Here is a 144179-nt window from a genome sequence, read left to right on the forward strand (position 1 = left end):
ATTCAATATAGAAAAACCAAGTTACAACCTGAATTTTCTGAGGGCTAAAAAAATATTTTTTCACTCTTGAGAATAACCTGATTTGCAATTTTATTTTTAAAAATATTAAATACATAAACACTTATATATATATATTTACTCTTAGTACACAGTTCCCCTCTCTAGAGAGTTTTCTTTAGGCTGTCATAGCATAAAAATACATTAAACTTGATTTGAAGTGGGGAAAATTGGTTTTCCTAGTTATTTCATTGGTGTTATGCTCCCACCTAGTGGCCACGACGTGTATGACTCACCTGCACAACTGAAAATAAGTGACAGCGGCCCAAGGCAAAAGAAGCAAAGTAGCTGACCTTGCCTGTCAAGGTCTCTTTCCATTAGACACCCATTCCCAGACATCCTGCTGTATTGAGTGCCCCTCTAGACTAATGCTTGCTACTGACATGTTGCAGCATGGAAAAGGAATTTTTATGTTTATCTTCCCTGTACTAGATAGACAATTTGCATGTGCTTTATAAGTCAATTTAATTGGACTCATAAAGTAAATGCCCTATTTGGGGGATGTAATTCATTAATATCGCTTTCCTCTGACTTAGTAGGAATCAGAGGATGTTTCAGATCAGGTGGACCTCAAACACTTCCCTATCCATTTAAATACAAGCTGTTCAGATCATTGTGGTAAAAAATAAAATAAAATAAAATAAAACAATAAACAAAAAAAAGAAACAGGCATAAGGCACACCATTCAAATATATGTGATACAAACACTTTGCATTCTTTATGGCATCAACTGTAATCATAAGATGCCTGAGTTACATAAATTTATTTATCTTCTAATAAATTTATATCACCCTCAACTTGCCCTTAAGCCCCTGGAAATGCCTAGCTTATGTGGATAATAATTTTAAAAATCTTCAAGATCACAATATATCATGGCACATTTCACAAGATTATAAAATTTATAGAGAACTATTTTTCTGACAAATTAAGCCCAAAATACTAGTTTATTTGCTTTTCATTTCTCATCACACTAACTTTGTACAGTATAAAAAGGTGACTTGTCTGTTTGATCTGCTTCATCTTTTTCTCAACAATTTCCACATTCGTTTCTAAAGATAACACAGAAAAAAATATATATGATACAGAAATTGGAGTGCATTCACTTATTTGCTTTTCATATTAGCAATCAGGGATCCGTGTGCTCCTATAACACCAGCTTGTCTGGCTCACATCTGGCATGGACTCATCCAGGCGATAAGGACGTCTCCAACTTTAAACGTCCACGGGAAACCTCTCTCGAAGAGTGAAAGCAAATTGACAACATGAAACAGGGAATGGCAATGCAGGCCTTACAATCCAGTAATCCATTGCCATGGAAGAAGCCAGGAATTTTAAAATTTTTATTCGAGGGAATGAAATGTGTGTTTCACAGGTAAAGGATCGTTAGAATTGAAGAAAGTGCATGTTGTCTCAGTCTGTTCAGACTGCTGTAACAAAATACAGGATGGCTTATAAACAACAGGCAGTTTCTCACAGTTCTGCAGACTAGGAAACCCCAGCACCAGGGCTTCCACTCTTCCCGGTCCCTGATCATGGCCGCTCCTTCATGGTTCCACAGCAATTCCCACAAATCACAGTCATAGAAACTGCCACCCTGTATAGTTCTTGGTTTGCGACCTATTTTCCTCTTGATCTCCAGAAGCCATGGGCAGCCCCTTGTCTAGCACCATACCTAGCACACGGCGACTACCTAATAAATGTTTCTTGGATGAAAGAAAGAGAAACATGTTAAAATCAGCTGAATGACTTAGTTTTCACATCAAGACCTTTCCAAGATAGATGAATATATATATATATATATAATTTATTAATCCTCAACCAAGGATGTGTTTATTGATTTTAGAGAGGAAGGGAAATATTTATTTATTTACTTATTTACTTATATTTATATATAGAGAGAGAGAGAAACATCAATGTGAGAGAGAAACATCAATCGGTTGCCTCTTGCACATGCCCAGCCCTGGGATAGAACCTGCAACCTTTTGGTAAATGTGGACAACACTCCAAACAACTGAGCCACCCAGCCAGGGCATAAAGAAGACTATTAAACAGAAATAGCTGTTGTCCTAGTAAGATGGTAAGGTCGTGAAACACAAATCTTAAGGAATTTTAACCTTGGATCCCCCAGAAATCTGGAGGTGTGAATTTGTCTGCATCACATGCAGCTGAGCCTGTGTAAGCAGTTTCCACATGTCACCACTAGTGACAGAGCAACTGCCATTGTCTGCGTAAGGAAAATACAGGAATGCTTTACCTTCATGTATCTTACTCCCTCAGACAAACTCCCTTCTTCCCCGCTTCTTCCGAGCCTATAAATCTAATTTAAAAACTGAAAAACATAAAATTGGTTATTTTTCATTTTAATTGACGTAAATGTATGCTACATATAATCCAGATGTTTATGAATGAAGAATAGTGCAGTCAACTTTTATCTTTGAGTAGTTCTCACTCTTTTAATTTAAGTGTTTGTTAAGACTCTACTCAGCATGAGGCAAAATGAGGATAAACCAGAACTGTGAGCACTAAAGATGAAATAAACTGGAACTATCCTACAAAAAGGAAAAAGTGGTCAGGAAGAATATGAGGAAAATTTGGATGAATTGGCTGCTTTTCCAAAAGTTTAAAGTCAGCCCTTGCCTCTTAGTATTTCCCTTGGGGAACTCCTGGGTAATATACACAAATTTCTGGAAAAGGCAACAATTTGAAACTACAAAGTACCCTCATTGTCACCAGCAGAAGCTGTCTGCCAGCGAAAGGACAGGAACCGACCTTCCCAGATACTTCACTGGCAGCAGGCAGACGCCATCTGCTGCTGTTGGAGAAGAAATAGGGGCAAGAAATCCAGCTACCCAAGACCCTGCACTGGTACGAGGCAGTGAGCGCTCCTCTGATCCCGAGGAGACACAGCAAACCTACCTGTAGGATTTTGCAGGTGAAGATAATAAGGAATTTTGGAATTTTTTCATCCCTGAGATTCAGATACATAGAGCATTCCTAACAGGCTAGAGCAGGAAAACCAAGAAATCTTCCTCTCCCACTACAAGTCTTATACCAAACACCAAAAAATAGTCATCTACTATGAGCAGAGGACATGTGGAAAGAGACCCCCCTTCATGGCGCAGTCATGCAAAAGCTGCTGAAATTAAAGATACTGAGAGAAAGTCTGGTGTCCTGGTTCTCGTCCAAGCACAAGACACAGCAGTACCTCACTGAAGGAACGTAATGACTTTGATGCACTGAAGAACTGATAAAGCCCAGACCCAGCTCAACTACAGTCGAGATCGACTTGCCTTCTCCCCACATGTACCCGCTAATGTCTTTGTAGAAGACAAGGTATACCCATTTCTGGGATAAAATTATTTACCTCCATCTCTACTGTTGTTTTATACATAATTTTCAGCATTCAATAACAAAATTATAGAACATCAAAACTATATATGACCAATTGTCAAGATATAAAATAGTGACATTGTCAAGAGATAAAAGATCCAGCAGAATCACACCCGTAAATGGGCTAACTTGTTGGCATTATCTGGCTGAGACTTCAAATAGCTGTGCCTTTTGAATGATCTAGTAGAAAAGGTGGACAATATGTGTAAACAGATGAGGAATTTCAGCAGAGAGATGGAAACTCTTTAAAAATGCATTAAGTAAAAAACACTATTCCAAAGATGAAGAACTCCTTCAAAGGGCTGAACATGACAGAGGAAAAAAATAACTTGAAGATAGGTCAGTAAAAATGATCCAAACTGAAACAAAATGAGGAAAGAGAAAGTTAAAAGGAAAAGAGCATCTAAGGTTTTTGAGACAATATTCCACGATCTAAAGAAACAAGTAATTGGAATACTAGAAGAGGAACAAAAAATTAGGGCAGTAGAATTATTTGAAAATAAAGTCAGAAATGTTCCCAAATTAATCAAAGACAACAGGCTACACAAAAGAAGCGCAGCGAACTTCAAGCAAGATAACACAAAGGAAATCTCTCTTTAAAAGATAGTACACACTGCTCTCATTCTCTCCCTCCTAGGTTTATTTTAAAACATAATATATATGGCAAAACTTTTGAATGATTTACCGATATTGTTGGGATTACAACCAAAGCTAACTTTTTGCGTGTGGTTAAAGACTGCTTCAGGATCACTCTGCACATCAGAGTAAGGAACCTGATCACTCAGGAGCCCTACTGCATGTCAGGCATTCTGCTATATTCTTCATATATCTCACCTCTTTCGGCCACCACAAATCATCCATTCCTTCTATAAATATTTATCACGTGCCTATATTTTGTGCCAGGCGTAGCATCTCTGAGAAAGTTAGCAGACAGATTAAAGGGTGAGGAGAAAGCACCTGCAAAGACAAACGGGGCTGGGGAGGAAAGGGAGAGTCCGTTCTAGCCACAGGAAACAACGATGCCAAATGTCCTCCGATGGGAAGGAGCCTGACACTTTCTAGAAACTGAACTGATGACAAGACCGAGAGGCTTCAATGCAGCCACTTTCGGGAGATGAGGCCTGGCCATGCTGAGAGTCCCCAGGGCCTTGTGGAACACAGCAAGATGTGAAGCAGAGCAGGAACTTCAGATCAGCGCTTCCTGGCTCCTTAGCTTCTTTCCACTGCTCTGGGATAGCCGCTAGCTTGTGTAGAGCTTTATATTCTCCAGAGCACGTCTGTAGTCCTTCTGTGTCTGAGGGCCCCTGAACCGGATGGCTGATCAGCAGACGTCGTGTCTCTTTCCTCCACTGTCTACCGCCACAGCTTCGCTGCTGAAATCTTAGTACCGGCTAGAGGAGAAAGCTAAGAAGCCTTCCAACTTTGAATCAAAAGCTTGATTGTTGGAAGGCCCTGAGTGATGGCTGCCTTTGCATGATGTGGTCTGTTTTCTAGCTAACGCAAGGCCCCTGCGTCAAATGCTTACCACAAAGGCTGCACTAAAGGTCCTCTGCATCTGGCCTTTTCCTGTATTTGTCAATAACATGCTAAGGAAGACTACAGGGCAGTGGTTTTCAACCTTCTTCATCTCATGGCACACATAAACAATTACTAAAATTCTGCACCACACCAAATAGTATATTTTTTGCCCATCTTACAAAAAGATAGGTATAATTTCCATTTATTCATACTGGATGGCTATTGCTGTGTTGGCTGTTGTCATTTTTTATTTGACCATATAAAATTCAGAGTATCTGTCCTTTTATGTATGTCAGTTATGTGTTTTGATGATGATGAACATTATCATTAAGATAATGATGCTAAAACATTACATATGTTAGACCAAATAGGAAATATGAGACTAATTATTTAAACAGTAAAGCTTAAAAAAGAAAAGTAGGAAAGTGAAAATGGAGTGTTGCCGTAGATGAACACAAATTCTGTCATTTGTGGGAACTGGTTACTACTTAACGCTTAATTACTACACAGCTTAGTTACATACCATGAACATAACATTTTACCTTACATTTTATTTGACCACAATATTAAACTGCACAAGTATATAGTTTGCACCTCACCGTCTGGCTTTATCCCATTAATCCAGCGGTTTAGAATGCTAGCAGAAAAGTAGAGGAGCAAATCATCAATGCAAGGGTCGATCAGTGGCAAAGCTGTAACACAGGTTGCCAGTCCCAGGCTGCAGCTGGAGTTCTGCTTTGTGCACCACCCCCACCCCCCGCCGCCCCCGGCTGTTTGGTGGCCATGCCAGGTTTCCTTCACCTGAACACCTGTATGGGTAATTCCCACCTGAGAGAAGAGGGATATGCTGCCCCAATTCCTTTGTTAGTGTAATTTTCTAGACAAGTCAGGACAGTGCTTCTTCCATTAAACCACTTAGAAACAGATCCTATGATAAAGTCGATAATCTGCTAACAACATCCCAACACAATAAAAGGGCAGTAAGAGATTCTAATATCACGGCAGTGAGGGGAAAATACCTAGGCTCACTTCATCAGTTCCCCCGGTTATTTTTAAATTTGCCAACAGCAATTTTAAAGAGGCTGTTTCATTTCTTAGTAAAAGTAAAAGAGCACAGATATATACAAAGACAAATAGATAGTCATTTATTAAGCTGTCCCAAAGGCTTTACTGTTCTTTCTTTGAAATCTTACAGCTATGCACAGATTTGCATTTGACCTTTATAGGATCTGCCTGCCAAGCTACCTCTGGGTATCTAATTCAGTAAAAAGTTAAAGCAGCAGAGTTGCAGGGTGGGGGTAGGAGTGGGGTGATTTGTTTGTTTTGCCAATGCTAGCATAACCAGAGAAGTTATCTGGTTACCTGGAGCCCTCTGTGCTAAGCAACAGCAGCAGTGCTATCTGACTGCTCTTTGACTTGTATACTGTTGCTATCTGGCTAACAACAAGGGTGAAAGATCTTAATGCAGCCCCTGGCCTGTGTGGCTCAACTGCAATGTCTCAGGTTCAGTTCCTTGTCAGAGCACATGCCTGGGTCGTGGGTTCGGTCCCCAATAGGGGTGCGTAGGAGAGGCAACCAGTCAATTTCCCTCACACATTGATGTTGCTCTCCCTCTCTCTGCTTCCATTCCCCTCTCTCTCAAAATCAAGAAGCATGTCCCCAGGTGAGAGTTAAAGTGAAAAAATGAAAAAGATCTTAATGTAACCACAGAGATATATTTTAAATGGGTAGAAACCCATATCAGGTGGTCTCCATTTTAGACAGACAGTGTGATTGAAATCTCTCTTGTATTTTTCTTTCTTGTCATTGCAAGTTTGAAAACAAGACAGCACTACGTTTCAGGTTCCTAAATCAATAGTCATCACTGTGTGAACACTGTGATTCGCTGTGCAGAAAGGCAGCCAGCACTTAGAGAATTAAACCTGGTCTTAGAATCAAATTAGGTTGGGCGAGATTCTATGTGCTCACATGCTGGCTGTGTGAACGTGAGTGACTGTCTGTCTCCCAGTGGTATCCACATGAAACATATAATGTACATGTAAATAAGGAAAATTAAAAACATTTCTGAAATAGCCTTTAATTTTAGAATTTGCAATGTGACAGCTTAATTTTAAATATCCCCGTAAAGCTTCCCCCCCACCCCCGCTTAACAAGTTAAAAGAACCCCTCTCACAGGAGGTGAAAAGGTGAAAGAGTAGATACCTATCTCTTACATGTTATTCACCAATCAAAGGAACATTTGCATTAATGGCTGATTTTGGAAAGCCAAGACTTCCTGTAAATCGCTCCTGTCTTACCTTAGCATTCTGTAATCTGATCATCGAATTGCCTCACACCCGGCTAAGATGTGCAGACAGAGAAGTCGTGATGGGGAAGGTTCCCGCTACCACAGAAGCCCCAGGAGGACGGGATTTCGGTCTGTTGCTTCAGTGTAGTCTTCTCAGCACCTGGGACAGACAATAAATAGTTGTGTGACTGAAGTTTCAGTCTTTCAAAGGAAGGACATCCTTCTGTAGTCCAGAGACAGTATGAGGTACATTAGGTACCTATAAGGTGAGAGAAAGGATTAGGTGAGGTTGAGCAATGGAGCCCGAGGGGTGAACTCCAACTTAAGGTCTCAACAGTAGAGTGATTCCAACCTAAGGTCTCCATGGTAGAGTGGTCTGGTGCCAGATCTAGCATGCCACTCTAGGTTGCCAATTATTAACACCTAACACAAATATCATAGAGCAGAAACCATTTCAAATGGAACACTGGGCATATTATAATGGGTATTGATATATAGTCAAGAGATAATGTAACACAATTCTAGGTGTAAATGATATAACATACACATAAAATGTAAGTGAACTAATTCTTCATTGCAATTTATAAATTGGAATCAATCTTTCTTATGAGAAGAAGAAATTACTGAACAAGTTATGTTTAGTGAATGTATAAGTGTGTTAAACTTACTTTGATTTTACAAAGTCAAACAAGGTCAGGGGGAAATATATATGTAAATATATGTTTTGTTTGTTTTATATATTTATATGTTTATGGAATATATGTATTTTTATATATCCCATAAATCAGAGAGGAAATTGAAATCATACCTCAGAATTTCTTACTTAGATTCCTAAATTAATAGTCCCCTGTGATGACCCAATGGTGTGGGATATTTCTGAATTATGTTTCTAACAAGCAAGCAGTGTGAAATTATGGGAAGATCAAGACTTGGTAGCAGAAAGGTCTTGGTTTCAGTGCTATCTCTGCCATGTTTTAATAACCTTTGGCAAGTTGTTTAATCTCCCTGAGCCTCAGTTTGTCATCTCTACAATGGGCACACTGATAGTCCTCACAGGTGGTTGTGTGGATAAATGGAGTAGGAAAGTGGCTGGAACACAGGGGGCCCACAGAGACCCATTGTCCCCCATCACTTCCCTAAGCGCCGTGACTACTTACCCAGCTGCCCTGGTTGTTTTAAAGATGCTCTTTACCTAATAACATAGTCAAATAACTTATTCAAATGTTTGCTTTTAATGGAGCCATGCTATTGGACTAAGTTGACTGTTCAAGGGAGTCAAAATGGTTCAACTGGTGCCTTTTGGAAAAAGCCTTGGAGTTCGGCAGAACATTAGAGCAGATTTTCCTGGAGGATTATGTATCTGTCATCCTCTTTGAAGAGAAGAGGTGGCGTGACTGAACACAAATCCTCCCAGGGCTCCCGGGCGCCCAGCAATATGAACCTTGTCCCAGGTGATTGCCTCACTGCGCTATAAAACATCTAACGTTAGCTTCAAGGGGAGAACTCTGTTGTTATTGCAGCTGTGCTTTTTTTTCTTTTCTGGGATTTTGAAATCTCAGGAGGAAAACAGCAACAATTTAGACTCTCTAGAGAAAAGGTTGCTGTGGTACTTGAATCTCATAACTCATCCCACAGCTTTAGTGTAGGCAGAGGCCTGTGGGAATGTGACTTAAAATCTAAAGCTAGTGGCTCTCGCTGGTGTCATTCAGTTGGTTGGAGTATCGTCTCATACACCAAAAGGTTGTGGGTTCAATTCCCAGTCAGGACACAAACCTGGGTCATGTGTTCGATCCCCAGTCGGGACGCATAAGGGAGGCAACCATTCAATATTCCTCTCTCACATTGATGTTTCTCTCTCTCTCTCCCCTTGCCAAAAAAAAAAAAAAAAATCTTCAGGTGAGGAATTTTTTAAAAATCTAAAGCTGGAGTCTCTGGCTACCAGTGGTGGGTTCAAGAGCTCTTGCGTGAAGTGCTAGAGAGAGAGCTTAGCCCCCCTGCTCTCGATGGGTGGAAACACCATCTCAGTGCAGTTGAGGGTTTGCCTGAAGACAAGTAAGGCTAAGACCTGTCAGTTGTCAGCACCCTAGCCCTGCCCATGCCTCCTGGTTCAATTCCAAGGTCTCTCAGTTATTCCTTCTGCTTGAGACCTGCTGCTTCAGACCCCAGTGGACTGACTTCTCCCAAATTCCCCCAGTTTCTAGATACTATGATTACCACGGTTTTTACTGCACGGTGCTCTGGCAATTTCTGCATGAGTCAGTATATTCCTGTGAGGATGCATTATCGCAAGCTTTGCAGCATTTTGTGTTATATATGCATATAGCTCCATGTAGTTGTATTATCGCATTTAAGTTCCATTTGTGTCTCTGTCTCTGGTTCCTTTGAACGGGTTACTCACGTGGAGTTAGGCTACTGTGAAGTGTGAGGGCGCAGCCCCGTCTGCTCAAGACCTCTGACCCTGACTGCAGAGAGTGAGAGCCCAGCTGCCAAGTACAGGGGCAAGTTCACACAAGACGCACCTCCTTTACTTCTGACACCAACTCTGGTTTGGGGGTTCCCCAAACCACCCTCAAGTATAACAATTTGTGAGAAGGACTCACAGGACTCACTGAAAGCTGTTATATTCATACTTATAGTTTATTACAGGACAAAGCTACAATCAAAATCAGCAAGGAAATGGAGGCATAGGGCAGAGTCTGAAGGAGTTTCAAATGTGAAATTTCTGTTGTCCTTAGGACATGTTACCTTCTTCACATCGATGTCAACCAGGGAAGCTCATTCAAGCTTATTGTCCAGAGATTTCATCGAGACTTCATTACAGAGACAGGATTGATTGATTAATTGATTGATTTCCCTCAAAAGTGATTGATACAATTGGCTCCCAATTTGTGAGGGTTTGAATTACAGATTTTCAGCTCTACAGTGGTGTGAAAGGAATATGTTTTCAGTAGAAACTGTCCTTCAGATTTTGAATTTTGACCTTTCCTGCGCTGGTGACATGCAGTGCAATACTCTGGTGGTGCCGGGCAGCGGCGGCAGACTGCCAGTAGGCCACGTGACCGCAAAGGTAACAACCGATTCCCTGCAGTGTCCTGGGCTGGATGTTGTGTTTTCACAGCCTATCATGTCTGCAACATTCGTCTGTGTCCCCTGCTTCTGGCGAGAAGAAAAAGGCAATTCATCCTGAGCTGAAACTCAAGGTAATTGCCTAATGGTAAATAAGATAAGTGTTCTGAGCACATTGAATGTAGGTGAGGCTAAATATGACATTTGATACATTAGGTGTATTTAAATGTACTTTTGAGTTATGATGGGTTTATCAGGATTTAATTAGGGCTCCAAAGAATTTATTTTAGAATATACAATGCTTGGACATAGTAGAGTGAGATTCCATCTCCCCTAAAGCCTTTTATACTTTCAGGTACCCAGAGACCGTGTTTACGAAACCCGCTGTTGGCCTTGGTTGCCCTTCTTCGCTCCCTTTAGTCCTGAGAGAAGCAGCCTAGCTCCAGCCAGTAGGCAGCGTGCCCTGAGGCTCTGCCTCCTTTCCTGCCCAGCTGAGCTGGCTGAACAACAGAGAAGGAAGCCCTGTGCAAGCACCGCAGACGTCCAAGAGCCAAACAGACCTGAGAAGGGAGAGAGGGGAGGGCACACTCAGAGGCACCCGGGAACCTGGACGCTGCCTTCAAGCCAGCTGTCTGCAATTAAATGTTCCACAAGGCAACGGTGCTGCAGAAAGCCCAAAGCCCACGGCTCTGCCCTCCATTCTCCAAGACCTGATGTTTTCCCTCCTCCTTCCTTGTTCCCCTCTCCAGGCTCTGCCCCACACCCTCTCCCGCTTGCCTTTAAAATTAGGGAAAAAATGAGGAGAGAATGAAGAAAGAAGAAAGTAATATTTATTATGGGCTGACTTGACCATCGACTCGATTGGCACTCTTCCACACTCGCCTGTACGTTTCCCGAAAGGCTGCAGAGAGTGGGGTCAGATGTAACCCAGACGTGCTACCCAAGGAACAATGTCCATTCACAGAAAAAGGACAGAGTTGGGGAGGGAGCCACGGACACCAGGCCCTGATGTTGCGTTAACCTGCACAGAGAGCTGCTTCATGGCACTGAACTTGGCTCCAGCTGCTCTGAGCTAACCCAGAAATGCACTTCCTTGCCATTTTGGTGAATGATTTATAAGCTCTCGGTGGTTTGTTTCCAAATACTAAGAGAGCAATTTTCCTCACCTGTGCTCTGCTGCAGCCAAAGGCAAAGGAGGTTTTGTAAGCAAAGCCGAAGGATGGACGCAAGCACGGACTGCTCCTGAAAGAGAAGACTGTTCCCCCGCAGGCCGGTGATCCCTGACTACAGTCAGGCCAAAGGACCAAACAGGAGAAGACTGAACATCTTCATGTGATGTGCCCAGAGCCAACCTGTCAGAAACTTCACCACTCGCGTGTTGTAAGCGGTGGGAAAAATGAATCTGGAACAGAACAGAGCGTTTGTCTTTAATTCAAAGAAGCAAGCACAGACTTCATTTCTAAACAAAGGATTGCTGTGTTTCGTGTTGTGATCAGTCCGACTCTGGCAGAGGCAGAGGCTACATCCCACTGGCTCAGGAGGCGAGTGTAACACAGGTGAACAGGCTTGAGAAAGACGACAAGGATGGTGTATCACGGGCCAGAAACAGCAGAGCCACTTGTTCCCACCGTGGACCGAGGGCGAGGGGACGAACCTGGAGTGAGCAGCTGTATGGTGACAGCCACCTGACAGGAGCAATGGGATTTGATAGAAGAACACAGCCAACACACAGTGCCAGAACAGGGAGAGGACCCAGTGCACAAACACATTCCTCCTGACCTCCAATGCTGATGCCTTCCATTGGGGTCATCTAATTGCAGGTTTGAAAACAAAGGAGCCCACAGATGCCACCCAGAATGGAGCATGAAAAACGATGAATGGGTCTGAAAGGATAAACAGAAAATAGTGCTAGGATTCTTCATATGCTCTATTTAATATGGGAACGTGCCATGTAACCCCCATGTGTTCGGTGTTACATTGTGTCCTCCAAAACGATATGTTCAAGTCCTTATCCCTAGGACCTGTGGATGTGACTTTACAGATGAAATCAAGTTATGGCTGAGGGTGGGGCCTAATGCAATAATTGGTGTCCTTATAAGAAGAGGAACTTTTGGACACAGACCCAGGGAAAATGCTATATGACCATAGAGGCAGAGATTGGAATGATGCATCTACAAACCAAGAAATGCCTATTATTGCCAGCAACCTATGTAGAGGCAAGAAGGGATCCCCCGTAGAAGCTGGGAAGAGACCATGGCCCTTCCTGTCCCTTGATTTTGGACTTCTAGTCTTCAGAACTATGACGTGCTAAATATCTATTGTCTTCAGCCATCTGGACTTATGCTCATTTATTTTAGCAGCCCTACATAACTAACATATATACAATAGTTGATAGATCATATGTCAGAATCGATGTGCAAGGGTTACTGTGCCTCAGAGGAAATATGACACATGAAAAACTTCTAGAAGCAATGATTTCAGGAGGGATGAGTTATCTTGTTAAAATTGAAAGTGCAATGGCATTAGTATTCATGTGTGTTCATAAATTTTATGTTGCTGACCATCCTAGATGACCAGTACCTAGGCAACGTAAGGTGTTTCTACTATTCCCCTGTATGTGATTTTTGTGATTACCTTAGGTTTTCTAAAGCAATGGTTTTCAGCCAGGGGCTCCTGTGTCCCCTGGAACCATTTGGCAATGGCTGGGACATCTATGGCTGTCAGACCTGGGGGGTGTTACTTGTATCTATTGCATACAGGCCAGGGATGCTGCTAATCATCCCATAATGCACAGGGCAGCCTGCCCCCCACCCCAAGAGAGAATATCTATTGCAAAATGTCAATAGTGTTGACATTGGGAAACCTTAATCTAAAGGAATATTCCAAGAATGTCAGATGGGAAAATAATTTGTAACTTCAGAAACCCCCATGAACCCCAATGGAGGTTATGAGTAGAAAGCCTGTAAGGGTGAATCTCAGAGACGCCAGATGACAACTTCCTACCCCAGAGCACAAACACGGGCTCCATGGGTCTCCTCTCGCGGTTAATTAACAGTGTTTCTAACTGCACTTTGGTTTCCCCATCTCTGAAACAGGGATCAGAACTGGTGCATAGATTTGCTTGGTAAAGTAAACGAGAAGAAAATGTAGAAAATGTGCTGACTGTACTCCCCGTCACACAGTAACTTCTTCAATAATGCCAACTAAAAGTATGATTATCACCATGACTATTATTACGGTTACCACCAACCTGAGTCTCAGGGACCACCCGTCCCATCACTGCCTTGCCGCAGAATAGCCCTCTCCTCTCACTCCTTTGACATTTTTATGACTCCATGAGATCCTTGAGATAAAGTATATAAACCTCTGCTTATAAACACTGATTAACGTCTCTTTGGGGACAAATTCATGATTTACGGAAAGCAGTCTTCTGCCTCTTTTAAAACAAACAGATATGTTTAGAGAACTGTGTAACCAGCTTAAAATAAAGTAAAATAAACATTTCTTAGACACAGAAGTGAGTAGTGAAGAATCTCTAATGCAAAATCCACTCAGATCAAAGTGGAACTAAATGCTAAATGAAAGTCTTGTTTTCCTTGAACTACCAAATGTCATTACCAAGGCAGACTCGGCCTTCTCTTCTCCATTTTCCTATTTCATAAACAAAAAGGAAAAGAAATCTCTACTCTCTATTTGTTGTCATCTCGGTTTGGCCAGAACAATTCTGGATTTTTCACTGCTCACTTATGTGTCTAAGGAATGTTTCTAGTATATGGTTTTAAGCCATTACACAGTTCTCTAAACATATTTGTTCGTTTTAAAGGAGGCAGAAGACTGCTTTCTGTAAATCATGAATTTGACCCAAAAGAGACATTGATCAGCTGACGTTTATATACTTAATCTCAAGGCATTCTCTTTTTTTAAAAGGCAACGGTGGTGTTTTTGCTTTTGGATTATGATAAGTTTCCAAGACTCAATAACTTGCCCAACATCACACAGTTTTGAAGTAGCTGAGCCTGGATTTGAACCTAGAGGTGTCCTACCCTGTGGCCTATGCCCTTTTCAGGACTTGTCATGGTCCCAAAGAGCAGTCTGTACTCAGGGCCCTCACTTGTGAGGCTGAGCAGAGCAACCAGAGGTGAGTATAGGGATCTCAAAAGGTAATCATAGCAAATGTTCCCCACTGGATGTTGGGGGCCCCTAGAGAGGCTCCTACCTAACTCTTCTGTGGCGAATGCCTGTTGAAAAGCAGTCACTTCTCTCATCAAAGCCTGTGCTCTAATAACTTTAAAAACAATGTTGAAACACCCCAATCCTCGCCCGTGGGTAAAATCTACAACTCTATGCTCCTTTATTTCACATGCGATTGGCTTCTTGCACCCACCCTTCCATACCATTGCGGTTAGTCTTGGAGCTCAGAAGTCATGAATGCAGGAGCAAACAGACTCTGGTTCTCTAACAGAAGATTCCAAAGAAACCCAGGCCAAACCAAACCTAAACAGGATGGGAAAAGAGCACTGGAATGTTGGTCTTTTCTTCATGACGTCCAGTGGTCACAAACTGAGTTCATTCTGTGCCACCATAATTTCTCCTAGGCCCAGGGAGCACAGCCAGGGATTATTTGCCTGACAGATCCTATGATGCTTTTTTCCACATGTACTGTAATTCACTGTTCAAAGGATGCTAGAATAAGCCAGAGACAAACAATAGGTAGCATTTGGGGGTCATTTACCATAACTAACCTTCACATTGTGCTAAGCACTGCCTAGGGACCATCAGGAGGGAAGAGAAAAGAAGAGGGAAAGGAACTCCCTCAGAGTGTGACTTCCAGTGAAGGAGAAGCAACAAACGCTACTTGCTAGCCATGGAGACCTGCTGTTGGCCTAAGTTCATGTTGGCTTCCTGCAGTATTTAGTCCCTGGCTATCCAGCATCGCCTGGCCTACTTCTTGTCACCTGGTCTTTAAAGGAAAGGGGGGAAAGAAAATACATTTGCAAGAACAGGACAAGGTCTGACAGTCAAAAATTATCAGAAGTTTACATAATCTGAAGTCTACAAAGACTTCCAAGCAGCCTGAGGCAGAGTGTCTTTTTCTCACTTGGATGCTGATACATACCGGTATTCACTTTTGTCTTCTAGCAAAACCACCTACTACAAGAAAATTTAAATATCCCTTTTAAAATTCAGAGATACCTTTTTCCAATCAATTATACACACTTTCCCCCTCATAGCATCTTCACTATTTTGTTATCGCTTGGCACACATCTTATGGAAATATATAGCACCCCCATCTCACAGAGATCAATAGCACAGTAGCTTTTGAACACAATCTAATTTGTACTTCGACACTATTCTGGTAAGAAAGCGGGAAAACTACTGTCAAAACATCCTGTAAGCAACAGTGAGAAGCCTAAAGACATAAAGACAGGTTATTTCAGCTCTAAGAATTAGTCATTCTCAACACAAGGTTCTTAATGAAAAAGAAGCAGGTCTCTTCAATACAGAGCATAGACCGAGGCAGAAGTGGCACTGTGGCCACCTGTGCTCTTCCCTCACGTCTCTGGTTCCAGGACAGAATTCCCTCAGGGTTCTGGCCCCTCCCACCCCCAGTGGGTGTGCTTGATACTGCATGAGGCGCTAACAGCACCTGGGCATAGCTGGGTACAGAGATAGAGCTGGGGATGCAGATGGAGAGGGAGATGGAGGAGAGGGAGAAAGACAGACAGACTGACCTATATCAGAAGGAGAGAGCTGGACTCAGAGCACCACCCCACACTTCAGATTTGACACCAGCTGCAGAATTCCCCACCCCACCGCCTTGCTCCCTCTCACCCGGGCTGTGCCCTCCGTTATCAGCCCCAGGTTCACTGGTTCCTCTCCCCCTGATGCTGCTACATCAGACTCAGAGGCTTCCTTACATTCCTGAGATTCACTACATGAGGGGTGTGGCGGTGGAGGGAGTATGTCTAAGAACTTGATCGGCTTGTCTTGCTCAGGGAGTCAACATTACTGACAGTTATGAGGCCTAACATTGGGTCCAGATTTCTTGGCAGTACAAAGCTATTCCTGAGCCATGGTGCATTTGAATCAAAACATACTCAACATCCCAACCTAAAGATTTCAGTGCGCCTTCCACGTTGACCTCCCCTTACATGATAGAGGACATTTCCTATTTGTAGTCTTATGAGATTGTTAGGAAAAGAATAACTATCTTAAAGCAACTATGCTGTCTCGTAGTTAAATATGAGGATACCGAGGTTCTGAAAGGTGCCAAATTCACCTGGCCTGTTATTCGACAGGTTGCAGCTGCTGTGTGGGCAGGTGTTCTGTGCCAAGTCCAAGGCTCTTTCGTCTCTACCACACAGCCTGATAGGAGTTCATCCTTCCTGATGGTTCATCGATTTGGTCCCAGTTTCTCATATTTGTCAAGAGTGAGAGAAGCAATGTAATTCTTTATGAAAATTCTGTTTCATTCAGGAGACCTGATTTCTGATGAGGCAGGGCAGACCCCGAATTGAGAACCTGGGATCTTGGGATCAGAGTCGGGACTGGAGATCTTATAAGGGCTGTGCAGAAGGTCAGTGAGGGTTGTCCAGAGAGCAAGCTGACCAGAGAATGGCTGGGGCCAAGGAAGACCATTTGTGAGGAACACCCTTCCAGGGGCAGGGCCTGTGGGTTAGTCTATACTGCTTGATTTCAGCTGCTTTCCCAGCTAAATGCCATGGTGACCCAGAGGGGTTCAGAGACGCAGAGGGAGCAAATGCAAAGGAAGGGAGAGGGAGCAGAAGAGAAGGAAAGACGGCAGGCAAAGGGAAGCTGTGGAAGTTCATGACAGGCAAAATGTCTATGAGAGACAGCTGACCAGAAACACGGACACACAAGGGAAACGGGCACCCTATTTTATGTTGCACAAACTCAAAACTAATGGCACCAGGTTTGAAAATGAATCCTAAGTGGGGGGAAAGTGGCTTTCTGCCTTTCCGTTCCCAAAGGATCTGTCAATACTGGGTCCACTGGCCAAACGTCTCGGCAGGCCACGTGCAGCGTGTGTGGCTGGGTGGTTCTCAGCTGCCCCCGTTAAGGAGTTAGAGCTTAGAGTCCCGTGCTGTGATTGCCCGGGGCGTGTTCTCCCATCTACGTGGGTGAAAAAAAAAGGAAGAGGAGATAACACGACCAAGTCTGTGCGGGCAGGAGCCTGTAGGACCCACTTGGCAAAGGACTCAGTCCCACATCCAGCATCTAATCCTTCTTTTCACGTCTGCCTGTCTGCTCAGCACATTTGCGGGCGCCCTGGCGGACCCACAAAGAGCCCGGATGGCGGTCTGGACCTTGAGGTGTGCACATGGAGCAGGCACTTTCCTCTTTAATTACACACATACTTGGCTTAGAAATACTCTGTCTATTTAATGCACAAGGAAAAGTCTTCTAGGTCTAAAGCGAAAAATGCTGCATCACCCAGCGCTTTTACCTTCCCTAACCAGGTTCCCAAACCCACAGCCATGGTTCATGAAGCCAGATAAGCCATGGCAGCAGCTTGACGAAGCCCTGATGAGACTCAAGGCTATTTTCTCGCCATCATGCTCTTCAAATTTAAGGTTTAAAATAAACACAGGGGAAAGGCTGCCGTGACGCTGCTGGAGCAAAGGGTAGCTGCAGGCACGTGACCAAAGAGCTGCCTTGAGATTGCGTCACCACAAGGGCAGGGAATGGAAGGGAACCTGGTAGTGAGTGCCAGGGCTGAGTTTTCAGGAATTTATAGAATAAATATTAGTGCGAATGTGGGTAAGAAGAAATGGCACTTTCAGCCAGAGGGTTCCCCGGAAAATTGTAAAAGTCACCTAATCAGCACCAGAAGAACAATGCGTTGTTATGATATTCAAACTCGTGAAACCTGACTAACGCAAACACTGGTTCAGCTGTTCAAAAAAAGTTGTGTCGCTTTCTGATTTACATGTTTTGTACATGTGTTATGGTTTTGTTTTATGGTAATCAACTGTGGTTTCTTAAGAATTCATTAAATATCCTGTTCACTAGTCAGTTTTCTTAAGTCTATGGATATGATTTCAACCAGATCAGTTTTAAGACAGAGCCAGTCACAGTTTAAATCTGAAAAAATTATATAGAAAATCAATGGGAGAAAAAGACTTTATTTCCCTCAGTTCTGTAGCAATTGCAGCTGGCCATTTTTAAGTGCTTATAAAGTAAAAAGGGAGTGATATGTATGTGTATTTCATCAGTAGGTGAAATGCGTCAGGTTGCTTGCTGCTGATAGGACTCTGATTTTATTTCTAGGTTAATGTTGGAACAGCTTTGTTCAAGTGTATGCTGCTCACCAGCCACTGTGTGCGCCCTTCTCTCCCAAAACAGATCATTCTTCCGACAAATATCTGTGGACAGATGTTCACATCCAATGACCAGAACTTCTGGGAAGGTCCCTCCATCTTATATCTTTTTCTTAACTGAGTTACAATTGACATATAATGTTATATTAGTTTCAGGTGTACAATATAATGATTCAATATTTGTATATTTGTGAAATGATCACCACAATCAGTCTAGTTAACATCACCATACATAGTCACAAATTTTTTTCCTTGTGATGAAATTTTTAAGATCTACGCTCTTAGCAAGTTTCAAATGTGCTATACAGTATTATTATGGTGATTACAGACACCATGCTGTACATTACATTCCCATGGCTTATTTATTTTATAACTGAAAGTTGGTACTTCCATCTTCTATCACTGTTATCTCCACATGGATGCTTAGGTGTTAACATTTCAGCAACACCAAGTTTTCACAGTGCAGGTTGGATAATAGCCTCACCAATCTTAAAGTATGCGTTCATTGTGGTTTTATCTCTCTTTTTAATTTTATCATTCTGGCTTTGATATTAAATGGTTGCTGATTAAACCCAACAGTGAATAGAAGAACTACAAATAATTATCTTAAATAATTTTTAAGTTATTTAAATACTGCTATAGTTCATACTAAAAGCATTACTAAAGAATACTTTTTTTGCATGAGGTCCATACCTGTTTATCTTTGCCTTCCAATGAATACCATCAGCAGATTTAAGTCAACTGGGAGTGCCTAGACCAATTGTGATATAACTTAGGGATATTTTAAAAGCTCCAAGAGTCTTAATCTGTACCCCAACATTACACCATAGTTCTTCCAATATCTAGGTTTTCACCTCATTTCCAAGCACTAGTCCCACCTGTGGATATTGTACCTGGGTTTCTTCTGTGGTCCCAATTTCTGAGTACCAAGTCTCCTAACTTACATGGCATCAATAGCAGTAGTAATAAAAATAATAACATGTTTGAGAAATAGTAATACTACATCTTTGAGTAGTAATAACACATTGTTGAATAATTAATAATAATAATAATAATAATAAAACATTCATTTCTAAGCACTTGCTACATGCCAGGCAAGCAGTTTTCTCATTGCTTTACATGTATTAATTCATTCAATGTGTGCACCACGCCCCATCCCCCCTTGCCAGCCTTCCCTCCAGGACGGCAGACTGACCAGGAGCCTTTGTCCAGGAGCAGAAGCCTCATGATGCATAGACAGCCTCCTTGAAGCTAGGGATCTGAGCCCCTTTTTTTGTCCCTTTACTGAAGTATTGTCTACATCAATGTTTCACCTGACTTCAGCACGCATAATACTTCATTTTATACCTTCGCACTCTACACCTGCTGAAGTTTGCCCAGACTAGAACTTCAAGACACACAGAACTTCTGCAGTCAGAACCTGCAGCTTTCCCAGGAAATCCCAGCCCCAGGGGAGAAAGTGGAAGAACACGAGGCAGGTGTTAATGCCAGGTCCTCCTCACCCCGCTGCCGTGTCCTGCTCTAAGTTACCGGCCATGCCCTGGCTGGTCCTGAAACGTGTCTCTGCACAGCACTGTCAGGGCCGTGCACAGCATCTGTGCCAGACATCACATGGCTACGGGGAACTGGATCAAACTACTGTAACTAGATTCACAGTAATTCCACATGACAAGAAACTATAAAGCATTCATTTGCAAAATATTTCAAAATGATCTCTAAAAGGCCTTTTTTCAGAATAGGTAATAAATGGCTAATAAACCCAATGCATAGCAATCAGCATATATAAAGTAGTTCGAAGATATAAAGTAAATATGCTAACTGAGAAGACTACAGCCCCTTTCAGGTCATGCTAAAGAGGCGAGGTAAGGTGGAAACAGGATGGACTCAGGGTCAAGCAGACAGGAGTATTAATCAGCCACATATTAGCTGTGAGGCGAGGAATATAAATCCTGAGTCTGTTTCTTCCACTGTTAAATAGGAATGCCACGACACTTCCTTCTCTTAGTGTTATAAATGGATTTCAAAATATTGCATCTCAAGTACCTAGCAGGGTACAATCCAAGATATATGCTCAGTAATGGTGATGGTGATGGTGATGGCAGTGACGATTCCAGTGATGGTGGCCATGGCAGAGACCACGGTGAGGTGCTATTCTATCCTCTGATAGAGACCACGGGGTGAGGATTCAGTAATTACTGAACAAATCTCCAAAAGAAAAGAATGAACAGAAGAAAAGGAAGGTAATAGCATACTAACAAAGCTTAGACAGGTTAAAAAACTAGAAGAGGAAGAAGAAAGTGCAGCAACCTACAAAACCGGCCTGGGGCCCCTGGTATCAGGCAAATTTCCAATCAGCTTCACCAATATAATTTTTCCTCTCTGAGGCATTACAGACCACATTCAATATCAGGGAGGGCTGCTCTGGTGACTTTTATCCCAACTAAGCCAAACCTTTGCCCTGTTTTTAAGAACACTGATTCTTGGGGGATTTTGCACTGATTTCAACTAATTACTTAAAACTAAAGTATGTACTGCCTTAGAAACCAATGTTATAATTGAGTTGACTAATAGGCTGACTGGTAGGAAAAATTAAAGGGTAAAGAAACAGAACACTTCTAAGTACTAAAATGTGTTCACCTAAGAAGACTAAGATGCAGTGTATGTACAGGGCAAGATCTAAAAGTCTAGGCATATTCTATCTTGACGTTTCTGAGGCAAAAACTCCAAATGCCCATCCAGTCCTAACCACGGACGACAATCTTCTGAGAATTGTGAGAAGAGAGGTTGAGTCATATGTTGGAACAAATAATGGTTTTTAAGCCTCCCACGACATCAAATGATGGAAAGATTTCAGAAGTTGTATAAATAATAGACGAATATCAAAGTTCATACTTACCTCTCTGCAAGTAATGTTTACCCTTCTTTTTATAAAAAATTAAATATCAAAATGAGTTTAGATTAGCTATTCTTTCCATAGTAATGTGTCCAGTTTTCATTGGCAATGGGGGGAGAGGGGTGGTACACAGTTCAGAATGTGTTATTTCATTGGAATGAACTGCCAGGTCCCCTTCCTTTCTGGTTTTTTGGTACCTAAAACAATCTGCCCCTGTTGTTCATAATTCAGATATCTTCAATCCTCGGCTCTCGTATCCTGTATTCTTGTCTGCTCTAACCATGAGCTTTAAACCAAAGCAAAAGCCTTAATTCAGAGTTTTCATTTTATGCTAAGTTTATATGAGGCAATAATGTGACAAAACCTCTGAAGGTCAGTATCATCTTGGACTGTATGAAGAGAAGCACAGTATTCAGAATGTGAGAGGTGTTGGTCCCACATTACTTTTGCAAAACAAAAATAATAATGCCGCACTGGTTGAAAAATAAGACACAAGAGACCAACAGACAGGTTAAACTGTCAGCTTTATCATTGATAAACTAATTGGAGAAAATGACATTTGCTCTGTGGACCAAAGAGCAACACTCTATGACCACAAGTCCTTCCTCCAGCCCCAGGCACACACCCAAAGCTACCTCAGCACCCAGGGGAGAGCTTGGGGCTGCATCTGCCTGGAGCAGGGAACGTTGGGCAAGGGGAAGCTTACAGGCCAATTAGCTCACCTGTCATCACCTAACAATTAGCTCACGTGTCATCACCTGAATTCTCTGTAAGAAGGCGTAAGTCAGGGTTGGGACTAGAGGCCGTGAGTCTTATTCCAGTGCAGGTCCTTCAACACGGAAACATTGACCAAATGAAAGGCGTTTCCTTCCCAACAATACTCAACCCTAGACCCTTCATTAGATTAACTCAGAGCAGGTTGAGGTTATGACCAGGACAGTGGCGACCTTTGAAAGCACAAGACTACATTTCAACCGCTGAATGGGTAGTTGACTTGGTCTTAGACATACACTCTACTTGCCTCCCCTGCCACATTTGCTGCATCCCGTCCAGTTATATGAAGCCATGTGACCAGTCCTGACCAATGATAATGTGAGTATGTGTCACCTGCAGACTAAGGTAATTGAAAAGTCTGTTCTGGGTTTTTCAGTCTTGCTGTCCCTCTCCTGCAGTGACTACAGAGGTCTCACATTCCAGATGGGGCAGCTATGCCAGGCAGGGCCTCTGTTAACCTGAGTTCTGAGTGAATGAGAGAAAGGGAGTTCAAGAGGGCAAGACCATGGCACAACGAGCAAAGGAAGCGCTTTCCAGAGTATAGAATCCATTCTGAAACCAGGAACAGTCTCCATCCTCAAAAGACAAGGTCTATAAACTATCTGCTTGGCTAGACTTTAGAACTGCTGCCGACCGGTGAGTGCTGTGTGTTCCCTGTTCCTCACCGCTCCAAATGAAGTGTTCGCTGATAGTATCTTGGCCCTATTCTACTGTTACATGCTGGCTCTGAAGAATGTATACCTGTCTTCTTAGCTCATAGGTTTCTGAAGCAAGAGGGGCCATATGCAGACCTGAGATAGAGGCTACTGTGCCATCACTCAAATTACCAGACTTGAAGCTCAGAGCCTTGATTGGATATGACTTGAAGTCACCTCCCCTGTGAAAGATAAGTGAAATCTCTATTTGAAAAAAAATGAACCAAGTTACATTAGAGACCAGAAGGGAAGACTATGGTGAGGACAGTGTCACTCAACAAACGTCATGGCTAACAAAGCTGTTTGCCTAGCTCTGGCCAATGAGCTGTGGATGGAAGTGACTCTAGGTATCGCTTCCTGCGACCAAGACAAGAGACAGGAAACCTTATATTGAGACAGCAGGACTACAAGGCTGACACATTTTGCGTCGTGAAGTCACTACATATCAGATGAATTTCCTGGAAAGTTACATGGACCTACAGACTTTTCATGAATAATCAATTACTGTTAAATTAAACCAGAGATTTAGGGTTGCCTCTATTGCAACATAGTCTAGCTTATCCTGTATAAACCACAGGGAGCAAAATTCTGAAGTTCCTCAGAGCTCAGTCGCAACCTTCTCTCTCTTCTAACTCTATGGGCTCCTCCTAAGGGATTTATAAATTCCCAAGACTTTAAGTGCCATCTGTACGTCGGTGACCCTACTGCAAACTTGTCCCAGATAGCTGTGATTATACCTCGTGTGCTGGCAAAATTAATTGTGCCTCTTTCATTTTCAAAGCTGCTTTGGTTTAGATAATGAAATCATTGTCACCTCAGGTATGGGGCAATGACACCCAAATCTCTCTTTCCAACCCCAGACCCCCTCTAGAGCCTCACACATGGCATGCCCAGCCACACACTCCACACCTCCAGGTGTCCATCTCACACGTAGAGCATCTCAAGCTTAACATTTCCTAGAGTCAACTTTTTTTTCTTCTCACCTTTTCCAATCTGCTGGTTCTTCAATATGCCGCATGCCATGTACCCATTTACTCGAGTTAGAAATGTGATGTCATCTTGACACCCGCCTCTCCCTCGTCACCCACATGCTATTTCTCACCAAGGCCTGTCAGTCCTACCTCTGAAATATATCACAAACCTGCCCACGTCTTCTCCTCTCTGTGGCACCACCTGATCTAAGGCACTGCTCTTCTGGACCTGCTACAGCCTAACTAGAACCTACTCCTGCTTCTGCTCTCTACACAGCAGCCAGAATGACCTTTGAAACATAAATTCGATCATGACCATTCTTAGCGGGAGAATATTCAGTGATTCGAAGAACAAAATCCTCAGTTCTCAATTCTGGCCCAGAAGGTCCTGAGTGATTTTGTCGCTGTCCACTTTCCCGGCCTCCGCTCCCCACATCCCACAACTCTCCGCTTCAGTTGTCCTGTCCTTCTTCTAGTCCTGCCGCAAGCTGTGTGTTTTCCTACCCCGAGGCCTTTGCACCTGCAGTTCCTTCCACCTGCCAGGGACTGTTAGATGCTTACCAGAGACCACATTCTCCTCATCCACCTTGGAGCACTGCTGGACTACATTTCCCAGACTGCACTGCACTTATGTGGCCAAAGAATACAATTCTAGGCAATGTGATGTGAGCAGCAACTACACTGCTTGCGGGTCTGGCCCCTACGGACATCCTCCGCAAGCTCCTCCATGGCCTTTCCACTTCCCTACTGCCTGCAACGGTATGACCACCATGTGGCTTTAATGGCCACGTGTAGAAGTTTGCTGATCTTCTGTCAGAACGGGGCCCAGAATGACTGTGGAGAGAAAAGCCATCTCATCTTTCTGTCTTCTGCCCAGCACAGGTGCTCGAATAAAAAATATACCCCCTTGTGCTTCAGCCGTTGGATATTTGGGAGTCTATTAATTACAACGGTTAACACTACTTTTTTTTAATCCTGTGCCCAAAACATTCATCAGCCACATCAACACACCCAGAGACACACGCGCACACAACAGCCCTCCACTCGGTCCCTCTGCACTGCTCACATGTACTCATATTTTAGGTCTGGGCTTACGTGCACTGAGAGGCCACCCCTGAGTCACCTCGTCCAGTCTAACTGAAGTTGCTCTGATACTCTCCTTCTCCACACACTATTTGCTCCTGTCAGTTTACTCATCACAGCTCATAATTACTAGTCATTGTGTGCATATTTAAAGCATGTATCCACAACTGATCCATGAGTCCAAGAAATCAGAACCTTTTGTCCACCACAATAATATACACAGAGCTCGCACTATGCTTGGCATACAGCAATCAGTTAATAAATTTTAAAATAGAGAGGATGAACAAATGAGTGGCCACTATCAAGAGAATACAGTTTTGTTTTGTTTTTTTAATCATGAGACCACAGCTCTAGACCAAAGTCATAAGAGAATTAAAATACAGACCGTGGGATATTTTTTGACCTTTATTAATTTAGAATGCAATTCTGGGCCAATCTACAACCAGAGAAAACCCTAAACTTTGAAGTAGTGTTAACAGGCTGAATAATATAGCAGTATAGCCCCTGTATATACAAGCCAAGAAGTTAATTTCCATTCCTTCACAAATAAGATCATGCTTATATAGCTGGTCAGCACAAGAGACAAATGGCAATTTATACTGAGCTATTTAGGTCTTTCAGTATAGTGCTCACGACTCCAAGCTGTTGACCTTTCCCATGGCATTCATTATGTGACATTGTCACCAATTACATTCAAAGGACTTCATTCATTTTTAAAAGCTAGAATAACTCAAAAAGGCCTGCATTGTAAATAACACGTGGAATATTGCATTTAAGTCTAAGATGGCCAGATCACTTAAATCTTTTCTACCATCCTTTGTGTAATATATGTAGGAAAATGAATATCATATCAGAAGAAATAGGCCAACTTATTATATTTTTACCTAAGAGTCTAATTACTTAAGTAATGTCTATTAATATTTAAATGATGAAAAAGTAAGTCAATGTTAAATGTTAACTGCACAAAATCTAAAAGAAAATGGCCACATTACATCATACTGCATTATACAGACAGAATAAAAGCAGCTAATTAGAGCCTTTTTAAAAATTTAAAGTTTCTGACATCATTTTCCACCATTCCATCAATTCTTCCTTTTCCTCTTCTTTCCTTTCAGAAAATGACTCCAGTTCAAAATCAACCTAAAAAAGAAAATCAGGAATATATTATTATCAAAGTGGATATATCCTTTAAAAGCTAATATTTTTAAAATAAGAATAATTTTAGAGCTTGTAGAATAAACTCAATCCAGCCATTTGAATTAAATTATAGCCTTTAAAATTTTCTCATTATAAAAGATACTTTCAGGGGGAAAGAAAAACAATCAAACGCCATTCTGTTTGCAATGTGCTTTGATATAATAGCTTTGTAGGATTATTTAAAAACAGATTACATAAAGATAGTCTTTCCCCACAGTAAGATGTCATTTATAATTAATTTTCTCCTTTGAATAATCAGAGAGCTTCTCCTGTCAACCTTGAACTGTCTCCTAATAACTAGGGGAACATGCAGTTCCATGTCTGGACATCCCAAACCACAAGGTTCTGCTTCCCAGAATCCTGAATCTGCTAAGGAAACTGACAGAAGCACATATACCTCCAAGCCACCAAGGAGGCCACTGCCCAGACCCAGCCTTCCCGTGACCTAGGTGCCCTCATCGGGTCCATGCAGAGTCCACACATCCTGCATGAAGGATATTCAACATATGCAGCCCCCAGCCCCACTCCTCCTTGGGCCCGCTTGCAGATGGAACTAAGAGTTCCTTGGTTTGGCCACTTAAGCCCCTGGTTGTTTAGGGATGTGATGGTACTCATACCTCCTTGAATAACACATATTAGAAAGGCTAAAGATTGAAATCGTTGAAACTTTCACAACCTGTTTCTGGGGCTACTTTTTTCCAGATTTTATTTGCCTAAATTTCCCTCCTGATTTTAATACACATACAGCCAAGTATAACAATACAAACAGTCAAAACCAAAGCACTCGTTAAAAGCTCAAGTATTTTTGTTTGCAAAACCCAACCATTGATACTCCCAGCGGTGGACACATAAACAGAAGTAAAATAAATTATTTTCAAGTAAGCCTTTTGATTGAAAATCCTGTAAGCCATTCCATGGTACTGGTAATGGAATACAAAGATAGTGTGGTAAAATTCTGCTGTAAGAGAAGTTTAGTCTCATCACCACCACCTTCCTAGCAAAATAAATGGTATCTACTTAAATTTAATATAGTTTTTCATAGAAAGGGTCTTGCTCATAGCATGTGCTTAATAAATGTTTAGTTAATGCCTAAAATTATCTAGCATGTATAACTTATTTTCCCAAATACTCATTGAGTAAAGTATTGTACTAGTTACTAGCAATAAAAACATAAATGGAACAGAATCTCGTTTATATTAAAATCAATGTGGCAAAAAAAAAAAGTTTAATCTTGTTAGGTTTTATTTGATTTTATGGATCTCGTCAAAGACTGAGAAACAGTAACAGAGCATCACACTGAGTGGTATTAAATCAACTAGTGAACCCTTGGTCAAGTTAACTTTGCTAGGACTCAGTTTTCTCATCTGTTAAATGGGGATAATAATAGTATCTACCTTACAATGTTATTACACAGGTTGAATAAAAGTCCCTTAACTATGCCTAACACACAGAAGTGCTTAATAAATCTTAGCTGTTAATACGATTACTTACTCCAACGGCAGGACTATAAGGAACCGCCACTTTCTTTGTGATAGCCAGGTACCCTGGAGCCGAGGCTGTGAGCTTATAGTTCCCAGGTACGAGCAGTCTCCAGTAGTCGCCATCCTTGGCTGTAAGGAAACAAAATATCAAACCACAGGGCACATATGTGAAATGCACAGTTATGCCAGCTAAGGAACACCACTATACCTCAGTTCAACTACTTTTATTCCCACTTTTAAAGTAGACGTTAGTGGTATTTGATGCAATTTAACTGACAAAAGTGTGAGACTCTCTAATAAGCTCCTAGGACAGTGACGCTCCGTGAACACATCAGGAATAACAAGATTCCTACAGTCCCCAAGCGGTGGGGTCAGAGCATCTTTTTGATTCTTGTCACGTAACTTGCCAGGTGAAGACCTAGCAGTCTGAGAGCCTACATCAGTGTGCTTCACCAAGTGTGGCCCAGAGATAGTCTCACCAGAATCCCTGAGGCACTTGGCAGAAATTTCTAAATACCGAGACCATGTTGGTCTGGGTTGCCTCCTAGGAACTCTGTTTTCAGCAAGTTCCCCAGAGAGTTCTTAAGCAAAGGTACGTTTCTCGTCTCACTCTCCAGGTATCCGCAGCTCCTGCCACACCTAGGGGAGGTTCCGTGGCTCAGCACTACAATCACTCTCGCGCACACGCCTTCAACTCATTTGCTTCTCCCACTTGGTGACACGTGCCAGGCAAACCACCAACTCTGGGTAACTCCCAGCCCTCTACTCTCCGCCTGCGCCACGTGGCTGCAAAGAGCTGAGAAAGCAACTCCCATGCTGGTCTGATTCATTAACACCTCCTTATACAGGGCCCGGGACTGTCCTGTCTCCTGCTAGTCCCTCCCTCGCTAGTCTTCTCCCCTCCTATTTTCCTAGGTCAGTGCAGATCACTGGGAAACTGGTCGGGATGCCGATTCTAACTCCCTAGCTCTGGCCTGAGGCCTGAGGCTCTGCATTTCTAGCCAGCTCCAGGGTGACGCTGAACTCCACGGCTGGTCGGGGCCATAAAGTGAGCGGCAAGGTCCCAGGGAACAATTCACACTCTCTCCTGTTTCCTGACACCCCTAAGACAGCCCTTCGTCCTCACAGTCCATGCTTCACACCTTATTTCACTGTGAAAACTGAAACATCAGAGAGAAACAAGTCCCTGTCCCCATCTCTTCCAATCCACCTCTAGACTCCACGTCTCCTTCCAGCTAGCACCTCATCCTGTCTTCTCTGCGGTACAGAAAGGTTCCAGAGAAGCCGGTCAACATTCTCGGCCTCGAAGGCCTCTCTCTAGAGCCTCTTGTCCTTTCTCGGGCCTCCCCAGTCAGGCTCCCAGCACCCCACTAACGCAGATTTCGTCAAGATTCTGCCCACTGGGTCATTCACAAGCTCATATGACTTAATGCTTGTTAGCACTTCTTTCCTGAAACAGTTCTAGGCTTCCAGGGACAGGCACTGAGTTTTCTCTCTGCCTTGGACTCCACTGCTAGCTCCGCCTCGTTGTCCTGCCCCCGACAAAACCGGCGTGTCCCAAAACCCATCCTCCATCTTTATTCCTTTCTACCTATATTTATTTCCAAATGGGAAGTCACTAAAATGTTCACATCATACAATGCAGAGAAAATAATATCTGTCTGGCACCCTAGGGTCGGAGAGGTTGCTGGTGGCCAGAGGGGATCAACGCCTAGGTGCCACTTCAAAAGCCAACCTTCTGGAGGGCCAAGGGGACAGATTCTGGTGTAAGTTTGGAAAGGTGAGCTGGCACCTAGGACGTTGTTGATAGGTATCTGTTGAATAAATAAGGAAATTAAGTTTTAGAGGATAAATCATAAAGGTTAAAAATACAAGTTATAAATATGTAGATTAAGAAATAAATAGGTAACGGCACAAAGTGGTTTGGGAAAACTGAAATGTGGCTTAAACCTTGAGACAACTAACATCAACCTCAATCCTGTGCCATCCTGCTGAACCCTGAATAAGCCTGGATTTTATTACACGATTAAATGAAGAAACGTATGAGAAATCCTCGCCACACAAGATGCTGGCTGTCATCTCTCTCCTACTCTCCTCGGTCCCTCCCGAGGTCCGCCAACGCACAGCTCGTCGGCCCCTCTCCTTCAGAGAGACCCGAGCGATGCTGGTATTCTAAGGCCAGCGAGTGCACTTCCCTTTGCTTCGAGGACGACCAGGAACCTCCAGCGGGTGGCACCACCTCGCAGCCCTTCAGAGAGATGCCTGAGGGAAGGGCGCCACCTGCTGCACCCCAACTTCTGCACGCAGCAGCCCGCCGTCTGAGCAACTGCCTGGATTGTCCCACAAAGGAAATCTAACTAGGTCGAAGGTGGGAGGCAGAAGGTAACGAGATAGGAGGCGTTTAATTATGTTACTTAGAACAGCGTACGAATTCTATGATAACAAGTAATGCTGCTCCTGCGTATAATGCTAGAGCCTCAAACCACAGCAGAGAACACCCACCGGATGTAACGTCATGGTCTATTCCTTCCACTGAGATAGTTGCATTGGCAATTGGGTGACCTTGAAGGTCTCGGACAAATCCTTTAACTCCTCGGTGTATCTGTGAAGGTGAAGAACAATCAAAAAAATCCTATTACAAATGACCTAAAAATCCATCTCATAGCAAGCATCTCCTTATTTTCTAGCAAAATACTGTAGATCCCCAAAACATGCTCAAAAGGTCACTGAATATTTTTTGCACTCTTTATTCTGCTTTTTCTCAAGTAGATAAATACAAAGTAACCCCCCCAAAAAAACTGATAACTTGTTCTGAGTCAAAAAAAATCTTTGAAGTACCTTCTAAACAACCATAACAAAAACAAAAAAAATAGAAAGTTTATCATATCTGTAAAGGTGTTCTGGTCATAGCACATTTCATTACTTCTTATTTTAAATTGGTCACCTGTAGATTATTTTACATGTCACTGTTAGTTAACAAGAATATTATAGCCATTTAATACTTGTTAATTCTAGATAAAAAGATATATACTGAGACTACTTTGGCTTTAAATCCATTAACAATATTATTTTGGTTGAAAGTAAGTTGCATGAAAGATCAGGAAACTTCTTAACTGAAAATTGTAGTAAGAAATAAAATGGAAGAATATTAATTGAGAATAATGCCCTTGAATTAAATTGCAGCCATCACCTAACTATTGCAATGCAAACTATAAAAACAGCCTTTTTCTTTATTTTTAAATGATAATTTAATTCAGTCAGTATGTGTTTGAAGTGACAAAAAGTCACTTCAGGTCTTTGAGAAAGTACTGCCTCTGGAATATTAAATGGTAATTTATTAAGTTTCATTACTTAACATAGTACTGTATGTCCAGACCCCCCCACCCCTGCAAATGCCCAGGTTGCTTCTTGGTCTGTCCCCAGAAAATGATTTTTCTTTTGCCACTGATGACATTTGAATGTTTCCTACAGAAGGTAGAATAAGTCTCCTGTATTGCTTTGCCATCAGAGAATAAATTTGTCAGAGGCACAGTGTTTTATGGAAGAGATGACCTAATTATCAGCAAGTGTTTTGCATGCTCTATTAAAAAAAAAAAAAAAAAAAAAAAACCTCTGGAGCCACAATGGCGTGAGGAAGCCCAGATTAAACCATAAGAAGGGAGACAACATGGAGTGGCCCCACCAACATGAAGATGGGCAGGTGCCCAGGAAGACCCCAGCCACTTTGGCATCCCCACTGCTCCAGCTCCAGACACCATCTGACTTTCAACCACATGAGAGACCTGAGTCAAAACTGCCGAGCCAAGCAATTTCCAAATTACTGACTCCTCAAAAACCCTGGGCAATGACAAAATAATTATTAATGTCTTAACCCATGACCTCTGGGGGTGATTTGTTACGTAGCAATAGATAATTGGGTCACCCTTTCTACAGAAGGTAAGTGCATTTGGTTAAAAATGAAGTATATACAATTATAATATGCAATAACTGAAAATGTGTTGAAACTGTAAGTTTATATTTTAGTATATTTGGTTTCCCAAATAGAAACATTCTTATTATGATCTAAAAACAAAACAAAACAAAATAAAACAAAAAACAAAACCAAACCTCTGAAACTCTATAAAAGTAACATGTAATTCTTTTCTCTAACGGCAATTTAGAAATGGAAAAAGTTATACACACTGTCAGTAATAATAAATGATCATTTTATTGGCAACCAGTACGGTGAAAAGAGAGTAAATACATTCTTTTTAAAATTTTTTTAGAATCTAGTAAATCTTTGATTTTTCCGCAGAACTGAGTTACAAATTAGCCAAACAAAATTAACATTAAAATTTAGACTCTGAAAATACAAAGTTATTTTTCTGAGTCAAATGCACATGATGAAAGAGTCATTGGGAAGGAGAAAAACTGTGGAGATGTATTTATTCATCTTGAGGTACTATAATCCTGATATTATCAATATTATGAACCTTAGAGAAATGAAAGGTTGGAAATTCCTCATCATTGGAAAATAAGTCAAACAGTTATTTCTAAAATATACGTATAGTTCACCTGCAGTAGGCCCAGATATACCACGTTAATAATCACGACGTGACTGACCTGACTTTTTTCAGCTTCTGCAACCCAAGACATTACAGTATGTGGTTTAACAAAGAAGTAAACGTCTGTCTCTGATACGCCAAGTGTGGGGCACAGCGTTTCTGTTTAAAAAATGCCACTGTGGTAATAAATCCCAATCAAAGTGTGGAATGCTGTCACAACTCCAAATGGATGCAAATTGGCGAACCCTGTCCCTTCCCAGCTTTTGCAAAAGAAATCACAGAAGTGAACATTTCACTCACTTGTGACTTGGAGAACTATTCAGTACACTTGTTCCTTATATAATGCTAAAAAAAAAAAAAAATCCAGAAACTTCTCCATTGTTGCTAGAACTATTGACATCAGTAGTCCTTAAACCCTTGTGTACTTAAAATGTCACCCAGGAAGCTTGCTGAAATGGAGATTTTGGGGTCCTGCCCTTCAGGGATTATGCTTCAGCGGTGGGACAAGAAACTCGTTTTTCATAAAAACCTAGATGATTTTGAAGCAGGTCCCATGAGAAATTCTATGGGAATTTGAGAACTAAACTGTTCCAAAGCTATTGAGTTGGGGGCTCTCCTTAGCAAACTATCTACCCTCATTAACTTTAAAATTCCAGTTCCTGCAAACATGCCTTTAAAACTCTGCAAGAAAGTTCCTCTCAACCAATTAAAGAATCAGCTCTCCTAATCACCTGTTTTCCAGGAGTTGTAAACTAGTCCACGCTTAGATTTTAGGCCCAGGTGTTCAGTTACTCATCACACCGTGCTCTGTTTATTGTCAAGAAAACAATTTCAACACAGAACTTCTGGCAGTCTTCACTGATCTTTCACCACCAGACTCTTAGTCCCTAACTGCACTCACTGTTCTATGAGGAGCTCCTTGTAAATACCACTCTTACTGCTTCTACCCAGCCTGCACCCTACCACTGACGCCTTATCAAAGCAGATCTGCGGACAGGTCAGATTCTCATTCCAAGTGGCATAAAAGAGGCTGCATGATCTGCTTCCTCCTCTTTCCAGATTATTTCTGTGTAAATTGATAGAGCTTTTAGGTCAATTGATGCATTCCCACCTGCAACAATAAATACGACAAATATTCTCCTCTTTCCTAATGGCACACATCTGTGTTCTAATTTGTTTTCTATTGAATTTTTCCTCAAGAACTAAGAGTAACAATCTTATTGGAGTCAACTATAGTAAATCTTACAGTTTAGCTCCAAGAAGCCTTTTCTAAGTTCCAAGACTGGGTTAGGGGCCCTTCTATGTCCTGCCATTGTTTTATGTAATTAACCTTTATTTTTGCATTTATCACCCTCTCTTGTAATTGGTAGTCATGTTTCTGAACCCCATTAATATGAAGCCTTCTTGAGAGTGGCCACTAGCCCCAAGACCTCACATGATACAAAGAACAAGAAAAGAGGTCAATACATTTTTGCTGAAAAACATGTATATAAAGATGTATATGCATTGTACTAAGGAGGCATCCTTTGACATCCAAGTGGAAAGCACACCAAATAGCCTTGACTTATTTCCTCTACTCCCAAAATACATTTTTCAGTTAACTTGGCTCTTAGAAGATCCATTCCAATACAACTCCTCACCAAGGTTGTTCCAGGGTCAATGTGGCTAGTTATCCTCAGTTTTGTTGTTGAAAATACCTTTTTATGTAAACGTGCAGCAGGATTCCATTGACTGACAAAACCCTGTTTAACTGGCATTTCTGAACATTACTGTCTGTCGTCAGTGGATCTATTATTCCATGACAGTCCCTTTTAGTAAGGCCCCTCATATGGATATTTGACATGTGTAAAAGAATTTTAAGCTGACTTTACATTTTTTAAATGCATTGGGTTGATATGTATATGTTTTATGTATGTATATATACATGCAAATAGCTATATATTTATTTAAATAGCATTTGTTTATGTCAAATCACTTTAAACCTAGTCCGAACTATCTGGCATGTGAAACTAACATCACTCTACTTGACTCTGGGTTTAAATGGCCACATACAGGATGGAATTTGAAAACTGTCAAGTCACTGCATACAAGGAACAGTCTGGAAGTCTTTTTCACCATCACTGCCCCTGGTGCCAATTTCTACACAGCATGGAGACGTGTGGTTGGCAGGGGACTGGCCTGGGCTGATGCTCTGGTGAAGGTCTAGGCTGATGTCATGAGAGGCAAAACGGCATAGTGATTCTCAAACTAGACAGCCCAGATTCTGACTGAGTGACTTCCGGCAGGCTGTTTATTTTCTCTGTGCCCATGATTCCTCATTTTTAATTTGGGGATATTGATAGTGGTGATGGTGATGATGATGATAATGATGGAGAAGAAGAAGACAATGATGTAACTTCCCTTATAGAGTTGTCGTGATGATTAAATATATGAATTGCTACATGTAAGGCATTGAGAAGAATGCCTGGGAAATAGTAAATGCCCAATAAATGTAAGCTGTCATTTTTATTATTACCTCACAAGGGAGGCATGTGGGGCACAAGATTTAAGGATGCACTCACTCTTAGGTGCTGATCCCACACCCGTGTGATTTTGAGAGGGGTGCCTCCTTAAATCTTAGATGCCTCACTTAGCTCATTCCAGTCCTAGTTCTGCCTGGGATGTCAACCGGGCCCAAGGTGGTCAGGGTGGAAGACAGTCCTAGGTTTGCCCTTGCTTAGAGCAATATGAATGAAAACAGGTTCATCAGTTCTCAGTGCATATTCATAAACCACAACACCTATGACAAACGAAAGCCTATTTGAACCATGACTGACATATTTTCCAAATGTAGCATCCTCTTTCTGGGTCAGATGGATTCCCCTAGACTGGGCTTCTCTTAGGAGACTATTGTACACCAGGTTTAAATGCTCTTAAGTTTTTCATCTTGCACTGGAGACTGTGTTTACCTGCTCCAGGTAGCTAATGAGGGAGTTTTTGTTATCCTCCCAGTAGCTCTTCAAAGTCTCTTCAGGTGGGAACTTTTCACAGCTCAGCTCCACAGTGATCTCGAAGCAATTGCTGCTCAGGTAATTGAAGTCCTGCATTCCTGCCGGAACACCAAATGGAAAGTCTCAGCATGCGTGTGGTGACTAACACAGATCGATACAGGCTGTTCTGTTGAATTGAGAGCCAAGTAAAAGATATACGGATCCATACATTTTGGGGAGCCTTAGGGAAACCACAAGGAAAACCACCTACCCTAAAGGACAGAACAACAATGACTTGGGAAATTGTTACTACCTTAGAAGCACAAACTGTCTCAGGTTTTTAATTAATCATTTGGCGTAATGCATTGCTGCTATAAGGTGCTCAAGCACCAGTCACATTGCTGGAGTCGGCTTCAGAGAACCCAACAGGGAGCGACATCATCAAAGGGGCAAAACAGGAGTTTTCTATGGTCTTCCCTCCCCGAAGAACACCAATTTTGACAATCACCCATGAATAGAGTGTCTTTGTGGAAGTCCAGGAGTCCATTAAAAAATTTCCTGCCCTGGCTGGTGTGACTAGAACTTTTTCAATGGTTGGAGTGTCATCCTGTAGCCAAAAGGTTGCGGGTTCAAATCCCAGCCAGGGCACATGCCTAGGTTGTGGGTTGATCCCCCGTCTGGGCGCATACGGGAGGCAACAAATAGATGTTTCTCTCTCACATCAGTGTTTCTCTCTCCCTCTCTCTCTAAAAGCAATGAAAAAAATATCCTCAGGTGAGGATTTAAAAAAAAAAAGTTCGAGCACATCTAAGATTGGACACACTGAGAAAGTAAAAGGAACACTTTCACTTTCCTTGCGTGATCACCCCTTCTCTAAGGTGGCACAGCTCAGTGTCAAAAGTAACATAAAAGAAGCCAAAAATATACAACACACTGGTAAAGGTTAGGATACAGTCAGAATCAGAATACTCTGATACTGTAATACAGTGGTATGTTAATCACTTAATTCTAGTTTAAAGGTTAAAGGACAAAAATATTAAAAATACTTATACCTACAATTATTTGCTAATGGATAAGGAACAAGGGAACTATAAAACAGGCAGAAGACTAAGATGGCATTAGTAAGTCCTCATCTATAAATAATTACTTTAAATGTAAATAGATTAAATTCTCCAATCAAAAAGCATAGTGTCTGAATGGATTAAAAATATTTGAAAAGACCCAACTATATGTTCCTACAAGAAACTTACATCACCTTTAAGGACACAAATAGGTTCAAAGTGGAGAGACTGTAAAAATATAACATTAAAATGAAAACCAGAAGATAGCAGGGGTAGCTATACTTACATCAGACAAAATGTACTTTAAGCCAAAAACTGTAACAAGAGACAAAGAAGATCACTGTATTATGATAAAACAGTCAGTGTGTGTGTGTGTGTGTGTGTGTGTGTGTGTGTACACTGAACCACAGAAATCCAACTTAAACTTGTTTAGCCAAACCGGGGAGTTTAAAAAATTAATATACACGGGTATAACTGGCTGGTTTGGCTCAGTGGATTGAGCGTCGGCCTGCGAGCTAAGTGTCGCTGGTTCAATCTTCCAGTCAGGGCACATCAGAGAGGGAAAACTCTGACTCCAAAAAACCTCCGCTGCCTTGCGGCATACCTCTTCAGGGGAAAGGCTAAGGGAGTAAACCCCGACAGAAAATTCGGAGCCGGAGTCCCTAAGGCGGTTTGACGTTGTAGTCAACACCGGCAACTCCTGCGGCGCACCTGAAACCAAGCTGTATTGACTCCGTCTTTCCCTTGGACCCTTCAGCTGCGAAGAGAGGGGGGGTCTGCTGCATGGGCAACAGCAGACCCTCCATATCACCCTGCCCAGGCTCTGTAGCTTCAGCTTCACTGGAGAGGACACTCCAGCATCATCGCAAGATGTCGATTCAACACAGGAGGAGACAGATACCGTGTCACTCCCGAGTCGGACTGCACAGCCATTCTTGGCGGTGCAGATAGACTCTTAAGAAGCTACACCATCGTCTCTCGAGACGGACGGCTGCCGACGATACACGGGTATCTTGTGAAACTTAGCAGAAATGTGACCAGGTCTCAGAACAGGTTGAACTGGGGACTCGAAAACCATCAGGATTTTCTCTCTGACTCTCATAGTGTCTCTCACCATTTTGTGTAATAAATCCTTCGTAATCTACCACAAAAAGTCTGGATGTTCAGAATTGATTACTTTTTAACTTAATTTTGATGTGACTTGAGAAAAAAATTAATACTTTTCTTTGCTTTAAAATTATATTTACATTGCAGAAGGGCTTTTAAAAAAATAACAGATTCATGTTGGCAATAATTTGCCTCTAACTGTGTGCTAACTGTGTGCCCATGAGGCCTCAAGGACTTGGAAAAGAAGTTTTGTTTTGTTTTGTTTTTAAGTTCATCATGTCATATTTTGGGTGCACTGAGTATGGCTAATGGTGAGAAATCTTCTATCTCAAACACACATGGAACATTCTCCAGAATAGATCATATATATGATAAGTCACACAAAACAAGTCTTAGCAAACTTAAGGAGACTGGAAACACAGCAAATATCTTTTATAATCACAATGGTATGAAACTGTCATAGAAATCATGGCAGGAGGCAAACTGGAAAACTCACAAATATGTAGAAAAGTAAACATCATACTCCTGAACAACCAATGAGTCAAAGAGGAAATCAAAAGAGAAACCAAGGATCTTGAACAAACAAAAATAGGAACAGAACATGCCAAACGTTATGGGATGCAGCAAAAGCAGTCCTAAGGAATAAGTTTACTATGATAAATGCCTACATTAAGGGGAAAAAAACTCACAATCAATGACTGATTGATATGGAGCCAACAAAGCCTGATCCCCTGACCTCAAGGAAGGACAACCCTGCCTGTAATTTATGCTTCAGGCTCTCTTCCCAATGGCTCAGGCCAAAGTTAGACTGTACATTTGACCACATCCTTGCTCAGTTCTACCTCCTTCCTGGCTCTGCTTCCCTTATTTCCAAATAGGGTTTTTCCTAAAGCACAGTCCCTCAACAAATTATGAGGACCCAAATCCCTGTCTCAGGTTCTGCTTCTAGAAAACCTGACCTAAGACACTGATTTTACTCACTAACTATATTGCTAAAGAAAGTCACAGCTTTCTTTGACTATTTGATTATTGTGAGACATAACCATTGATAGTGATAAAAATTCTTATTAATATTATCATTATTTTACTGCTCTAGATTACTCGATATCCTGTAGACAATGCACTATTTGTCCAAAAAAGGTAATTCCAAAGGAATTACTAGTTTTTATAGAAACTGAAGTATAAAATTACTTCCCATTTGATCTGACATACTCTAAATCCTAAAATCTGACACAGCCATTATTTCTCAAGCCAAGGGGAATGAAGGGGAATATGCTAAATCTGATGTGACCTGCTGCCAAATATTAATTACAACAGGATAAACATATATATAAAAGAAAAAATCAAGGACATTTTCTCAGGGCATAATTCAACAAAAGAAGCATATTAAAAAAGATCCAACAATCAGGTAGTACTGCTACTGGTAGGCTGTAGAATATTGTTCTTAGGCAAAGAGGAAGAAAACATATCAATATCTTTGCATTTCACTATTTACCCTTCACACAACTTTGACTGGTCTGAGTAGCCAGAAAAATGAGATCTCTGCAAGGTCCATGTTGGCGCAAACGGAGCTGCAAGAGCTGTACTGGTGTCTTCTAGAAGATGCTGTACGTGGGCTTTTCCCTCTTCAGACTCCATAAGAGGTGAAGAGCTTCCTGACCCAACAGTGCTTACAACAGCAGTGAATATAAAACTAAATATTCCACATCAAATAGTCTCCATTATCCCATCATTAAAATAAAACAAAAAAGTATGTGGACCACCGTATGGTAAAGGTCAAAGCCTGCTCTCTAAAATATACATTGACCTATAGTCAAAGCATGACTAACGTATAATCAGGATGCTGTCTTACTCCTTAAAGCCAGAATTTCAAAAGCAGGGTAGTTAATATTCAATGTATATTTTCCCAATGGACATCTTCATTTCCTACACCTCTTCAATTAGTATCTTGTCTTTAAAAACAAAACTATACATAGCAATCATTCATGCAAAAAACTAATGTTAATGGATGAACCATAGATTCAGTCTATTTTTTAGTGATTAAGGAGGATGGAAGATTCTCTAAATCCCAATGGTAATTATAAATAAGCCACTATCACAGAATCAAAGAGTGAAATGGAAACTCACCACCCGGAACGCTGTACCAAGCAGCACCATTGGTTGTCCCATCTACAAAGCTGCTATCATCGTCATTCTTGCGACATGGTGGCCGATTGGGATCTGACATGGGTGGGTTAAAAGAGGAGTATGCCCTGGCCAAGCTTTGGAAAATGGCATCATCCGGGCAGGAGCTGTATTCATGGGTACTACCTAGAAAATGAATGCACAAGATTAAAGAAATGGACACGAACCAAGAAGACGGCATGCTTTCTGAAGGGTGAGTCATTGTTGACCTCTTGCTGATGCATTTTTTTTTGGCTACATCACCAAGAAGAAAATGAAGGTTTAAATACTCAGCAATTATACTTAGTTTTAGGTTATATAACTTCCACTGCTAATACCATAAAGTAAAAACCTAATGGGATGTACATCATACTTATGAATTCAGAGCTTCACAAGAAAAGGCGATACACTTATAGCACACTGGACCTGCAAGGGCAGTAGAGATTTCCATTGTTGACATTTTTAATCTAAAACATGTACTTGTAAAGTTGGCAGTTATAAAATAGTCACAGGGATGTGAAGTACAGCAAGGGGAATATAATCAACAATACTGTAATAACTATGTATGGCGCCAGGTGGGTACTAGACCTATGGGGTGATGACTTTAAGTTATATAAATATCTAATCACTGTGTTGTACACCTGAAACTAATATAATATTGTATGTCAACTGTAACTGAAAAAATAATTTTTTATTTTTTAAAAAAGTACTTGTACTAACCTCATAGCCACTATAAACCATTCTCACACATACTTTTTGGTGCCTGAATTTAGAGTTTTAAAAAATCTCCTTATGTGTATTATGAAAATAAATAGTATTTTTAAGGCACTATACTCTGATTCAGGTATTATAAAATATGCCAGGCTTTTACATTTCCTAGCTATTGACATAGCACAAAAATCTCTAAATTTTAACAATATTTTACCAAAGACTTGCTTCAAAACTCAAAGTTTCCAATACCCAAAATTATTATCCTGTGTTCACAAAGCGCTAACTCTTCAAAGGCCCCTGAGAATCAACCCAGAGCAGGAAATTTCCTGGAGCAACAAAAATGAAGCTGAAATTATCTATCTGGCTAAGGTGTGCTGTGCCTGAAACGTAACAAAAACATGTCAGAGAAAATCAAAGCACCACTTTCCCCTCCCTGACACCACCACAAACGGTCCCAAAGGCAGAAGTGTGCAAGCTCGGTAAGACACACACGGACTTCCGCACGGGCCCTAGTCTAACACCAAGAGGCAGCCTCCATTTGCAAGTCATCTTGTACACGAAGCTATATAACATCCACAATCTCCCCATGTTACCAGTGTCCAAGAGTGACCCGCGTTCATGACTTCTGTTTCCTCCCTTTGTTTTTGTCCAAGTATTCTGTCAAGATTACATTTCCCTCTTCAACATAAACCCTTTAAAAAAGTTACAGTCCAAGAAACAAGATGGCGGAAGAGTAAGTGGAAGCTACACTAACCTCTTCCCAGAACTACTCTGGATTGACAACTTAATTTTGGAGAAATCATCTGGAATAACCAACCGAACCCTAGCTAGAGAGAAGTCTTATAACCACAGACAGAGAGAAAAGGCCGCTACATCACAACCTGACCGGTAGGGAGTGCGGAGATGCGGAAGGGCTGGCTGGGCTCACACGGGTGGCAGCTGAAGGGGCTGAGAAACAGCTCAGCAGCTGGGGGTTCCCCCTGAGAAGGGCATGGTCTAAACCCCCAGCTGAGCTTCCCAGCCTACAGCAACAGAGTGGAAAGTAAAATAGTATCCAGCTGTGAAAAGTGAAAAGTCACAGGGTTTCTTGCTAGCAGGAGAGAAACAGCGGGAGGAAAAGAGCTCTTAAGTGGATCACATACGAAAATATTTTGGCCCCCACTTACCCTGGGCTCGAGTGGAGGGAAGACAGAGAGGACTGGAGATGCTTGGGGAGAGTTTGGTGTGGTGGCTTTGAGGGGAGAACTGGGGAGGCAGCCGACTGGGTCCCAGTGCTGACTCATCCCCAGTACTGCGGGTAGACCATTCCCCTCCAAGTGACGTCAGCCTGAGGGGAAGCAAAGGCCCTGCCTACAGGAATTAAGCTGCTACACTCTCAGTCCTTAAGCCTGACAGCTAATCACAGATTGAATAGATTAACAATCAAAGAAGACAGACAACAGCAGTAGATCCCTGGAAGTCTCCAACAGGCTGCCTAGGCCCAGACTGGTACAGGATTTGACGCCACCAGGGGCAGATCCAGGAAGTGGAGATCATTCTAGGAAGCACCAACAAACAATAGGAGACACAAAAATGGGAGACAGAGAAACAACCCCCCATCGAAAGGAAAGGTAGAATCCCCAGAAAGAGTGCTAAATGAAATAGAGGGGAGCAAACTATCAGATATGGAATTCAAAATGTGGATTATGGAGAAGCTCACTGAACTCAGCGGGAACTACAAAGAACTCCAGGGAAACTACAAGGAACTCCAGAAAAACTACAAGGAACTTACTGAGAATTACAGCAGCATGAAAAAGGACATAGAAACTATCAATAAGAGCCAGGAGGAAATGAAGAATACAATCTCTGAATTGAAGAACACAGTAGAAGGAATTAAAAGCAGGCTAGAGGAAGCAGAAGATCGGATCAGCGAGCTGGAGGACAACTTAGACAAAAACTCCTAGACAGTGCAACAAAATGAGAAAAGACTGAACAAGACTGAAGAGGCTCTAAGACAGCTGCAGGACAACATGAAACATAATAATATCCATATCATAGGAATTCCAGAAGGAGAAGAAGAGCAAAGGATAGAAAACCTCTTTGTAAAACTAACGACAGAAAACTTCCCTAACATGAGGAGAGAAAGAGTCATGCAAGTTCAGGAAGCACAAAGGGTCCCAATGAAGATGAACCCCAACAGGCCCACCTCAAGACACATCATAATTAAAATGGTAACATTCAAAGACAAAGAGAGAATCCTAAAAGCAGCAAGAGAGAAACAACTAATAACATACAAGGGAGCTCCAATAAGGCTATCATCAGATTTCTCAGCAGAAACACTACAAGCCAGAAGGGAATGGCAAAAAATATTCCAAGCAATGAAAAACAAAGGCCTACAACCAAGAATACTCTACCCAGCAAGACTCTCATTCAAAATGGAAGGTGAAATAAGGAGTTTCGAAGACAAAAGAAGGCTAAAAGAATACATCTCCACCAAACCAGCATTGCAAGAGATGCTAACGGGTCTGCTTTAAGAAGATGAAGAAACAGAGAGAGACAGAGAGGAACATGAGTACAAAGGGGGAAAATGACAATGAATTAGTACTGAAAGAAAGAAGGAACTTCTACCATTTGCAACAACATGGATGGAACTAGAGAGAATTATGCTTAGCGAAATAAGCCAGGCAACGAAAGAAAAATACCTTATGCTATCACCTATTACAGGAAACTAATGAACAACACAAACAAATGAGCAAAACTGAACCAGAGGTATATAAACAAGGAATAAACTAACAGTAACAAAGGGGGAGATGGGAGGGAGAGAAGGGGGTAAGAAGGGGAAGGGTCTAGTCAAAGAACATGTATAAATGACCCATGGGCATGGACAACTGAGTGGGGACTGAATGTGGGAGAAGAGGGGGCAGGGTGCAGGGAAGCAAGAGGGGGAAAAAAGTGGGACAACTGTAATGGAAAAACAAATAAAAAAAATTTTAGTGGGGGAAAAAATGAAAATATAAAGAATGGAAATGCAAGTTCAGTGAATATTAGAAGGACAAGGATTTTCCTTCACACTGTATATTTTTCTCCCTATCTGATTCTTCCAGAGTTTGGCATTCTAAAGAAGTAATGACATAAGTTTATTTGCATAAAACTAATAAGACCAGTTGTTAATAGAGATTGTTTTTTTTACTAAGACTGACTGGAATGTCATGCCTAAAGGAGACATGCTTGGGCTCTGGTTGTTACCAAAAAGCCCTGAGGAACTAGGATTGACTTTCAAAGGTAATAAAAGCCCACGAGATAAAAGGCCTGGAACCTCGGTTGGATGTGCGGTCCATGGCAATCTTTCCAGGGAAGGAACAAAGGTTGTTTTCCTGAAAGATGGCTAGAAAGGACCTAAGGCACATTGGAAAACCAGAAGGACTTGGAAAAGACAGGTGTTTACAGGCAAGGCTGAATGCCAGGTATGTGGTTCTGCTTCTGTGCCCTGAAGGGCAGACTGAAGGTCACCCTAAATGTTCCTTGTGTAAGTTCCAGCAAAGCAGAACTAAAGATCATAAGTGATCATTTTCTGCTCTTGTTGTATTTATGCAAATGAATAGGATAAATTAAAAATGGACTTAATGCAGTCCCTTTAATGACAAGGAGGGTAATCTTAGGGAGAAAATTGTGATTCAAGGAAAATCACAATGCTCAGTGGTAGACTATAAAGTAGTGCAGCTAACTGTCTTTAAAGTTTATCTTCATTTAAAGTTTGTTTTGATTTGAAAATTAAACTATGTCTGTGGTATTATCAAAGATGTTTAATTTACAGGCAAGAAGAATGTCAAATGCCTTGCAACTGGATGTCTTTCCAATAAGACAGTCCTACAGATTTAGAGACTTGTATATGGGTTATGCTACATAAATTAACATGTGTTCTCTGTTTTCAAAGGGCATAAGCCTATGATCTCTTTACCTGAGTGATTGTATGTATAGGCCTCATTTAATCCCGTCTGCATCGCTGCCTCCTGAGACTCAATGGTTTGGCTGAACTAAATGGCTGGGTTGGTGAAGTATGGGGTGGTCTGTAGGCTTCACTTTAAAACTGGTTTCTCTTTTCTGTCCTAATGGCTTGGACAGAAAGAACCCAGAGGTCTGAGAGAGGGGGAAACCTAAAATATTTCCCTCAGCCCAAACTAAATATAATGGGCAAAAGGGTTTTGGACAGGTGAGATGTACGTGGCACACCTTCCTCCAAAGAAGTCCTTCTTTTCCCCTAATGTGGAACATTGAAAAATTAATACCTGTCTTTTGTCATCTAGTGGTTATGGACTGAATGATGTCTTTTAACCCTGTTGCCAAATCTGTTGCCTCCAGAACACAACAAGGAGGCCAGCCTGTTAAATCAAGCATGCCGTTGTCCGGAGACAGCCAACCGACCTGGAGTCTGCGGGATCCTTCCCCATGTGGGAAGGCCACTCTCCCCTCCTCACCCCTACTCTTATTAGGGATTTCTGAACCCAAGGGTAGGTAGGACGACGACCATGTCCAGCTTGAAGCAGCTAGAAGAACTCGAGACCTTCGCCCATTGTCCTTTATAAGATTATAAAGGGTCTTAAGTCTGAATGGGAGGGATTGTTCTTTTTTATTGTTAAATTAATTAATTAATTAATTATTTTAAAAAAGAAGAAGAAAATATATGAAAGGGTGAGGCCAGAGAGCTTGTATGTACGACCCATGGGCATGGACTTGGGGGGGGATTGTTGGGGGAGGGGGGTGCTGGGCAGAGGGGAGCAAAGGAGAAAAAATTGGAACTATTGTAACAATATAATCAAAATAGACTTTAAAAAAATAAAAAATAAATTAAATTAAAAAGTTACAGTCCATTTCTGCCAAATACATATGGCCAATGCCATGTGAAATAGTTAGGGGATGTTCCTGTTACACATATGTATTTCTACAGGCAAAGTCACTTAATGATCAGTTCTTTAGGAAATTCATAGAAGTCATCCTACAAAGCCTTGTAAAGTCATTATAAACTTTGAACCAACTAGAGAAAAAGAAAGAGCACCTACCACTCCGCGTCTCATCATATGGGTAATTGGCCACAAGGTCTCCTCCATGGAGGTTGGCAGAGAGCACAAAAGGAATATCCATAATCCAGTGAATGACAGCCTTGGTCTCAGGAGCAAGCTGTATTAAACATTAGCAATTAAAAGGATTATAAATTGGTAATCATTGGAGAGATCACTTGTCAGAAAAGACACAGGAAAGGTTTTAAAAAATCATATATAAGCTGGTCAATGACGTTGTGGTTGTTTTCTTTAAAAAAAGAAAAAGAAAAAAAAATTCCTATATGAACAGCATTCCCTAGAATGCTTCCCAGATTTACAATAAAAAATATTTTAATAGTGTTTGAATTTCCTTACAAGTTCTACTTTTGTGGCCTGCCAGCTTTTTTATTTTCTCTTTGAAAACAAGCATGTATATCACTTATAAATTTTGGAATATATCCATCTGATGTTTCAGTGTTAATAATAGCTAAGGATAAGACAAAGAGAAAAGAAAATAGTTGAACCCTGTTAAACAGAAAACCACAGGCCCCGAACGGTATCACTTGTGCTGTAGTCCATGATACCAAACCTAGACTTAATACCTGACCTATTGCTATGTCAATCTCTCCCAGAAATACAATTTCACCAACCAACCAGTGTGGAATTTTCTGGCCAAGCATCCCTAAGGTAATCTCCATCATAAAAAGAAAGAAGAGGCAGTTTGCATGATAAAAAGCCTTGCTGTTTGCTTTCCCCTAGAAGATGCCCTGATCTAAAAGGAATCCTTTCTTTTCTTTTCTTAACAGCTCCCTAGCCCCATCCTTGCCCCCACCTTCCATTTTGTACAGCCCCACCCAGCACCCTGCCACTTGCTAGACCTGATTCATGAATTGCTTAATAATAAAGCCACTTACATCTTCAAATTTACTCAGCTGAATTTTGTTTTTGAACACCACAAACAGGGTTCTTTTTTCTATGGTGGTTCAATTCCAGAAACGTAATAGATTTTATTCCCTATTTTTGCTTACTATTTTTTAAATTCCTTTCAATTACTCTAAACACTGTCCCTATAAAGAAATATTAGACTGGGTCTCTTTCAAAGCTCACTGTAAAATATCAGTTTACTTTGAAATGATCCTCTTAAATTTTATAACAAAGGCAAAAGTTTTAAGAATTCATGTTGTCTTTTCAATGAGTCACAATCTTTCATATCTTGGAAACAAAATAGAAAGGAAAGAAATTTATAGCAAAAAATTAATCTGGAACCAAAAGCTTGATATTTTTATGTGATGAGTTTTAACAACTAGGCAGACTCTCAAATCCCCAAGTACTTATTTGATTTAAAAATAATAAAAGCTTCACTGGCATATTTTCATATATTTATAGGTTGATACACACATAAAAAATAATTTTGAAGGCTACATACCAAAAGGTAAATGGTGGTCATTTAAGACTGTAGGCTAATAGGTTATTTTTCTCATTTATATTTGCTTTAACTTTTTGTTTGTAATAAAATATTAATTTTGTAATAAAAAACCACTTTTTAGAAACTGTGCTTTGAAACAAACTTGAAGATGCAATCCTGAGTACACAGTCATGTACCGCTATTAGGTTTGGCCTATTGTTAGTTCTTACACTCGTATGTATACTGCTACAAATATGTACGTCTGTGACTCAGAAGCAGGAGTGTGTTGGTCACTTAACAGGGGCTGCCAGAATCCTCAGCACCCCCCTCCCTTTTCTCAGACCAGTCCCCTGACTTGTAAGTTCAGCCCAGGTTTCTGGAATAAATCCTAAATACAAGCAAGAGAGTTTTAAGAACTTTAGACCAACAGTCTGGAACTGCCCGTTTCCTGGATCCTCTACCCACTATCCCAGCTACACAGTGGATGCTTGTCTGGAACTCCAGCTGTTGATTTTCAACGGCTACATTTTTCAGATGTGATTTGCTTGCCAGGCTGGAGCGCACGCATTCGCAACAGGCCCTCAGCCTACTACGTGTCAGACTCAAATAGGAACACTAATTCCTGCAATCAAGGGATCGAAATCTAGAATCAAAGGGGAAAATGGCTCTATAAACAAATAATTATAGCATAACCTATATAACAAATCTCTATGTGACAATTAACACCATACGGGAAGCATATATATACAGAGAACAGAAAGGAAGGTTCTGTCTGGAATAGCAGAGGCTGGCTTTACAGAGGACATGACACAGAAAGAGAAGAAGAGAATTCTAGACAACGGGAACACATGCAGAGACATAAAATTGTTAGAGAACTGTGTGCTTAGAGAGGAGTTGGTGGACTAAAGGATACGGGGTGTATGACTAACAAGTGGGTCTGTCAGCAGCTGTCAGAGGCCAAGGGAAACTTGAACAGCCCTGGAACGATGATAAATTGTACTTTCTGAGTTATCACTTAGGAAAGGTACTGAGAATAGTTGCTAAGCCACAACAGAATTGCCTGGAGTAATCGGAGAGAAACTGAGAACTGCCCACAGCACTTCTTTGCTTCTTTCCTCCATGATGGGCTCTCCCTTTCCTTCAAGTAACTGAAAACAATGTCCAAACACTTCGGTTTGTAGGAGAATCAGATGTTTAGTGGATGTCACAGTGTCCATCTAAGCTGAGGTACATAACAGAGTACTGAGAAATTATGCCAAAGCGGTAATAATACTTCAATCTTTATAACCACCCTATGGGGTAGATACTATCATCTCCATATTCCAGAGAAAGAAGTGGAAGCACATAGTGCTTAAATAACTGTCCGAAACTCACACAGAAGTATGGGGTATTGAACCAAGGTGGCTGCCCACAGTCTCTGTGCAAGACCATCACCCAATTCTGCCTCATTGAGTCTACTTTCTCTCTGGGCAGTGGGGAGCTGGCAAGGGTTTGTAAGCCGTAGGGCGATAATCTGTGTGTGAAGACAATCACTCTGAAGAAATCAAGGAGCCTGAATGGAATGGAAAGAGGCTGAACCCAAAACAAGAATAGGGGGCCACTGGATTCATCAGGGCAGGTGACGGGGGCCTGCCCTAGAGCCATGGAGAGGGTTTGCAGAGCAGGCAAAGACTGGACAGGTGTCAGGGGTGTGAAATCACTGAGATCTGGAAACTAAGATCTCACGGTGACAACCATGAAAAAAATCAAAATCTTTGAGGATGATGGTTCCGTGAGAGAATAGTGTTTTCTTTGGGAAAATATTTGGTTTGGGTCAGGCTGAGCTTGAAGCTCTGGGTGCCACCAGATGAAAAGACTCCATAGCGAGTAAAACAGAGACCCAGGGCTCCATGTGAGAGCTGCAATTACAGACATGGATCTGGGAGACATTGGAGGTACAGGGAAGGATGGACACCTAGGGAAAGACGGAGGGGTAGCAGATGGGAGTCCAAAAACCAGCACTTAAGCCGCGGTGGAAGAGGGAGGGAAAGAAACCAAACAGTGATGTGAAAGGCAGTAGAAGAGGTAAGACACAGTGGAGTTGTGCAAAGCAAGAGAGGAGAAAATTCTGGAAAAGAAGAAAGATCAATAATATAAAATGCTGTAGGAGGAGCCAATCAGATGTTCTGAAACGTGCCTTTGAAAGGGCCATGGTGACTTTCTGAGACACCCACGACCGGGTTCCACTCTCCTATCCCTGCCCCCAACTACCCTGCCAGATTCCAGGGGCAGAACTAGCATCAAGGCTCCAGCCTTTCCAACCTTGACCTTCCCAGCCATAATTAACCTTCTCATACAGGGCTGGGTCCTTCATCGTGATGAAGATATTAGAACAAATTTCCTTAGGCTATAGGACAGAACCCAAGAAACTATACATGATCCCTACCTTTGTGTTTTGATCCACAATCTTCTTCAGATTTTTCAACAGATGGTTATTGGGACCACCTTCTTTCTCATTAACATAAACTATCCTGTCCAGGTCAGGAAAGTTCCTGTTCAGATCTATTCCCTGGGCATTGCTTCGACCCACAAACCAGTCCTTGAGCTCACCAGGCTAAAAAAAATCAGAGAAAAGTCATTAGTTATTTACTATTATTGTTATTACATATTAAAGGTCTCCATTAATATTTTTTAATGTATTAAGATTGGTTATTTATTTCAACAACATCATCCCTAAATGGCATTTTCACTATTTTACCGATATAAACATGAAGGAATCAAGTTTAAAGTAATTGTTATGGCTATTTTGAAAATATTCTCAAAACATAATATTTTAAAAGTTAACAATAATAGCATTTAAAAGATATTTATCATCAAGTTGCAAAATATGTCCATATATATTAGCTGGTAATAGATGACATGTTTCAAATCATGCCATTCTGTACTAATGTCTAAGTAAATATTCATTGCCTCTGTAAATCATAGCAATCTATTATTAAATATACAAAAGAATAAATTACTAAATAAGTTCAAAAGCTTAAAATGAGTTTAACATTAACTATTTATATAATAACAATATACCTCCCTCTTACAGTTTTCATGAAAAAAACATGAACTCTAGAACTCTTGTTCTATGGCCTTCATGAAAAAAGAATATAAGCTCTAGAACAAAAGTTCTGGAGCTTGTAAGTTGAGAAATTTCTGTTCAACCTTAAACCCTTCATTTCACTAAGTATAACCTGAAAATTTAATGAATTTCTAAGATATCAATTTATATTCCATAATGTAGATTTTCATTTTACTACTAAATAATATCAAATCTATTATATAATTTCCCTATTTCTGAGGTCATATAAGCTCAGATACCTTTGTGAGAAATAAAATTATACAAGATAGAAAACAGCAATGATAATATTTTGTCCATTCTGTCTTCAGTTCTGAATATCACCTTAAAATATTAAATAATTTAATTCTCTATGTTACTAGAATTCTTCTCTTGTAACTTTAGAAATTATATAACAATGCCTGTCTGCAGTTTCTTACAATGTCAAACTCTCAGGTCACTGGATCTATTATTTTTAAGGTATAAATTGACTTCTTAACTTTATATAAACATAGCAACTATATACTTTATTATGTTGATATATAAGAAAATTATTTGAAACTGTAGAAAAGAGCAAATGTAATGTTCCTGTCCAAACAAAAAGGGAATACATACTATATATTCTCTTAAAGTGTCATTAATTTCCAGTTTCTCTTACAGTTAAAATATATTAAATTAATATTAGTTTAGAGGTAGGAGAGGTTTTTTGTTTTGTTTTGTTTTGTTTTTCTACTTTACTCATCATACCTAGAAGAGGATTAAACATCAGTGAACCATTGATCTGGCCAAAAAAAAAAAAATTTATTCCTTGGTTTCAGTAGAGGGCGCAATGACATCAATTCATTCAGATAATGCAGCAATTTTCAACTGAGCCTCAAGAAGTTTTAAAGCGTGCAATGCCTATTTAGTCAGAGGCAATGACCTCTTTTCCCTTAGGTCGTCAAATTTTAAAAATGACAGACAACAGCCAACACAACAACAGACGGCTGGTGTGAGTGAATCAAAATGATACCCACTTTTTTTGTCAGATCAGCCAAAAATATAGTATTCTTTGGTGTGCCACAGAATTTCAGTAATTAGTTCATGTGCGTCATGAGATGAAAAAGGCCGAAAATCGCTGAGATTCAGCAACTGCATTATTCTCCAATACAGAGCAGTAGATATTTTTCATATTTGTAGATTTTTAGGATATTGACCTAGTCACAACCATGGATAAGTAAATATGATTTATTTAACAATACGCAAAAAATATTGATTAAATACTGATTTGTTAACAATAGTTCTCATTTGCAATCTTTGCTGAAGAAACTCTCACCCAACAGCCTTTACCCTCTGAATATTTTTCTTACCAGCAAGACATACGTCTTCCACTCCCCTGCTGCACCGTCTGTAAGCCTCATGTGAGCGCACCACTTGTAGATAAGCCCATGCGCAAACATACGAAATGAAAGCACACCCCACTCTGAGCTGGCGCGCACTCACCTGAGACGCTGCCTTCTCAAAGCCATCAGGGTTCAGCGAAGGCATGATGTGAATCCGAGTGTTATGGATCAGCTTGACTATTGTCTCGTTCCCTTTTTGGTATTCGTTGCACAGGTGCTGGGCCAGAAAAATGAGCAGTTCCCGTCCAACAGCCTCATTACCATGCATATTCCCAATGTATTTAAATTCAGGCTCACCTACAAGATAAAATAGTATAGAGGTGTTTTCTATAGCACCATTAGAAGGCAAATGACATACAGTGCCAAAAATATTGTATATCTACTAATTTATTACACATAGCTGACAACTTTTCCCTCCAGAGCTGATGCCTAAGAGATCTACCTTAAATATCAAAATACTCCACACTCCTTCTGCTCTTCTATGTCTCTCTCCCTAGTTACCCACTTCCTGTGGACTGAATTACATCTCCCAAACTCGTGCGTTGAAGCCCTAACCACCACTGTGACTGTATTTGGTGACTGAATGTTTAAGGAGAGAGTTAAGGTTAAATGAGGTCATAAGGATGGGGCTATAATCCAGCAGGACTGGTGTACTTATAAGAATGGAAAGAGACACCAGAGATCTTCCTCCTCTCTCCCAGTGTGAGGACACGGGCAGAAGGCAGCTGCCCACCAGCCAGGAGTGGTCTCATCAGAAAACAACCCTGCTGGCACCTTGACCTCAGATTTTGAGCCACCAGAACTGCGAGAAAATTAATTTCTGTTGTTTAAGTCACCCAGTCTGTGTTATGCTTTTATGGCAGCCCAAGCAGACAAATACATCACTGCTTCCCCAGTAACAATAACAGCAATACATTGCTTGCCTCCTACTGGTTAAACACTGAACTTGGCATGATTCCTTGTCTAGTCCTCACCAAACATCTAAAGCAGGTATTATTATCCATCTGTTTTAAGATGAGCAAATTGACGTTCTGACTGCTTAAGAGGCCTGAGCAGTTACACAGCCATAAAGCCAGGATTCAAACGCTTATTTTATCATTTTGCTGAAAGTCTATGCTTTTTTAGTTAGTTTCTTTTTTTTTTAACCATAGCGATTAAACTCCTGAAGCTAAACTATGTGTGTTAAAATCCTAGCACCAATTCTTACCGGCTGGACTTGAGAAAATTACTTTGACTCTGTGGCTCTGTTTACCCATGTGTAAATCAGATGATAGATTCTACCTCATCAGGCGAATATAAGAAGTATGCGAAATAATCAGTGTAAATGCTTAGAACAGTGCCTGTCAAGTAACAAATGCTATGTGTTTGCTATAATTATTTTAATATTATTATTATTATATATTATCTTGTCATTGTGGGGTGCTTTAGCACACATACTCTAGTTTTCTCTTTACAGTAGCCCACTAAAATGGGGAAGAACAGATACTTGTATTATTGTTATTGTGCGAACGCAGCCTAAAGAGGACGTTTCACTGAAGGGCTCAGAATTCCAACAGAAATCACCATTGCGCACTTCCGCTGCTCGCCATTGCATTTCAGGAGAACTAAAACAGCGAAGTGCCCTTAGCTAATCCCGTTGCTCTGCTTCTCTGTGCTTCATCCATCCCCCAGGCCCGATTTTGATGGTGGGAAAGATCCTCCCATTTACAAACTCACTAGGACTGCTCACCCTGGTTTAAAAAAAAAAAATCGGAATTATTTTTCTCCTGGAATGATGTCATCTAATATTCTTTGCAGCACATTCCTGAGTGTGTGGTTTAAGTGACCGCTAGCCACAGAATACCATGTCCTGTGTGACCTCGCAGCCTGAGCTTAAGCTGATCTTCTTTGAAGTGCTATTTATATGCCCCTCATTTTTACTTTCAGGGAAAGTCTTTAATAAAACGACCTCCACGCGACATGCCCAGGAAATGTGCGACAAGAGATGTTTTCTTTGCTTTTGATTTCCAAAGGCATGAGAACCGGCTTCCTTCCTGTCAAACTCAGGTGCCTTACACCTTCCCCTCAGCGGATGTGTTCATTTGAGGGCAGCACAGGAGAAACTGGAGCAGTCCGTCATAAAAGGACATAGAGACGGAGGAGGCAGGGACATCAGCGCCTGCTTTGCAGTTCCCTGCGAACGCTGCACCGCTGGAGGCGCTCTCCTCCCGCGCCCTTAACCCAGCACAGCTTTGAAGCTTCAGGCACTCAGAAGAGCTTGGCCCGCGACCCATAAGGGCACACTGACATTTTCTATTACTTCTCTGGATTAAAACAAAAACAAAAACAAAAAACTTTATTCATTTAAAGGAGAAACGGCAAATGCATAGGCACTTACCTGCCAATATTTTGTGAGGCTGTCATGGTGTATTTTGTATTTGATTGTGAATGCTTTGGGGTAACACAGGCTCTCCCAGTTCTGCCTCAGGCAGCACCACTCTCTTTACTCATTTAGGTTTGCAACTCCCGATTTTCAAACTCAGAACATTTCCAATATGGTTTGCTTCTCAAACCCTGTAGGAAATTGCCCTCAGGAACAAATGTCTCCTAATATGTCTATTGTATTTGTGAGGAGATGGTAATAATAATAGCAATGCTTTAGGTTGATATGAAGGTAGATCTATAAAGGTCACTTTATAGACGATAGTCATATGTGGCCTGTATGAGTTAGCAATAGAAAAGGCAAGGGTATTTTTATCTTCCTCTGTCTTCAGGAATAAATTAGATTGCTAGATAATGCTATCACCAGAATACAGACGGGTTGTCTTCTTTTAAGCCTGCAGACCTGTCTTGTGAGCTAGAGAAGAGCAACAGATTAACTATAGTATTTGTTGGAAGTATATATGCAAATTCCTGTGTCAGACACTACAAGGAACCCAAAAGCGAATAAAGCAGCATTCCTAAACTCAAGAAGCATAGTCTAGGGCACACAGACACTCCCAGAAGAGTGTTCAGGAAAAAGGCAATGATGAAGAAATGCTGGAGCATCAACAACTAGCTTCTGGGTTCTAAACTGGAGTACTCCTACTGTCTCTCTGGCCCCTCTCTGGCCCTTTGCTCTCCCAAAGCCAGAATTAGTCATCTTTTCAAACACAGCCCCCTTTGGGTCCCCTCTAACACCTAAATATCTGTCAGTTAACTTTCCTTTTGTTTTTACCATAAAGCCCAAAAATTCTCTACAAGATTCCTAACTCCCATGTGGTCTTGGCTGACCCCTGTCCCCCGCCTTCTAAGGCACCATCAGTGCTCCTACCCACCCACCCCCTTCAGCCACACTTCCTTTGGCCGCAGGGGTTTTGCTTATGATGGGCTCTTCTCACACACATATCTGGACCTCACATCCTTCTGATCATGGATAAATACAGTTTTCTCAGAGTATGTTTAGTCTAAGTCCAGTTACTTTGTTATTTTTAATATCTCAGTTTGAAAACACACATTAATCAGTGTGGTTACTTGTTTAATTCCTTCACCCCAAGACTGCATGGTCTACTTGGACAGAAGTGGCATCTATTTTAGCTCACTAGCATATCATCCATAGAGGTGGAAACACAATAAGAGCACAGTAAGTGGCCAGCAAATAAATTCCCAAGTAAATGAGCAAATGAATGGTCTTGCTTTTAAACCCATCCTCCCAGCTCCTGAGATGCAGGTGCAGCCAGCGTGCGGGACACCTTTCTGGAACAGGGAAGAGCATAAATGAATAGCCGAAGGGGCCTTGAGTCAGTGTCAGGGAGCCCGGACCCCGTGCCAGACATTTAGAGGACTCGGTGCTTGTTGCTGTATCCGAAATTCTCAGGCAGGGCCGGTAATTCTTCTTTGGGAATGAAGGCAGCTGATTCGCCAGGGAGCAGATTAATCTCCATGGTCACGAGAGAACCACAAAACCTCTCTAGACAAGCAGCTTCCTAGGCTATTTCTTTTGTAAATTCTGAACAAAGGTTTCCGAAGAGACTGCCTTCAGAATTTTTAATCCAGAAACAGAGATAAAAAGTCTTTTGACTTTGAATAAGCTTTCCTGTGTCAATTTAACTTCAATTTATTTAACAAAGGAGTGACAGCTTTTCATTATCACTTAATTTTCTTTTCTGAGGCAATCCAGATAGAGTTTACCACAGATTGTTACATGGATGACGCATGCATGCCTGTTTACAGTGTCTACAGAGAGCAAATCCCAGGTTTAGCAGGTACGTCATTCCTTGTGGATACAGTCGGTACTGCACAGGTACCATGCTCATCCCTCTCCTCGCAACAGGAAGAAAAAGCATTGAGAACTATTGTCAGTACACTTGAGGATGGCTGTTTGTACATTCATCTTACTTTCCTCACTCAGTATCTAATTCATTTTCCTTTTTACACGGTAGTTACCCTCAGTTCCTGATCTTGCAGCTGAGCAGTCATCGTATTTGCACAGGGTGCGTTGCATCGGCTCAGAAAGTACAGTTTCCCTGTTGCATCCATTTTTCTACAATTTCGTGTAACTATATGGTTTCCAGTCACTTCGCAGGACACACAATCATCGAGCAAGCCACTGCTAAAAGATAATCACCTCACAAACCAAACCCAGCCTGGTTGGGCCAAGTTCCTATCTTTTCCACCTACATCACAGAACAATTAATGCACCTGACTAGATGTGTATTCACTCACATAAGCACAAGATAAGAATAACTTACAAGTTTTTAAAGATAGACTCCAGAATTTTATGGAAGTCAGAAATAATTCAGTAAGTTCCAAACCAGAGCATACAAATGATTTTAAGTTCCATACTTATATCTCTTAATTTGCCCCACTGTGTATTGTGTTTAGAAATAACTAAATCAGTAAAACAACAACAACAACAACAACAACAAAACACATGTAAAGAAATTAAACCCCCAGAAACTCACAAGCCTTAGGCTTGGCATGTAGATGAAGTCTGAAACTGACTGATACATTAACAAAGGCCCCAAATGGTTGAAATGAACAGCCTGAAAGTGTCCAGAGAGCCCCTAAAGCAGAAGTCCATGGGCCCAATAGGCTGAGCCTAAAAAAAAAAAAAAAAAAAAGTCATGCAAAGGGGCAAAAGGAAAAAATGCTGTCTGCCTTTCCCATAAAAAGAAAATTTTTCTTTCGCCCTTTTATTTGATCCAATGGTCAGCCTGTCTGTCTCTCTAACATTTTTTCCTGTTAGAAACAGTTGACTGGTTGAACACTGGGTAGAATTATGGATCAGAAAACTTTTAAGTTTTCTTTGAAATCTTAGAGTCAATTATTCAATGACCTCTATATGGGAAGAGAACAGCAGAGGAAAAAGATCTAGTGAAAAATGAGATAAATGTGAAAGTGAATTGTAAACTGTGAAATTCTACATAAGCACAGCATCACTATTTAGAAAAAGTAAGTATGTTAATGGTATTTTAAGAAAGAACATTTTTTAAAGTTATAACTGATATATAATATGATATCTTAGTTTCAGATGTACAACATAATGATTCAACATTTTTATACCTTACAAAGAGAGAGATCACCATAACAAGTCACTTTACAACATTACAGTAGTCCCTCGCTATATCGCGGTTCACTTATCGTGGCCTCACTGTATCGCGGGATTTTTTTAAATATTATATTTAATTATTTATCGCAGATTTTTTGCTATATTGCAGGATTTTGCGGTACAGTATACATATGTTGTTAAAGTTACGTAGGTTTAAGAGTGTAGAATAAATTAAGGTTCCTACTTCGCAGGGGGGTCTGGAACATAATACCCACTATGAGTGAGGGAATATGATATTATTAACTATTCTTCTTATGCTGTACATCCTCATGATCTGGATGAAAAAGAAAGAACTTGCTTATACTAACAGAGCACTTCACTCTTTCATTCTGTAAATAGAGATGAACTCACATTCCGATTAATGTATTCTTTCAATAACATCAAATTATTGCCTAAGTATAAGTCCACTCGTGTGAAATTATGTACTTAACTCACCAATTACACAATTCTCAGCGATGGAGACAAATTCAAAATACATGTTCCTAGTACATGCAATGTACTGAACACATTGTTGAATTAACTAGCGTGTCCAAAAATAAAATCCAGTTTTTCAGATATCACGGCAAAATGTGCACACAATCAATGATTTTGAGAAATAAACAAAATAGCTAGATGAACAGCACAATCGCTGAACTGATCTGTTTCACAAACAACTATGCAAGCAAGTTGGAAACATGTTTGAAACAGATGGGCCTTTTAATCAATTATCTTCCTCCCTCCATTGTAAACCTGGGGTTCAGACATTAGAGCTAACTGTTTCCACTTGTTTGGCCTTCTAACATATAGCCTATAAATCATTCTCACAGAATGAACTCTGCAAGTTTCTAGAACATGTCAATAAGAACATCATTAATTGGCTCATGTTTTTAGCACATCTTAGCAGCCTAAAGTACTGAACATATTCCTAAAAGAAATACAACTCTCCAGAGGCCAAAGAAACAATGGAAAGAAGTTGAGCGTGGTTATAAAAATAGATCCCTCTACTACCTAAGAGATGAGGGAAAATAAAGAAGGGAGGGCAGAAAAGAAACAAAGGAAAGGCAAAAGAGTAAAGCCAAACCATAGTTCTCAATAAGTGTTGGTTGACAACTCTGACAGTTCTCTGAAACGAAGAGAAAATGGTAGATCATCACAGTGAACCAAGTCATGATTACAAAACATAATGGAAAACCACAAGTCCATTTCCACCAATCAGCTCTCTTTATGCCCATGAATGAACAACTCATCCTATTTCAAAAGTGAATAGATGAGAGGATGAGTAATAGTGATGTCATAAGAACCTTTGGGGCTGGAAAGTGTCAAACATTTCCAGCAGACACAAGTGAATAAAAAAGAAAAACTTCAATTTGCCATTAAACAGATGAAGTGGTAGCAACATTAACAACCCAGAATAATCCGTTGAACGGTCTTTTTCCAGGAACTCCTTGGAATTGTCTTTTTAATTCTCTCAGGAAGAAGGTAATGCAAATGTCAAACTGATTTGTCAAAACATCTTCAGGATGTTGGTTTTTTTTCAACATCACAACTAAAGACTCAGAGCACTGAACATACACCAGTCTCAAAAGCATTAGGCAATGCACTAGAATCTTTTCAAAGGACAATAAAAGGCCAAAAGATGCTTGTGGTTCTTCCTGCATGCCTTAGCACAAGAAAGGCCATGCCTAGCTGGTGATGATCCCCTGCGGGAGGACTGGGTCTACTCCAGGTTTTCCTCCACTCCAGGTCTTCCTCCAGATTATTCCACACGAGGGTACGCATGAAGTATCCAGTTTTTTGCACAAAGGTTTCTAAAGAAAATTGTGCTGGCTTAGAACTCTCTATGTCAGAATGATTGTGCTTCTTATTCACACAGATTTCTGAGCTCCATTCCCAGAGACCATATGTCAAAAGGTCTGAGAAGGGGACCAAGCATCTGTATTTCTAGAAGATCTAGAAGTGATTTGGATGCCCTTCCAGGACTGAGAAGGAATGAGTTTGGAGATACATGCAGGGGAAGTCTAGTTATAAATAGAAGTTCAAGGACACCAGCAGACAGGTGGAATTCCAAAGGCTGAAAGTCATTGAAATACAGACCATGTAGGGTGATGGTTCTTAACAATTTATGGGTCATGGACTTTTTGAAATTTTGATTTAAACAAAACTATGAATTCTTTTCCTTTACATTTGCAGAAAGAATCCACAACATTATGTAAAGATTTTACAAATTTAAGGAACCTTATCTAGACATTTATAAAGAGGGAAATCACAGCCACTATAAGTAACAACTTCAACTTCTTACACAGGCTTGTTTTCTGATCCCAGACAAAGAGGAGACTGGTCCATGTCCTTCCTTACTACAAATAAAACACAGCGGCCTGGCAGCGACATAGCAGTGTTTTTTTAAAAAAAGTTAGGGGGTTGGATTGTCCCGGCTGCTGTAGCTCAGTGGATTGAGAGCTGGCCTGTGAACCAAAAGGTCACCAGTTAGGTTCCCGGTCGGGGCCCACGCCCGGATTGCGGGCCAGGTCCCCAGATGGGGGCGTGTGAGAGGCAACCAGGTGATGTATCTCTCACACATAGGTGTTTCTCTCCCTCTCTTTCTCCCTTCCTTCTCATCTCTCTAAAAAATAAAATCTTAAAACAAAAAAGTTAGGGAGTTAGAGAGCATGGACTTAGGTGAAACAGACTTGAGTTTGAATTTCAGTTCTAAGATAGTATATCTAACCTTGAGCAAGTAACCCTTTACCCTATCTTGGTGTTCGTTTCTGTAAATTGGATTACTAAAATCTCTTCTGTTGGGTTGGTGAGGATTGAATGAGAAAATATATAGATATTTTGTACCATGCCCAACAACTAGTAGTCAACCAATCAATGGATATTATATTGCCCATGACTAACACTGTTAACATAATTAAACAGTCTTCCTTATTCAAGACATATGGAAGCTTCTAACAGGATTTTGCAGTGCCCCTGAGATCTTTCAAAAAGCTATAGAACCTAAGAGGGTTTGGAAAATTAACCAGTTCTTCCAGGAGCATAGAAAATATCAGCCTAGTGTCCACCTATCCCCTATGGCAGGCTCCTCAAGCTTGGATGTGCCCATGAATCACCTGAATATCCCCTTATGATGCAGGTTGCAATTCAGCATGTCTGGAGTGCAGCCTGAGAGCCTGAAGCTCCTATAAGTCCCCGGGGGAACCATGCTGCTGGCTCGCAGACCACTCTTTGAATGGAGAAAGAATATTTGGAACTTCCAAAACCAAGAGTGGGCAGAGAAGGAGAGAGCAAAAGACACTGACTTTTAAATCATGGAAGAACTCTTTAGAAACCTGAGTGCTTTTCTTCCTTATTGTTGGCTCACTCCAACCAACTTGAGTGCCCACCCACCAAAAGGCACACCCATCATAGTGGCCTCAGGTGTAAGATTCACTATAAATGTTAAACTGCATGACCCAAAAAATATCTGCTAATGTGTACTGAATCCAACATTAGATGCAGGAAGATGGTAGGATATTTCAGGGCTTGCTGAAATACCTCTACAAGGCTCCAGAACTATTCAGATTATAAGTGTATTGCTCCTCTCAATTTTTAAATTCAATTTTTAATATTTAAATATACATTAAATAATTATTCACAGCTCTACATTTTTAATGTAGTTATGAATAAGTTATGAGTAATCATGGATTCTTATGGGACATGTACTATCATATTTTGTTTATAGTTCTCTCACTAAAGTACTTTCAAGATTTTTACTGATTGCTACTGTTCTAATTTTATCTCCCATTCCATCTCACTCTTCTTCTGCTACTCTTTTATTTATTTCTTCAAGACTAAGCCCTTTAGAGTTTTGTTTTGTTTTTTTTCAATGAAGAGGAGAGGGCAGTAAAATAACAGACAAAATCTCATAAAAGGTCAAGTAGATAATTAAACATACACACTCCCCCCCACAAAAGACTACAAATTTCTGATCTTATAATATATTTATTAGTTTGTATTAATATTTCACCTGTCCTTTCCCTTAGAGATTCTTTAATGTTAATTTAAATAAATATTCTATAAGCATTTAAAGGTAAAAAGAATGTTGAAATATTTTGCTAAATAAAATACAAAGCACCTGGCTTCGATGAAAAAATAAAGTTACTAAATATTAACCAATCACTTTTAATTTCACATGTACCCCCAGTAAATAATATCTACAATCTGAAATGTCAGCTATTTAAGATTCTGCATTTGGATGATTTATCTTGTCAAAAACATTCTTAATGAAACATATGAATTCAATTCCCATTGACTCAACTCCTTCAATAAAGTTGTACATTTTCTTCACATAGGAGTTGCGCCTTTCTTATTAAATCTGTTCATGGGTATATAATTGTGAAGGGAAATATTTTCTCACTATTATATGTAACTTGTTACTGCTAGTATTTTTAAAAGCTGTTAAGTTTCTTATCACTTATTTATATTTCCAAATCCAAAGAAAATACAAAAATCAGACAAATTAAGGTAAGAGTAGGACATTTTAAATCCTATAAGTAAAAACAAGTATTTGAAATAGAAACAACAAAAACCCGGTAGAGAGGATATATTACATTATTGAAATAAAAAATATTCACCCTTATCTCTGACTTACAGCCTCCAGAACTTGAGAAATAAATGCTTGTTGTTTATAAGATACCTAGTCTGTGGTATTTTGTTATAGCATAGATGGCTATTACTTAAAAAAAAAAAAAAAAGACAAGTGTAGTGAAGATATGAGAGAAATTGGAACCCTTATACACTATTGGTGGGAATGAAAAATGGTACAGTCACTGTGGAAAATAGCATGGAGTTTCCTCAAAAAATGAAAAACACAACTACCATATGATCCAGCAAACCCAGTTTTTGAGTAAATATTTATCCAAAGGAATTGCATTCAGAATCTTAAAGAAGTGTTTGAACTGCCATGTTCATTGCAGTACTGCTCACAATAGTCAAGGTGAGTGGATTAAAAAATGTGGTATATGTACACAATGGAATATTATTCAGCCTTATATTTAAAAAAAGAAAACCCAGCATTATGTGACAACCTGGATGAGCCTTGAGGACATTATGCTAAATGAAAAAGCCAGTCTCAGAACAAATACTGCATGATTCCACTTATATGAGGTATCTAGAGTAGTCAGACAAAGAAGCACACAACAGAATGGCGATCGCCAGGGGCTGGGGACGAGGGAGATGAGGCCTCGGGAGAAACCAAGTGGGCACTGTGACCTTACATTAGTGTCTGTGGGTTCCACTGGGTTTTTCAGGCACTGGAAGTAAGGACCTATAAGAAAGAGGGTACACAACACTGAGCATTACAATGAGGCACATGAAACTGCCTTTTCTCGGAAGGTCAAGAATAGTCAAATGCGGGTAGATTCCTATAGCTCAGCCTGAATGTTTTTCTTGCAAAGGTTCCGTGCTCCCCCTCAGCTGCTAGTCAAACCCTACAACTATCTCTATTTCACCTTGATTCTCCTATTTGTAACAGTTTCTCTAAAAGCAATTTTCATGTTTCAAGTAGAAATTATAGACTTAAATTTATTTATTTAACAAATGTTTGCCAAGTGCCCACCATTCAAGGAACATGATTAGATGCGGAGAATTCACAGCTGAACTTCAGAAATGGTCCCTGACCCTCAGACTTGACAGCCAAGCAAAGGGGCTAAAATGTTAGACAAAGAATCATACAAGTATTTATTCAATTAAAATTTAGATAAAGTTACAGGAGAAAAAAGTATGGATATAGCAGAAGAACCTAAATTAATCTTTCAGGGAGGCCAGGGAAGACTTCCCTGAGCAGTGACATCTGAGCTGAGAATAGACGGCCTGAGTGGGAGTTAGGAAAGTGGAGTTTTCCAGAGAGAGGAAAACAGCGTGTATACAGGCCCCAAGTCAGGAAGCAACCCGGAGCTTTCAAGGACCTGAATGAAATAAAGCCAGTCAGACCGGATGGAAATGATCACAGAGGAAGGGGCTCCAGAGGACAGGACAAAGCATCACCAATTTGTCCCCAGGAGCACCAGTGAGAAGCACTTAAACAGCTCTAAGCAAGGGTCCAGCATGATTCAATTCGCTAGCCCCAGTATAGAGCAGGGATTCTCAGCAAACAAGAGCTACAACACCAAACCTTGCTGCTGTCTGTTTGGTACATAAAAGTTTTATTGGAACCCCACTCCCGTTAGTTTAGGTACTGGCTCGAGCTGCTTTCCCCTTCGATGGCAGAATTGAGACAGAAACTGGAGGGCTGGCCAAGCCAGAAATATTTATTATCCGGCTCTTTACAGAAAAAGTTTGCTGACCTCCGGTGTAGAGAATGAATTGCAAGGATCAAGAAGGTAAAAAAAGAAGTCAGAGATATTGTGGTGGTCCACACGGGAGATACTGTTGGCTTAGTCTAGGATGGTGGTGGGGGTCATGGAAGGCAGCGGACAGATGTCAGAAAGATTAAGTAGAACTGGCAGGGCTTGGTGATGCTGGGGTGAGACAGAAGGAGGCATCCAGAGTCACTTCCCAGGTTTGTGGCAGGAACAGCTGGGAGGTGGTGGGGCCACTCAGGCAGAAAACAAAGAATAAACGGGTTTAATGGGGCAGAACAGGAACTGGCCCCTGAACTTTAGAGATAGAGAAGAATAATCCATCAGGAGTACGTGAATCTATCATCTGTGCCCAACATAATGACTGTATATACCTGTGCTCACAAAACACCAGGTAAGGGCACACGGGCACAAACAAATCTTCCTACACTGATCAGCATCCAATTTCCTGAGTATTTAAAGTCAATGTTTACACGGATTGTTTCATTTGTTTTGCCCTGTTCTGTGGTGGGGAGAAGCAGGAGAGAAAGGGGAGCTTTTTTGTTTTTTCTATTTACTACATTCATCTTTCTTGCCTTTGTCCCATGTCCTCTACGCAATGATAGAAATGTCTCCTTTACTCTGCAAAGCCTTCAGTACACGTCCTTCCCTTCAGATCTGTTCTCATGTACGCATCCATTCTTACTACTCTCTGGGATCTTTATCACCCTTTATCAGATTTTAATGTCTCCATGTTCAAACAAAAGCCTAATCAGCATTCACATATCTCTGTCCCAAATTTCAAGTTCTTCAGCACTCAATTTCAGTTACTGCCATTGGATGTTATACAGAAAATGCAGAATCTTTCCACTGCAGACGTTCCAAACTTGTGAGGAAGTAGCATGTTGTGGAAAAGGCATGGTCTTTGTTGGGAAAATACTGCCCATTATTAACTGTGTGCCCTTACTTAATGGGAGTATTACCACCTGCTTCATAGAGAGTTATGGGAATTAAATATAGAGATTATATATGGGAAGCAGCTGGCCTAGTGCCCCAAACAGATTTTTATCCCCTCTCTGCCTTTCTTCTTCCCTCTCTTATACAGAAAGACAGTCAGTTCTGCAAGACCGTCCCCCTTTGCTTGCAAGGGTGATTTTGTAGTAATTAACACAGCCAAAGTGCAAGGGAGCAGATGCAAAAACAAATGCCAACACAGCCCAGGTAAGCCCTGACATCGGTCAACAAAGGTATCACATGAGGACAGGGAAGGCCTTCCAGAGCAGGAATGAATAGGTAGGGAGAAAACACACAGCTCCCAGGTCAAGGTGAGGCAATCCAAGGCAAGAAAGGCAGGATGCTGGGGGAAGGCAGGGTGCTTGTTGAAAACTCACTCGGAATGGCTGAGGCTCCCTTCCAGAGCGCGCAGGCTCAGCAGGGAGCTGGGCCAGGTGCTGAAGAACTGTCTTTGGAACAAATGACCACACAGTCTCCATTCAGGTGAGGCAAGTTTTTTGGAAAAGGCCAGACTTGGTCATGAGCAAGGCCAGACTTCCTTCCAGTAGGGCCAGGTGGGGCCTCAGTAATAATGAGATGGTGACAGGCCTCGTCAACAGTACCACTCAGTTCTCAGTTTTCTCCGGAGGGTGCCAGTGCTCTTCCGACTAAATCCAAATATTTAACTAAAATCCTTTTCTGATTGTTCGTTTTGCTTTTTCTGAAATATCACTTCTTCAACCTAAATTTCACTCTCTCTTAATAGGCCTAAAAAGTTTAATCTTTAAATCATTTTTTCACATTTCTTTTTGTAAGGCATATATTAAACAAATAAAAATCACTTTAATATAGATCTATATTTTTTCAAACACCAAAACGGTGTTAAAATTAGATATTTTGCTATCAGACAATTTCAATCACCAATCATATTGTGAATTTCAGAAAGTCCTTATCATTTTCCTTTTGAGATTTGTACTATAAATGATGAAATAAATATTAATTGGCAAAACTTTTGATCTGTTATCTTCAAAAATGTCACAAAAATGGGATTCGGCAGAATATATATACAAACATCATTCTGAAATCCCACACAAGCACTTAGGTTTGGACTCAGGACAAAGAAAAATATTTTTATGGGTTTTTATGGTCACATGCTGTTTTGCATTGCTTTAAAAAATGTTTTTGTGTGCAAGCCTCCCAAAGTGACAGTTTCCTCAGAGAACAAGAAGGTCTTGTAGCAAATATGACTAAGATTACTTCTTCCAGAGATTTCATCAACACATGCAATCAATTTGGCCACATATGGTTACTTGCAAGCAGTAATTTTTTTTAAAGTAAAAAATACCCCTAGGCTATGTGATTTCTGTAGCTATTTAAAACTGGTAGAAAAATAAAGACTAGAATCAATCCATTTTAAAGAGCACAGTAGGAAAAATAATAACACTATTTCTATTTTTCTTTGATATTTTAACTCAGCTTTGAAACAATCAGAAATTCTCCAGGTGCATAAAAATTACCTTCAGAAGGACTCCCAATACAATGGCTGGCTATGCCAGTTGTTAGGACTTCCCTAGGGATTAAATGTTAAGCATAAAATTTTTTCTTGCCTGTTAATCACCTATGCAGCATGAAAATATAACCAAAAACACAAGCACACATCAACAAGGACTTGTAACTCCTTATAATTGTCTTGGTTGCTTATTATTGTTTTTACATTTTATATATAATATAAATATACTTAATCTTTCTTATAAACTTCAAGGGTTAGTAATGTGAAAGGAGTTTAATACTTTTTAAAGTGTGTATAAAAGAACAAAGAATCTTTCCAATATACTTATTCTGGGAATACTTTTGTATAAACATGAATATCCGAAAGTATTAAAAATGGGAGATGCAGGAAATTGTTCAATTAACGGCCTCCAATGAATCACAACTCCCCGAGTTCACATGCTTGTGCAGTCCCTTCTGCTGCTGGAAAACTAGGGTCTGCACAGTCACATACAAGTGAAGGCCTTCGAACCAGCCTGCTTCTAAGTGAACTCAGGCAAGACTAACAGAAGAACGGCCCTCCTGAGCCCAGCTCAAAATGCTGACCTACACATTCTGGGAATGGCTCGTTATGTAGATAACTAATACAGGGAGAAGGGTGACGGGACTGATTAAGAGATAGGGAAAGGATTGGTGGAGTTAAAAGATAAGCTGAAGCATGTTGAAAATGTTAAGAGTTTATTTGAACAAAAATTGGTTCAAATTAGACAGCATCTGATTTAGCAGATAAAAAGGAGTTCCAAAGAAATGTACAAAATGAAAAACTTATAGGTAGAAGGGAGCAAGAACAAGGAAGTTATACTAGGCAAAAAAAAAGGTGGGCTGTTTATTGCAAAGTTCCTTTCCTTTAGAGAATGGCAGGGGCCTCTTCAGCAGCTGACATCAAGACTGCTGATCAGGTGATGCCTGATTGACTGGCTTAACATTCCATTTCTGAGGGAGCCTATAAGTGAGTCCATTTTGGACCTGTCGTCTTTACACTGTGGTAGGCCGAAAAAAAGACAGCCCTTCAACAGATTTCAATGTCCAACTCCCTGGAACCGGTAAATGCTACCTTACACAGCAAAAACAAAAGGGTCTCTACAGATGTGGTTCAGAATCTTGAGTTGGGCTGGATTATCTGGGTGGGTCCTAAATGCAATCACATGCATTATTATAAAGAGGAAGATTTCACAAAACAGAAGAGGAGAAGGCAGCAAAAATACCAAGACAGAGACTGGAATGACAGTGGCCATAAGCCAAGGAATGTGGGCAGGCACCTGAAGCTGGAAGAGGGAAGGTAGAGATTCTGCCCTAGAGCCTCAATGGGGAGCAGTGGCCCTGCCAACACCTTGATGGCAGCCCAGTGAGACAAATTTCAAAATTCTGACCTCCAACACTGTAGAGAATAAATTTCTGTTGTTTTAAACTGTGAGAAACGCTCACAATAAAAACTGGGACACAGGACTTGAGCAGTAAAGTGAGGCCTTTATTCACAAGTCTGCAGAGCCGGGCGCACCCTCACAGCCAAGAGAATGTGCACGCCAAGTAGACAAAGGAAACTGGTTTTATAGTCTTAGCTTCCCCACCCTGAAATTGCCAGCCTAAAGTGATTATCTTCCCCACCCTAAAACTGCCACCCTAATGTGATTAGCTTCCCCACCCTAAAATTGCCACCCTAAAGTGATTATCTTCCCCACCCTAAACTGAAAGTGATTAGCTTCCCCGCCCTAATGCAATTAGCTCCCCCTCCCCTCTCCTTCTTCCCCGTTTCTCCATTACTGGTTACTCCAGCAGAGAAGGAAAACTCTAACTCCAAAAAACCTCCGCTGCCTTGCGGCATACCTCTTCAGGGGAAAGGCTAAGGGAGTAAACCCCGACAGAAAATCCGGAGCTGGAGTCCCTAAGGCGGTTTGACGTTGTAGTCAACACCGGCAACTCCTGCGGCGCACCTGAACCCAAGCTGTATTGACTCCATCTTTCCCTTGGATCCTTCAGCTGCGAAGAGAGGGGGGGTCTGCTGCATGGGCAACAGCAGACCCTCCATATCACCCTGCCCAGGCTCTGTAGCTTCAGCTTCACTGGAGAGGACACTCCAGCGTCATCACAAGATGTCGATTCAACACGGGAGGAGACAGATACCGTGTCACTCCCGAGTTGGACTGCACAGCCATTCTCGGCGGTGCAGATAGACTCTTAAGAAGCTACACCATCGTCTCTCAAGACGGACGGCTGCCGACGGTTACTCCAGAGTTAAATCTAACACGGTTATCTAAATGCCCCTATTGAGATTTGTAGATATGCCAGCACTATCAACTCCCCTCTCAGAGATCCTCTAATTACATTTGCCCTTAAGACCCTTTAACTACATTTGCCCTTTGTTACTAATGACTTTCTACTGGTTTGGGAGTCACTATGTCCTTGTTTCTTACATATAGCAAAAACCTATGGAAGTATGGGTAGAAAATAATCAAAGCACAATTACATAAAAGACTAACCTGTTTTTTCACAGTAAGTCAAATAGACAAAAAGGTTAGTGGAGATTTTTTTTCAAGACAAAATTAATCAAACAATACCAAACTTGATAATCTAGAAACAGGGAATTCATCTTCATTAGAATACATATGAAACATAATGGCTAATTATAAAATTGGACATTAAAATTTTTTGATAAATTTTACAAATATGCAAGAATATAATTATATCCTCAGTAACCACACAATAAAAAAAGGCATACAACTGAAAATATTTTAACTTTTCCTAAAAAGTATGAGATTAAAGAAAAATATTAAAAATAAAACATTTTATTTATAAAAGAGCAATATGCTATTTTAATTATTGCTAAATGTCAAAATCTTTAGGATTGGTCAAAGGTGCACCCAGACACTGTTAAAGCTTTACCGTTTTTCAATTTTAATTATTAAAATAAATAAACTATTTTTTAATTATAAAAAGATTGACTTTTGTATAAAAAGTAAAGAAAAATATAAGAAAAACGTAAGAAGAAAATAATAAATTGAATAAATAAGCTCCAAAGCTCCTTCTTTCAGTAAGAATGATGATGAAATAGACTAACACTTCTCAAATTGGTGTTCAGAAAAAAATCAGTAATTGTGCCAAGAAAAAGTCTTCCTCTACACAAATAAGTTCTTTATTTTTAAGTTCTTTAAAACATTAAATAGACTTCACATGTTTCCCCTTTTACTTTAAAACTTCTCAGATCTTTTCTTATGTTAATATGTACTTTGACTTTGAGTCCTCAAGAAGGGTATTTAGAACAATTTCCCATGCTCACTTGCCTTTTTTTTTTCAGTGTTCTGAAAACAGCTTGCGAAATGTTGAACTAGACAAACCACTAGCAAAATTATTAATGGAAAAAAACAGAAATAATTAATTAGAAACAATAAAATGAAAATAATGTGTTAAAATGGAATGTTATGCACAATTGCACATTAATTAAAATGGGAGAACGTAATTTTAGAAAGCAGTTGCAGGCCAGATATGCCTTCTTGTTTATATATAACTTGAAGTTTAAATCCAAGGTGCTATTAACTAGATATTAACCTATAAGCTGGATGAAAATGTGAGCACAAAATGTTTAGCTTAAATCAAATCCTAAATGAGCATGCTATAACTACAACTCAAATTGTCCCTTCTTGGGTCAAAAACTATCCTTATATAAAGGAAGACAAAGAAACTTCAAGGATCCCTAAAGCATGTAAAAGCAAGAAAGACAGAGGGTTTGTCAGGTTCTTTGGTCAAACTTGGAGAAGAACAAGGAGTTCACCATTCTGGGAATGAGCCTCATCTCTTATAGTTAAGACCCACAGGGCGGGTTCCATAAAATGCCAAATTCAAGAGGTAGAATAGAAGCAGAGGTTGTTTGCTGATCAACCACACAAGGGGCATCAAAATTAAGATTCAGTCCCTTCTCTGCCCACTGGAGGACAAGGAGCTGTCACCCAGCATGTAGGTCCTAAAACGACACCTTTCAATAGAGCAGTGAATCATCTCCAAATCCTGGTACAGGGGGAACAGAAAAAGCAGAGTAGATTATAAAGAGTTTTTGACTTCACTACTTTACCCAATAAGTTTCCACATTAACATCATACTTAATTTGACCAGTTTTAGGCAGTTAAGGGGAAATAACTGAAAATCAGGCAGAATGTTAAGAACTGTAATTTTCCTGTATGACGCAGACCCAAATAGAGCCATTTCCCATTATATTAATATACACATAGACCTCAAAAAAATAATTTTCTGAAAACAACTGTATAATATTTGTATAGGAATGACTATAATGAGAAATGTACTGTCAATATTAACAAAATGGCTAGAATTTTCTGAGAAATCAAAAATATAAAATATTTTCATTTTGCCCAGATTCATGTTTTGAGGCACTTTCAGTCCAAATAAAAGAGGGCATTTTTTGTTACATGATAAAATGATTCTGAAGACGTCCTAGAAGACAGAAATCATGGGAATAACAAAACAAAGAATATTACTGAAGACATGACATCTGAGACTGAGAATGAGGACAGGACTAATCCTTTGAGATATTAAGAGATACCAACACATACAAAATAATTAAAGAGAAAAAATATAAAAGCACAGGAAGAAACATATATGTATATGTGTATACAATATATGCATCTTTCAGAAATAACCATTTATATTTCTTAATACCTTTTTAAAAAGGCATTTTAATCTGTGGTTTAAAAATATTACTCAGTGAAGAAGGATGAGTTAATTAACTGACAACTTGCTACAATCAAATGATAAACAGACTGGGTGTGTGGGGTTGGTTGGGTTGGTTTTTGAAAATTTGGATACAGCAGTCCCCAACTAAAGGTTAGAATCAGAACCTCCTCTAAAACTTTTTCAATATAGATATGCCCAAGCACACCCCTGGACAGCTGCAAAGGACAAGTAGTCTAATGGACAATGGGAGTAAGCCATCTTACGTGTGAAACTCCTTGCCCTATTAAGCACTGGCATAATGGAAAGAGCTGGGAGACATAGAGAACTGAGTTCAAAGCCTGACTCAATTACTTAATAGGTGGGTGACGTTAGGACATTGATTTGGTTTATGTGACCCTCTGTTTCCTCAATTATAAAATGAGGATGATGATAATAACTATGTTTAAATGCTGTTTTGAGGATTAAATAAAGTAACTTATATAAAGTATCTAGATTTAATGATTCTAGTTCATTTAGAAATATACTGATACATGAGCTTGTTTTTCTGTCTGGAAAACTGTTTGTAAACCTAAAATACATTTTGATAATACATTTAATTTTGTGCCTTCAGGTCTCAAGGAAAAGGACAGAAACATCACTACGCAATCCACCTCCCAGCCACGTGCTGTATTCATTTAAACTTAAAATACAGTACTCACTCTTAAGTAAGTATAGTTTAAAAATTCAAGAGTAAAACAACTGAAATAGATAAGAATTCAGTCTATCAAATGATTATTGACTATTTCTAAAGAAAGAGAGGGAAACATCTAATATTTCGGTGAATGAAACCAATGACATATTCAAGCAGAAATGCTTTGGTGGTTTAGAAGAAGATTGTAAAAACCCAAGGTTATTTGACTATTTAAGTTGGATGTTGCCATAAGAAAGTGGAATAAGTAATTCTGAATTAAAATTTAAGCACAGAAAATTAGGTTCTTTATTTAAAAATGACTCCCAATCCTAAATGTTCAGCCATGTGTTATCTTAAAACGTTTACAATAAACTTTTTTTCAAATTCCCCTAATACCATTCTATATTATCAATTTTCTCTGCTATAATTATTTTTTCTCAACTTTCAAATTAAAAGCCTTTACCTTAAACCTCAACATTGTTGTTTCTTGTTTCTACATTACAAGGACCTTTCTTCAGAAACAAAAAGAGAAAGGAAGAACGTTTTGTACATTTTTTCAATTAGAAAATTATTATTGCTACCATAGCAACTTATTAACATTCTTAGGAGAATTCTTTCTTACATCAAAAATGTGAAAGGCACCGATTTAACAGAAAACCAACTCTTTTTATGCAAAACAAAAACACTTTTTGCAATTTTGGTCACAACCTCTAAGCAAACAGGATTTCTTTTCTGATGAAATACTGCATCTCACATTCTTAGCATCCTGACACAAATACACACTTACTTAATATTCTGTTTCTGTCCCATCACCCTTTCTTATAATACTAGTAAAGAGTTTTAATTTTTCCCCAAAACCACAAACTACAGATGGGTAATTTTATAGCCTTTTGTGATTTTAGCACAATCACCCCTCAATGAATATTTCCTGTCACCATCTGCCTCATTCAAGGCCAAACAGGACCTTCCTTGGCGCGTTTGTCTTTCTCCACCGTCTGCTGTGACATTTTTCGCACCACCTTCTGGCTGCCTGCGTTTTCTGATAGCTGCTCCCATCTGATGGCTCTTCCCACTCTTGTGTTTCCTGATTCTCCCAATGGGTCTTGAATGTCAATCAGTGGACTAAGTTCTCTGTCATATAAAACACATTGCATCACTGCTGGCTGATACCAACACATGTATTAAAGTCCTGCATCTATTATTTGAAATAACTATCTGCATCCGTGTCATAGGAATTCAGTTCTAACAGTGAGTATAACAGTGGTACATGGATTGGATCCTTCCAGTCCTTCATAATTTACACTCAGTGAAATGCACCTTACATAGAACCAAGGGAAAAAGTCAGGCTTTGTTAATATTGAACAGAAAATGACTTAAGGTTCTAATTTCTCTCATCCACGATGAATTATTTACTAAGTGCCCACCATGTTCCAGGGGCTGGGGATTCAATGGTTAAAAAAAAAAGGGAAAACAAGATATTACAGTTATAATAAAACGAACTGAACTTAAAGCCCTAGACACTATGGATGAGTAAAACGGTAAAGTTTCACATTTATATTCACATGATCTACTTAATTTAGTTCTCTTTTATACAAAGCTTTCTTCATATTAAAATCATGGGTCTAAACTACAGAATAGGAAATATAGTCAATAAAATTATAATAACTATGTGTGGTGCCAGGTGGGTACCGGAAATATCAGGGGGAATGCTTTGTAAAGTGTATGATTGACTAACCACTTACAGTACACCTGGAACTAACACCAAATAATATTGAATATGAACTAAAATATTTTTAATTTTTTAAATAAGTAAATAAAATCATGGTTCAAATGCAACTGTTACCATCAAAAAACACAAAACCAATGATGAAAAACACTGCCAATAAATATTTGTGAGTGAGTGAATGAATTATAAAAGAAAAAGATAATTCATATCAGTTCTTACACAAAATCTCCTTAGAGAACAACAATGGACTCTACAAAGTGACAGGCAGCAACACCCACCCTCTGCAGCCCCCGTGTTGGAAGAAAAAGTAGATTATCTCATTGCCATAGAAACCTGTAAAATTTTTCTGTAAAGGCTATCCCACCAGTCAGAAGGTCAGTGATCCAGAGATAGTTTCAGGTTTGACACAATTAACATTTTCACTAATAGTACTTGTTCATGATTTGTGAGCAGCAAGGTTAAGGATGATATAAAGATTCTAGACCGATGTCTCATTTAAACATATTCATTTGGAATTAATTTATAATAATGAGATTTTAAAAACCAAAGACAGCTCTGCAGGAAGCATGTGCATTGTGGATGAGATCATCCTGGATTTGGATTCTTAAGCATCTGGGTTCAAGTTCAGGCATAGCCCTTACCAACTATAAAGTCTTCTTCCTCATAATAATGGCATAATTACAGGAAAACTTATTCATCTAGTATTAATTATATTTTGTTTTTTAAAAACCGGCTTCCTGCTCTCCCAATCTGGCATTTTGCAAAGTCACTCTAGTTCATTTCAAAATGCAAATATTATCCTAAGCTAATAATCAGCTCTCCCTGCAGTCAAGTGAGCTGGTATTTTTAAAGCTCATTTTTATTTCTAGATGCATCTTATGAACCTTCACTTCATATATACATGTTATCTAGGTTATTTTTGTTCAATATTTCTCTGGACAAATTGCTTACACTAGTTGATTTTCACCAAATTACCATAATGAAGGAGCCAAGTAGCCTGCAAGAGAATATGTTCAGGCTGTTACACACACAATATATGCAAGGAAATGTTCATAGGCTACTCATTGCATTGGTGTTTTTATTTTTCTTACGTAAAAAATTATTTTTAGAAGCATAACAAATTTTGGCTTTCAAATAAAAACATCTGGCTTTAAGTTGTGTACAAATATACTCAGAATATTTAAACTCAACTTTCTTTAAAGCAGGTCACCCTATTCATTGTAAGATTCTTAAATTTTTATAGCTTTGTTTTTATTTGTCATAATAAAAAGCTTTCCTTAGAATAAAATAGATTTTATCAAAGACAAAGAACTATTTTCAAGATCAGATGTCCATCTGATCGATTTGATAGAAGAAGACTCTCTTCAGGTAGTAATGGATTCGTCGGCAGCCGTCCGTCTCGAGAGACGATAGTGTAGCTTCTTAAGAGTCTATCTGCATCGCCGAGAATGGCTGTGCAGTCCGACTCGGGAGTGACACGGTATCTGTCTCCTCCCGTGTTGAATTGACATCTTGCGATGATGCTGGAGTGTCCTCTCCAGTGAAGCTGAAGCTACAGAGCCTGGGCAGGGTGATATGGAGGGTCTGCTGTTGCCCATGCAGCAGACCCCCCCTCTCTTCGCAGCTGAAGGGTCCAAGGGAAAGACGGAGTCAATACAGCTTGGCTTCAGGTGCGCCGCAGGAGTTGCCGGTGTTGACTACAACGTCAAACCGCCTTAGGGACTCCGGCTCCGGATTTTCTGTCGGGGTTTACTCCCCTAGCCTTTCCCCTGAAGAGGTATGCCGCAAGGCAGCGGAGGTTTTTTGGAGTCAGAGTTTTCCTTCTCTGATGTGCCCTGACTGGAAGATCGAACCAGCGACACTTAGCTCGCAGGCCGACGCTCAATCCACTGAGCCAAACCAGCCAGGGGGAGTAATGGATTATCTTTTGTTATTATATTGAAAAATACATATGTAAATATTTTGATGAAATAATAAAGCTAAGACGTTTTTCCCATTATGCTATAAGCAAGCATAGTTATAAAACAAAATGTGAATGCTCTTGTCCATATTAAAAATAGAATATTTCTCCAGATGCTATTAATAATTTAACTTAGAATAGAAACATAAATATTCATGAATGGAAAATCACTTGCTCTATCTTCATGATCAGAAGATCATGGACTATACTTCTCCGAAAGATGAACAGGTGGCCAATTTTCAGTTGTCTCCAGGCACGTCTATGTGAAAAGCTCTGAGGAAGAAGAAGAGGCTTCACTGGCTTCTTCCCCGGTCCCTGGGGCTGGGCTGGTTGCCCTCCACTGTCAGTGCCTGTACCCTAACACACAGCACGCACCATTATTATCTATTTACAAGTCAGTTGCCCACACAAAAGTTCCAAGCCATTTTAGTGATCCTTACTTTTTATTTGAGGAAACAAGTTCACAAAGATTACGTAACTGGCTTAAAGTCTCACAAGTAATAATTGATGAAGTTAGAATTCAATTAAGAGCTATCTGATTACACTCAAATTCTCCATCATACCAAAGTTCTGCCCAACATCTAGCCAAAGAAGGTGTTCAAAAGATGTCCATTAACTGATTAAATGTATTAATGCAACAGATTCTGCAATAGCATGCTGGGTGCTGGACAGAACTGTGAGAAGCCCCACCCTCTTATCTCTCCACCCCGACTTGGGCCGCATCATCATGGCGTTCCCAGTCCAGTGAAGAAAGTGATGAACAGGCAACTGCACTGTGTAAAGGTGGTCTCCACATGAAGACTGAAAAAGGGATAGGATTTAGCCCCTTTAAAAAGAAGGGTAGAGTAAGAGCAGAAATGGGGAAAAAAGATGTTTGAGGCAAAAGAAACAGTATATGTAACATGAAAGAGGCAAAAAAGATCATGTTAAATGGCCAAAGTTCTGTAGGACTATATATAGCTCAGAGTGGGAGAAGAGAGTAGCGAGTGACATGACAAAGCTACAGACATGGGCAGGGACCCACCAAGAAGTCTCCATAGCATAGTGATTATGGTCAACAATATTGTACCATAAACTCAGAATTTGCTAGGAGACTAGATCTTAAATGTTCTCACCACAAAAAAGAAATGACAGTTCTATGACGTGATAGATATTGCAATAGATAAATGTATCAGATTAACTGACATTGCAACCCTTAAACTTATAGAATGGTATATGTCAATTGCACCTCAATTTAAAAAAGAGAGAGAGAACATGCTGAGAAGTTTGGGTACAAGTGAATCATGGGAGGGTTTTAAGCTGAGAGGAAATACGGATTTTTGTATTTTTTTCAGACATTTTGTGTTTCAGAAACACAGCTTGGTGATAATGGGGAGAAAAGAAATAGAGGAATGTGGCTGTTAGTGGCTGGCAAGGAGGAGACGGAGGCATTAATCAAGGCAAGAGATGAAGAAGACTCTAGAACTTCTTCCTGACATACAACTTTAAATAAGTCACTTTTAATATTTTTCGTATTTTCTAAGTGTGAGGAAAAATACTTACAGTGGCTTGTTTTCAAGATGAAGTACCTAGTGACTGCTGGTTGCACAAGAGGACAGTGTGGTGGTTAAGAACACAGGCTCTAGAATAAGAAAGTCTGACTCTTCTACCTCCCAAGTATGAAATTGTGGACAAGTCATATCACGTCTCTGTGCCTCCGTTTCCTAGCACTTAAAGCTGAAATAATACTCATAACTGATTCATAAGGTTTGTTCAGAGGAATTAATGGAATAATGTATTTTATTCATCACCTTATCTCCAGTATCTAGACTGTTGCTAGTATGCAGTAAATGAATATCAATGTTAATATTTTTTTGAAAATTATAAAGGATTATGTAATTGTAAGGTATCACAATAACCATAAAATATATTTATGTCTAAAATTTTCCTCGCCACCAATTTCTTTTTAAATCTACAATCTCTATGTTAACCACACATCTGTTTTTTTAACATAAAAGGAAGTTGACAGCTTTCTCTTCTGTTTCTTCCTTAACTTTTCCATAAAGTGCTTTACCCTCTTAAACAAAACTTCTGTTGAATGCATTTGTAAAGCCCAAATTTCAGATTGGCTGGGGCCCAAGTGCCCTCTAAAATCACCTAAACCTGTTCTGCATGTACATAGATGCTGTTCCACTAGAAAAGTTTTCCCTTAGGTATAGGTCCGACATCTTTAAAGACGTATTAGCTCAGCCAACGGTAGCTGCTAAGGAGCCATTTGCTGTACCAAAAGTTATGAATGATTCCAAGGAAAAGATGGTTCCCTCGTGGACAGAAAGTGAGTTCATATTTAAAGAGATGGTTTTACTCTCATGGAGGAACTTAAAATACACGGGCTCTTATACCCACTCCTGATAAAGAAAGGTTTTCTCCTCGAATCATCGGCAACAGGTGTAGTGAGTGTTTCATCTAGCAGACCAGAACCCACTAAATGATTTAACATATACTGTAAAAAGAGCACACTGTTCACATAGAATAAAAGTGTCTATTGCATTCATTATTTGAATTCATCATTTGACCAAGTAAACAGAAGGTGTTTACCTTGTACCCTACACCCTTACAGGTATCTAGACACCCATGAGAAAAGCACATCACAAGATTTCCATTGTGTACTATAAAGAATTAGAATTCAAGTGGCCATGCCCCACAAAAAGAGAAGAAAGCTCGTCTCCATCTTCGTTCAATGAAGAATAAGGAGGGGATGGTACTCTCACTGATCAAGGCTGTTCTTGGCCAGTAACTGGAAACTTTATATGGCACTGATGTACTGTGTCATATAAACTGTATAGAATGTTAAGTTTACTCTCCCAGATGGTTGACTGTGAGCTCCACAGGATGAGATAAACTGAATAAAACAAGGGATCAAGAGAAGATGGAAAGGAGGTAAGAGCAGGGAAGAGAGGAGGAGGAGAAGGAAAAAAAGGAGGGGAAGAAGGAAGGAAGGAAGGAAAAACGTTGACAAAGAATCCCCATTTTTTTACAATACTCAAGTACTGGAAGCACCTTTCCTATGCTATTAAAACAAACTCTCTTTTCAATAATGCAATTGTGTTTTAATAATTTCTTTCCACAGAGGATAAAAAAAGGGAAAATATTCCCTCCAGAGAGAAGAAAGAAGACAACTCTCAGAAACAATGACCTAGATTTTTATATTAAGCGAATTATGGTCAAGATCCCCTAGGATAACACTGAAATAATCACTTCCTTATTTCCTCCAAGACTGGGAAGACTGCAGTGTCTCCCATTCACCATTCTCGGGTCCTGGATTCAGCTACCGGTGCAGCCAGGAAATTACCTTTGACATCCCCTGAAATGACGTTTTCTGCTGTCTTGTCCTCCTGTAGCCCCAGATCCTACAGCATCCACAGAAAGGAGACCCCAGCGCACACGCACAAGAAGCATAGTGGTACCATGAAGGAAAAGGAGATTAATCTGGAGCAAGATTCTCCCATTCTCTAAAGTAAGCCCAGGTTCTCAGCTAAGCCTTTAAAATATCTTCTAATAAATGATTCCACCTTCCATTTTGGGAAAGAAACAAATGCAGAGACAAATATGGTCCCCTCTCGTTTATCTCGTCACTTTTTCTAATTGCTGCAAACTTATAAAACCTCTGCCTCCTAAGTCAAGTATTACTGAGATTCTATTTTAGCACCTTCTAGTATGACAAGCTTCCAAATACCTAATAAAAATAAATCTCCATTAATAGCTGGGTCTTTGGCAGCTGAGAGAGTTACTGGTCTCTTTCATTTACTCAGCCAGCGTGGTGTGAGTTCTACTTTGGGCACAGCTGTGAATAGGACCATTAATGATCAGGTTGCATTAAAAAGAGATGATTCATAGCTTTGGGTCTCAATGACTATTTTTTGGCCCTTTATAAATTGAAGCTATTCTTCTGGGTGAATTGTTCATATAGTTCAAGACCAACCCATTAAGATCTCTGATCTTTAAAATTAGTTCATTAAAAAGCCTTAGATGGTTAACAGACAAAAATACTTCAGAAAGAGGGGCAACTGGTAGGCAGTCCTGAGAACATGTATATCCCATTAATACTGAGTCTGCAATGAAATTTTACAGAACTCAGCCATGAGAAGGTTACGGATGAGCATAAAGTATAAACTATAGTATAAAACAATTCAGCTGACTGTCCCATCCTGCAGACGTTCGCTGCAGGATGACATCACCATAGCATCTCACAGCTTCTTAGAAAAGCAGCGATACATTGCTATTGTCGACATTTTCCTTATCAAGATTTCATTTGTACATTGAAAGACCCAGAGCCAAAAAGAATCATCAGATCAAGTCCACTATTTACTTTGAGTCCCTCATACAAACGGCATCAGTTCCCTGGGACTGTCGGTGGGAAAGACGAGTGCCTGGAAGTCTAACCAGCCTCGCCCGCATTACTCTCCTGTCCCGTATCCAGTTTCGTGATCTGGCCGCTCTCTCCGCACTTCTCACGTTAACTGCTCCAGAACCACCCCCTCTGCAATGAGGTCACTCATGCACTCAAGAGCTTTGCTGCCCGAGACACATTCGGGACAACGTAAGTGTTAGAAGGGACAGCAGTGCTTCGTGATTTCACCAGTTGGAGATAAAGGCTTGAGGTTATCCATAAACGAATCCGCCCCCATGTCTCCTACACAAACTTTTTTCAACCTTCTAATCAGAAATAATGTTTTCCTTCTCTATGCACTCTTAGCCCTTGGTTACTATTACTGACTTTAGATCATTTTCTTGAATCTCCTTCCACCCCAACTGAAAGCTCTTGGCGAATCAGGAACCCCACACGGGGGAATCGCCGCAGTGTGTGACAAGGGCTTTCAGAGTGTGGTCCGTCCGGAGACCAGCAGCGTCAGCGTCCCTGGAAGCTTGGTCGAAGAGCAAATCTTCAGGCCCCACATCAGACCTGTGGAATCAGAAACTCTAAGGCTGAGCCCAGCGACCTTATGTTTCAACAAGTTCTCCAGGTGATTCTGATGCAGGCTCAAGTTTGAGAATTCTGATATATTTGAACAGTTTGGGTTTTGGAAACAAATAATCTAAGGTTTTTTTAATTCCTGCTGTCCCACTGGTGACTTTCAGCAAGTCACTTGTCATTTCTGAGTTGCTTCTCCTCATCTACGAAATGGAGAGGATATTAAACAGTGCCTGATGTATAATGAGTTCTAAGTATATATTACTGTCTTTATATTTCATATCTTTAATTCCTGGTATCTAGTCATCTCTGAAAATATTTGCCCTCCAGACTGATACTTAATTGAACCAAATGAACTGAATGAAATGGGAAAAGTAGACACAACCACTAGGAAACAAGCCTTAATGTGTCTGCAGATAATACCACTGCTACACATAGCTAGTGAGTAAGGAGGAAACTCAGCTAAAACACCAATGGGGAAATACACTTTGTTAGAGAAAATTTGTCCCATCAATTTCGCAAATGCTGCTATACTCACTGGGACTACATTATGATACTCGTGTAAACTTTACATAGTAGTTGTCTGCTAAACAACTGCCTTCAGCTGGAAATAGATCATTTTCTTTCCGTATTGTAGTCTGGAATTTAGAAAACTTTGGCCTCGGAGAGTTATAGCCATCCCTGGTACCTGGGAAACCAACAAAACTTATTCATGATAGGTGAAAATATTGTGATGGAGGGTAATTTTTTTTTTTAAGAACAGTCTTTTTAATAACTGGTGCTGGGACAGCTAAATAACCACATGCAAAAGAAGAGAGTTGGACCCCTATATAAAAATTACCTCAAAATTGGATCAAAGATCTAAGTATGAGAGTTAAAACTATAAAGCTCTTAGAAGAAAGCATACCTGTAAATTTTTGTAACCCTGGATTAAGCAATGGTTTCTTACACATAATACCAAGAGTATAAAGAACAAAAGAAAAATAAACTGAATTACATCAGAGTTAAAAATGTTTGTGTGCCAAAGAACACCATCAAGAAAGTGAAAAGACAATCCACAAAATAGGAGAAAAAAATTCCAAATCATATGTAGGATAAGAACTTGATTTCAGAATATATAAAGAACTCTTATAGTTCAACAATAAAAAGACAAATCACTCAATCAAAACTGGGCAAAAGATTTAAAAATACATTTCTTCAAAGAGGATACAAATATGACCAATAAGCACAGGAAAAGTTGCTCAAAATCATTAGCTATTAGAGAAGTGCAAATCAAAATGACAAGATAATACTTCACACCCAGTAGGATGGCCATAACCCAGATGACAGAAAATAAGTTCAGGAGGATGTGGGAAAATTGGAACCTTCATATATGCATGGTGTGCAGTAAGCTCTAAACACAAAGTACACTCTTGTCATTCTCTGAACATTACCTCAGAGCCCACTCTTAGAGCAGTTGGTATTGTAACTTTAATGAATACTACTGCTTCACCTAAAATCCTCTCTTCATCCACACTGGCTAAGGTCCAGGCCAATCAGGCACCACTTCTTCCATAGGGACCTCTTGGTATTCTTATGGAATGTCTCCTCTTCCATTCCTTAATCTCAAACTTCACTTTGTATTTCCCTTAAGGTACTTGCTATATATGCATCTTATCCCTCCCTACTATATCGGAAGCTCCTTCAGAATAGGATGTGTCTCTTAATAGAGACACAACAGATATGTATTATTTAGAATGAATAGTTACCGTTTGCATCATAGATGCATTTGACATCTTTTCACTGTTTACTTAAAAATCCATTATGTTTATCATCCTCAAATGGAAAAGAAAAAAATCACAACTATTCCTATTCCAATATATAAAACATCCTTAATAATCACTATTTTTAAAATACATCTCTATATGGTTTATGGACAAGTAATGTGGGAGAACAGTTTATCAAGTGGGCTCATTTTTAGGCACATCAAGATTGACAAGATCATATAAATGTATATATCTAGGCAATTAAATCTGTATAACAAAGCAAGCCCGAAAGCATGGCCCTTTGAGTCCTAGTAGCAAAGCCTAGACTTTTATGAATTAATTGGCTATACTAGGCAATGATCTGAAGTGGAATCTTTTAGTCAATGATTAGTATCAACCACTAATGCTTGCAATACTTAGTTTTAACACCTCCATGTACGTCACCCAGTATACTTTCTCAAACAGAACTGTGCCTTTAAATATGGCTAATGCCAGATGGTCTCCTCAATAAAAAAAGAGCAGGAAGCAACATATTAATGCTACTCAACAAGCCAGTCTGCAGACACTCAGCCAATGAAATTAGTGTTTAGTTGCTAAGCCATTCTGTCACCATAGCAACATCTGCTTTAGAAAAAAAAATATTGTATTTTCAAGTGAAATGAGCCACCCATCTTAAAATTCCAGTGTCCTCCAAGGTATATTGATCAATACTTTAGCTAAAATATTCCTAGATCTTTTTACTCACCTCAAATCAGGTCTACCTATGAAAAGCCATTTGCTCTTCCATTTAAAAATATTTATGTACACTCAGTTTCTAACTTTCTTGATTTTCTAGATAAACATACTCTATTTAAAGTGACTATATATGCGTGTGTGCATGCATGCACTTATAAGCTAATGATCCTGAATATAATGACAAATGTTAATGTCTTAGAAAATATTCACTGTTGCATACTTTTTTTTTAAGAGAGGAAGGGAGGGAGAGAGAGAGAGAGACATCGATGGGAGAGAGAAACATCCATCAGTTGCTTCTTGTACGTGCCCCGACCAGGGAACGAACTTGCAACCTAGACATGTGCCCTGACTGGAATCGAACCTGCGACCCTATGGTTCATGGAATGACACTCCAACCAACTGAACCACATGGGCCAAGTCCACTAGTACATACTCTTATTGGTCTGTTAGTAATGTTAGATCTGATTAAAGAGCTTAACCAAGGAAACAAATAATGTGGAAAAGACCAGAATTATATTCTCATTGTTACCAGCCTCTACATTATCTCAAATGAATGTTCAAGATAACAATTAAATCTTATTGTTAATACAGCTCCATTTTTAAGTTGAAATGATCATTTGCCCCAAGGGAGATGATTTTCTTTTACCTGATGAAAATGCAGAGTATCTGAGATAATGTTTGGAAATATATTGTAGAATCAAGACACAACAATAGGGTAGAAAGAACACTTATTTTGGAAGCAAAGAGGGAGGACATCTAATAAGAGGAAGGCAGCAGCTCCCACTCTAATCACATTGTAAGAAGGAGAATTTCTTCAAAAAAGAAAGGGAGGAAGACAAGAGAGGAGCTAGTCTCAAGAGAAGGAAGGGATGATGCAAACAGGTGTCTAATGTACTGACTCTGCATATTTACTTAATAATGTAGCCATATATATTTTAATCTTGGTCTTGCCACTTACAAGCCTGTGGCAGTCAATGAATCACTTATCTCTTGTGCTTCAGTTTCCTAGTTTGTAGAATGAGGATAATAACAGTTATCAACCACATAAGGGTTGAGGATTATATGAGTTAAGCCTTTAAACAGTGTTTGGCATACATTAAGCACTGTGTAAATATAAATAAAAAAGTTCTTTTTTTATCACATTTCAATATTTTTGCTTATCCTTATTATTTCATCTTTTAACTTTATTTTCTACCTTATTTACATTGTTGTTACTGCTTTTTATTTTCAAGTTTGTTTCACTTCTCTTATTTTAAATGTTACATTTCAGGATCTGCTTTCACTTTTTTTAACCATCTTTATTGTCTCCATGTCTGGATAGTTCCAACAACTGGTGGCTCCTTTGAAGGGAATGGGGAAAATAGGGAAAAATAGATGAAACATCTCTCTTTGGGGCACCTCTTTTTGTGAGAAGGGAAAAATGCTCTTCTCTCTGTAAGGAGAAAAGAAGTAGCAATGGTCTTAGAATAAACGGCAGGATGAAAATCAATCTAGTTTTTTATTCACTTAAGACAAAGAAAGACTCTTCTTCATATCAGAATTAGCCCAGTCCTCTGGCCCATACCTACCAGACTGGGTTGTCACAAACCTTTTACTATACGTTTTTTGTTTGTTTGTTTTTTAGTCATTCTACTTCTGAAGTACTTCAGGCATCCACAGGCCTTACATATGCCCAGCTGGCATTCTCTGAGGTTTAAAAAGCATTTCCCAAAATTCTTGTACTATTTCTATGAGTGAAATAACACATAATACCTTTGAACTATGTAAAATACACAGCCTTTATGATTTCAATTTTTATCTTGAACTGTCTATGTAGCTTCTAAGTTGAGTATATAACTTAACAGAAAGCAAGAAACAAGATGAAACTTAGTCTGCACTCTTTTCTTTTTATTCTAATCCAAATAAGAGAACTTGGAAAACAACTCTAAAAAGTTACTTTTTATTAGTCTGGCAAAGAAATGGCAGCTAATAAAACTCAAATCAATACCAGTATTATTCACTGGCCCTTGACACGTGTAGAACTCTATCCCCTTCCCTTCTTCCTGATCTTGCCCGTGATGAGGCTCCAGACTCCCACTCTCATTAACGCCCAATGGCCATGACCATGTACAGATCAAATGGAGAATTAAAGCAATTGTCTAAATAATTCAGACCAAATACTTTCACCTGAAATAATATGACAATGAAAGGAAAGTTATTTTACCCTGAATGCACATTAAAATTATCTCAAGTGTTTTCATTGTACAACTAAGGCTATTTCCTTCTCATGGGAACAGACCCTCTCACTCAAACATTAGCCTGAAGATTTTGGCTTTTTTTTGGCCCATATCCTGACTATAAATTACCAACAGAAATTTTCATCTAATGACCTTGGCAGAGTTTCTCAAAGGCAAAAAACAAAACAGAAAATCTCATCCACATATATTTCACATATATTCTTAAATTCCTACAATAATGTATACCACTCTTTTCTGTATAATAATTTAAGGGGGTGTTTTATTCCAGGTGTGTGTAATCCCTATACATATTTATTCTTTTTAATATGGCTATTTATTAGATATGCAATATAATATAATACTACTGTAACATGTTTTATTAAATGTTCACAAATATGGAAATAAAGTTCTTTAAAAAAATTGTGTGCTGATCGTTGGTTTAGAAAAATTCCAAACAAATACGTAAACTTCTTTAGCACAAATAACTTTTTTCACATTAAAATTTAATGTATATCATGAAAAAGTCAACACAAGTGCCATTTTATAAAAGAAAACTTTACCCTGTTTCAGTTATTTATAGTCTGCACCCCTAACCTCCAACAACACATGATTCATTCTGCATGGTTCACACAATCCTTGAGTTGGCCTTAAAAACCACCCCCGCCTCCCAAAGGCCCTCTCCCAGTGTTTATGTTCTCCTGGGACCAGGATTTGAATTCAGAAAACACGGCTCAGGGATCTAAGACTTAACTGTAAATGGTCAGTGGGGTGGGAGATGTCCGGTTCACATTCCCAAAACACTGCCTTCATGCATTCTAGAAAGTACTGTGGTATAGTGCACAGCTGATCTTTGTTAACAAGCTCTCGTCATCATATTATCACTTGCATATAACTGTCCTTCCTTGGGCATTCTCTGGCTTTGCCAGTGCTTATTTGAAACAAGATGAAGTACTTCATCCCACTTCCCAGTGTAAGCTCCTCCACAAAGATCCTGCTGCCGTCCCCATCCGACACTTCTCTCATCCCCAGAGTTCCTCTTAAGCCACCAGCCCTTAAGTTTTTCCCTCTTCTGACTCCACACAGCCTCTGAAAATGTTCCTCTCCTTTTCATTCAGCCCAGGCTTCAAAAGAATTCATCAGAGCAGTCTTCCAACAAAAGCTTGCTTCTTCCTAGGGAGTGGATTCTACTGCCAAGAAAAATATTTTCTATATACACTCATAGTATGCTGAAGTGAATTATTTCAGTCCTTTCCTGATTTGTTTGCCACCCAGCACTCTCTCCCACCACACCAGGCTCTGTCCATCCACCTCAGGCACACCCATACCCATTTATAACACGTGGTCTGGAAACTCTGCTCTAAAAAATTGGAAACACAATGATAAATTACATTCCTGTGAACTCCCTCACAGACTTCAGTCCATGCAAATAGTTCAGGGCCATCAATGACCACACAAGAAATAGTTATGTCTGTACACATTGCTATAGGAAACATTCTAAAAAGAAAGCCTGTGTATCAGGAAATGAGACTCCTAGGTTACACAACCTTGGGCAGGGTGTTTTATCTTTCCCTGAAGCTCAATTTAACAGACTCATTTTAAAATGAGTGTTCCTTTCAGCTTGGAAAAAAAATCTATCATTTTAATGTTTCACCATTCTATGTAACACTAATGAAGATTGTGTTTAACATCAGGAGTAATTCAAAATAAATTTCCCCTAATCAAAAATCTATACTTGGAAAAATTAGTTAAATACTAAATATTTCTGCGTAGTGAATTTCTCTCTCAAAAGCATCTGACAAACTACATGATCATTACTCAAGTGTTAGGCAAATGCAGCTGGAAAAATGTTCTGAAATGGCTGCCAATGCAAGGAGAAAAGCTATGGGCTGGGTTCTCCCTCACTGGCTCAAACTACATCGTTTCCTGTTGTTGTTCTTATTTTTATTGCTTTTGTATTGTTAAATGTCGTTTTCAAAATGCATCATCATAGAGAACACTAATTGAGCAATATTCAACTCTGGGAAACTGGCCTAACAAAATCAAACTATTTAACTACTTTTTATTACATGACTTACTAGAAAGTGTTCAAAAACATACCAGGAAGGAGGAAAAGTATTAGTAATCAATTGTTCCTTATTATAACACAGTATCTATTATACGTTTAATATAATTATATGATATATCAGGTTGGTGCAAAAGTAATGTCCGACTTTTTGAAAAGAAAGTTTTAGATAGTATTTATTAAATTTGTGCCTCTTCTTATAATTTTTTGATGTCACAGTGACTACTTTATACCTTATTTTTTCAGATTATTGAAGTATTGTTCATAATTGTCCACAATATTTGCACCCATGTTCATCCCATCTAAACACCACATTAAAAATTTCTCACCCTATGAGTTTCATAAAGGTGCCAATGCAAGTAAAGCAGAAAAGTCTATTTAGAGCGCTTATGGGGATGATGCAGTGACTGAAAGAAGTTGCAGGAGGTGGTTTTCCCATTTCCAAAGTGGGGATTTCAGTTTGAAAAATGAGCTGAAAGAGGGCGGTCATCCAAAAAAACTTGATTCCAAAGTGTTGGAAGCTGTTGTCACAGAAAACCCCACCATTACCTCTAGGGAACTTGGAGAACAATGTAACGTAGCCCATACAACTGTGCTATGCCAACTGAAAAGGATCAGAAAGGTTTCAGTAGTTGGAAAATGGGTCGCACACAAACTGTCTCCAGAGATGTTGCTTGTTGTGAATCATTGCTTTCGCGACACCTTCAGGCACCGTTTTTAGGTAGGTTTGTTACAGGTGCTGAGAAGTGGATCCTTTACCATAACATTAAACGCTGCCGATCTTGGATCAGTCAAGGAGGAAGAACAGTTCAACAACCAAGAGCAAGACTTCATCCAAAGAAGATCATGTTGAGTGTATGGTGGGATATGGAAGGAATTGTCCATTAAGAACTGTTAGACAACAATCAAACAATTACTGCTAATCTTTACTGTGAACAACTTCATCATTTGAAAGCAGCTTTGAACCAAAATCAACCCCCCTTAGTCAACAGAAAGGGTGTCATCTTCCATCACGATAATGTTTGTCCTCATGCAGCTCGACTCACCAACAATTTCTTGAAAGAGCTTGGTTAGGAAATATTGCTTCATCCTCCATATTCTCCTGACCTTGCTCCTTCTGATTATCACTTGTTTTGGGGACTACAGAACCATTTTGATGGTCTTAGATTGACATCAAGAGAAGAGGTTGAAAATGAGTTGGATTCATATTTTGCTTCAACACCTATAGAATTTTACAAGCGTGGCATTTATAAGCTAGTTGACAGATGGAATGAGGTTCTAGAAAGCAAAGGAGGTTATGTTAATGAATAAATATTTTCATAATCATGGGCTTTTTCGTTTTTAAAATAGACCTTGAAATCAGACATTATTTTTGCACCAAACTTATATAATATAACCATATTATATGATTAATGCTTAATATAACTGTATGTATAACTACTTGACAAATACTATAATCATGTTATATTCTATGTTTAATTTACATGTAAGGAGAAGGTTAGCATAATCTCCATCCAAAATAGTTTTATCCTCCTGAATGGTTTTATCCTCCAGATGATGAGCGAAATCAACCCTAAATGACAACACCCTAAAAACTAAATTCTCTTTAACAAGGTGGGAACTTCACAAGTTGATGGAATGTAATTATGTCACAACTCTTGTTGAATACTTACATGTCATCACTGTTGGGGATAGTGAAGAAAAAGACACAAGAAGCATGAATGATATTCTATGACATAGAATAAAGTCCTCTCTTCTACTTTCCAGATGTGATTCATCCTTGAAGTCCTGCTCCAGTACCCACCCTCTTCTGAAAGCCCCTCCCTTCATGGCTTGTCTCTCAACTCTCTGTAGAATTTGGGTCAATACTTTCATATTAAGTATTTGGTAAAATACTGTTGTTTGTCACTCCCTTTTATAAGTACCTCTTCAATTTTCAGACTGTCACTCATAGAGCAGGCACTGGTTAGTATTTTAAGTAAGTACGTTAGGGCTATGAATATAACAGTACAGACAGTAATGAAAGTACTTGGTTTGCTACTCTCTACTACTCAAAATTTGATTTTCAGACATGAGCTGGTTTCAAAGCTTTTTTACCTGGTATTTCCAAATACCTAGTGAATGAAATGTCTATAGACTTCTTAGTACTTTCTTCAGTTAGAGAGATTTTTTTTACCTGCAAGGTGTTAGTGGGGACTTTTTGATTATAAAGTGTTCTTATTACCTTGGTCTGAGAACTGGGAACATCATAGAAAACATGGTATGGTCTACAAACGAGGGCCTTCTTGGACTTTTGGAAATGTTGGCACAGATATAAATGTTTTGCTTATGCTACTATCTTTACAGAGTCAGTGAACACATGACCTTTATTCTAGGACCTGTGGAGGAAATACCAGCCAGTCTCACTCATATATACATTTATTTAAGAAACACACTCTCATTCATTCCCTCTCCCTGTACACACAGCTCATAAAATTATGACAACCAACAGTTCAGTTTCAATATTCAAGTCATAACAGCACCAACATTAAGAGGCTTAAAACCAGTCAGGAAAAATACTTGGTTGTTCCTGACAATAACGTGTAATTTTTTAAAGATACAGTTTATGCTAATTGGAATGGAGTCAAAAGAGAAGGGGAACTGTTTATTACAACAGGATAAGATAGCCCCAACTCTCATCTCTCCAGCAATCAAAATCAACTATAAAAGGCATATGTAAAAGTCTAGAAATAAAAAATAAAAATAAAAAAGAGATCGCAAAAGTATTTAAAATAATTATCACATATTTCATGGCTTTTACTGCTAGGGCAAGGCTTACAGTTGTCCTCAACATACAGCCTACCAATTCTGACATATGCGTAAAATTAATGTGCTCTTATAATAAAGTTTAGTTCAGTTCAGTCCACAGGGACTATTGGGAGCAAATTAGGAATTGAATGGGTTTGAAGAGGTACAGTAAAGTGTCTGTAATTCACACACATGAAAACATGAAACTCTGTTAATCCTAGATGCTATACTAGACAGTGGGACACTGGAACCAACCAAAGACCGGGTAAGCATTTTGGGGTGACTCTTCTAAGCAATACTCAGTGCAGAGGTTGTTTATTTTGAAAAAGTTAATTTGAGGAAAGCTTATAGAATCTTTCCCATGCATTTACACATAGGAGACATTTTTATCAGGTATTTTGCACATGCTCAACACCTCCAAAATCTATTGCAGCTCATGCATTTGGAAGCAATTAATTTTTTTCAGGGGAAGCAGGAGCCCTGCTTTCAGGACTGAACTCTGAGCCACTCTATGCAGAAACTAATGTTAAGTGAAAGTTTTTTGCCCTGGAGGATAACTTACTTGAATAGAAAAGAGACATTACTTTTCAATACTGTATTCAATTTCTTAGAATTACAAATTATAAATTCAAAATCCTAATTCTTCCATAAACATTGAAGTTCAGTTTACAAATCATATTGATCTATTTAGAAATTTAGCAGGTTCTATAATCACCTTAAAGGGGGATTTGGTTGCTTAATTAAGTTATCTTAAAATGTTTTAACTGTAAATATAAATTTAATACATTAAATCCCCCTTTTAAGTATCTTATTTGACTGACTGATAAAAATTTCCAACTTCTTAAATATTATGATAAATCTAATAAATGTATCAAATTCCATGATGATTCTTAAGTTCTCTTAAATATCCTAATACTGCTTGCAAACTTGTTAAAATTTCAACTTAAACATAATTGAAATAATTACTCAATGGCACATTTCTCTACTGGAATTACAGGTTAATCTGTGGACAGTGAAACCTACCAAATTCTATTAAACATTTTGAGTTTTAAAAGTACTTAAAATCCCAACTATATGGCTATTATTTCTAAATCTTCTTGGAGTTAAAGATTCTTACCCCAAAAGGAAACAGCTATGTCAAGCCACATAGTGTTGGGTTACATTCATGAGGAGGTTACCCCCTCAGCTGACTGATGTTCTAGCCAAAAGTGACATCTGAAGCAGCAGATACCAGGGCAATTTTTCTCAGCATCTCAACCATAACATTGACCCTTTTTATATAATTTCCATTTCAAGAACTCTAAAACTTAAAGATGAGAGTAGTGATGACTTAGCCCATGTCCCTAGGTTTACATCCTGTCATTATCTAATTTTCAAGACAAACTGGAGGCCACATTTCCCTCCCAGAAAACTAGACCACTAATTTGATTTTGTGCTTACTTAGTTCTTAAAAAAATTCTTTTCCATCTTGTTCCAGTGAATTTTTCCATTATCATTCTGTATAATAGGACCACGCTACTCTTACAAACATTGAAAGAGTATTCAATTGAATGCTAAATGTCACTCATGGCTTTGTCTCATCCATTGGTCACAACTTACAGGGTCATTCTCCCTATAACTAAGAACTCGTTGCAATTAGTACTTTTGGTTCTGATACAAGAAAGTAGCCAGAATGATGTGGCTCAGCACATAATGAGGACCTCATCTGACTAAGAAGCAGATCAAGAGGCAACACAAAGCCAGAGCTCCATGTAGAAAGGACCAGAACCAGAAACAGGACCAAGCTAGAATGTAGTGTTAACATCAGATCCATTTTGTGATCAAGTACACATGCCCAGGACTGTGCCAATGTGGGCATGTGTATTTGATCAGACATGGCTCCCTGTCTTCAAGCTCACAAGGAAGGCAGCACTGTGCATTGATATAACTATTTGCTCTGTGGCAGAGGGCATGCTCACAGTTAATAGTTTAGCCAAGTGTGTATAACTATATCTAATATGTGTGTTATTTATTCTTGTATTCATTCATTTTCAATAATGCATTGAGAACCCACTATAGACCCAACACACACCAAATAATCCACCCTGAAATGTGCAGTCCCTGTCCTGGTACCAGGAGAGGACAGAGAAGTTAGGAACTCCCCCTTTTAAAAATTTGAGGACACATTATTTTATAATTTGGACACTGTGAAAATTAAGCACTGACATTATATAAACATGTCCTACATGTAACTGAAATGATAATTTTCATTAGATGTTTGGAATTGTTCGCATATTATTTTAGTCACAGTTTAATAATATTTATATGCCAAACAACTATAAAATTTAATATATAAAGGTTGTAAGACACCACAACCTTCTAACAGCTTTAGTATGTTTGGCAAATAAACTAAAAAATTAGTAATGGAGGATCCAAGATGGCGGTGGAGTAAGTGGATGTTATACTCACCTCCTCCGGGGACCAAACTGGACAGCGAAAATATAGAACACGCAACTTGAATAACCAACCGAGGACTAGCTGAAGAGAAGTCTTACAACTAAGGATTTACAGAAGAAGCCACATCGAGACTGGCAGAAAAGGAATAGAGGGAACATACTTCAACATAATAAAAGTCATATACAATATAACAAACACGCAGCCAGGCTCACACTCAATGGGCAAAAACTACAAGCATTCCCCTTAAGATCAGGAATAAGATGGAGATTTCCACTTTCACCTCTCTTATTCAACATAGTACTGAAAGCAATCAGACAAGAAGAAAGAAATGCCATCCAAATTGGAAAGGGAGAAGTAAAACTGTCATTATTTGTAGATGACAAAATAACTATACATAAAGATTCCACCAAAAAGCTACTAAAATTGATAAATGAATTCAGTAAAGTAGCAGGATACAAAATAAATACCCAGATATCAGTTACATTTTTATACAACCAATAATGAACTATCAGAAAGAGAGACTAAGAAAACAATCTCATTCATTATTGCTTCAAAAAGAAGCAAGGATGTAAAAGACCTGTACTCAGAAAATTTATAAGACATTGAAGAAAGAAAATAAAGAAGATACATATGTGACTTCTGGCCAAAATGGAGGCTTAGATGGACACGCTCAGTCTCCCTCTACAACTAGAGAGGAATACAACTACTTCTAAACAAAAGATAACTAGAAATTCCAGAAAATAAAACTACACGGAAGCCCAACATATGAACTTATAAACCAGCGGCGCCCTTTGGGCAGGTAGGAAGAGCGAAAGTGAGCGGTGCTGTTTGCGGTCGCACCAGGGACAGCGGCAGGGAGTACAATCCCGGCTGCAGTCAAACCCCGGCGGCTTGCAACGCCAACGCTGGGAAAAGCAGCCACCACATCGCCCCGAACAGTGAGGCCCAGAGGGCGGGAGGACGGATCCCGGTCTCCTAGCGGAATAACTGTGGGAATCCATCTTGGACCCCCGCCTCCACACAAAGCGCCACACCGCTGCGAAATAGGTTGCAGATCGCCACTGGTCGCTGGGCAGTGACGACAAAGTGCCACAGCGCAGTGAGAAAGGTTGCTGGACCGCCGCCGGTCACTGGGTAGTGACAACAAAGGGCCACGGTGCAGTGAAAAAGGTTGCGAATCGCCATCGGTCGCTGGGTTGTGACGAGTACACAGGCACTGCCCCCTACAGCCGGCCCAAGAAAACAAAACGCATCTGTCAAAATGAGGCAGACAACTATAGAAATCCCGGTGGCGCAGCTCACCAGGCAACAGATGGAGAACCTGACAGATGAACAGATAAGAAACCTGTCAGAGGCTCAGTTCAGGGCCATTGTTATCAGGTGGCTTACAGAATTAACAAAAGATCTGGAAAAAGATGAGAAAGAATTGAAAAACACTCATACTGAAAGGAACAAAACCACATACGAGACAGATGGTGAGGAAATAAAATCCAGAATTCAAATCAACAAACCAGAACATAGAGAAGGAGCAAACAGTCAACCAGTGCAGAGAGAGGAAACAGTAAGCAAGGAAAATGATGAGAGGATCAGAAACCTCTGGGACAGCTATAAGAGATGGAATATACGGATTATCGGATTGCCAGAGGGCAAAGAAGAAGAACTAGAAATTGAAAAATTAAGTGAAAATATAATAAAGCAGAACTTCTCAAACTTGGGGAAGGAAATAGACTTACAGGTCCAGGAAGCACAGAGAGTTCCAAAACAACTGGACCCAGGGAGAACCACTCCAAGACACATTATAATCAAAATGTCAAAAGTTAAAAGATAAAGAGAGAATCTTAAAAGCAGCAAGAGAGAAGAAAAGAATCATGTACAAAGGGGTCCCAATTAGACTATCAGCTGACTTCTCAAGGGAGACCCTGCAGGCAAGAAGAGACTGGCAAGAAATATTCAAAGCAATGGAAATCCAAAACCTACAACCACGAATACTTTATCCAGCGAAGCTGTCATTCAGAATAGAAGGGCAGAGAAAGTGTTTCCAGGACAAAATAAAACTGAAGGAGTTCATCAGATCCGTCGTCGTCGTCGGCAGCCGTCCGTCTCGAGAGACGATGGCGTAGCTTCCTGAGAGTCTATCTGCACCGCCGAGAATGGCTGTGCAGTCCGATTCGGGAGTGACAATCCCTGCCACACTTGTTACAGGTGAAGGCAGATGGCTGTTGTTGCTGCTGTTGACGCTGCTTCCGCCTCGATCTTTTCTGGACCGCCTCCTCGTTGCGCGCAGCCTCTGCGCGTGACGTACCTTGCCTGACCGCGAGCCTCCAGGCTAGGCGGTCGTCTGCTTGAACTTCCCACGTGTTGAGATTGATGGAGCATTGTGTCATGTCCTTTTTGCAGATGTCTTTGAACTGCAGTTTTGGGCGCCCTGTCATCCTCTTGCCTTCTGCTAGCTCGCCGTAGAGGAGGTCTTTGGGGATACGGCCTGCATCCATTCTTTTGACATGGCCGAGCCACCTGAGGCGTCTCTCGCTAAGAACTGCATGCAAACTGCTCATATTGGCTCGCTTCAGCACCTCGGTGTTGGGGACCTTATCCTGCCAGGCGACATGCAGGACGCGTCGCAGGCACCTCATGTGGAAGCTGTTGAGTTTCCTTTCGTGCCTTGCGTAGGTGGTCCACGTCTCGCTGCCATAGAGGAGAGTGCTGAGTACGCAGGCTTGGTAGATGCGCAGTCTGGTTTTCTCAGTGAGGCTGGAATTGTTCCACGCTCGCCGGTTCAGTCTGGCCATAACTGTGGTTGCCCTGGCGATTCTCCGGTTGACCTCCAAGTCGACTGACAGAGAGCTCGAGATGGTGGACCCAAGGTAAGTGAAGTCGTTGACAACCTCCAGGGTGTATCCGTCGATGGTGATGCATGGGGGAGTCCCCGTGCCTTGAGCCATAACATTCGTCTTCGTCAGGCTGATGGCTAGTCTGAACTCCTTGCATGCGTGGGAAAGGCAAGTGACTAGCTGCTGGAGTCCCTCTTCGGAGTGTGATGTCAAGGCTGCGTCGTCAGCGAAGAGCATCTCACGGATGAGCACCTCTTTGACTTTGGTCTTGGCTCGTAGACGGGCCAGGTTGTAGAGCTTGCCATCGGATCTGGTGTGAATGAAGACACCCTCGCTGCAGTCCTTAAAGGCGTATTGGAGGAGCATGGAGAAGAAGATTCCGAACAGCGTAGGCGCGAGGACGCAGCCCTGCTTTACTCCGCTGCTGACTGGGAAGGCCTCAGAGGTTGCGCCGTTGTAGGACACCGTGCTGTGCATGTTGTCGTGAAAGGACATGACCACAGCAAGCAGATGTGGTGGACAGCCAATCTTCCGTAGCAAGCTGAAGAGTCCGCTTCGACTGACCAGATCAAACGCCTTCGTGAGGTCGATAAAGGCGAGGTAGAGTGGTTTATGCTGCTCGTGACACTTCTCCTGCAGCTGGCGTAGGGAGAAGATCATGTCCACTGTTGATCGGCCAGCTCTGAAGCCACACTGGGACTCTGGGTAGACGCGGGAAGCAAGGGTCTGCAGGCGGGCAAGAGCGACCCGGGCGAATACTTTGCCGACGACGCTGAGGAGAGAGATGCCCCGGTAGTTGTTGCAGTCGCTGCGGTCTCCTTTGTTCTTGTACATGGTGATAATGTTGGCGTCTCTCATATCCTGGGGGATGTAACCCTCCTTCCAGCAGAGACAGAGTAGATGGTGGAGCGGCTGTAGCAGGACTGGTTTCCCGCTCTTTAGGATTTCTGGAGGGATTCCGTCGCTTCCTGGTGCTTTCCCGCAAGCGAGGCGGTCGATGGCTTTGCCGAGCTCTGCCGCAGTAGGTGGGGTGTCTAGCTCCTCCATGACTGGTAGGTCTGGGATGGCTTTAAGAGCAGTGTCTGTTACGGTGTTCTTCGTTGCGTACAGCTCGAGGTAGTGCTCGGTCCACCGCCGCATTTGCTGTTCCTGGTCAGTGATGACCTCACCTGTCTTGGACTTAAGGGGGGCGATCTTGGAGGGGATTGGGCCTGTTGCCTTCTTGATACCCTCATACATTCCTCGTGCGTTGCCTATATCGGCGGCTTCCTGGATGCTTCTGCACAGGTTTAGCCAATAGGTGTTGGCACAGTGGCGGGCGGTCTTCTGGACTTTGTTTCTGGCAGCCCGTAGAGCTTGAAGTGTACTGGGAGTGGGCGTGACCTTGTAAGCCAGTAGGGCCTTCCTCTTAGCCTCGATCACGGGTTCCATTTCTTCCCAGTGAGCCTCGTACCAGTCAGCGTTCTTCCGCTCTTCCTTCCCGTAAGCAATAATGGCGGAGTTGTATATGGCGTCGCGGAGACGTGGCCAATTGGATTCGATAATGTCATCTGCCGCCACTCCCTCGCCGAGTGCATCTTCCATCTTGTTTATGAATTGCTGGGTCTTAACTGGGTTGCTGGCACAACTGGTGTTGATGCGTGGGCGACCCTTCATCTTGGAGTGGTGCAACCTCTTCGGCATTATGCGCACCTTGCTTACCACGAGGGCATGGTCCGTGTCGCAGTCTGCACTGTGGTAGCTGCGGGTGAGGAGGGTGCTGCCAATATCCGTTCTTCTGGTGATGACGAGGTCAAGCTGGTGCCAATGGCGGGAGCGGGGGTGCCTCCATGACACCTGGTGGATCTCTTTGCACTTGAAGAATGTGTTTGTCACGCACAGGCCGTGGTGACACAAAAGCTCAAGCAGTCGCTGACCATTCTCATTGATCTTTCCTCTCCCAAAGTTTCCAAGGCAGGTGGGCCAGGCCATGTGGTCGGCTCCTACTCTTGCGTTGAAGTCTCCAAGGAGATAGAGAGCGTTACTTCTGGGGATCTTGGATAACGCTTCGTCCAGTGCATGGTAGAACTGTTCTTTCTCTTCGGTGGTGGCGCAGAGGGTTGGGGCATACGCGCTAAGAATGCTGACTGGGCCAAAAGTTGTTGACAATCGGAGGGTAAGTAATCTCTCTGTGCCTCCTGTGGGTGGCTCTATGGAGTTAACAAGCGTGTTCTTCACAGCGAACCCAACACCGTGCTGTCTTGGTTGGTCCGGAGACTTCCCTTGCCAGTAGAAGGTGTAGTTGGTTTCTCTGATAGTTCCGTTGTCGGCCAACCGGGTCTCCTGTAGAGCCGCAATGTCGATGTTTAGTCGTGCCAGTTCCCTGTCGATGACAGCGGTTTTCCTGGCACCCTTGATCCACGGAAGGTCTGCAGTAAGTCCGGGGCACATGGTCCTGATGTTCCAGCTAGCGAGGCGAAGAGCCGGAGGCTTCTTTCTTGTTGTTTGCTTGGAATTAACTGGTGCGGGTGTTTTGTGGCCCACTTTTCGAGAGGCGCCTCTCTGATCCCCACGCACCCAGTGGGGCAGGCGAGCCATGGCGAGACGGTAGCTGTCCAGTGAGGTGCGATGACCTCTCCCACCGTCAGAGGAGACCCCTGGCGCTCGTTTCCTTCGCCAATCGGATGAGCTTATAACCGGTATCTGTCTCCTCCCGTGTTGAGTCGACATCTTGCGATGACGCTGGAGTGTCCTCTCAAGTGAAACTGAAGCTACAGAGCCTGGGCAGGGTGATATGGAGGGTCTGCTGTTGCCCATGCAGCAGACCCCCCCTCTCTTCGCAGCTGAAGGGTCCAAGGGAAAGACGGAGTCAATACAGCTTGGCTTCAGGTGCGCCGCAGGAGTTGCCGGTGTTGACTACAACGTCAAACCGCCTTAGGGACTCCGGCTCCGGATTTTCTGTCGGGGTTTACTCCCTTAGCCTTTCCCCTGAAGAGGTATGCCGCAAGGCAGCGGAGGTTTTTTGGAGTCAGGGTTTTCCTTCTCTGATTTTAGAGATGTCCTTCCTCTTTCCTCCTTTACAGTCTTGAGGGCAGCATTTACAGGCTAAAATAGAAAACTGGCAGTGTAACCTTCTAAGCAGATACTACCAATACCCTGCTTGGGTATACTCACCCAACAATAAACATCTCTTAAGTGTCCTCCAAGTTCCATGCCTCGAATTAGTAAATGGCAGTGCAATGGCAGCCAAACATTTGGATCAGTTTCACTAAGTAAACCACCAACACAAGTAGGTTTTTAAAACAATAGAATAGTGTCTCATTTTATTAAAAATAATAACTATTTTTAAGCAACTTACCAGCAACACTGAATAAAAACCTGGCTGTGTTTCCCACTGTTTCAACTGCTCCTCAGCTGGCTTTAACACAGCAGTATCCTGACTGGTGGCCTGAGTTAAGACTTGAAGAACAACAGTGCTGGCACTATTGAGATCCATGGAAACCAATTGGCTCAGTCCGAATAGCCCGGCTCTCCAGCTTCCACTGTCCAACACGAAGCGGCGTCGGTTGGTCCCGCGCCCCACGCTTGCAAGTCCACGCGCCGCCGCCCACTGATGCCGAAAGCGGCTTCTAGGAACGCGCCATGTTCTGAGTCGCAGCTCTAAACGATGCGGACGCTAGAATATCGCGTCACAGACATCCACAGCAATAAAAAAGATCAAAATACTGATACACAAAACAACACAAATGAATCTCAAAAAGCATTACGCTAAGTGAAAGAAGCAAAGCATAAAAGTCTACATGAAGTTCTAGAAAATGCAAAATTATAGAGACAGAAAGTAGATCACTGGTTGCCTTGGGCTATGGGGCTAGAGGAAAGGATGATACAACAAGACACAGGATAATTTTTAGGGAGATGGAAATGCTTTAATCTTGATTCAATAAGTAGTTATGCTACCGAAAAGCAATTTGGGGTCCTGCTGCCTGCCGCCACCCTCTAGGCAAAATTCCAGAAGCAAAGGTTTGGTGATAAAGAAAGTCTATCCAGTCACAGCTTCAATTACTTAAGCCTATCAATTAAGGCTAAACTCTAACACCTGGGCCCTGCTATCATTTCCCCCTGTTTTAATCACCTTATTTCTATAGGGCTAGTTACAAACTAAAACAGCATAAAATACAAAAACTACACAACTCTGGAAGAATGACAGGCTTCCGCCTCATAGCCTGTTCCCTCCAGAACACTCAAAGAATAAACCAGGGACCCTCTGCCAGGCCAGCCCAATCCTTTAGAAAAATAGGAAGCCCCACACTTTGTTCTTCCACAGAGACACAAACTTAACAATATACTGTCTAAAAACGCTTTAAGAGAACTCCAGAAACCAGTTAAAAAGTCATAATATCCCAGGAAAGTGCAAAGCCAAAACCAGCTACATTAAAATGGTTAAAAAAATTATTTCACCCATGAGAGCCCCTCCCCTAAGCCAGCACAGAAACAACCTTAAAGAAATGAAGACCTAATAATTATGAGACAAAAATAAAAACGACCATCTTGAATAAGTTCAATGAACTTCGAGAGAAAACAGACAACTAAGGAAAATCAGGAAAATGATGCATGAACAAAATGGAAATATCTTAAAAAACAGAACTTCAGGAATTGAAGAATATAATAATTCAATTAAAATATTCACTAGGAGGACTTCTGGCCAAGATGGAGGCATAGACAGACATGCGGCGTCTCCCTCCACAACTAAGAAGGAATACAATTACCTCAAAACTAGAAACAACCATAAGTTCCAGAAAATCAAAGTGCATGGAAGTCCAGCAAACAAAGATATAAAGAAGAAATACTCATCCAGACAGGTAGACATGAAAAGGACTGGCTTTTGTGTATATGGTACTTAACTGTAAGGGAAAGTTTCATTTGGGTTGGATATGCCTATAATCCATGTGCCATGCAATAATAGTGTTTTCTTAACATTTGTCTCCATTTTCTCCATGGTAATTTATACAATGCACCATGACATCACTTGAACTTCACATAAAAATAGCACTTATGTATCTTAAATCCACTTTTATTCCTTTAATTTTCTATTTTATGTGTCAATTAGAACATATATCAGGATTTTAACATCAGATCCAAACTACTGTTATATGAGATGTTAAAGGGACTGGTTTAGAAAAAGGAGGATCAAAGCTATGAACACTAAAATGAAAACTGCATCACAAGAAACAACAGAAGCTAGGGAATTGAAACAAAGGCAAACTAAGTAGGCAATGAGAGTGGAAAAAGAACTATAGGTATGGGGAGCATATTGGGGGGAGGTCAGAAGGTAAGGGGAAGGGGGAGAGGGAGGGAGATGGTACAGGAATTAAGAAACATCGTAGGTGGGAATGGAATAGACAGAGAGAGGTTGAGAAGAACTATATGCACAACCAATGGACATGGACTAAAAGGAGGGGACAAGGGGAGGGAGGGGGGCCACCGGGTGGAGGGGAGCAGAGGGAAGGGAAATTGGAACAAATGTAACACTGTAATCAATAAAACACATTTAAAAAAAAAAAGAAGATACATATAAGTGGAAGTATATACTGTGTTCATGGAAAGGAAGAATTAGCATTATCAAAATATCCATACTACCCAAAGCAATTTATAGATTCAATACAATTCCTACCAAGATACCAAAGGTGTATTTCACAGAACTAGAACAAGTATTTCAAAAATGTATATGGAACAACAGAAGACTCTGAATAGCCTCAAATATCTTGTGAAAGAAGAATAAAGATGGAGGTATCACGCTACCTAATATCAAACAATATTATAAGGTCATAAATATCAAAACAGCATGGTATAGACATACAGATCAAAGGCACAGAACAGAGAGTCTAGAAATAAACCCACACCTTTATGGTCAATTTATATTTGACAAAGGAGGCAAGAATATTAAATGGGGTAATGTTGCAGGAAGACAGATCTCTGGGTAGGGGCATTCTCGTGCCCCACCACCCAGGTGGCATCCCGTGACTCAGGAGACGATGAGCAACTCTCGTCTCCGCCTTCGGCTTTAGGCTGTCGAGGCCACTGAGTCATGTAATCCTGGGTAAAACAGGTTCTGTTGTGTACTCCATCTGCTTCCTTTAATGAAGTCTTGATATGGAGCTGGCCTTGAGGATTAGTGGATCTTCCTTACTTCCTTGACAGGTGCTAGATAAAACAGGAGTTACCCTGGCCGTATTTTACATATTAATGCTATTGTAAGAATTCTTTCACTTGTAAAATTCTCCTGTTGTTGGCTGGAATGTCACACCCTATTCTATTCCCTAATAAAAAGAGGATGAGGCTTCTCGCTCTCCGCTGATGGTCTGAGCGAGCCACAGCCCTCCGTTCGTTACTGGCCAATCATCCTGCCTGCCGGATTTATTTCAGCGTCCGAAACCACAACCAACGCAACAGGGTAAAGATAATCTATTCAATAAATGGTATTATGAAAATTGGACAGATACATGGAAAAAATGAAGCTAAACTACCTTCTTACCCCATATACAAGCATAAACTCAAAACAGATAAAAAACTTAAATGTTGATTCAAAACTGTAAAAATCCTAGAAGAAAATATAGGCAGTAATATCTTGGACATTTCTCGTAGCAATATTTTTTCTGATGTATCTCCTTGGGTAAGGGAAACAAAAAACTCAGTAAACAAATGGAACTACATCGAACTAAAAAGCTTTCTTCACACAGCAAAGGAAACCATCAACAAAAGGAAAAGAGAACCCACTGAATTGGAGAACATATTCAGCAATGATACATCTGATATGGGGTTAATATTAAATACTTATGAAGAACTTATCAAACAACACACAGACACATGCAAAATCCAATTAAAAATGGGCATAGAACCTGAGTAGATACTTCTTCAAACAGGGCATACAGATGGCCAATAGACATATGAAAAGATGCTCAGTGTCATTAATCATCAGAGAAATGCAAACTAAAACCACAATGAGTTATCACTTCACACCTGTCACAATGGCCGTCATCAATAAATCAACAAACAACAGGTGTTGGTGAGGATGTAGAGAAAAAGGAACCCTTGTGCATGTTGGTGGGAATGCAGACTGGTGCAGCCACTATGGAAAGCAGCATGGAGTTACATAAAAAAATTAAAAATGGAACTGTCTTATGACCCAGCAATTTCATTTCTGGGAACAGATTTAAAGAAACCCAAAATACTAATTCAAAAGAATATATGAATCCCCATGTTCACTGCAGCATTATTTACAATAGCCAAGATTTGGAAGCAGCCCAAGTGGCCATCAGTGGATAAATGGATAAAAAAATTTGTGGCACATTTACACAATAGATACTACTCAGCCGTAAAAAAAAAGAAGGAAATCTTACTTTTTGCTACAGCGTGGATGGACCTGGAGAGTATTATGCTAAGTGAAAAACGCCAGTCAGAGAAATACAAGTATAATACCATATGATTTCACTTATATATGGAATCTAACAAACAAAAAAAACTAACAAAGTAGAAACAGACTTATGGATACAGAGAACAGACTGACCACAGTCAGAGGGAAGAAGGGTTGGAGACTGGGTGAAAAAGGTAAAGAAGGGATTAAGAAAGAAAACTCAGACATAGACAACAGTATGGTAATTACCCAGAGTGAAAGGCGGGGGGTGGGGGGGTGGGGGGAGGTAGATGAGGGTAAAGAGGGATAAATGGTGATGGAAGGAGCCTTGACTTGGGGTGGTGAACACATCATACAATATACATAAGATGTATTATAGAATTGTACACCTGAAAGCTATATAATTTTATTAACCAATGTCACCTCAATGAATTCAATAAATAAAATGAAAATAAAATAGAAATTAGCAGGACAGGTGGTCCTCTAGAGACAAAGAAGACTTCAGCACAGCAATGCTTTAAACTATTAACTTGTAACTGAAGTTACAACTATATTTTTGAAGCCTCATCCTACAACTCTGACTTTTGTCAGAAATAAAATGGACAGTGCAAAGGTTATGAAAGCCAGGAAATTAGGCTCCTTTATGTAGCTGATAATAAACTGCTTCCATCTGATAAACAAAGACAGTACAAGCTTAACCAAAAGGTGCCTATTTTAAGACTCCGATTGTTCCTTCTACACCTCCATAAAACCTCTTTAAAAATGCCAGCTATAATAAGAAAAATATTTTTTAAACCTCTTAAAAATTAAACTCCTCAAGCTACCTTTTTATAGTGTAACTATTCTTAATATATTCAAAGATTTTTCCTGGTGCACAAATAAGAACAATTTATGTGCATTTTATAGGGAATTAAGATCATTGTGATAAATTTTTAAAAAATAAGAAAATTTACATTCCTAATTTTTCTTTTAAATACTTCTTTTCAACAATAGGCAGGCTGCTCCTGCATCGTTAAGTCCCCATAAAGATAAATTCTATCCAATCCCTCGTCTGTGATAGGTATGGAAAAGCTGCTAATTTGGGACCAACCTAGAGGTCGTTTATATAGAGATGGAGAGCTACTGAATAAATGGCTGAGAGTAAATAAACCTCCACACATCCCCGTGTGTCTATGACCCGAAATTATCAGACAAAGGCTTCAAACTGATATTCAGATGACGACTGTCTTATTTTAATAGCCACAGAAGAGAAGAAAGGCCAGAGAGGAAAAAGGAGGAGAAACTGCGGGGCCGCATTAACCAGTTAGGTTCTCGTGAACTAGCTCAGATGGGATTCCTTAGGGTCTTTACATGGAAGTAAAGGCACGTTCAGTCAAACATGTAAAACCCTGGCAGACTACCTGAACACAGTTAGAGAGGGAAATAATAGCCCAAGAAAACTTCCTGAAAGAACTTTTTGAGAAATGATTTTTTAAAAAGAGTAAGCCACTTAGATAAAAGCAAAATCCTGTCAATTGCTGATGATAGCTATAGATAAAAGTAAAAACAAAAGAAATGAAGGCTATTTTATAGATGCAAAGGAAATCTATAAATACATTCACCAATATGAAATTTAAAATAATTAAAAATGACTGCCCCACTGATGATTATCTTGCCACCATTGAGGCCTCGGCAAAACCTGTATGTCTGCATAGTATGTATGTTAGTCTATTTGTCTATATAGTAGATTTATTATACATCTATACAATATTCACATGAGAATTATCTGTCCATAATTTCTATTGCTTTAACACCTTCCAAAAACTGAATTTGACTCTTGGGAAAATACATTTAACAAGTGGATTTCTCATTGTGTGAGTGCTATAAAGGTCCTTTTGTAAAGTTAATACAGTTTCCAAAAGTGTGTTAACTAAAATCCCACAATGCTGATTATGTGGGGAATTTGGCTTACTGTTTACTGAGTTCCACAATAAGTAAGGCCGGTTTCCTCCAATAAATTTAAAAAAGAAAAATCTGTGCTGAATAATGTCACGACTTGAGACCAATAAAACTATTTCAATAGGACCGTTGTACTTTAAAATCAGTTGTCCAACACTGTACCGAAAACCCAAAAAAGGAAAACAGTCACATTTTAGTTTGCAAAATGTGACTGCAAGCTGCATTGCCAGTAGCTTCCCTTGTAGGTATTGTCTCTATGCTTGCCACATCAATAATAGTATAAGAAACCCTTCAACCCTTGAACACACATTTTCCAGAAGTAAGTCATGTTCCCACTGGTTATAGAGTCTCAACGTGCATGAAAGAGTGAATCCAAGGCAAGAAACGAATTAACACATTTCAATACAGTATATGCAAAGGCTCTGCCAAAAGGGGTGACTGACAGATAAAGGAAAATACCACATACATAGTGGATATTCATTAAATATTCCCTAAATTAAATAATAAGTATTAGCTCTATTGACAAAAGCTTACATTTCCTTCTCATATTGGGAAGTTGATTTTAGAGTGGAATACCATGCAGCAACTTTTGATAGTCATGAGAAAAGGCTGTTGTAAAATTATGCATCAAACAGAAAAAGGGGGGGGGTATTTAGGACATTCATTGGTCAGGGAGGTGACAGTCTGATCTTGACATTGAAGTTTTACTATCCTGACTCTTGATCAAAGTTTATCATTCGTGCCAGTTGTTGAACTGAGCTCCAGAAGCAAGATATTTCTTGGGGAAAAAATTACACTATGGCAGTGAGTGGCAGCTGCATAGTAAGGACAGATGTTCTGGTCTGGAATACTTCAGGCTGTACGGGAAGAGAAACTGGGTAGGCCCAGTCAGAAGCATCACTTTGGGATCTGACCATGAGTAGCTCCCTGCATATGAAAACATATGAGATCATTGTTTTTCCCAATTACTTTGATATGCATAACCACAGGATAACCAGGAATTTTTTTAGCAACCTGGTAAAGGTTGTATTTAGTCTCATTTTTAAAATAAGTGATCTGCATCCATTTTAAAAATAATCATCCTTCGTTTGAATCAAATGTCTTAAAAATAAGATATATTATTATTATTGGAACCACACAACCAGCCCCAAATGGTCCTATCCTATTTAACAAGATACTGAGTTGTTTTTCAGAGACAGATCAAAACCACAAGTCATGCAGACGTAGGACACACTGAGAAGAGAACTTTGACCTTCATCTGCACAAGGAACCACAGTCTCTCTCTCTCACACACACACACAGCACATACACACACACAGCACAAACACACACAGAGGGAACCAAAGGACCAGGACATAGCCAGAACTTGAACACTGGAACACTTTCAGAAGTGAATGGTCCATTGTCCAGGAAGATCCAGCACTGATGCCCTTTTTCATAAATGGCCAAGTTCCAAGATCCTGCAGATCAAACTTGCCCATACCTGTTCCCCATTACCTCTTAAAAGCCCTAAACTAGCCTAGCGAGCAAGATGGGGTTTAGACATGCTAAGTCTCCCATCTTCACAGTTAGTGCCTTCTTGATCAATGAACCTGTCCTTACTCCAAACTCTGACATTTTGAGTTTTGACCTTTCAAAGCCTCAGTACAGGAACCAGAGGTCAGTAACATCATTTTTAGATAACTACTATGCTCAGCAGTGATGGTAAACAGATATCTGAAAAATCAAAATACTTACTAGGAGTAGAAAGTTGTTCCAGGATTTATATAATTAACTCATTTCTTTTTACAAATCACCCCCTTTACATAAGCCACCTTATCCTTCAAAGATTACAAATTGGAGACAAAAATGTAGGTAAATCGTTTGAAGATAATAAAAGGTACTGGTAACACAAACAGGCTCTTCTCTGAGGCTACACTTTATTAGAAAGAGCTGCCTGCTGGGTTGCTTAGAAAACACCATATCCTGGATTTTTAAAGAAAGAGAAACATTCACAGAGCAACAGACTGGCAGCAATTCAGTAATTAATGAGAAGGGAAGGAAAGAGCAAATTTAAACGTGTTTCAAATTGAAGCTTGTTTGACCCATCAGCCACCTTTCAGATAAACCTCCTCCTACAATGGCACTTTCAAGTGCCTGACTTGAATGCCATTTCTTGAGGAAAGGGAAAATTAAACCCTGGTGACATATGAGGTCTATGTTCAAAACAGTACACAGTTCTTAGTTCTCAACACTAAGGGCTCATGCAGATTTTTCAAAGGTCAAAAATTTTAGAAAGGAAACTTACTGATTATCTTTAGAGCTTGTATTTACTATCTTTAGAACTTTTATTTAACCTTGAAAAACCAGTCTGACTTTCTAAAATGTCTCAAGAAGAAAAGAGCCTCATACTAGTGCCATTGCAGAAGACAGCCATTGCAGCAAGCACTACACTGAGACTTGAAAAGACAAGTAGTTTAGGGATCTCTCCATTATCCAAACTGGATGCATCACACTCATACCAGTACATACGTAAGAAAAATATTGTTTCTATGCTTTCTCATTTCATACTACTGTCATGCGAACATACATAAAGTCAACATTGACCTTCAATATGGCTTTGTTTTGTGTTGCACATTTTTGCCAGTTTGAGAAATTTCGTTTATTCCACCAACATTCACTGAGTGTCCTAAGCATGGTACCAGACAGTCTGGATAAAGAAAAGAGAAAAATACAACTCCTGACCACAGGAAGCTCAGAGTCTGCTGGGGGAATACTTAGACCAACAATGGAAACATGCCATAATAGAAGTAATAATAATTGTTGACACACATTGAATTAAGAACTTTGTATCCCCTACTTCATTTAATCATCACATTATTGTCATTTCATAGGTGACGGATTTTGGGCCTTACAAGTTAAGTGACTTGCTCAAGGGCATTGATTTAAAAATAGGAAGAGAAAGGATTTGAACTCAGATGCCCTGACATCAAAGCATATCCTGCAAACCTTTACATTACAGCTCTTCAAAGAACTCTGGAAGCACAAAGAAAGGACCCCAGTGAGAATAAGAAAATAGGGAGGGAGACAAAGATGGTTTCAGAGATTTTTCACTTACACTGAGTCTGTACAAGAATAAATGAGTCAGGTCGTGAGTAGTTTCATCATAAATTCTTCAGGAAAATAAGCTAAGTTTGCCAAAGTAAATGTTAGAATTGCCCTAGATTTATTTAATAAGCCGAAGAAACAATCATAAAAACTTTCTCAAGTAATGATGAACATTTTCACTGTTCCTACTGAATAAAGCGAAATAAGATGTCAAACTGATTAAAAGCTGAAATGGCCTGCATTTTAAAAATCAGGAGAGGACACACATTTGTGGACAAGAAGACCATGATGAGAGGGTAACAGTCCTTCCGGACTAACAGCTGGCTTGTGCAATGCCATGGTAACAGGTAAGCACTCAGCAGGTCTCAGGTGGGGACACGGCCAAGCAAGCCTACTCCAAATGAATGCAAGGTCAATGGAGCACATATTCCAGACTGGCTGAAAGTGAAGAAAAATTTTAACAAATAAGCTCATCCTCATAACTAGATGCAAGTGACCTCATTAAATTCTTTTCTATACACTATACTACTTTGGCCTCATAGCAATCTTAGGAGGTGTGAGTTTTTAAAGTATCCCTATTGTATAGACAAGAAAAAGAGGTAACTAGAAGTGAAAGCATTAAGCTACTTAACAGTGAAAGAATTGGATGGCATTGGTTACTTTAATCTTTCTAATCAAAGTTATCTGTCCTGTGTCTCGGTCCCTCAGAATCACGTGGTTCTTCATCCAATCAGCATATCTTAAGAGCTTTCTCTATATAAATCACTATGCTGGCATTGAATGGGCAAAAAATGGAAAATATATGTGTTCCACCCCTGAAAAACTCCTTGTATGCATCTCTCTGCTAGTGAATTAGAAAATTTATCCTTCACAATGTAATGAATGAAGTAGGCTAATGCTGTTTCTCAAACTAGTGTAACACTAATTCCAAGACAAGCTCCTTCAAAAAAAATTTTTTAAAGGTTCCATGGTGAAAGAAGGCAGGGAAATACCATCTAATATATGTCTGACCTGGAGATCTGAAACATATATTGCCTTAATAAGGGCTCTGGTAAGTCCTGCAATGCACAAACGGTTTATGTTTGTTTAGCTAACTTATCAAACCAAGCTGAACGAATATTTCATTGAATATCCTTCAGGAAAAGCCGGGTAATGTGTCCCTCCTTACATGGGCTATTTTTGCATTTGTCCAAAATATCTTTCCCAAAGGAAGTGACTGTGAAGGCAGGGATTTCACCCTTATGCTATGCCAAAGAGGGAGATGCTGACAGATGATTCTCTTCCCACCTCTCAAATCAGTTTCCACAGAAAGCTGCCTATTTTGTCTTAGCATAGGATATAATTGTTAGGGGCTAGCCCAATTTCTTCTCTTCCATTAGACAATCACAAGTGAACCAAGTACATTATTTCTGGCAAGAGCTACACTGACTCATTCGGGTCTAAAATTAACTCTCGACCAAATCTACATCCTTCTCCAGAATCTAATATCTATATCCATTAATTGTAAGGTGTTACTCAGTTGTAATCATTTTCCACTAATACATACTGATCTGGTATGAAAAGAGGCCATATAAGATAACCAAAATCCCCACTTCTTCTTTGTTTGTTATATAGAAATTTTGCCAGTATTAAGCGTTCCATCACAGTATTTGGCAAACACATACTGGCATTCATACATTTTAAATTTTAACAGATTTTGGGAGGAATGGGTCCAAAAACAATCATTCCAGCCTTTGAGAGAGAAAAATCTATGCTCTAAAGAATGTAGCATTTTAGTTATAAATCAGACTAACTCCCCAAGAGCAATCTTAAACTACACGTAAAAGAATTCATGTTTTAAACAAACTAATCTTAACTCATATTCAACTCTGGGAGGAGTGATCTGGGAATATGGATTCCATTGCTTTGACATAAATGAAATATTCTTTTGAGTATTGCAATGATGAATATTCACGCCTAGGAGAGCAAATGTTTGGGTTTGAGCACATGAGTCCCTATGTGTAGAAATATTTTAAAGGTATAAAATATAAGCAAACATAAAGAAATAGAGGAATATGATGAGGCCTGGCAGGTATCATATTTAATAAGAACACATCAGAGCACCTAAAATCAGCCAAGTGGCCAGTCTGAGTGCGATGTCTCAAGCTTAGCCCGGTCTTCATCCCAATCTGGCATTTGGGGTCCAGAATCACATGTGAGGCAATGAGACTGTTGTCAAGACCACTCACAGTTCTTCTGAGGATGGCTGATATCCACAACCTTCCTCCAATAGATTTGTGCTGGCCTCCAAAGTGATAGAAATGGAAAATAAGACCCATCATTCAACTGGTCGAGAATCAAGCCAATTTCCAGGGTATTGTAACAATAAATATTCCTTGCTGATCAAATGAAAATGGAATTTTCTTTCCTTTTGGTCGAATTCTAATGTAGAATATCTGAGAGAATTAATCTTTTTCAGGAGATACGTTCAAGTTCAGACCACAGCCTGGTACCTACCAAGTATGATGATCACTTTTTTCTGCTCAAGAAGGTGTAACACCTTCTCTCCATAATCCACTAATCTAACCAAGCAAACTTCTCACTTGCCAGTTCTACCACAAGGAAAGGCCTGATGTGTGTATGTTGTTTTGTTTTGGGAGAGTTTCCTCTATAATGTTAACTAAATCCTTACACATTAGCTACATTTTAAATTTTATTTATTTATTTATTTAGTCCTCACCTGGGATAAGTTTACTGAGTTTAGAGAGGCAGGAAGGGAGAGAGAGAAACATCGATGTGAGAGCAAAACATCAATCGGTTGCTTCCCATATGCACTCTTCCCTGATGGGAGATTCAACCCTCAACCTTTCAGTGTACAGGACAATGCTCCAACCAGCTGAGCCACCCAGCCAGGGCAAGCTACATTTTATTTTCATCCAGCAAGAGTTTAGATTAAGAAAAATAACAAACTTGATATCTGGGCAACTTCATCAAAGTTTTAGTCAAGTAAATTAATTTGTCAAACTAAATATCATTTCCTATTAGCTTAATCACAAATGTTACTTCAAACAAAAAACAGTACTTATAAGGTGAAAATAGTTAAGGCAGTTGCCCTCTTTCAAAAGCAGGGGGGCTCTTAAAACATATATCCCATCTGAGCCACACTGGAATTGGTAAATTTCAATATTCAGCATGCTGTAAATATATATTTCCTACTTTCAGGTCATCCATTTTTCAATGACCAAATCCTCCTGTATTAATGTTCCTGGTCTCCTTTCTCCAGTCCTCCCACACCATTCTTGCCGCCCTATGTCCTTTATACTGTCCTTTATACTACTGATTTCCAGTTCCCCAAAGGACAAGGACTATCATGTATATCACTGCACAACCTATAGAATCTGGCCCACCTAGACTGTGTGGGGTATCCAAAAAACGAAAGATTAAAGAATGTATTTCTCATTTCTTAAAATATCTTCATCTAAAAGGAATCTGAAGGCCATCTAAGAATGTTTCCCTTTATTCAAAACTTCCTAAAAAGTTAATTCATACAAGTATTATCAAACTTACATATTGATTAGACTTCTCCATTTTCTAGTGTCCAAAACAATACAATAGGCCCAAAATGGAGTCACTTATGTTAAGTCCCATGTCACCAAACCAGACAACTACAGCTTCAGGTCTCCCAGAAATGAAATCTTAAGCCAGTCAAGCAGGAATCACCTGATCAGTGCTAGTTAGGTCAGCTGCCTGATAAGCCCTTGCCATCCTCTAAAGGACACTGTGCAATAACCAACTTGCATTTCTCTTTTTCTGCCTACACTTCCTTGTTCTCGCTCCCTTCTGTGGAAAGTCTTCATTTTGTAGAGCACCTTGGAGCTCCTTTGTATCTGCTGCCCAATTCTCGACTCGTTGAATAAGATCTTTCAAATTCACTCAGCTGAATTTTGTTTCTAACACTAATTCCCAGAAGATTTCGAATTTACTTAATTTCTCCTAAAAGGTGGGTAGTGGGGGGGGGTGGCGGGGGGGGCAATCACCCTTGTGATTATTTAGTGTTCATAATATTTCTTTCTACCTTTAAAAATACAATGAATAGACATTTTGTATTCAATTAAGTAATACCATGAACTTAAAAGTTTGCTTCATTTAACAAGAAATTAGAAAGCACATAATGTAAAAAACATTTCTGAGTTTGTCTTCATAAAGTGAATTGTCTGTGTATTTTGTGTTTACAAGGAATAGAGCATTATATTTTTAAATATTGTGTTATTCAACAAACGATTGATTGATCTCCTTTTTCATAATGTGTGCTCGATGCCTGCTGTGTGCAGATCTGGGCTAGGCACTGGAGATACGTCCCTACCTCATAGAGCTTGCAATCGGAAAGAGATTTACAAATCTTGACAAACTATATATTTTAGCTATTCAAGCAAAATGGTTGTTGTTTTCATTTTCAAAAGCATTTCACATTATAACAGTAATATTATGTTAGGCTTTTACTTCTAAACTTGAAACAGGCCAACAAAAGTGAACATTAGCTTTCATATAATCTCCTTGCAAATTAGCTGAGATTACTTTCTATCAGAAGCCTTGGTCTTAAGAGAACTCTTAAGAGCAGAAATATAGTGTGGGGGGGGGGAGCCCCAAGAACACTGCTTTAAATACCTCTAATTAATACTAAATGAATCACATTTACCATAAATTAAAATTAATACTCAAGAGAAAGATACCTAAGATAACTAATATAAGGAAACGTTATTTGAAATAGAAACCTGGTCACAAACCACTCATCCCAAGTGTCAAAAGCAGAAAAAATGGAATATTCCTTTTTCCTTAGAAAGGTGGAGCCCAGTTTCAAAATCCGAAAGCTTGTCAGAGATCGCTTTCCCACCCTCGGAGAAGGGCCTAGGGGGTCTGCAGCGCCCAGTGTTGCTAATACCCTTAACATTCCGGGAGCACCCAGAGTGCTCTTGTGCCTAATACACACGCACAGGTAGAGCTGGGTATGCACAGCCTGCAGGATCCAATAAAGCTGGTCCTCTGGAAATCAGGAAACAAATGATGAATGACTGGTTCTCGTTCCTCTAAGTCCCCGCTTTCTGCACCTTAGCTTTCCACTCCTGTGTGCAAGGAAGGTGAACCTCCGTGCTGAGGATTCTGTTACTCCCTCGGGTCTTTGATACAGCAGTGAAAGTGACCGCCGGGACGGCGAGCGCCTCGGTTTGCTGGCTTCGCGCTCCTGCCTCCATCCCTCCGAGCTCTCCGGCCTAAGCTCACCAAAAGGTGGCCTAATGGCTGGGGCCGCGCTTGGGGCCGGCGACGGAGGGAGAACGGTGGCGACTGGAACCTGGCAAACCACAACGCTCTCGGTCTGGTTCGTCCTCATCTCCATCCCTCCCCCTAATTCCCACCTTCCACCCCAGCCGCCCCCGTCCCACTGGCACCGCGGGGCCCATCTTTCCCTTGTACCCCCACCGCCGCCAGTCCAACCGCCTGCTGCCCTCGAGGGACGGCTGCGCCCTTACCGGGCTCATGGACACCGGGGTTGTCGGACAGCTCGATGACCAGGAGCTCCCGGCCCTCGAAGCTGCGCCCCACCGTGTAGATCCGGCTGACGGCGGTGCACTGCAGCCACACGGACACCAGCGCCTCGCGCAGCTCGGGGTAGCGGTGATACTCGAAGGAGATGCCGTCTTCCTGCTGCAGCCGCCGGCGCCGCCTCATGCCCGCCGCGGGCGCCCCGGGCTCCTGGGCTTCGGCGCCCAGCAGCCACGCGCAGGCGGCCAGCGCCCCGCACAGCGCCAGCAGCGCCCGGCCTCCCCGCCCGGCCATCGCCCGTGCCTTCCTGCGCGGGTTGGCCTCTTTTGTCTGCCCGGCCCCGGGACTGAGCCGGCCGGCGCTGCGGGAGGGCGGCACGTTCCGCACCGGCCTCCTCGCGTCTCACCTTCCCGGGTGGAATGAGTGTCCACCCGTGCGCGGGGGCCACCCAGAGGAGAGGGGCGAGCTGTGCTGGCCGGGCTGCACTACCCGCCACCGAGCCCAGGGGAGGTGCAAGGAGAAACCACTGCGAGGAGGGGCCGCCGCGCCGCGAGCCCAGCCGATGCTGATCTGCGCGGCTGCTTGCGTGATCTGTTGGCTCAGAACCACGTCAAAAGCCAAAGAGCTCAGGGGACGACTCAGGTGAAATGACAGCTGAGCTCTGGGTTTGGAAACGTTGATTTCAATGAGAGACCCGTGACGTTGCGTGTGGAAAAAATACTCTTGGTTTGTGAATGGAGCCTTCTAAAGTGACCTCTAATCCAAGCCGACCTAGGTTTCCATCTTGATGCACCAAGAATTAGAGAATATTCCAGGGGGAAGGAAAAAAAAAGAAATACTGGCAACCACTTGCCTTCTTCCCGTTATGTATCTTTAATAACTGTATTGATAGTTCAAACACAGCCCCAAGGGATGGATTTGCATTTATTGCAAGGTCTAGCTAGAAAACTGAACAGTTTGATTTACAGGGTTAACAGAATTTTTTTTTTTTTAATCATTCTATCAGTTTGAAGATGCTGTTCTACACGTTCCTGGATTCTTCCAGAAAAAAAAAGAAAAAGAAAAAGATAAAGTACAACTCTGGAGTGCACTAGACAAAGGATTTAGTTTGGTATTAAAATTAAATCTTTTAGAAGCAGCTTATCTGGGTGGTTGTGGCTCAGGTTGTAACCAAAATATTGCCAGGACTGTAGTTATCTGAAGGCTTGATTAGGGCTGGAGAACCTTCTTCCAAGAAAGTATAAAAACATAAAAGATTAAATCCTATTATAGAAAGAAATTCTGATCATGAAAGATAATCTCTCCATCCTCCTCTCAAAGTTACTACAAAAATATAAAATCATTTACAGCTTTAAATACCCAGCCTTTAGACAGGATTGATATTCCTCGAGCAACTCTGGAGCAGATGTTATTCTGATGAGGTTGCCATTTGGATTCAAGAACAGCACGAATCTAAATAAATAATCCATTGGGTATTTCAACCAAGCAGAAAAACTGGACACTGTGTAGGTAATTTTTCATAGTAGACATTTTTTTAACTTTCTCTTTCTCCATCTAACAATGCATTGCACTGAATTTAAAAAGAAAACTGTCTCCCAGAATAGGATCCGGATATGTAAATGATTTCATTGGATTAAAAACAAACAAACAAACAAAAAATGCAGCTGGAGAGGCTGGTTCCCAACCCCCTTGACTGTCTGCATTTCCCCCACACAGATGGATTTTCTTCTGGGGGTATTTTAGGGAAGAGCTGCCACTATAAAGACATGCCACTCAGTTGAATTTGGATCCAACCATGTTCTTTGTCAATGTAGCCAGAGCCAAGAACTGTATATTTCCCACTATGACCAGCCTGTGTTTGATTACATGGTCCAGAAGTTTGAAACGAGAGTTATAATTATGCTTCTAAAATCAAGCCCAAAAGAGCAACCTTGGAAACCTAGAAAAAGAAAACAGAGTAGCTAAAAACCAATAACTTCAGAAGTAGAAGGTTAAGATTTTCATGTTAGTAGTTTAAAGTCTCCATACTCATTTGTGGCTAGGTGGAGCATATCAACTAGTAACTACACACGTAAACAACATCTTATTCTGTGTGGCCCTTCAGCTGTCTCTTTAAACCAAGGGCATGTTTTCTATTTTCTCTCAAATCTCAATTTTTTTTTTACTTTTTTTTTAATGGGTGGAATCCTATCAACTACGTGGTCTCACTTGAGAGGGCTCTCTTTGCGCCTTAAAAGTTTGTTTCTCTTATCTATAAAATGAAAGGTTTGGATTGGATTATTCATTTTTTCCAATGTGCAGATTCCTAAGCTCACAGCAATGCAGTAGGTCTGAGATGGGTTCCAGGTATTTCTGACTTTGATGTTTGATTGACAAATATATTTCAAGAAATACTGTCTCATGTTTCCTGAAGTCTCTTTCTGATATAAAATGCTATGATTCTGGACTTACACACACAACCCATGGACATGAACTAAAGGGAGCACGGAATTGCTGGAGGGAAGGGGGTACTGAATGGAGGGGGACAAGAGGGAAAAATTTAGACAACTGTAATAGCATAATCAATAAAATATACTTTAAAATAAAAAAATAAAATATTATGATTCTGGAAGTTTTCTCTTTTAAAAACAAATTCCTGCTCATCTGGTGGGTGACAGAGCTCCTCGCTTATTATTGGGCATATACCGAAGAATCAGTTCAAAGGAATTAAAACTTAGGCTTTGAGTTTCTGGTCTATTTCAGGTGTAGATCACCTTCACTAGAGTGTATATTACTCATTTGTGACTTTATAGGTAGTATGTAAAAGGTTGTATGTCCATCCTGATTGCTAGATAGGAAATCTTGCATGTCAAGCCTCTAATGTGTTTAACTTCATGTACCCACAGTAAAATATAGTAGGCAATCCATATTTTAAATTGTGCATGTGCAAGAAAGAGGGAGATCTTTTCTTCATGTCACTTTTGGACATCTGTATGGGCATATGAAGTTCCTCAAACCTCCACTTCCTACATTACCTCTCCCATTTTCAAATCCAAAAACTATGTCTTTCTGTATCTCAAACCTTTTATTCCCTCCTTCCAAAGCCCTCTCTAAACCTCATCTACGCCACAAAAATTCTTTCAACACAGAGCTCTATAATCATCCAACGGTGTGCTGGTAAATACTTAACAGTCAGTTCTCTGGGGTGGAGGTGGGAACCTGATTCAGAGTGTTTGCTGAGTTCTGTGGGGTAAAGACTCCTTTCACATTAACAACGTGACATCACTGACCATGGCAGTTGAGAAGAGATATGCAGCAGCACACCTTTACATGGTGTGGGGGTGTGCACAAATTCTTTATACTCCTCCTGCTCAAGAGGGGTGCTTCATTCCCTCCTTCCCACTTGAATGTGGGCAAGACTTAGTGACTCGCTTTCAATGAACATAATACAGCAGAAAAGATAGGATGCATCTACCAAAATTAGGTTATAAAAAGACTGCAGCTTCCATCTCTGTCTCTCTCCATCTCTCCCTCTCTCCCTCTGCTTCTCTTATCACTTGTCCTTGGGAGGAAGTTGGCTGCCATACTATAGAGAAGCTCACACATAGCCAAATAACTGATGGCGGCCTCTGTCCAAAAGCCTATGGGAGTGACATCCTCAGTTCAACAGCCTATGAATTACTGAGGTCTGTCAACAACCATGTGAGCAAGCCTGGAAGCAAATCCTTCAGCCTCAGCTAAGCCTTGAGATGGCTGCATTTCTGCCAGTTTGATTGGTTAGAGACCCTGGGTCAGAACCACCCAGGCTAGGAGCAATCAGATTCCAGACCTACAGAAACTGTTCAGGAATAAATGTTTGTGGTTTTAAGCTGCTGTGGTGGGGGTGACTTGTTATGCAGCACTAGATAACTAATACATATAGCATCTCTTCCTTACAGATACAATAAACACAAAGAACCCCAGGAACATCAACAATAATAAAATGCAGCAACATAAGGAAGTGATGAATTTTGAATGTTTATTGCCTTCATTCTTCACATAAGTTATTTAATTGCAAGTTTATGTAATTTATTTTTTTGTAAATAATGGCTGTTTTAACAAGTGATTCATAGACTTCCTTCAGTTTTAAGAACCGGTGCCTGTAATTTGGTATGAGTGTCTCCAGGCACCCACCATATCCATCCCTAGGCTCCATTTCTCACTCAGCCTTCCTCCCTCCTCTGTATTCCCATGTAGGGGCAATAATGTATTGCGATTCAATTTTCATGAACCTTCTACATCAGAATCACCAGGCGCCCATGGCCACATTCCAGGCCAACTGAATCCAGTTTCCCGGGATGGGGTTTGTAACCTGCATTTGAATAAGCTCTCCCCACCCCCCACCCCCACCCTCTCATGGTGATTCTGATACACAATAATATTGGAGGAACAATGGTTGAAGAGACTGGTTTTGAAGTGTGACAGAACAGTGTTCTAATCCCAGCCCTATTGTTTCCAGAAATTGCTCAATGACGTCATTTGAAAAGGAGGGACATTATGAGCAGACCATGAAATAGTGCCTGCGGGGCAGGCACAAGAGAAGTGCTCACTGAACAGAAGCCTCCTGTGTCCTTCCACCCCTTGCCGGGATGAACTCCCCAACCACAGTGTCCTCTTACTGGCCACTGCAGTGCCCACCGAGACATTCCTGCTTCCAGTCTCCTTACTTCTCGTCCCTCCTTCTGCTTCCTTCACAACTTCCTCCTGCTTTCTGAACTCCAAACACCAGTGCCTGCCATTCCTTGTTAGCATTGAAGAACTTCCCTTAGCCAGCCTCCACGACCCACCTCTCCATTCCGCAGTGCCCTGATGGAGGCCCACGTGCTGACCAGAGCTGCGGCTGCTCTCGCGTCTCTCATCGCGGGCTTGTGTGCATACCAGGAGTCAGTCAGGTGTGCCACCAAAATGTCCATGCCACTTTTATTTGTGTAATTAAAAATTAGGCAAACTAATAAATACAAGGGTTGAAAAAGAAGTTAAATGCTTTCACTTGAAATTTTAAACAGTGAAAGACTGAGAAAAAGTCATAAGTGTTTCTCAAGATTCTGTTCTTAGATTGGTTCAAAAACTTGTCCCTCTACTTCAAAGAAACTGAAACTGAATGATAGAAAATGAATTATGGATTTAAAAAATGGCGCTGTTCCTACAACTAGCAACCAACCAATGGATTAGTACAAGATCCATCCAGAAAGTATCCAGCCATGTATTATGAAAAATAGACATCTATTGAAGAAGATACAACATACAAGAAGCATTGTACATAGGACAGTGACACCTCGGTCCCCTTCAAAGTAGGCACCTTGGGACCTCACACAGTTCTCCCAATTGTCATCAGCTGCCCTGTCATAATTTCCTGAATCTCAAAGATGGTCTGAAATCTCTTCCCTTTCAAAGGTGATTTTAGTTTTGGGAAAAGCCGGAAGTCACAGGGCACCAAATTTGGGCTGTAGGGGGACTGAGTCACCTGGGTGATTTGACATTTCATCGAAAAACATCAGCACAATTCAGACTAGCCATATTTCAAGTGCTGAATAACCATGCATGACTAGTGACAACTACATTGGGTAGCTGACACTTCCTGCTGTCCTTATATTCTTATTTACTCAAATGATCCTTCTGGCCTGGACTATGGTAACATCCTCCCCTGGAGATTACTCCTCTCCCTCACTGGTTAAAACCACCTTCTCCATCATTCGCCTTGATGACACTTTCCTCCCTCCTGTGATGTCCATCACTCACTGAGTCAAAACCGGAGCCAGGAGCCTCTTCCTCAGAGAATGTCATTAGAGAGGCTCAGGACACCTTACTTCTTGAACCTCTTTCTTCTTTCACGTCATTCTATCTCTCGAGCTATTACTTCCACTTCCCGCACCACCATGCCCTGAACTACATCCACATTTGTTATCTGCATGATCTCTGCCTCCTGAGCTGTCTTTCCTCCTCCCAGGGCCACCCTCATCCTGCAGACCCCATTCCTCTGCTACTCTTCTTCACCCGGCAACCTTACTCTTTCCTTTACTTCCAGGTCCTCTTTGTCTTCTTGCATTTCCCCCTTTGCACAATTCTCTCCTATCCTCAAAAAAAAAAAAAAAAATTCTCACTTGAGTTCACTTTCCCCATTAGTTACCATCCAAACACCTCAACTTTCTCACTTCTCATTCACTCTTCTACTCAACTTTTACTCTATAGGTTCTACTCGTCTAACAAGACTTCACACTCAATGACCGCACCAGGGCTTCCTCAGGGCCGCCCAGCTGACCTTCTGTTCTGCTCCATCTTCATCCTGTAACTCAATGATTACCTCTCTATTCCATGTTTATAACTCCCAGGATTCAGTCCTATATCCACTCCATCCCACCTAGAGACACAGACCCATCTGACTTGTGCACTTGCCTCCATAGCCTAGCACAGCAAGTGACAGTCACAGGTGCTCATGCATGGCATGCAGACGTTCCCCCATGTTACTCAACAAGCTCCTCTGCTCCCAGTCTCCTGTGGGATCCCTTTCCTGACATGATGCAACAACCAGTTTCCTCCTCACTCATCAACCACATTTGCCAAGCTGCTTGCAAGCAACATAAGCCACTTGCCGAATTTCTCATTTTGTCTATGTAATTCATTATTCAATGTTGTTCCTATTCTGTCTACTTTCTTTTTGTCTGTATTATAATTTTAAGTCTACCATGCCACAAATACAATATTCAGAAGAGAAAAATGGATATTCTATCATGCTCTCACCTTTAGAAATTAAGTTACTGAAATGAAAATCAAATTGCCAATTTCTATTAGATAAACACCTCCAAGAATGATGGGTTTTCCCTTCAGCTGCTGGAAGCTGACCAACACAAACAATACATAACAACTTTACGATGTAAAATGCTAACGATTTATGGTGCTCAGGGATATTAAGTATTTTGAACATACAAAGAAGTACAGAGACCTCTCCTTATAAACAATAACCACACCTTGTCTATTATGTTACTTTTCAATCATGATATTTCTTTTACCTTTTTAAATCTCAAGTGTCCAAGAAAGAAAGCTGTTCACCTTTTTGTTTTATACAACATATAAGACATCAAGGTAAAACAGTCTCTTATTTGTAAAAGCTGTTCATTTCCCTGTCAGATTACAAAATTATAAATGTGCATATATATGTTGTGTCTACATGTACATGTTAAAGAATGTCCTGTCTTGACCAACACTTTGGAAGCTTCTGTTTCTAGATGGACTGACCAAGGTGCTGATGAGGTCAAAATTAAAGTTAATTAATGATTCATGTACACAAAATAGTCACGAGCATGTAAAGTACAGCACAGGGAATATAGTCAATAATATTATAAAACCTATGTGTGGTGCCAGGTGGGTACTAGAATTATTAGGTGTCACTTTGTAAAGTATATGATTGTCTAACCACTATGTTGCATAGCTGAAACTAATATAAAATAATATCAAACTTCAACTGTAATTGAAAAAAAAATTTTTTTTAAATGATGCATGTACAGAAAGAAAAAACAAATAAGCAAATCTCTTACTCATTACCAGGACTGCATTCTGAATTTCAAAGAAGCTTTGTGGATGACAACAAACCCAACCTCACTGAAGGAATGACAGTTAAAATCATCCTGGAGATGGGTAAGTGATCGGTCACATGATTATTTGTGAAAAAGAAAGAAAGGAAGGAAGGAAGGAAGGAAGGAAGAAGGATGGAAACAGCACATTCATCAAGGGGATGCTCAAACACAACTCACCAATAACTATGAATTTAACATAGTACCATTACATAATTATTGTTATTGTACACTTCAGTGTTGACTGATCAGTCTTTAAAGTTAAATCAAGATTCTCCTAAACCCTAAACACAACAGTTGCTTTGGCTGTTTTGTTGAAAAGTAACTCATATGGAGTCTTGCTCCAAGTTAATGAAAATGGCTTGATTTACTCCAGGGTCCTGCATCCAGAGATATGTAACTTGGGAGAGGACAGAATCCAATATACTACTCAGCAGATGAGGGGTCAGGAGGAATGGAGGGGTAACTGCCCCACAGGGTTAGCCTCAGACTGGGGAGCTACTTTTGCCTTTTCATGAGTGATCTAATGGATTGTCTCTTTCAGAGGGAACCCTATCATAAAAGGAATAGAGTAGCCAAGAATCTAAATGGGATTTGTGTAAAAGAAGAAGAGGTGGACAGGGAGGGAGGTAATGAGGGAGAGAAGAAGGGAGGGAGAGAGAGAGAGAGAAAGGAGGAGGAGGAAGAGGAAAAGGAAGAAAAAGAAGAAGAGGAGGAAGAAAAAATAAGGGGAAGAAGAGAAGAAAGAAAAGCAGTTGAAAATCAGTAATATCTCTACTCAAGAGCCTTAGGAACTTTATAAACCTCGTCTACTTTCATGTGATAAGTGTGGGAAATTTACGTTCCTTATAGATGAGCATTTCTAAATCAAATTGAGGAACCTCTGCATCTTATTCAAGATACACAGTAGCATAACAAAAAAATAAAACATGACATTTATAAACTTTTTCAGTGTTTAACCTGCATTTTCTAACTTCATTCTCACAATGACCTCATTTATTAGACACATTTTACAGAGAAGCCACCTAAAATCACAGAGGTTAAATTCCAAAGCCAGAAGAGAGAAATATTATTAACTCAAACATATATTTTAGAAGTACTCCTTCATTTAATATTTTTTGGATCTGAGCTGATTCTATTTTAGGAAAACATACTATAAACCTAACATCTTACCATGTTACTAGGAGCCAACAATGATGTGAATTTCTGTATCCTCCTCCCATCTGTGAAGAAATAATTATTCCTGTACGTTTACCAACTGTAAAATGTGATGTCTTCAACAACTACAAAAGGTGGTGGTGGTATTCATCAGATTTAACTTAACATGATACACTCTGTTATTTAAAAATAAGATTCCAAAAACGGAATAATAATTTATAAAATGTTCTACTAGGCCCTAGCAGCTAAGGGAATGTCTTGCTTTATAGGGCTTAATCCTTCCACTAATTGATATACTCACGCTTGGGAATAAAGTTACCAAATGAAAATCAAGCGCCACAGTCTCGTCAAATGTTACAAAGGATGATTAGTTTTCTTTTTAGCAGTGAGACGCTGGTCATCTTATAAATTAAAAAATACCGTAAGTAAATAAGATCTTTATTTATAATGTGAGTTGCACAGAAATTTAGAGTGATAACTGTGAACATTACACAGACTTTCATTATAATCAATAATATTATCAACTTGGCTCTTTAATACTCTCATCAAAGGCTGGATCACTGTTCATGTTTCCCCCACCCTGCCCAAAAGAGGTTTTCTCCCATTCTACTTCATCTCAGAAATGCCTCATTATGTGTTTATTTAATAAAATCCCAGTTTACACCTTCGATCTCCCTCCTTTCCCCATGACCCACATCAGCAATTTCTATGAATTATAACATGTATTAATATATATACATATATAGTATTCCCTCACTTATCGCAGGTATTACGTTCTAGACCCACCCCACCCCGCGATAGGTGAAAATCCATGGAGTAGGAACCTTACATTTCTTTTAGTATTTATATATATTTTAAGGCTTTATAAACCCTTCCCACACACTTATAAACCGTTCCCAGTCCCTTATTAACCTTTCCCACTCCCTTATTAACCTTTTCCACACTTTTATAAACATTACTTATGTTCTTAAACATATTCTACACTCCTAAACCTACGTAATTTTAACAACATATGTATACAGTGCTGCAAAATCGCGCGATACAGCGAAAAATCCGCAATAATTAAATATAATATTTTAAAAACCCCGCGATACAGTGAGGCCACAATAAGTAAACCGCAATATAGAGAGGAACTACACCATATACTCATATTACCAATTCCACCCCTTCTTGCCAAGGCCACTGCCACTACCCTAGTTAGACTACCCCCTTTTTCTCACATGGACCATTGCAATGGACTCATAACTCATCTCCCTGTTTCTACACCTGCCCACCTAGAATTCATTACTCAGAGAGCAGCACAGTTCCAAAATGTAAATCAGATTGTATCACTCCTCTGCTTAAGTTTCCAGCGGCTTTCCAATGGTCTTTGAATTTCCAACTTCTTACCATCGTTTCACAGTCCTGTGGAATCTATCTCCTCCCAGCTGCTCTCTTTCCTGTCTTCCTGTTCATGTCCTTCATCATGCTCATCACAGAATGATGTTTCTGCCTTTGTGTTGCTTTCTTTTCCTTCTAGAAGATTAGCTCCTTGAGGGTAACCCATAAGAGATTCAGCAACTTTAAAAAATGAAACATATGTCCTAACATTTTAATTTAAGCCCACAAGAATTTTATGCCTTTTAAGCTTTAAAGATTTTAAGGGAAAAAGTATATATATATATATATCTCTCTCTAAAAGAACATCATTCTTAATAACCTTAATATCTAAAATCTTTGAACTAGGCACTGTACTATCTATTGGCTTTAACCTTCCACTTTCTGACCACATTTTATGAATAAGACTAAAATTTAGAGAGAGGCTAAAAAATTAGCACAATTTATATAAATAACAAGTGATGAAGTCAGAATGGTGGAGACACACAGCATTATTTCCAGGGCATACTGTAGGGCTTTCAATTCACTTAGTCATTCAACAAACTTTATTTAGAATGTACTGTATGCTAGGTATTTACAGTTACTTGGTGGATGTTGTTGGTAAGGAATATATAATTGGTTAGCATATAGTTTCTGCCAGAGAAGAACTCAGAGCTCACTCTCCAGTGTACAGACACGGGATTGCCTTCCTTGTCCAATGATAAGCATGTTCTCTGGCTAGAACCAATCACTATGCCTAGGAAAGTTTGTTTCAATTTGGGATTTGGCAGAATTGACATCTGGAACAAACAAGCACTGTTAAGAAGTGACTTGTTGAGTATTTTGAACACTTTGAAAAAAGTATACAAAAAGTGTCCTATAACTAGATTGGTTAATTCGTTAATTAATTCACAGATTCAGAACACACCACACCCCAGCTGCCTGGAAACCCCCTTGTGCCTGGAAGTGTTACCAAACACACTGAGTCATTAAATCTTCCTGGTTGTGTAAAGAAACTAGGTTTGACTACCGTCGTCGGCAGCCGTCCGTCTCGAGAGACGATGGTGTAGCTTCTTAAGAGTCTATCTGCACCGCCGAGAATGGCTGTGCAGTCCGACTCGGGAGTGACACGGTATCTATCTCCTCCCGTGTTGAATCAACATCTTGCGATGACGCTGGAGTGTCCTCTCCAGTGGAGCTGAAGCTACAGAGCCTGGGCAGGGTGATATGGAGGGTCTGCTGTTGCCCATGCAGCAGACCCCCCCTCTCTTCGCAGCTGAAGGATCCAAGGGAAAGACTGAGTCAATACAGCTTGGCTTCAGGTGCGCCGCAGGAGTTGCCGGTGTTGACTACAACGTCAAACCGCCTTAGGGACTCCGGCTCCGGATTTTCTGTCGGGGTTTACTCCCTTAGCCTTTCCCCTGAAGAGGTATGCCGCAAGGCAGCGGAGGTTTTTTGGAATCAGAGTTTTCCTTCTCTGATGTGCCCTGACTGGAAGATCGAACCAGCGACACTTAGCTCGCAGGCCGACGCTCAATCCACTGAGCCAAACCAGCCAGGGTATTACTACCACAGTGCTCAAAATTCTCAGGAAGGATTCCTCCAAGCTTCAGTGTTTCACTTGTTCTGTCTGGGTCCTTGCCTCAGCAAATATTTTGACTCCTTGACTTTGCTTTTATTCAACACTTGCAGGAACCCTAACAGCCCAAATACCATCCTTTATTTAGGTTCACCTCTTCCTAGGAACTAGTTTCTTATCTCCTTAGTTTGTTCAACCTACCTCCCAACACCTCTGCTATTTCATTAGCCATTGAATTCATCCACCCCTGGATTCTATGACTAACCTGTGCTCAGCTGGGCAGGCAACGGGGGCCAGGGCAACAGCACCGCTTGAAAATGAGGCTCAAGTGGTACCTTGAAGTGATGGAATTACCTAGGAAAGGAACTAGGGAGCCAGTGAAGAGATAATCGCAGGTGCTCTGATTGAAAATAAGCCACAAATCCCCATGGTCCTCCATTCTTCCACCTTGGCTTGCCCCTTGTGCATGCTCCCTCGCCTAAAATGCTTCAGAAGCAAACGCCAAAGCAACTTCTCTGAGCACTGCCCCATGACTCCCATTCATGGAGTATGTGGGGCGTTCCATACTTTCTTACTACCAGTTCTTAGAACATGCTGTTCCCTTCACTTGAATTACTCTTCCCTTTTTGCACCCTACCCCCCCCACCCCCCATTTCTGGGTAAATTTTGCTGTCAAGGTCTCAGATTTAACATAACTTCTTATAAGAGCCTTCCCTAACAGCCTCCATCAAGCAGGAAAGATCCTGCTGCTATGTGATCCCAAACTCCCTTGTGCCTCGGCGTCCTCTCAGAGCTATTTAATAATTACTCTTTAATCGACCATCATCTCCGGTCTTCTATAAATTTTGAAGGCCGGAATCATGTCTCTTGCGCCCCCTAGTGTACACTAGAGCCTAGCTGAGTTCATATATAATTGAAACTAATTATTTATTGGCTGAATGAATATATAAATTCTTAAATAGATCAAGCTATGCTCCACAATTGATATCTGATATGCCACCATTTAAGTCAAGCCTCAACAATTCAAAAATCACTTGCTCAAAAGCTACATTCATTCAGCTGCAGCCTCTTCCATAACTACAGAAAACAGCTCATGGTTATGAATGTGTGCAGATCTGAGAGCAGCATGATTTGGAGCATGCGGAAGAACCCATCACCACTGCCTATTTCTGTCAGTTCACATGGAAATACACTTTTAACCAAAGGAAACCTGGAATACAGTTCTACTGGCTTTGAAGTCCCGAGAAGAGTAAAGGAACTAGTCAGGACTTGCTTTGTTGCAACTAAAATAAATTAAATTCAAAATGGTATAATAGGAAGGAAGGAAAAGGAGGAAAGACACATTAATTCACATAAAGAGAGCTGGCCTCTTTCCCAATTCTTCTCAGGATTCCGCCAGCACTAGGAATCTCCATTATCTAACCAACCGCCTATGGGTTACTTTCTTGCCTCAACCTGTGTTAGCCTCATTCTATTTGGTGAGAGGGAAGTTTAATGTTTTCTGTAGACACATTCAGCACCCTCTCTCAATGTTCACACATAAAATCCCCAAAATTTTGGGATCAGACTGGCAGACTTGGGTCAGGTGCCTATTCTCAGCCTAATCACTGGAGATAAGGAAATGGGGTATTATGGCAGATTACGCCTAAAATTTGAGATCTAAAAGACAAGAACCTCAAACAAAATATCTACAAAGGCTAGAACCACCGGTAAAGATACATTATGTCACCAAGCACATATTCAGTCTGTAAGAAAAATTCAGACTTTATAGACTTCTTAATGTACTTCTTAGACTAGAGTTGTGCTTTTAAATAATGTTCATTATATAAGAAAAGGTCAAGATATTTTCATGACATATTTCTATCTTGCTCCTTGCTTTGGAAAAGAACCATCCTTTGGCCAGAATTAAATCTTAATCATTGTCAAGTTCTTGGTCTGGGACTGTTCAGGCTATAAACAAAGCAGTGGGGCTCACAGGCTGCCATAGTAAAACGCAAAACGCAGTATTTTTTAACAGTGGAGTCTCAAAATGCTGTCGCTCTCTCATTACTTGTCCTCACTACACTGAATTAATGCTTTAAAAAACATTAGTCAGTCCTCAGTCTCGTATGAGGCATTTTTTCCTAATATATAAGCTTAGTGCAGTAAGCTAAGGGATGTCTAGAGATTACCCTTGGACTAAATGGTAAAAAATAAAGTGGAATAGAATTAACATAATTTATGGAGACCATTCACTTTAATAAACTAAACTGCCTTGTGCAATACCCCCCTGGACTACCTAGGTCCAGAGTTATTTTATACTTTCCATCTGGCAGAGCACTTCTCAGAGCAAGAAAATGACTTTGAGAGACATCATGAGATGCTGCAAAATAAAACATGACTCATTTGACTAAATTTTTTAAAATCTGATAAACTGGCTGATAAACACCATTTCAATGTAAAATTTCTAACCAAAATGAAAATTGTTTTTGTTTTTAATTAATCTGCTAAGTTACAGTACTGTGAACTAATAGCTATTTTAAGTTTAGATGTACATTCGGTGTTTAAATCAATTTTTTATTATCTCTTTGCACATCTTACAGAAAAATATTTGTAAAAACCGTGTGTAATCATTGGCATGCACATGGAAAAATAAGTTTCCAATGAAATGGATAACTACTGGTTTCAAGTTTCCCATTTTCTTGATGGTCCATTTTATAAAATATTAGTCAATAAATTCAGAAAAATCAAACAGTTGCTTTCTTTGATTTGCAGCTTTTCATTATTGTTTCTATCATGTTAGGCACTTTGCCTGTTTTTTTATAACTGTGTTTAATCCTTAAAACCTTGCAATGTAAGCATTAACATTCCCATTTTACAGACAAGAAAACAGACTCAAGTTAAGCAACCTGCCCAAGGTCACACGGACAGGCCACACCCTAAACAGCCCCGTCTGGCTCCAAATCAAGGTCTATGTAGTTCTTCCCTATGCTGCTTCCTTGGGCCTCACAGCTTCAAGCAATGTCAGGAGGCAGCAGTTAGCTGCTGCTGTATGGTGTGTTTGCTCTCCTGTGGTCTCAGCTCGAAGTCCCTTTTCATGTCTATTACAGAAAGGAGATTCAAGTCTAGGTAGGTGATTAATGGCTTTTCAGGACATTGAGGACACAGAAGCATTCTGAAATTTCAACAGCTCTGGAAAATCTCCACTTCTTCCATGTAAGTATTCAAACTAACAGCAGGTAGAAAAATATCTTCTCTCTGTATTACAATTTTAGAGTTTTTTGAAATCTTAAGGAGAGAATGTGGTAAGTTTTTTTAAAGAAGTAACCAAGATTCTACCATCCTGGTCTATTTAAAATTTTAAAAATATATGTCCATACTGTTTCTTAAGGCTTGAAATGTGTTTCTCCAAGACAATCAAGTCCTAAATGTAGCCAGTTACTATCATGTTTAATAGAACTGCTCTACACTACGCGTCTATATTTACTTATTTTTTTGTCATTGGTAGACTTTAAGCCATTCCCGGTTACTCTCTTAAATTATTAGTCAAAATAGGACACAGTAAACATTATATGCTTTTCCATGTGCAGATAACAAAAGCAGAGTAAAGTGAGACCATTAACTTCTCTGCAATTTAGGCTTGCCAATTCAGCTTAAGATTGCCTAAACTTTTGGGTATTCTTGTTTTTCAGATATATATTGCTTTTACAGCTGGATTTTAAATGAAGACCAAAAAATTGTTGAATCTTGATTCTGTGTTAGCTTTTTTCCGCTTTACCTTAATTATAACTTTGATAAGCTTGCCTTCAATGGCATCATCCAAATCTGTAATAAATGTGTAACTGAAGTCACAGGCAAAGCCTCATGTCACTACACGAGAATCTCATTAGTCAAGATAATCTGGATTCAGTTGTTAAACCAGCTAAGAATTTAACTTTATTCCTGGTCAAAAGTGAAGGTAAAGGTAGTCAAGTTCTTGAGCTGGGCAATAATTACATGATTGTGATCACTCATCAATCTGTGTGCTTTTCTGTTTGTAAAATGCGCTCAAAAGAATTTAACACTGTATTGCAAAATACTGAAAACCAGAATTACAATCTCATTCAAATCTCTGTGTACAAAGTCTTTAGGTCACAGGCCCCTTCCATTAATCAGCATGGTCACCCCTTCCCAAGGGCAGGTCTGTTTTTTAGAGACATTCACACAAATTGAACAGAAGAGGCTCAGAACTCTGCAGATAATGGGGAAGCCCCAAGTGAGGTGGGAATAAATCTGATAACAGGGATTCTGCAAAAGGGCACCTACTGAGTAGGGAAATCTTAAACCGCCTTTCCATACTGGATTCCCAGAATGATGGCACTTGGGCATATTCTTTCCCAAACAGAGATAGATAGGAAGGCTCTTCTCTGGAGAAACTGAACCTGAATCCAACCTACAGAAAAAAACAAAGTCTGAAATGACTGACTTGCTGCCTGATCATCTAAAATAGTTTCACAATCACATTTGCAAATTCTTTCCCTCCTCAGTAATGCAATTCATTTGCACTTGGAAACTTCAAAGTTCATTTAAAGATAGTACGCACTTGATTAAATATCTCCTCCTCTCTATTAAGATTAGGTTCCTTCCTAACACTTTCTTTTCAAAAAAAAAGGGAAACTTATCAGAAAATTACTCTGTATTTTAAAACAGTAACAATTCAGTAAATTAGAATTATCAGCTCTTGATCTGAGTTAGATTCTAGATATTTGAGATTAAATCAGCCCTTAAAAGTTTAGCTCTATTCTTTCATACATTTTCTAAGTAAAGAGCTGCTTCAACACCCTTTACTGAAACAGGTCAATGGAATCATGGAATCTCCCACAATAGACAGCCCAATAAATACATGTTGAAACTGTAAAAAAGAAAGAAAGAAAATGAAGCACTTACAAAAAATATAATCATTCATTTTATTAAAAAACTTAATAATTTAACGATTTCTGTACTTTTCCTTATAAGAGTAAAATAAAAGGTGACAGCTGATGTTCAAAACTGGAAACCACGTAATCAGACCAAAAAAACCACATTTATTGTAATAGCTCCAAGTGCAAATACAAATCAGTTCACAAAGTTTCCAGATACAGCTCTAAGTGTAATAAAAACCCGATTTTCAAAAATTAAAGGGTAAATAACAGAAATAAAGCTTCCGTTTTTAAAAAATTCAAGAAACATGAAAACTTTTAGAGTAAAATATTCCAATTACATCAATTCAGAAATACCTAGATGCCAGTAGTACATTAGAACCCAAAAGGACTTCTCAAAGGAAGAAAAATCATCCAAAACCGGTCAGTTCCAGGCCAGAGAGGAAATTCACGGTGCTGGCCAGTCCTCATTTTGCAGCCTCATCCACACTGTATCAATTGATGTCAGTCAACCCACAAAGTTTTTCTTTTTAGGCAAACACTAAAAATGGTTTACAGTTCAATATGATCCCAACATCCACTATTAAAGTTTTTGAAATGGTCACTGTATATTTAAAAGATTTAAAGACCAATTTCAATTTCAGGCCTATGGTGTTACTAGCGGGGAAAAGACATAGCTCTTCTATCACTTAAAACCTTTTCCTAAGGTTCTACACATACAGAACTTGAATGAGAAGTAGAAAAAGTTCCCACTAGGAAGATAAAGGTTGTTAATTTTTATCACTCAGCAGACAAGACATATGCTTATTTCTGCTCCCCAGAAGCAATGTTAGCTACTAGTTTTAATTCATGAAAATGTGTATCTTCAGAAAGTGTTACATAAATATTTATTCAGTCTTTTTCTCAATTTTCTTCATCCTTTCAGTATAGGCAACAAATTGAGAGTCTGTTCCAAAAATTCTATCCCACCATGTAAATGTTGAAGCATAGTTTCCAATGAAGTTCATGTGGTGAAAATCATGATGCCGCGAACCAGCATAGAAAGGGATGAGATTTAAAGGGTTGAGAGGAATATCGTAACCACTGAAATAAAAATAACAGATTAAGAAGAAATCATTAACATTGACAGTCATGTTTATTAACTAATTCAAACATTCCACTTTACCTAAATCACTTTATTTCTGATAGGCTTATCAAAGATGAAAACAACAGAAAATAGTGCATATTATAGAAACCACTTGAAGGAATTTTTAAAAACTTAAAAAGATCTATGGAAATTATATATTATCAGGGAATGAAAGAGGGGTTATAGCAATGAATAAATTTTTCATGAATTATTTTTCTTTTGTTTTAGAGGAAGAGCTTTCTCACCATAGCCTATAATGCCTATATCATATATGTCTTTGAGAAAGTTACATGAAATTAGTATCAAACATTAGGAAGGTAAGACCTGAGAATCACTATGTGCAACTTCTTTTACTTTAATCCATGACAAGTTGGAATTAAATATACCTCAATTAATTAAAATACAAATGTGCTTTCTATAGTTGGATGAACACACATGATTTTTAAAATACCATTTAGAGTAAATTCCTTTATTTCTAATACATGTCTACAATCTGACAGCCAGAATTACACCAGTCTGAATCACCCTAATCTCTCCCTTCAGAAGGCTGAGACGGAAGGAAAGAGAAAGAACAATGAAAGGAAAGAAAGAAAAAGAGACAGCACTTACAATTTATCTACAGAAGAATATTCTCTGCCCAGAATTAGATTTCTTTTGTTACTTTAGTGGCTTAAAAATAATTCTTAGAATTTAATATTCAACTTTCATGGATATAGTAATAAGTCCCAAGTCAAAAAATGCAATGAATATATAATTTTAAAATAATAAAAAATTAGGATCTTATGTATTTTAAAAGGCAGAACATGTAAATAATTTACCACAAGATATGTTCCAATCAAGAGAACAGCAGCTGGTGAAATATGTAAATATTACAAGTAATAATTTCATCAGTGTTGGGCAGCAAGACAATAAATACTCTTATTCAGTGAAGGCTAAATGATTCAATTTTTTTCCCAAGAGTTAGGCTAAGATTCATTACAGAAGGATAAAAGAATTGCTAATCCTGAATTATGGTATTTAACCAAATCTTTAAGAAAACCACACAAATAGTCTCATTTGAACAATGTTTCGGGAAAACCTAAGCAAGACATGATACCTAGAGCCATAAAAATGACTGATTTTACTGTGGGAAAATTTAAAAATTCAGTACTAGAAAAGAATCAAGAGTTTAAATTCAAATGACAGAAAATATTTAGAACACATGTAACAAAGCTTACACAAACCAATAGGTTTTAAAGACATATAACCTAACAGAAAAATGGGCTAAGGACATAAGAAGGTAAATTCAAAGAAGAAAAAATACTATTGATCAATAAGCACACAAACATGCACAGCCACATGGGTCCCTGGAGAAATGCACATGGATACAGCACTGAAAGCTCTTTGTCCTCTTATTGACAAAGACAAAAAAGACTGTTCGACCCAGGTGTGGAAGGGTGTTGGGGGAGGGAAAGCATTCTTACACAGTTCTGCTGGGAATGTAGACAGGGACCATTTCGGGGGGCAGTTTTGAAGTACCTATCAAAATTTTATTTCATTTAACCAAAGGAACTCGTTCTTCCTGTTAAAATGACAGAGCCACAGGCAGGGATATAAAAATATATATATATCTGTTGCTTGAATTTCTATCCAATGGTTATGCTCTCATTTCTTAAAAATAACATTAACAAATTTAACTTCTCCTATTAGTCTACTTATATATAATCTTATGACCATGGAAATAAAAGACATTTTATGATCCCTCATGCCAGAACAGAAACTGTAGCTCACCTGTGGACATCAATAGTTTCTAGCAAACGAATGGTCACCCATGCCCAAAGAAGAACTACATGATCACATAAAAGAATGATTCCAATGAAAAATCCAGTTCCAAGAATTAGGGTTTCCAGGGGATGTGCATATTCAGCTTCCATTCCAAATGGAGCCTAAAATAAATAGATAAGAATTCCTTAATATATTGTGACAATTAATTTTATGCATCAGCTTGGAGAGGCTATAGTGACCCATTGCTTGGGCAATCAATCTGGATGTTGCTGTGAAGTTATTTTTTAGATATGGCTAATATTTAAATCAGCAGACTCTGAGTAAAGGAGACTAACTACCCTTTATAATGCCGCTGGGCTTCATCCAATCAGTTGAAGGCCTTACAAGCAAAGACTAAGGTTTCCCGAGGAAGGAGTTCTCAAAGATTGCAACATAGAAGCCCTGCTTGAGTTTCCAGCCTGCTGCCCTGTGCAATTCAGACCTAAGACTATTACATCGACTCTACCTCAATTTCCAGCCTGAGGTCTCCCTACAGATTTCAGACTTGCAAACTTCCACAATCGTATGACCAAAATTCCTTAAAATAAATCTGTGTATCTTCTATTCTTTCTTTTTCTCTACAGAACCCTAATACAGATATTCTAATTTATTTATGAATATATTTTGTAAAATTATATTGTTTCTATATCTAATGATAATATATCTAGTCATACATATGTAAACACAAAAGTAATTCTCAATAAAAAATCTTTTTGTTCCTACCAAACATGGAAGTTCTAGTGGGGATGTCCTTAATAATATCTCAATGTCTTGGTAGTTTAAGATAAAGGCATTAAAACAACTGACTTGAACTCTAATTTTGGTTTATGCATATGAATTTGTTCTGCCAAGAAAGGGATGCTTGATTTAGCATACCATGTAATCGGGATCAATGCAGAACATAACAGAACTGGTTTTTCAAATAAGCATCAAAAGCAGTTCTGATAAAAAATCAGTTTTTTAAGACTCATAAATATGGAGCACAGACTGCTGGCTGCCAGAGGGGAAGGGGGTTGGGGAACTGGGTGAAAAAGGTGAATGGGTGGAGAAGTGCAGATCAGCAGTTATGAAACAGGCATGGGATGCAATGTGCCGCACAGGAGATACAGTCAATAACACCATAACTGTGTATGGTGCCAGACAGGTACTAAAAATATCAGGGGCAACACTTTGTAAAGTAAGATTATTTAACTCCTGTGCTGTACACCTGAAACTAATACAAAATAATATTGAATGTCAACTGTAATTGGAAAAAAAAATTTTTTAATCACTTTTTGTGGGAGTCAGCAATATGGTGAAAATGTTATAAAACTAAATTGGTAATTGTTTTAGAAGTTTAAAGATTAAAGGTTTGTTATTTTGGGGGTCCCACTTAAAAAACCCCAAGACCACTATAGCTTCTACCAAATGGCCAGGTAATCAATCAACTGTGTTAGGAAAGTGCTCTGGCCACAAAGATGAGTCTGCACTATTTCATGTAGTATTTTTCTTTCAGGTCTCAATTTACCATGAAATTTAAGATACTAAAGGAAATCTGTAGCACTGGCTGGGTAGCTCAATTGGTTAGAGCATCATCCTGACATGCTAAGATTGTAGGTTTGATCCTCGGTCAGGGCACATACAAGAATCAACCAATGAATGCGTAAGTAAGGGGAACAACAAATCAATGTTTCTCTCTCTCTCTCAAATCAATAATTTTTAAAAGAAAGAAAATCTGTAGAACCAGCTATGCCTACGTAGGTGTATGAGAAATATTCCTTAATAATCATGCAAAAGAAATAAACATCACCAACTATTATTTTAATGCTTGAGATTAAATATGACATTTTCCCTCTAATAGAAAAAGGATTAAATATAATTCTAACATACCTGAAATTCATGATGAATTTTATGAATATATTTATATATTTTTTTGTGGTGTAAGAGCCTGTGTAAGAAATAGTGCCAGGTATCCTCAATCACCGCACAACCAAAGCATCTTGCCAAAAGCATATACCTGTAAGATGAAAATACTGTCATGGGTATACAGCGCAGTCTCAACTTTTACTTGAGACCACTGCTTGAGACATTACATAAAAACAAATACTCACTTACCAGCTTGACCTAATTGGATATACTGATCAATCAATTCCCAAAACTGCTGGATACAAGGTGGCTACATGATACCATCCCAAAGAAGAGTTTAACAGATTGACCACTATTATCAATTCTAACTCATTTTTTAAAATTCATATGTATAAAGTCAAAGTTAAACAAATTCAAAACCTCTAGGAAAAGAGTAATATTGATGAAGCACTTGAAATACAATAAATAATAAAATCATCACTTTTTTCACCAAAGAGAAAACTGTAAGTGCAATAGACAAAAATATTTTACATACAGAAACTTTTATATGTTGAATATACACTATAAAGAAAAAGTACACATGTATATATTAATATATTTGTATTCAGTCATGTCAGGAACATATACTTGAATACAAATACTACTAGAACATAAATACCTGGCCTCAGATAATATATGTATGTGTGTTGATATGGACACAATTTTTATAAACTTCACAAACTATTCTCATTGTTTTCATTCATTTTAGACTTAAAACATAATATTTTTTTTGTTAGTAAAGCACCTTCCAATAAAGTATTACACTAAAATAGAGAAAGATCTAAAAATGGGACATTTTAAGTTTCTGCCATGGTGTACTTGTCTACATTTTATTTACTTTCATTGCTTAGAACAAAGTAACATTAACTAAAGAAAAAAGATAAGCATTAAGGATATTTTAATTGGATAGCAAACCATGACCAAGTATAAAAATCAAATCTTTTTTTTCTTGAGTCAATATTATTTATTTATTATTTTGGGGGGGGGGGGTTCAATTACAGTTGTCCCATTTTTCCCCCATTGCTCTCCCCTACCCAGCCCACCCCTTCTCCCACAATCATATCCCTCCTCGTTGTCCATGAAAAATCAATCTTTATTAAACATTTGCTTATATCTACATACCATCTTGGCATCCTTTCCCAACCATAAGGAATATTGAAATACTCTGTAAAATAATAAGTTCCACAAATCAAAGGAAGTTGGATACAAAAGTGATTAAAGAGAAGCACTTTAAAGCATTTCCATTGGTTTTCCCATGTTTCTGGTTTATCCTAAGGAGAAAAAGCACAAATATGTAGTATCAGTATCTCTTATCACATCCAGCAGTAAATTCCGATTTTTTTCTCTAATGTTTAATGAGACCTTAATTCTGTGTTACTTAATTCTGTTTTGTGAATTCTATATTACAATTACGATGTTACAGTAAATAAAGCCCAGGGACCACAACATTCTCCTCTCTAAATTCTTGACAACTACCAACACTAATTTAGGTGAAAAGATTGAGAACAGAAAAACTGAGGCATAACAAACTTAAGATCTCCAACCAAAGAAGCAGCACAGAATGAATACCTCTCCAGTCTTTGCTGCCCACAGATCACTCACTTCTTGTATCAGGAATGTCACAGAAGAAATGTATTATACGAAGATTACAACTGGGTCTCCCAGCTACTGAAGCAGTTGTATCAGCAGCACTGAAAGCCTTTACTACACAAGTATATCGATGTTCCCACCATTTGGCAGCATTCATTCCCAGAAATTAGTGCATTTTTGTTCATACACAGTAACAGAATTATAAACTCTGAGCTGGAAGAACTTCAAAGATGTGTCCAGTGGTTCCCAAAGAATAAAGAGCTACTGCCCACAGATGAAGTTCAAAGATTAATGGCAACCTGAGCGAAGTGAAATCAATCTAGTAAAATGTTCATTTAAATCTCATCAGGATACCAATTTGCTTAGCAAGCCGCATTAAAAAGAAAAAAAAAAAACAACTAAATTTATTCAATTTAAAGGGCTACACTTACAGAAGAAAAAGTGCTCTCAGCTTTATAAGAAAATGGTGATAATAAATAATTACTGCTTTGTTTTAATGTCCTTACTTAAAAATTCAGAAATCTGCCAATGAAATTTTTTTCAACTGGACCACAGTATCTCAAGTATGGATCTACTGTTCAGCAGCAGAAGAGGTTCACATCCGGCCCAGGGTCACACGGGCAGTTAGTAGTAGAACTGGGACTAACTGAAATCTAGGTTTCCAGTCCTGTTCTTGACATAAAATATAAATAAATAAATGGATGGAAAAACATTAAACTGAGGATCAATCCAGACAGCTGGGTGGTCTCTAATCTCAGGCCCACCACTAAACCAGTTAACTAGCTCTGTGGTACAAGTCAGTTTTCTCAACAATAAAATGAGGAAATTAGATAATTTATAATCATCTTTCTATTTTCTCTTCTGAGCATTATCACCCTATTCCTCCAAACCTCCAGTCTGCGACTGGGAACAAAATAAACGGAAGATTCTGGCTCAGGCCAACAATGGCACTGTTTTCCGTAGGAACTACGTTTAACAGATTTTAGATATCCTGGCTAGAATCTGATACCTATGGAGTGCAGAAATTGACACAAAAACTAATCAACTATAACTAATAAAAAATTAAATCACATGCTATACTGTTTAAAGTATATACAAATTAGTTGAAAAGATAGTTAACAATCAAAAACTCATACGTAGTGCAATATCAGTATACGTATCATATTTTCCTTTATATATCGCTGCATTCTAATAGGAAGGAATACCATTAGGCCATGGGCCTCAAAAAGAATGTTTTTAGTATGTATATATACCCTTGAAGAAAATTCCTAGAGAATTATTAAAATGTGTGGCTTTGTAAAAAGAAATGTCTACTTTATTACTTGTTTATTCCTGTAAATTTCCCCTCATTAGCACACAGGTGCATTAACTGTGACACTGTCTGTTCTCCATGAAAGCAGAAGGTCTTTATTGCTATTTCATCACCAACAGCAACTTCTTCCTGTACCCTCAATGTCTCAGGGTATCTTCCTTCAAAATTAATTAACCTGCAATTAACTTGCAGTGATTTTTAATCCCTATATGTTGTGAAAACTTGTACTGATTTACCATCACAACTTACTAACAAAAAAGCTCAAAGCAAAATTTTTAATGGTTGTGAAACTTAAAGGAAGACATGCTGAGGACAGACTTGAAGCCACACTATGCAGCCTTTTAGTCTCTGTTTACAAATAACTACCAGTAACCAACGAGATGATTGCTTGTCCCTTCTTTTCCCATACTTTATTTTCAAGCCACTCACAAACACGCATGAGAACTTAGACACCTGAACTAAATTCTCTCTTTCAAGGCAGGCCCTTTTATAAAAAACATTTTGGAACTTCTGTGTCCTCAATTGAGGGTAACAAGAGACTTTCTTTTGGGCCACATCCCTTTTTATTCCCTCCCCTTTCCTTTTGTTCGTCCTCCTTTGGCTTGGAGTCCACAGGCACCTGGCCCCCTGCACTATCCCCAGAGAGTATCATCAGTACTAGCTTACAATGAGACTCACTGGAAGGAGCAATGAAGCTAAGAGACTGTGAGAGAGAATGTGTGCAATGCTACCCCACGTAGACTCAGTGAGTGCCAATTAAGTCTCCATAAATGAACACTCTCAAGGTGTCTACTTCCTACCAAGGCTATGTGTAGTCTTGAGCTGTTTAGCGTGACTTTTTAGAAAAGTAAAACAGCAAGCATTAGAAACTATCATGGGTTTACCAAGTGCTGATAAATCCTCCCTGATAAGCTTGCCTAGATTCTTTCCTTGGAGCTTTCAAGTTCATTCGTAGACATCACATCTACTTAAAGCACAACTTAACAAATTATTCTTGAAATAATATCAATAATGATCTAAGACTGTGCTACCAATGTGTTAGCAACTAGTAACAAGTGACTACTGAACACTTTAAATATGGCTAAACTGAGATGCACTAAAATTAGTGTAAAATACACACTGGATTTCAAAGACCAGTGATAAGAATTAGAACATAAAATATCTCATTAAGTACTTTTTAATTCTGATAACTTGCTGAAATGATAATTGCTTACATTTGCTGTATTAAGTAAATATATTTTAAAATTAATTTTCCTATTTCTTTTTACTTTTTATGTATTCTATTAGAAAATTTAAAATTACATATGTGGCTGAATTATATTTCTGTTGCTAGCCCTGATCTAGAGTCTCTCAAAACAAAGTCACAATTACTTTAAAAATACTCAATATTAATGATAACATTCCACTGCAAATCTATCATACTCACCTTTTGAATTTTGTACTTTTTCATGTAAGGTATAAATTGAAACAAAAACCCAGGTACACAGAATAAGAAATAAAGGGCCTCGTGAACTATCAGGGATCCCCATGTTGCAATCTGGAACTTTGTATAATTGTCCAACATATAGTTCCAAGCATTTTTAATTGGTTCTTGCAGAGGATTCTCAGGTAGAAGTGAATCTACATACTCCACAGCCAAGGACGCTGAACTAAAGATGCTGACACTTTCGTTTGTTGCCATTTTTCAAATCTCTGCACACGGCCTTATAATTCTGTAAACATAAATAAATACATAAGTAAATAAGCAGGAATGCAAGCGAAACAATGGAATTCCAAGAAAAGTTTAAAAATTTTTTCTTTAATAATTTTAAAAACAATTACTAAAGAAGCACCAATTTCTCAAGTCCTAAATATGCAGTTAAATTTAAAAAAAACGTTTACTGGATGTCAACACAACCTCCATTTGTAAATACTTATTTAAAAGTCACAAGTTATATACTCTGGTTTCTCTTCAGATCACATAAATTCTTCACCTTTTACTACAAAAATAAATAAAAATTTATTATTATTTTTTAAATTTCTTAAATAAAAGTCACATGTTAACTCCCAAGAGCAGGACCAAAGAGAACAATACTGGATAAAGAAATTCAAGCTATCCTTAAAGAGACTTTTTTGTGTGGTCTTCATGGAAAAACCTGTAATTTCAATGGGCAATAATGGAATTTAAGTCTCACTTAAGCCCTAACCAGTGTGGCTCAGTTGGCTGGGCCTCATCCTGCAAAGCCTGTTCCATTCCCAGTCAGGGCACATGCCTGAGCTGTGGACTGTGGGAAACAACATCTCTCTCACACATTGATGTTTCGCTCCCATTCTTCCTCCCTCCCTTCCCCCTTCTCTAAAAATAAATAAATAAGATCTTTTAAAAAAGTCACTTAACACCAAAAGGACCTATAAAGAAAAAAGCCTGCCAAATATGACTACACAAAAATCAAATACTTCTGATTGGGGAAGATAAAGATAATAAAGTCAAAGATCACACTTATGACAAAAAGTTACAAAGTGTTTTTTAGGAAAAGCCTAAAAACCCAACAGTAAAATAACAAAGGCCAGTCACACTTGGTTCACAGAAAAATAAATGCAAATGCTCACTAAACAAATAAGCAGTTCCACTGGACTCATATAAGTAAATGAACCCTAAAACAAAAATCTTTACATTTCATAGTGCTCAGTACCCAGTACTGGTAAGCATAGTAATTTGGGGAAAGAGGCATCATTACACATTGCTGATGGGGCAGGGGGGTGATGAGTACATCTTTGAGGGAAAGAGATCGGTTATCTCTCACAATTCAAAGTTAATACACCATCTGACCCAGCAACTTACAACAAAAAAAAAAGAGGTAAAAAGAAACAAAAACAAAATAAAAATAAATCTACCAGCAAGAAATGAGTTAACAGATTCTAAGTCCTTCCATAGAGAATTATACAGCCACTTAAATAGGAAGATCTGTACTGTTCTATACGGAAAAGATGTCCGAGATTCAGTGTTAAGTGAATTAGCAAGTTACACAATACGGACAGCAAGAGCCCCACTGATGTTTTTGTAAATGTTACGTATTTTATCTATGCACTTCATGCATGTATATGTACATACAGAGACACACACAAAAATACAGAAAATGTACGGAAGGAAACACAGGGAACAGTTTAGAATGGTGACCTGAGGAAAAGGGGTCAAGAGGAGGTAACAGGGGTCTGTGTGCATGCTCATGTGCACACATAATACAGGGGTTGTTAGGAAGGAGAGGAAAAAAATTTTACTTATTTTATACCTTCTTAAAATTTTTTTCATGAGCATGTTTTACTTATATAATAAATATGCTTAATAGGTTACCAAATTAAAAGATAAAGAAACTTATAAAGAATACCACTCTCCTAAATATGTTCGCTGCTGTTCCTAATTTATGAATTATGATGGATGGACCACTCTAAAAATAAATATGTGAAGCCTCAAGCTCACTTTTTTTTTTTTTTTTGAGGGAAAAGGGGGGGGAAGGGAGGAGGGAAGAGACAGCTCCCGGACCAATTCAAGGGCCCGGAGGAGCAAGGGGAATGGGGAGCAAGGGAACGGGGAATGGGGACCCAGGACTGGGGACTCCCGGTCCTCCTCGTGGGCCCATAGGAGTCCCCCTCAGACTCACTCTTAATAGTGTTTAAAACACTCCTTCCACCCCAATTTACCTCTTATCCCATTCCCCACAGAAGATACTGAAAAGCTTAGTCAACTTCCTCAGGTCCCTGAATTCACTTTGTATCCTTATTTTTTTGTCTAATTCTCAAGGGACTTACACCATGGAGACTATCGTGTTAACTTCCTGCGCCATCCCAACTTCAGAATTTCTCTTAGCTCCCTTACCCTCTCCTCTAAGACTGACGAGGCTCCTGTTCATCTTTCCTCATCAAGAGCTTGTCCGTCACTCACGTCCACTCTCATCGTTTGTCTTTCCCTCTTCGCTGAGTCTATCCCCCCTCAAGTTTAAAAACACTCGTCTTCCTTTCTTGAGGAAAGCTTTTCCAATCTCTATCACCCATTTTTCTTTCTTTGAACCAACCAACTTCTTTTTCAAAGAAGAGATGGCTATAAAGCCTCTGAATGCTTAACTCTCTCGCACACATACTCACCGGACAACTTGCAAACTAGCTAGCTCCCCATTCACACTAAGCTCTCTTCAAAGATCTTCTAAATTGCAAAATAAGTCATTCCAATCCTCACTTTTCATGAGATGATTAACAAGTTTGACAATGGTGACAATACCACTTACTAGCTGTGTGACTTTGAGCAAGTTACGTAACTTCTCTGAACCTCAGTTTTATCATCTGCAAAATATAAAGGACAATAGTAACTAGATAGTGGGGATCTTTTCCCAAGTCAGATCACCACAAGGTACACCTTAAATATCTTATCATTTTATGTGTCCATTACACCTCAATAAAGTGGAAAAGAAAAGAAAAAATAACAATAGTTCTTCCAATGAGTCCAAAAAAGAATGCATGTGAAGAACTTAGCACAGGACCTGACACAAAGTAATTTTAAGAAGCTAACAATTATTGAGCATTTTCTATGTGCCAGGAACTGTATTCTAAGGGTGCTACAATGCTATCTACATATTAAAGACTTTAATCCTTACCACACTTTCATGATGTAGGTACTTACTTTTATTAGCCCAATTTTCTAAATGAAAAATTCAGGTTTGAAAAGATCACACAACTTTCCCAACTGACAAAAATGTTAAGTGGGGAAGCCTATGCTATCATCCATTATGCTATACTTTAATCATAAATAATAATGCACACAATAAATATTAGAGGAAGAGTCCTGGCTGGTGTGACTCAGTGGATTGAACCCAAGCCTGCGAACCAAAGGGTCACCAGTTCGATTCCCAGTCAGGGCACATGACTGAGTTGTGGGCCAGGTCCCCAGTTGGGGACGTGAAAGAGGCAACCACACATTGATGTTTCTCCCTTTCTTCCTCCCTTTCCCTCACTCTAAAAATAAATAAAATATTTTAAAAACTAAATAAATATTATAGGAAGAGAATAATAATTCCTACAGTTTACCCAAGCCTCCTAAAAGAGTACGTATCCTTTACAGGCTGTCTTCCTTTTTCACATTTCCATTTACTCTCCAGCAACTACAATCAGCTTTCTATTCTCATCATACACTGAATTTACTCTTACTAAAATCACTTAAGGATCTCCTAGCTGCCAAATCCAACAAACACACTTTCGAGTTTATTTTATTTAACCAGTCCGGAAGATTTGATACTTCTCTCACTGAAATACTTCCCTTCGTTGGTTCTTGGAATTTGCACCTACTGGCTGTGACTTAATCTGTGCTACTAGCTGCAGCCACTGTGCTAGCTTCTGCCCTCTCCGCTGACCTTACAGAACTTAAATCTAGTGAGGAATACAAAGAAGGAGCCAGACTATCATAAAAGTATGTGATAAGAACAATAAAGAGCTGGCAACACAGGGTGTTATAAGAACAAAGGGGACCAGAAAAGTTCCTAGAGAAAGACACTATCTGAACTGGACCTGGAGCATGTTGGGAGGAGACCAGATTAAGAGAGAGAAAAGTAGAGTCAGGCAGGGGGAACTGAGGATGTTTTCAGTAGAGGGAACCTCAGATCCAAACACTCAACCAGAACATGAGCAAAGATACAGACTTTCTGACTTAGTACGTCTGTGGGATAGCTTCAGTGAAAGGAAGACTTGACAAATGAGGCTGTGAAGTTTCCCAATGATCCTTTCCTTCCTCCTTTCCAGCAGTCATCTGATAATTCCAATCACCTTGGGTGTTCTTAAATATTTCGTTTTTTAAATCTGCTAATATCCACAATCTCTATTTCCAGCCCTCTCCCCTAAACTCCAGGTTCTAATTATCCAAATTTACTGGCTAGCTCCAATTAGAGAGTTGGGAAGCACAAATAACTCGACATGTCCAGAAGTTCAGCCACTGCTCCGCACAACCCTGCCCACTACGCTCTACCTCCTCTGATACCTCATTTTGTGCACTTCTACCTACTTAGTCATCACTAGCAGAATGTGGCAAGTGTCTCCTATCTGTTAACTCAGTAAGTCTTCAAAGTCTTCACTCAATACGGAGATACCTGGTTTAACTAATATTCAAGAGTTTACTCTCCATACGCAAGGGAGGAAAATGGGCAAATTGCTGCCAACTGAACAGAAGCTAAAAATAAAAAGGAGAGGGGAGGGGCAACCGTGAATTTGCTTTTGCTTTTCTCCTCTTTGGACAACCTGATTGCCTGGAACCCTGCTCTGGAGCAGGCCGACTAGGTCTTCTGAAAAAAGAAATTCAGGTATTTGTGGGTTCCTGGGGAAACCTTGATGGTTAGCTCTCCCTGAGGGCTGTCTGCCAACGTCGGCCCCTTAATCTTACTTAACCCCAGATTGCGCCACCATTTCCCTCATTTGGACTTGCCCTTTTAAATCCTACTTCTAGGGCACTATGTCAGAGTCTAAACAGCAGAGTGAACCCTCCCTAAAACTCTTCAAGTTCAAGAAAGCTCCCAACCCCACCCCAGTCCCCAATCGCACACACACCGACAGATCTAATCTCCCCTGTAATGCTTCTGTTTTGTAAAACTCTCATCACTCCTTCACCCTGTGCTGTAACTATCGTCTAATCCGTCCAGGCTCCGAGCGACTGTAAACTTTTACAGGGCAAGAAACAAACCCCGGTCCAGTTCCATCACTTAGGAATTTCATATCATTTTTCCTCCTGCCCCTCGCCGCCCTCGCATTGGGTAAGGGTGCCCCCACCTGGCCCTGAGCGCGGAGCGCGCATTCACTCCCGACCCCCCTCCCCTCAATCCCGCGGAGCACACGGCTGGAGCCCGCACGCTCCTCCTTCCTCACCTACGACCCTCTCTTCCGAGCCCCTCACCTGGACGCTGACGCGGAGACCACCACTCACCGCCACCCAAATTGAGCTAGATGCGGCGACCCAGGAACCCGCCTCTTTCAGTTGAGGGGTTAAGCCGGCTCCTCTCGTTGTTATTGGCTTGCCAGGCTTCCGCCCCGCCTTCTAGGCGCTGTGATTGGTCAGTACAGTTGCCAGCATCGTGTGACTCGCGCAAAGAAATCACTGGCGGTGCCAGCCATTGGCGCTCCGAATGGAGTGAGGATAGTGAGACCGAGACGCCCAGTCAGTGATTGGCGCCGCAGAGCGCCTGGAGGAGGGGCAGCACGATGGAGCGTGACGTCGTGAGGGGGCGGGCACAGGCGCAGCTACCTGCTGGCGGTGAGAAGTCGTCGCCATGGCAACTTGGATTCCGAGAGCTACGAGAGCACAGTCCCTATCGCTTTGAGATGTAAACTTTGAAGCAGCCATGTGGCCAAAACCCGGGGAGGGAATAGTATGAGTTTTTAAATCTGTTTTGACTGTTTTTGTTTACGGACAGTGAGCCTTCCTCTGGCCTACCCTGGATTTAGGTCATTCTTCCTTGTGGTCCAAATATCCTTTGATAAACCCGTATATATGAAAGATAGAGAATTTCAAACACATTGTATCTACTCGGACAATCCAGAAAATTCGTTACCATTATCCCCATATGGCAG

The 144179-nt window shown here is 39.9% G+C and overlaps 2 protein-coding genes across 4 annotated transcripts; both read right to left on the minus strand.

Moving 5' to 3' along the window:
• Positions 1–25466: 25466 nt before the first annotated feature.
• On the minus strand, positions 25467–112910 carry CPE (carboxypeptidase E). The gene is made up of 9 exons (XM_090288823.1): positions 112318–112910; positions 51294–51490; positions 49155–49322; positions 45342–45463; positions 39563–39741; positions 35247–35386; positions 30257–30356; positions 27765–27883; positions 25467–26216 (listed from the first exon to the last, which is right to left on the minus strand). The coding sequence occupies exons 1-9, from the start codon at positions 112622–112624 to the stop codon at positions 26118–26120; spliced, it is 1431 nt and encodes a 476-aa protein (XP_090144949.1). The 5' UTR covers positions 112625–112910; the 3' UTR covers positions 25467–26117.
• A 16010-nt stretch (positions 112911–128920) lies between these two features.
• MSMO1 (methylsterol monooxygenase 1) lies at positions 128921–143620 on the minus strand. Of its 3 annotated transcripts, XM_090288448.1 has the most exons (7): positions 143506–143620; positions 140861–140915; positions 138028–138313; positions 134822–134970; positions 133685–133811; positions 131783–131937; positions 128921–129969 (listed from the first exon to the last, which is right to left on the minus strand). In XM_090288448.1, exons 3-7 carry the CDS (start codon positions 138280–138282, stop codon positions 129774–129776), a joined length of 882 nt encoding a protein of 293 aa, XP_090144574.1. In that variant the 5' UTR covers positions 138283–138313; positions 140861–140915; positions 143506–143620; the 3' UTR covers positions 128921–129773. The 3 variants fall into 3 exon arrangements, with proteins under 3 accessions (XP_090144574.1, XP_090144573.1, XP_090144575.1); XM_090288447.1 differs by lacking the exon at positions 140861–140915; XM_090288449.1 differs by lacking the exon at positions 140861–140915 and having other exon boundaries at positions 143478–143620.
• Positions 143621–144179: the final 559 nt, after the last annotated feature.

This window comes from Furipterus horrens, unplaced genomic scaffold (assembly GCF_987537825.1).
Source record: "Furipterus horrens unplaced genomic scaffold, mFurHor1.1.pri manual_scaffold_10, whole genome shotgun sequence".
Lineage (NCBI taxonomy): Eukaryota > Metazoa > Chordata > Mammalia > Chiroptera > Furipteridae > Furipterus > Furipterus horrens.

Bases quoted from the DNA above. Each gene is read 5' to 3' on its own strand.
- CPE (XM_090288823.1), bottom strand. From the start codon at position 112,624: ATGGCCGGGCGGGGAGGCCGGGCGCTGCTGGCGCTGTGCGGGGCGCTG. The intron at 30,357-35,246 runs GTAAACACAGTC...TCACCTTCACAG, and splicing joins TCATTAGCTACCTGGAGCAG to ATACACCGAGGAGTTAAAGG. The intron at 27,884-30,256 runs GTGGGTGTTCTC...GTTTCCTTACAG, and splicing joins AGACCATGACGTTACATCCG to CCAAGGATGGCGACTACTGG.
- MSMO1 (XM_090288447.1), bottom strand. From the start codon at position 138,282: ATGGCAACAAACGAAAGTGTCAGCATCTTTAGTTCAGCGTCCTTGGCT. The intron at 134,971-138,027 runs GTGAGTATGATA...TTTTCTCCTTAG, and splicing joins AAAAGTACAAAATTCAAAAG to GATAAACCAGAAACATGGGA. The intron at 133,812-134,821 runs GTATGTAGATAT...TTCATCTTACAG, and splicing joins TGGGAAAGGATGCCAAGATG to GTATATGCTTTTGGCAAGAT.